The 144,179-nt window shown below is 39.5% G+C and overlaps 4 protein-coding genes across 4 annotated transcripts; 2 read left to right on the forward strand and 2 right to left on the reverse strand.

Moving 5' to 3' along the window:
* Nucleotides 1-17,554: 17,554 nt before the first annotated feature.
* Nucleotides 17,555-36,414, reverse strand: LOC139720224 (galactosylceramide sulfotransferase-like). The gene is made up of 4 exons (XM_071631590.1): nucleotides 36,320-36,414; nucleotides 30,775-30,835; nucleotides 28,033-28,513; nucleotides 17,555-18,511 (listed from the first exon to the last, which is right to left on the reverse strand). The coding sequence occupies exons 3-4, from the start codon at nucleotides 28,283-28,285 to the stop codon at nucleotides 17,733-17,735; spliced, it is 1,032 nt and encodes a 343-aa protein (XP_071487691.1). The 5' UTR covers nucleotides 28,286-28,513; nucleotides 30,775-30,835; nucleotides 36,320-36,414; the 3' UTR covers nucleotides 17,555-17,732.
* Nucleotides 36,415-61,456: 25,042 nt separating this feature from the next.
* LOC139720175 (NADH dehydrogenase [ubiquinone] 1 beta subcomplex subunit 7-like) lies at nucleotides 61,457-68,256 on the forward strand. The gene is made up of 3 exons (XM_071631540.1): nucleotides 61,457-61,624; nucleotides 66,491-66,659; nucleotides 67,820-68,256. Exons 1-3 carry the CDS (start codon nucleotides 61,513-61,515, stop codon nucleotides 67,917-67,919), a joined length of 381 nt encoding a protein of 126 aa, XP_071487641.1. The 5' UTR covers nucleotides 61,457-61,512; the 3' UTR covers nucleotides 67,920-68,256.
* Nucleotides 68,257-85,257: 17,001 nt separating this feature from the next.
* Nucleotides 85,258-106,750, reverse strand: LOC139720176 (very long chain fatty acid elongase 7-like). Its single transcript, XM_071631542.1, has 9 exons — nucleotides 106,628-106,750; nucleotides 100,603-100,666; nucleotides 96,232-96,328; nucleotides 95,054-95,241; nucleotides 90,904-90,984; nucleotides 89,679-89,735; nucleotides 87,689-87,794; nucleotides 86,592-86,728; nucleotides 85,258-85,818 (listed from the first exon to the last, which is right to left on the reverse strand). The coding sequence occupies exons 3-9, from the start codon at nucleotides 96,290-96,292 to the stop codon at nucleotides 85,543-85,545; spliced, it is 906 nt and encodes a 301-aa protein (XP_071487643.1). The 5' UTR covers nucleotides 96,293-96,328; nucleotides 100,603-100,666; nucleotides 106,628-106,750; the 3' UTR covers nucleotides 85,258-85,542.
* Nucleotides 106,751-126,828: 20,078 nt separating this feature from the next.
* LOC139720177 (very long chain fatty acid elongase 4-like) lies at nucleotides 126,829-139,797 on the forward strand. The gene is made up of 6 exons (XM_071631543.1): nucleotides 126,829-126,883; nucleotides 127,969-128,156; nucleotides 129,907-129,987; nucleotides 135,065-135,236; nucleotides 138,331-138,458; nucleotides 139,627-139,797. Exons 1-6 carry the CDS (start codon nucleotides 126,829-126,831, stop codon nucleotides 139,795-139,797), a joined length of 795 nt encoding a protein of 264 aa, XP_071487644.1.
* Nucleotides 139,798-144,179: the final 4,382 nt, after the last annotated feature.

Here is a 144,179-nt window from a genome sequence, read left to right on the forward strand (position 1 = left end):
GGGTATGGTAAATATCTCAATTTCCTTGTGCATGTGATGATCATTTACTGACCGCCTCACCCAGAATTGTAACAGTTTCATCTTTCTTCAATTTGATAGCTACATTCAGCGTCATTTATTATCAAATATTCCTTTGCTAACCGTTAAATATTTCAATATCAACATACATTCTGTCGAAGCACATTCAAGGAGGTTCTTTGATATCATCTAGTATCGTTTTCCATATTGTATAGACATTGTTAATTTTGATACACAAAGGCATAGCTACATCATTCATTCGATCAAATGCCATCAATCACATTATATGATTAGACAATCGTTATAGCATCTTGTTATTTGTTACTTCGACTCATGTAAACCTAATTCTTCAACATCATAAGCGATCATAATCATAAGCCTTTCTGCAAATTGAAGTAGAAGCTCCATAGTCGGACATTGCCAAAAGTAAACTTTTTAAGCAATCACCAATTAACCTAACCGCTGAATTAGCTATTTTGTACGGCTTGTGCCGAAAGGGTGGGTTGGGTGGTGGCGCGTCGGGTTAATGGGAACACCACCCTTCGTCCAAAGCCCCCCCCCCCCCCCCCCCCCCCGGTTTTGCCGAAAGGGTGCGTTGGGAGCGTTGGGTCGCGTCGCGTTGACTGGAACCCCACCCTTCGTCCAAAGCCCCCCCCCCCCCCCCCCCCCCCCCGGTTTTGCCGAAAGGGTGCGTTGGTACTTTTTCTCATGTAATATTAAAAGACGAGTTTTGAATTTATATTTAATCTTCAAGCAACCATTTCAAAGAGGCTATCGTCCGGATCGGTTTACACTCTATTACAACTTGGTCTACAGCCAGTTGGTCTAATAGACTGTTTAATATCAGTTGGTCTAATATATACCAGTTGGTCTAGTTATCATTTCGTCCAATTACTGTATGGTCTAATTGCTATTTGTTGTTTAATATCAGTTGGTTAAATATGAATTCAAAACTCGTCTTTTAACCCTATAAAGCCCAAGGGGGGGGGGGGGGGGCACATTGTGCCCCCTACCAGATTTTCATTCGCCACTCCTTCGCCCTTAATCCAGTTTTAACCAAATTTGGTGACTTTTCCAAAAATCTTATTCCGAACATTTTGATATATAATTTAGCTATATTTGATATTGCTGGTTGCCATGGCAACAATAAAACTGACAACCATGTCAGATTTTGCATATTTTTCTGTTCCAATTCCAATTAACCATATCATAATGTATAAAATGGGCGTTTCTTGGCTGAAATTTGCTGAAGGAGCAAAATGTGAAGTAATTATGGCCCTGAAATGTTTTTCCTATTATTTCCTTTGTTTTTCTGTGACAATGCCATAAAACAGTAGCTATAATAGAGATACTTGAAAATAACAGTATTTTCCAAAGATTGCCATTCTATTTTGTGTCATTTTGATTCCTCCACCCAAGTTGTGCCTCTAATATCATTTGTTTATCACATTATCAATCTGCAAACTTAAAATTCCGATATTATTGGAATATGAAATATGATAACTATGCATGTACCTATCCCTAACAATACATCACAGGTCTCATAATATATTTCTTTATTTTGTTATGAATAGCGCCCCCATGTAGTGACCTTGACAAATTTCAACCATAAAAAATAATGAGCTTTGACTTGCAGATCATTTGTGGCAAATATGAAAAATATTGGTCTATGATAAGACATACTGGGGAGAAAGAAATTATACAGAAAAATCGTGTTTTTAGCATATTTCCTATGTATTTCTTTATATTTTGGTAAATAGCGCCCTCTATGTGTCACCATGAAAAAAATCAAGTATGCGGTCATGTAGAGTATGAGTTGCTCTACCCATGTGCCAAATGTGACGATGAAACATCAAACAATAACATCAAATAGCTTGGGCTTTATAGGGTTACATGAGAAAAAGAGAAAAAGTACCAACGCACCCTTTCGGCAAAACCGGGGGACTTTGGACGAAGGGTGGGGTTCCAGTCAACGCGACGCGATCCAACGCTCCCAACGCACTCTTTCGGCAAAACCGGGGGGGGGGGGGGCTTTGGACGAAGGGTGGTGTTCCCATTAACGCGACGCGCCACCACCCAACCCACCCTTTCGGCACAAGCCATTTTGGCCTGTAATAGTGAATTCTTGGAGAAACACAGAGAGAAACATGCGCTAAGTTTAAGGGATTTTACAAAACAAGTGGAGCTTCCTGTGATTGAAGCACACAGGCCTGGACTGGACTGTGTATTGCGTAAATTTTACTCGAAATTATACTTAAGCAGAGACTCCAACTCTCCCGTTTTCGACGGGAGATCTCCCGCCGAAAACCCAATTTTGCAAAATCTCCCGTTCTCCCGTTTGAGATTTAATTTCTCCCGCCCTGGCTCAATGTCTCCCGTTGGAAAGTATTTCTTACTTATTGCTATCGTATGTTGCAAGAATAAGCCTTAGATAGCACCAGAGAGCATCTGTAACCCTAGGAACTTCGCACTTCGCACACATAAACTTGGAGTCTCCCGTTTGCTAGGGGTTTCAGGCGGGAGAATCTCCCGATCAGAAGGTGCTTCGGGTTGGAGTCTCTGCTTAAGTCAAATGTTCAAATGACATGTTCAATGGATCGAATATGCCACCATTATATAAAACTGCTCATGTACGTGGTCCGATGTTAAAAAAAGCATCCACCCTTCCTCAAGAGTCCTGTGTAGCATGGCCTGTCTAGACGGACGTCCGGCGGAATAGTGTTGTAGAGTGTGTAGATTATATCCTTATTCGCAGGAACACTTGAAACATTTGACTGATTCCATACTTTCTTGTAATGATTTCATAATTACATTTCTACTCCAAAAATATGACCGGGTCAAGCTGTCCGAAGGACTTGTCTTTTCCAGAGTTCAAATAATTATTTCACTCATTTTAACATACTAGTATAGGGCCCCAAAAGGTAGTCACTGTGGGATTATTACAAATAATAGTGCTGTAAACAAAAAGAAATAAATAAGTCGGCCCGTACGTGGATCGGAATAGTGGCGTCTAATTACGACAGCGTTATATAGCGTGTGTTGCGACAAAGATTGTCGCCCCCGGCTCGGGGCAACAATCTTTGACGGAGTTGGCGTCAAAGATTGTCGCCCCGTCAAAGATTGTCGTCTGGCGACAATCTTTGACGCTTGTGCAGTTCCCAATTTTTGACCTCGATGGCGACAATTTATGATGGCAAAAAAATTGTCGCGACAAAGATTGTCGCCCCCGGCTCGGGGTGGTTGCTCCGGTGTTAATATGCTTTGGTGGGATGGGTATGTATGACTAGTAAGTTATGCGTATGTGTGGGTGTGTGTGTGTGTGTGTGTTGGGGGCTGCATGGTATGTGATGTGCTGTGTATGATTTGTAGGTGCGTACAGTTGGTGACTTGTGTATGCGTTTGCGTATAGCTGTGTGTGTGTGTGTGTGTGTGTGTGTGTGTGTGTGTTTGGAGTATAATAATACAATATGTAGAAACTGTGCATTTGTGGTGGTTGTATAGTGGTAGTGGTTTGTTTGTGCGTATACGTGTGCCTGTATGCGTACGTGTGTCTGTTTGTGTTTGTGTTTTGAGGTTTGTGCGAACAAACTTTTTTGAGCAGCAGGCACTACCTACTGTTTCAATGAAAATGCCTTCAACGTGTATGAGCATGTATTTATAGAGTTCACAGCAGCGTTGATTTCAAAATAGTGTGGGTGTGTCAATTTCAGCGGTGAGGCGGGCTAGGAGAGAGAGAGACCGAGAGAAAAGGCATACGAGGGAGGTACCCTCTCTAAATGTTATCTGTCTTTGTTCATTTTTTCAATGTAGTCATATTCTTCCATCAGTCTTATCTACAACTTCCATATCACTATTCTTTGTCATATGCACACCGCCGATACATACGTATTGTAAACAAACACCAACAAACACTCAAACAAATCCTGATAATGCATATAAACCGCCTCAACACTTTTTTTTGTTTTTCCTTGATATTAATAGATTTCATTCAAATCATTCATAATTCTTTAATCAACCCATTATGGGTGTAACATGAACAAAAACGTTACAAATGCAATTCAAAACACAAACAAATCCGTATGTCAATTTATACTACAAATAATCTCACTTCAACATAGATAACTCGATTATAAATCCACCCTACTAACAATTTCTTTACGAGAAAGTTTTGACATGTACCAAACCTATATCCCTTGATATATTGGCTTGGATCATGTAACATCTTCTTGCTTACAAGGGCATATACATAAAAAAGAAACACAAATACATTATACAAATCTAGAATGAAATCAGTCATAAAAACCCGACCACCCCCCCCCCCCCCAACCGAAACAAATCTACATCTATCCTAAATATTAAATCCTACCAAAATCTGTCATACCATTTATAATTATCCTTCTTCAAATCAAATCCCCAACCCACCAACCCCCGATTAACCAAAACCTAAATCATCCCACACCCACATTCACCAACCCACATACATTCACACACCCACACACATACACACACGCGGATGCTGTTCGTTATTCCGATTCCGAAGGTTCGTTTTTCCAAGGTTCATTTATACGAAACACACAATTTCCTATACCTAGAGGTTCGCTAATCCGAAAATGAAAAAGGGTTCGTTAATCCGAACATTTTGAGGCGTTATTCCATTGGTTCGTTGAGCCGAAAATGAAATTCGGAATAACGAACCTTCGCAATAACGAAATGGAACCCCCCCCCCCCCACACACACACACACACACACCCGAACCGATACCACCTTCCTTCCTAATGAAACGACTTCCCAATGTTGATACATAAGACATAATGGACCGTATGCATAAAAGCAGCATCCGCCCACACGCAAGCACCACTCCGAATTCAGCATACAAATCCGTCAAACAAACTCATCAAACTCAAAGCTGCAGATAAAATCAATTAACGTTTATCCCAGCAACATCCCTCCCACGCGCAGCAAAAACACATACGCTGGCATAATAAACACATTCTTCCATCATATACACTAACACACACACACACACACACACTCACACACACACACAAACGGACACTAAATTATCATGTGCGCGCGCACATACACACTTCCTTGAAACCTCACCATGACTTTTTACATGGCATGATTGCATGAAGGTGGCCATGTAAGTTATGTGTTGGTATTTCAATGACTATGTCAAGAACGATATTACCCAGCAAAATGTGCTTTGAGGGCGGGCGACAATCTTTGCCGCCAGCCCTCATCAAAGATTGTCGCCAGACGACAATCTTTGTCGCAAAAGCGTGACTTATTTCCAAAGAATCGCACTGTGCCAGCGCTTCGTTGACATTGTGATAGCTGCATTGGTTTTCTATTATCCCTTCAGACAGATTGGCACCTCCGCCCCTTTCATGCCTTTTGTAACCTTCGGATCCACATTATTCGAAGCAAGACACAGCAACGTGTTAACGTTGAGGCAATTTACCGAGACGTGCAATTTGCCGAGACGTGTCTCGGCAGCCAAAATAACGCACAGCAGCTGCATTCACCTATATACAAATTTAACAAAGGAATACATATTAAGCTGGATGATTCAGTTCAGTTACTCCATTATGTGCCAATGTCTTTGCACAGGGTGCACATTGTTGTGGTGTTTTCTGTATACCAATCGACAATCAAGCACATGAGTTAATGTCGCATTCATCAATAGTCAGAATACAGGTCATGTTAAACGAGGATGTGTTTACATTGCAATTTTACTCCATGCTCAAGTGGACTTGTGGAAAAAACAAAGTGAAATAAGGCGTGAAGTTTCGTCAAAATGTGACGTTGAATATAGGATTTCTAGCTTTCATGCTTGATTGTTTCATGTTTCATTGCAGAAAATGTTGATCCCCACTAGTGCAGACGTCGGATTTGGAATGCAAAAGTTATCATCATGTTAAAGTGAATTAAGTTTGTTAGAGTCGACTTGAACATTGTGAGGTACCGCAACATGAATAAAGCCACACTATGAAAGTATGACCAGATTCCAATTATCAGAATCCTCGAAATTAATTATTTCAGTCGTAACGATGATTCACTTTATTGTGGAGGAGATGACTGGGTGAAGATCTCTGCTTCACAGTTTCGGTAGCCCTCTTCTTTTTTGTGGTCTTATTGCTTGGCGACTTTCTTGTCTACTCTCTTAAAAAAAAAATCGAGTGAAAATATTCACTCTTAAAGGAGTGAATACAAAAAAGAGTGAATTTAGAGTGAAATCGGAGTGAATTTTGAGTGAAAACGTTCATTTTCACTAGTTTTAGAGTGACCTCAGGGATCACTCCCAAATCTTCGAGTGATCCCTGAGGTCACTCCAAAATGAGTGAAAATTAACGTTTTCACTCAAAATTCACTCCAATTTCACTCTAAATTCACTCTTTTTTGTATTCACTCCTTTAAGAGTGAATATTTTCACTCGATTTTTTTTTTAGAGAGTACAGAGTAATGAATCTTTACTTCTACTGAATTCAAGCACTTTTTTTTGTTGGTAATCATTGAAACTTCTTTCCTAATCAATTTTGCAGGAGCAATTTACATTTTGTTTTAAATGATATGCATGTAGACTAGCGACAGAAATTATGAAATAGCCTATGTATGTCATGGTTGTTGTTTGACATACACCTTGTTATGCACACACGTGAATATGCCTATTACATATATGTATATATATATATATATATATATATATATATATATATATATATATAAATTGCATCGTAAACATGATTCTTTTTCTTCATTAATGCTTTCACTAATGCGTGAATTATTCGTTTATAATGTGAACGCAAGTTTTCGTTCACAATCTCATGCATATTGCATAATAAATACATGTTTGTCGCGTCTGTCCAAAAGACGATCAATGCTATCATTGCAATTTTATTTTGTTTGAATCAACTGGCATAAGGTTTCACCTAGAAATTTCCAGTCAACTCAATATTGTATTTTCTTATTTTCTGTAGTTTTTTACAATGTTCTTTTTTTTTTGCCAAGTCCCACCACCCCACCATACTACACTACCACAATCCATCTGATTCTGAATAACATACACAGTTTATAAAAAATGTCATTGTCATCTGCTTCGTGAGAAAGGGTTTACTTCTTTTCACCAAACACAACTCTTGCGCACTTTTTTTTCTGTAAGCATTCAACATGTTTTGTGCAGTCTAACTACTGGTCAATGTATACACCAAGGTATATAAAGTGAGGGGCCGGATTAAAGACCATGTCTTTAATTTTTACACAAGGAACTGAAATACACTGTAGTGTCCTTTTCGACACAATCAGTTTTTGAGCATCTCTTAAGTATTACTAATCTATTACTACACAGCTACTAATTTATTCCGCTAAGTCTTCACCTGAGATTGCCGTCAATCTATCAATGCTATTCCAAGAGTAATAGAGGCATATGTCATCTGCATAGAGAGGCACCATACTATTCTTTACACTAAAAGGTAAAGTCATGTATGTCCAAAATGAACAGCAAGGGACCTAATATAAGATCGAATCCTGGGAGATACCACACTGTATTGTCTGTGGTATAGATGGGACCCCATTGACAACTGTGGACTGAGTATTTCATGTCACGTTGTAGGAGTGGATTTACATACAAGCAAAAATCAAAAAGGGAGAAATATAGGCCTGTACATTATATGTGACCGTGCATCACAAAACAAACAAAAAGTCGCACCCCTTGATTTTATGTGAGGACTCAGAAAGGTGAAACAGGTCAACCGAGTCAGTTTTGAGTTTTCCACATTTTCTGAAAGAGCTGTTCTTCTTCTACATTATCCCTAAGTTTGAGATCATAAATTGAATAGGAAAGTAAGTTTTTAGCAGTTTTTCTACAATACCTTTTTTGGTAAAGTATAGTGTGATCAGGGTTTTTTTTTAGAGGCCCCTTTTAATTTCTTGAAAATCCTTTGCACACTCTTCACTTTCAACTCTAATAACTTTTGAAAAGATAATGCTGTTGCTTTCAAAGTTGACATTTATTATGAACAAAATATGTTAATCAATCATGCTCAATTTTAGCTTAATCTGATAATCCCTTCATTATTGATGCTACAATGGTGGACATCGAGTTTTTTTGTCCCATTCATGACACGGGTAGCACGGCTTAGCAAAGATTAGGCACTTGAATAGACGACCCTGTCAGCCTCTTTTCTCAGTTCCAACTTTTCCGGAGTGTGCGCTTTCTTTTTGATATTTATATAGGCTACGAGAATCTATTTGAATTGAGTAATACATCATTTTAAAGCTTAGAGTCTGCCATTTCAGAGTCTGCCCTTAACTAAAAATTCATGTCTGGCGACTTTTTGTGTGTTTTGTGGTGCAGGGTCACATATGTATATGCATTATTCTACATACAAACGCAAACAAATTCGTGTGTATATGCGTACTTCATGTGGAAAAGGGCTAAATAAAAAAGTAACTGCGAAGAGAAGGAAGAACTGGGAATAAGAGATGCACATTAGGAAAATGCGTGGACAGAGATTATTTTTCATTTCCCTCCTGGATGTTGAGGCCGTGGAGTTTGATTGTGTGAAGTAGTCTCACTTCTGGTTCGGACCGTGTCTGGGCGAGTGACCAAATAAGATCCGATGCCATGTTGAATTATGTTAGTAATAGAGTGATTAGGGAATTAAAGTTGTGTCCAACTGGAGTGTCAAGCTTGGCTGTGTTGGCAGATGATCTGTGCCCATAAAGCAGCGTCTCTCCAAACAATATCTATTATGTTTGGAATTTGACTACTTAACCTCAAAACTGAATGACTGATATACCCTTTTCGGCCAGTGATGGCGAATTTAATGATTCTAGAGCACGCACTAAATAGTTTGAATGCCCTTTTTATGAATTCAAGGGGCGCATTTGCAAAATTAATCGATCGAAATGCTAAAATGAATTTAACGTACAAGTTGCAATATCAGAGATAGTATATGTGCGATGACGAGTATTTCTGCTAAATTGAATGAACCTTCTGTCGAATGGGCTGACAAAAGTCATTGAAAGTGCGAAATTGGCCGATACAACCTAAATTACTACAAGACCCTATATACTACCTCTACCAGTACAAGCGTTTACTATACTACTACTGCTATTACTGTACCACTACTACTACTACAACTACTACTACCGCTGCTGTTACCATGGCTACTACATACTGCTACTACTACTACTACTACTACTACTACTACTACTATACTACTACTACCACCCTACTATTACTACTACTACTACTTCTACTACTACTGTTACTACTAATTACTACCACTATTACTACTTCTACTGCAGCTACATACTACCGCTACTTCTGCTACCATACGTCTAGTATTAAATTTACTACTACTACTGCTACGACTGATTTTACTGCTACTACTAGACCTACTAAAACTTCTGATACTAATATTACCACCACTAGTAGTACGCCTAATACTACTCATACTGTTACCAATGCTGTTACATGGTATTACACACAACACAACGATTACATACAATTGCATCTACCATTACTTACTACTGCTTTTATATTTAATAGCAATTGAAAAAAAGACGCTTCTTTTGTCTTTTCATTTCAAAAAAAAAAAAAAAAAACCCACAGAACTGCTACGTTAAAGTTTTGATGACTATTCGGTCCTGTTATGTAAGGCTCAACAATTTTGCAGTACGGTTTGTCCCATGCATGCTGTCCACTGATTCCTTCAGAGAGTTATCTGTCCCCAACCCAAATACACATGACTGATACATTTGTCTGCCAAAAACAGGGGCTTGGGGGTTGCAACCAAATCCTCCCCAGCACTCACACTCATACACACAAACGCACACTCACATGAACATAAAAACCCGGCAAATTTCAGTTGAATGAGTAGACCTGTGACCTGGTCGCTTTGCGTGAATCGAAGAATTGTCAGGAATGAGAAGAAATATTCGAAACTCAGGGCTCGAAATGTTCTTTTGGGGACATTTAAATCCCTCAGAAATCATCACAGCCACCGAACCTCCCTCAAAACAATTTTAAACCCTCCTCATGGCCTATCCTGCGTGTTCTTTTGATATCAGTCATGTATATTGTGTCATCCAGGATTTCTATTGTCATGCTAAGCTTCCGACCAGTCTTTGATGTAAGTATAGTGATTGTGCTGTTATTGTTGTCATTGTTGTGTGTTTGTGTTTCAAGGTAATAAAAGCAACATTCTCCAGTGCGTTATATTGTACTTCTCGGTCTACTCATTTTTTAACAAGTTAAAATTATGACAGAATCTATGGTCCTTTTTTTGTTATCAATATCACACTCAGCAAACAAAAAGAAACTACGAAGCAGACGTTTTTCACGTTTATATTTCTCATAGAATATTTAAATAAAAGTGAATGTATTATAAACCATATTAAAGGTGATTTAATTGGCTATCAACCTAGTAGGTCACCAAAACAGGAAACTTCACGCATGAGTGAACACCTCTGGACACAGTGGATACGAATATGAAATTGAGTGAGCTAACCGTGTCATAACCTCCCCCATTTTATATTGATCGTGTACAACAAAAAAAAAAACAAAAATTCACTGTTTCTGTCATTGAAGTCTAAAACATGATGTTAATCCCGGTTGAATAACATCAAAATAGTGATCAGTTTAAATCACGATTTGAGCCTCGGGCATAATTGCGTTTGAATGCAAATCAGGAAAATTCAAAATTGTATGTACAAACTTTGTGGTGTAAGTTATGAGGGGATGACATGTTCACTTTAACATTTGCATATTCATATTAACCGTACAAGAACTGTTTCCTCAAAAATTGGCGAAACTTGAAAATGCCATCCAAAGCTTTCTTTTTGTCAGCCGATTTCGATCAAAATTTTACCGTTGAACTTCGATAAATGCATTAGTTATCACTAATTATCACTTATTTATCACTATAAGTTATCACTAACTTCTGTCGTTACTAGCGTTAAATCAAGCCTCGATTGTCTACATTTGAATCTACATTCAGCTGGAAGTCATATACGGTACTCATAATGATCAATTGAATGAACTTGATTGTTCAACAGTTTCGATCAAACTCTGAGTCTGAGAGGTCTTAAATTAATTCTGAACTATACGACAATGGTATAATCCAGAATTGATTCACAACCTCTCAGACTCAAAGTTTGATCGACACTGTTGAACAATCCAGTCCGCTACACAGACAATATTGAGGACTGGTTCACACGTCATGTGAAGTCATGACTGTGATAGAACAAAATCAAAAAGACAAACACAAGTCTACGACGTTATAATTACGTTATAATCAGAATCTCATGTTCATCGGACACCGGCTGCAGGAAGTAGAAGAAAAATTAAACAAGATAGATAACTTTGAAACAGAGTTTGATAATTCATTAAGTTCGTTGGTTTTATGGTGAAAGAAGTTTGAAGTATTTTTGCAATTCAGAAAACCGATCTTACCAAAAGAAGAATATTTGCTGTATTACGGATGACGCAGGCGATATAGTTTCAGATCAACCTAATGTTTTACAAAATAATCATTACACGTATATTTATAGATGATATTCTAACCAGAATTCAAGTCAAAATCATGTTTCAGTTATTGAAGCTTTGATCAACATAACAGATTTTCATAAAATTTCTCATAATGAAAACATTATCCTTGAACAGTCTCTCTCTACTTTGCTCTAAACACGAGACGTATGTCATTAAAACAATGGAAACTAATAAGACCCCACGATAATTATATCAGGAAGTTCCAGTCGAATTCTACATAGTTGTTTGGCCTGATATGTGTGATTTATTTACTGATATTGGCGGATCCATAGGGGGCGCACTGAGCTCGCGCCCAATCTTTATTTTTGTTAAAACAAAATAATTAAAAGGAAAAATGGGGGCGCGTGCCCGCCTCTCCCCCCCCCCCCCCCCCCCAATCCATCCACTGTTCAATTTTGTAAAGGCGCCTTCCCGTAACAGATTTTCTGGATCCGTAACTGGACTGATGTCTACAATTTTCACTGTATTTCAAAGTATTGTCACTACGTTAGTCCTCAAGGAAGATGAAAACACCATGGGTATGTTGAAAAATGGACCCATCATTTTATTCACTGTAGATTATAAGATATTGGCCAAATACTATGCTTATAGATTGAAGTGTTCTATGATTTTTCTTATTCTACCTGATCAATGAGGATTTCTAATGGAAGATACATTGGCTTACTTGTCTTGTTTTAGATATTAGGCCTATGGAATATCCCAGTAAAATTAGCTCCCTGGTTCCATCCTCTTCAAAAATGACATTGGAAACGAAATTGATACCATTAAACATGAATTTTTCTATCAGGTTCTTGAATTTTGATGGTAAATGTATCGATTGGAGTACATCTACTCAGTTAATTGATTCAAAATCAAGGTATTGTCGTTCTCTTCAGGATTTGTTTTTCTTTTCCTTGTGATGTTTACATAGAGAAATTAGGCTACAAAATCTGAACTTCATTCTGAAATGTTGACATACACTGTGTGGGGTGTAGGAAACACCCAAAGCTAAAGTCATCAATAATTTTAGTTTAACAAGAAATGGCGCTGTCTTTAAACTAAGCTTCATTCATGTCACGTCAAGGAAGTGTTTCAGCTCCCTGAATCGATTAATTCATTCGACTAAACCGACTGGCGCTGTGGCTGCTCTCTCTCTCTCTCTCATTCTCTTTCCATATATCACTTACGCAGTCATAACGTATGTTTGTGTCAGTGTGTAAAAGTGCGTATCTTTTTCTCTCATTCTCTCGGCAATGCGAAACCACTCAACACTATAATATTCTCATGAAGATTTATGAACAAACTGTGCATATAGTCAATCAATCATACAGTCATTAAATCGTCTTCTTCGACACACCATTGTCCTAGGTGCTTTTTAATTTGCTTTATTAAAACTCGTCTTTGTGAAATGTGTTTTCCAACTCCTGAACAATTACATTGAACACACAGCTGTACAGTGTAATTCGTCCTATGTCTTGGGCTTCAAGTTGACTGTTGGCAAAGAACAAAAAGATGTCAACAAACACCCCTTCGCTCCTCCCCCCCCCCCCCCCCCCCCCGCACCCACGGACTCATAAACACTTCATACACAAAGGGCAATGAAACGTGCCGGAGATATACATGATGACTGTATGACTTGTACGCATTGAAACAAAATCATTGTACAATGTACGTCTAAAACTTCTAATGTGCACTCGTCTTTATATTGACAAGTGCAACTATCTCTTCATTTAGGCCTACTACCTATGCCTCGCATAGGCCTGCAAATCGTATTTAACTATTTGTCAAATATGCAACGACCTTGTGTTGGACATACAACGACAAGTGCTCATTGGCACAAAAAAAAATGATAATCAATAATATTAGTTTGGCATATATTTCACATATTTCTTGACCAACGTCGACAAACACATTTTAAAATGCGTCCATCAAAATCTTTGTCAATTAGCGAGGAAGGTGCTATATTCGATGTGACTATATTCCAAGTAGTATGTAGAAGCCCACTTATTTATCTGTGCTTTTAATAACCAAACACTTCTCGTCAATACACAGTGACACTTTGTAAACTTGCCTATGCTTTTCATGTTATGATCAACAAGCTTGGAGACTATAATTATAGAATCAGGCCTATACCAGCATATTACCATTTTAAGTGTACTGCAGTACATATTTTTGACAAATTATGTGGCACAATGGAAACCAGAGACGAATTCGCTAATTCAGATTGCAAAAGCAAATCGTACGTTTCAACTTCAAACCGTGCATATACTGTCTGATGTCAATTTTAATCATTCGAATGCTACTTTAGAAAATAACCGACACATTCAACTACATGACCGAGTACATAACTGTTTCGTTAAGGGTGTGGTGAGGTTTTTTTTTTTTTTAAGTCAAGCATAAAAAAAAAGATAATCAGAGACAAAATCTCCTATTTTGAAGACAGTGTGAGTTGTAATGAAAAAGAAAAAGAATTAATGATTTGGATGTTATTGCACTTTCTAGCTTCTGGTGATCAATTCTCAGAAGAAACTGACCTGAGCGAAATTTTTAATTGTAAGCTAGCAAGCATTAAGGGTAACTTAGAAATTCCCACACAATAAGAATTGCTTAGTTCACATTATCAACAAACTATACTCCAGCCATAGGTTTGAAAGACGTTTATGTAATGGAAGCAAAGAATTATGATAGAAATATAAAATGGCTCCCCCCCCCCAAAAAAAAAAGAGACCCGGGGGTCTTGCGCTCACCTGAGTATCGCAAGTTCACCTTTCACGTAGTCACTAATCTTAATTATTCAAAGCTCTACCAAAATTTGACCTGGAGGCATTCTCAAGTAGAATATGAAAATGTACAATAAGGGCCCAGTTTTTTTTTTTAAGATTCCTAAATTTGGGGGGATTGAGGACCCCCTGGGGCCCCCTGGGGCCCCCTGGGTGGGGCATGGTGCCCATTTTAATAAATTGAGATCCTAACTCCCAAGTGATGCTACCTGCCAAGTTTGGTGAAAATCCATCATGAGGTTTTCAAGAAGAAGATGAAAATGTACAATTTAGGCCCCCTTCAGGTGAGCTAAAAGAAAAAAAAATCATACATACATATTATAATAATAATAATGATAATAATCTATACCTATCTCTTCACCTTAGCCCCAGCCAGCTATTGGTTATATCCAGCACTTGAGTGTAGAAACCAGATCCTTTTCTGATCGAGGTCGTCGAACTGTAGAGCCAACTCTTTCTAAACTTCTTCCATCAGGTGTCAGAAGGCGTTTGGAGTCTCAGTGACATATCTCACACTACTTAAAAGTTAAACAGCAATGGAATGGAAGAAGCCTACTCATCATCTCGTCCCTTTCTGATCCGTGGAAACGAATATGCAATTGCAAGAGCTGGTCATCCAATTGTCTCACAACTTGCCATTATAGTTTGTACACAAATCTTCCAATTTCCATTTTTTTTTTTTTTTTTTGTTATTCAAAGCAAGTACGCTTCAGACTCAAATGGATTCATATATCTGATCATTATTTTGAAGTTATTGAGCCAGGAATAACATATTGTTTAACACATTCATCGTAGATAATTGAAGTTTCGTCACTTCCTGTTTGTTCAAGCTCTCGACACTTGACGAATATTGCTCTATGTATACTGATCTCTATGTTTTTTTGCAAAGACAAACAAACCTCGTACAATATGTCACGCCACCTACTAGTCGACCTCCCACATTCCAACATTCTTCAGTTCAATGCCATGGCACCATAATTCTATGGAATAAAGTACAAATATCTTACAACCCACCCAGACACTTCCTTCCCACACAAAGCCCTACCAGCAGTTACTTACGGGCACACATGCCGACGGCAAGAAAACGTACACAAAACGAAATTAAACACACACACATGCCATACATACTATGATTATACATTATCATGTGGTGACCTTCACACATTATATGGACTTTCAACAGCAAAAACAGACACAGATCCTGGTTATTTTTTTTAAACTCACATAAAGCAACTTCTTACATGTCAGGCCCAACATCGCATAAGATTAAGATTTGAACCGTAAAATTCTGTGAGTCACTATACATTTACTTGTACTTCCTACCTCTTCACTATAATATTATTTGCTAAATAAGTCACCCAGTTTGCGAACAGGCATGAAACAATCTGAAAAAAAAAGAAAGAAAGACAGAACAATCACCGCACAGTGTGTTTCGTTGATTTACAAGAGAAGGGGAGCAAAAAAAAAAAAAAAAAAAAAAAAGATGTGGTCTTGTCACATGCATTAAATATGTCAGTCAATCACAAACAAAATCTGCTGGGAAATCTTTCAAAAACATCAAGGCAAATAAATTTGGGAGGAAGTATATTTCACGGATCAGTTGGGGGTATTCAGGGCATCACATCTAAAATCATGCAGCTTATGTAAGCGTGAGTCCCGCGGTATGAGAGAGTTTACAAAAGAGAAATGGGCTAGAGTTTTTGGCGAAAAGCTTCTTACATCATAAAGAATGTGGTGCTGTACGGCATACCACGAATCGTTGATAAGGCAATACACGTAACAGTGTTTTACACATGAGCTGTCGTCACGGTACAAACTCGACGTTTTGTTTTAAAAGAGTGATCAAACTCATTAATATTTACCAATCACCATATAAAAAATAGCTCCTTTTTTGGAGGTCTCCACTGCCCTTTTTTGTTCTTGGCCAGGGAGCGAGTTACATTGTCCTTGTAAAAAGATAATCAACGACAGTAATACGAAAAATACCATGTTGTTGATCTGTTTTCACGATGGCGTAGGGGTGTGGGGGGTAGGTGGGGCAAACCTTGGAGTAGGCATATCAGTCGAAAGTGCGGAGCGACTGAGCCGGGGGGGGGGGGGGGGGTGGGAGGGGATATACTATCTCCATTCCTACCCGAAGGAGATACGATTTTGCATTATAGATCGGAAATTCAGCGATCTGGTGCATACTTTTGGGGAATTGTTTTTTTTTTAAATCAAAAGAGTAAGAAAAATAAATATTCACAGACAAATAAATGACTAATCGCGGTATCTCAGCTCTTCTTCCGCGTGTGCGACATCACTATGTAGGCCTAATACTAAGTGATAATCGAAGTTAGGGGGATATCCCCTCCCACAAGAAGGGGTTCTTCCATTTTAAGAATTGAAATTCAATGAACAAGAACGATCTGATGCAATATCGTCAATCCCCACTCTCAAAGTGCAGAGTCTTAATCTATGGTAAGGAAGCGAGTAAACCAAAGGGGTGGGGGTAGGCATATTAAATGAGGATGACAGAACTTTTGAATATATATATATATATATATATATATATATATATATACATATATATATATATATATATATATATATATATATATTTGAATTGAAGTGAATGCTATGCTGCATACTTTTTGATGAAATATTTTCAAATTTCAGAATTGAAATTCAATGATCTGATGCACAATGGGTGAAATATTGCAACAGGTTTCTCTCAGAAAAGCAAGAAAGTTTTCCTCATTTCGGGAATGGGAGGAACCTACATTCGAGAGAGCTTTTGCAATATCTCATAAACACATTTTTGATGGAATTTGGGAGCTGTCAACCCCAAAAGTGTACTAAACTAGTGGAGGGAAACCAAAGCAGGGAAAGGGTTAATTGAAAAGATGTATCCCCTCCCACCAGACAGAACTTTTTCATTTCTCTAACGTGAAGTGAAGTGACAGATCTGGAACACACTTTTGATGAATCATTCTGAAATCTGTCACTCTAAAAATGTAAATCTATGGGAAAGGGCCAAAAGGGGTGTAGAAGCAGGTATGCCAGTCCCAGGAGAGAGGGATTTTGCATTTTTAGAAGTGAAATTCAGATATCTGGTACACACTTTGGATTATTTACTTGGACAGTTTTCTATAAAATAATAAGAAAATAAAAACACATTTTGTTGGGAATTATTAGGGGAACAACGCCCCCCCCCCCCCCCCCCCCCCCCAATCTCCCAGCCTGGTATTACCATACCACAGCAACACAACAGATGTATCAATGTTCACGTGTAAGCATGGAAGGTAGGGCATTATTATCCCGACAAAGATGGACTTAAAGGAAAGGAGGAGCAGGCCTGGAACCACAAGAGCCTACAAGCAAACAAACGAGCAACAGTTAAAAACAATGTGTTGTCATCAAAGCGTCGGTGGCGCACCCCCGTAGTATCTGGCGATCTGTTTTTGCCGAATGTAACCGGTCATCAGCAACTCGGGCTTGGCCATAGCTTTGCACATTCTGTCATTGGCTGCAGACGGCTTCAACTTAAAACTTTCCACCTTGACCCCCGCAGGGTGCCAGACCTGGCGATCGTTGACCACCACCTGACCAATGCACCTGTCTCTCAACTCGCGGTTCATCTCTTCCAGCTGGTCGACCTCCTTTCGCATGCGCTCCTCGCCGAATGCCCGAACTTTCTCCCAAAACGTCCTGTTGAAGTGATCGTATAAGAGACTATCGCCTTTGTTCCACTCTCTGATTTGCTTTACCATCGTCTCCGAGATCTTTGGGATCTGAGATTTGCTGCGCGCGTTCATTTTGAAGTACGCGATATCCTCGAAGTCCCAGCACATTACATCCTTGAGCAAGATGAGTGACTCGGGGAAATACTCCGTCATCATCACCAGGTCGAAATCTCGGCTGCTGAGCTCAATTTTCTTGTCGATGGCAGCTTGGTCAAATTTAAACTCCATCCCGAGGCCAAGGTCGAACAGCATGGAGTCCTTCACGTGGTCTTTACCTGAGCTGCTTTGGTAATACCTGAAGGGGCTCTTCAGAAACGTCGCCAGAGCGCTGGGGCCGGCGAGGTGATAGCGTTGGGGATAATTCATGTATGTGAAGGTGGATTCGAACATCGTTGCAGGGTCGCGCAGAATTGTCACGTAGAGGGCGTCCTTTTTCATCACCGATGAGAACCCTTGAGTGTGAATGGAGAATGAAGATTTGATGAGTTTTGAGCTGTTACTCGTGACTAATGTACATCGATAACTCGTGAACAAAAGGAATCAATACATGGTCCTTGCGTGATCATTAGGCATCAATGAAAATTCAGTGGTTTCAAAGTAGATAGCCGCTTTCTTTAGCTTACATCAAGATTAAGAAGCATATTAATTTCTCTCTCTTTTTTTTCTTGCACCTGAAGCCGATCATACTTCTTGATACAAAAAAGAAGAAAAAAATGCGATGGGCGATAAACACTAATTGAACACTAATCAATTATTTGCTCTGACGAAATCCATGCAAACCATTAATGGAAAAAAAAACACATTTTAATAATAACACTGCAAAAAGTCAGAGTGGTTGCCCAGCATACCTAGACAATAATGCATGCACCCTTCTCATTTGTAATATTTTCCAATGCTGTTAGTAGAATTTCCTTATGGAGATACTATTTCACGAATATAATGCATATTTTTGATTAATTAAAAAAAAATTATATCATAGAAGGACAAAATATCACAATTATTATTAAAAAAACTTTTTTAAAAGATAGCAGAACAAACAAATTGACTCATAATTAAAACACACGCCCCCATTCGAGCGCGCACACACACACACCAAATACATGTCCGTGTATCGCATACTATTATCATCTGAGATATTGCTGTAGGATCTGTGTTTGACAATTGATTAATGACACTATTTTAGTGTTAATACATGTATTCACTTTATACACACCTCCTCAGAAGCATTAAATGCTATTTTTGTGGGGGGTTTTAACGCTCTGATTTTCTATTGTATATCACACACATAAGCCATAATGAATCTATAAGTACTTTTGTTTACATCATCCTGAGCAATTTTCAACTAAATACTGTGTTCAGTTTGTTTGAAAAAAATACCAATACGTAATAAACAACTTTATTTACAATTAAAGTCCTCAGCATAAACCAAGGGGTTGAGATGCTCATCTACGGTGAAAGGGAAATTGCCCCTCTATTTTCATTTTAAGGGCCTCATGAACACAGATACAAAGGCATCCATGCTATGTTTCCCCTCTGAAGAATCATAAAGAAACATACTGGTGAATGACTAATGCAAGTTTCTGATAGTCACTCATTTGTTGTTCATAGTACTGTACTAACACTGTATTATACCGTTTTACTACAAACCCGAATATGATTTATTTGAACTCAATTTTAAGCCTAAAATGGAATTATTGAAACCAAAGAATTCTTAGAGTTTGGGCTCCTAGAAATTTAACCCCAATATGTAAAATTACTCTTGTTAAATCTCTCGGTATATCTCAATTAGTATTTGTATTCTCTGTTCTTCCAAAACCTCCAGAAAATTGTATAAAAGAAATTGAGTCTGTTATATATTCATTTATATGGAGCAAGAAGCCAGATAAGATAAAAACGTAAAATTATTATTGGAGATTATAGTGAGGGAGGATTACGAATGGTACACATTCAGTCAATGATTATGGGTCTCAAAACCGCATGGGTAAAACGTTTTTTTAACCCTGATAGTAAAGGTAGCTGGAAATGCTTCTTTGAATTATCAATGAAAGATCTCGGCGGAGACCTATATTGGATTTGCAATCTCGACTGCAGGGATATGATTAATCAGGTCAAAAATATATTCATACGAGAAATTCTTGTCTGTTGAAGTAACCTCCTGAACGTTATATTCATAATCAGGTTATATGGAACAATTCTTGCATCAGAATTAATGGAAAAGTTTTATCAATCATAATTGGATAGATAAAGGTATTATAAGAATTCATCATCTGTTGAATGAACAGGGTAATTTCCTTTCATTTTCACAATTTAAAAACAAATATGAAATTCAGTGTATCTTTTTGGATTTTTTCCATGATATCTGCAATTCCTCTTAACTGGAAAAAGGCTGTCAGAAAACCTCAAATTCAAGATAAAAATTATCAAGAAGAATTGATTCTTGATATTGTAATGAAATGAGGTTAGAGCACTGAAGTTGCTGTCTCTGGTACGTCTGGTTAGGACGTAGGGGGCGTGCGGTGACCCCATGACCGTATGAGTTTCGATGGGGGTCACGGGTCGCACGTGGTTATACTCTCGCTCGGGTAGAAGCAGCGAGGAGTGGTGAGCTGACGCTCGTCGGGGGCGGACGTGTCCGCGGAGTCCCCCCGTGGTTTTGTAGTGTATTGTACACTAAAGTCTTGTAACGCTGTGTGTATCGGCCATTCGTGCGGCGATACAGTGGTGCATCGTGTCAGGCGACTGGTCCTGACGGGTAGCCGGATTGGCGAGTACGGTAATAAAGTTCTTCTTCGCACGCACTTCGATTGTAATCTCGGTGAATTATTGATGCTTTCTCTACGTGATGATGCGATATGATGTGATCCTTGTGAGTCTGCGTGAGGTGTCCGCGAACTTACCCAAAAAAGAACCCACACAATAACTGGAGAAATCCGGTTATATTACATTGGTGGCAGCGGTGGGATGGGTTGCGTGGACCAGGAGACTGCTATAACGATCATTTTCATGTTATTGTGACATATTTTGAATTAGAGGAGAGATGATTAATCCTGCAGTGCTATAGTAGTGCCCTCGTTACGAATGCCTACTATATTTTTCGTTGCCTGCAGGGTGAGTCTGGATCAGTAAATTCATCTTGCGTATATTTCGTCCTGCAGGTGAAAGACGCTTGCAGGTGAAAGGCGCCTGCAGTTGAAGTTGAAAGGCTCCTGCAGGTGAAAGCCGCCTGCAGGGGAAGGCGCCTGCAGTGAAGGACGCCTGCAGGCGGAGGCGCCTGCAGGGGAAAAGCGCCTGCGAGCGAAGGCGCCTGCAGGGGAAAGGCGCTTGCCGGCGAAGGCGCCTGTATTGTTTTAGACTTTACGCAGCCTGGAGAAGATAAAGAGAGAATAGCGCCTGTCAAGAGGACCCTATAGCGCATGCAGTGTCAGCGGTGCCTTCAAATTGAATGCCCAGTATGCCTGCAAGTTCATCTGTCAATACCGACATCATGAAGTTGAAGTCGTATGAGAGGCAGAAGTCTACGCCGGAAGAAAATACAGTAGGACCCTACTCGTCAAGAAGAAATAGTAGCGCCTGTAGTGCCAGCGGTGCCTTCACCTTGAATGCCTGCTATGCCTGCAGTGTCGTTAGTAGTGCCTTCAAATCGAATGCCTGCTATGCGCGCACATGCATGTTTTCACGATCAGACCGAAACTCTGTTCCTGGTGCATTTTAATGCAATTCTGCGTTGCTACACATCCTGACAACGGAAATGACAAGGTCCGTTCCTGGTTGTAGGAAGGTTGTCGGACGTGACCTGCCAAACACAAGAGAAAACATCGGAAAGAAAAGCTTTATGCACGTGGCTCGAATGAAACAGTGCTTTGGTGAGCCGTTGTTGCAGTCTTTGATCGAGGTTGGTGGAGGTATTGATGCTCCTTTACAGGAGCCGGATCGTCATGTCCTCGTGGCACCATTCACCTCGGAAGTTCCTCAACGAAGCTGCAGACGTTCGACCAGAGTCTGACCCTATCGATGTGCACACCGGCAAAGATGAATCCATTTCTCCGACGTTTTCCATACTGATCTCCGGCGCAATCAACCAAGGAAGCGAAACTCTCCTCAGCGATGCGATGACTCGTATCAGGGATGCTGGGTAGAGCGCCAGGTGATTGTAGTGACTCGTGTACAGCCGCAACTTAATGTATATAATGTAGGAAACTGCGGGATCCCTGCAATAGGTGCACCATACCTGCAACGCCATGTGCTACTTCGACAGGTTGAACCAGCAGTGACGTATTGTCATATCTGTCATGTGGTCTGCGAGAAGACTTACGATAAGGGTATCTGCTACACCAAGTGGGGCGGCACAAGGAATTCTCCGGAGACGCTATGGTTGGAGTGCAGGACGGGAACCCCTAGCGGAAGGCGCAACGACTTATGACGCTACAGTGTTCTATTTGTCTTTAAAATGTGGACTGCTATTAAGAGAGCTTTGTTTATTTCTTTTGTGTGTGTGTGTGTGTAAATACGTGTAAATACAATGTAAACTATCGGAAAAGCTATACTTTTGGAAGGTAACTTCTGCGTTCGTTGTTTAAGCTAGGCGGGAGACCATGATGCATAGGCCTAGTGATAAATACCTCGCTTGTTCAGTAATGATGCAGTTTTCACATCTTTTTTGTGTGTGTTTATTAAGTTATGTAAATACATGTAAATGCAAAGTTGCGAACCAGTGTTTCGCGTATGTATGTCATACACTTGGTTGTTTTAGCGTGTAAGAATAGGTAAATGTGCTTACGCTAATCTGTGAAGTTTATGTAAAAATGTTGTTCTCGCGTTATTGTTTATGTTTCTGTTTGTGTGGGATACGGGATTGTAGTATCCGGTTTCGGTCATTTCATTATTTATGTAAAGCCCGAGTTGCCCTAGTCAAGGGACTGACTAGTCTTAGGGAGGGGCTGTGTAATGAAATGAGGTTAGAGCACTGAAGTTGCTGTCTCTGGTACGTCTGGTTAGGACGTAGGGGGCGTGCGGTGACCCCATGACCGTATGAGTTTCGATGGGGGTCACGGGTCGCACGTGGTTATACTCTCGCTCGGGTAGAAGCAGCGAGGAGTGGTGAGCTGACGCTCGTCGGGGGCGGACGTGTCCGCGGAGTCCCCCCGTGGTTTTGTAGTGTATTGTACACTAAAGTCTTGTAACGCTGTGTGTATCGGCCATTCGTGCGGCGATACAGTGGTGCATCGTGTCAGGCGACTGGTCCTGACGGGTAGCCGGATTGGCGAGTACGGTAATAAAGTTCTTCTTCGCACGCACTTCGATTGTAATCTCGGTGAATTATTGATGCTTTCTCTACGTGATGATGCGATATGATGTGATCCTTGTGAGTCTGCGTGAGGTGTCCGCGAACTTACCCAAAAAAGAACCCACACAATAACTGGAGAAATCCGGTTATATTACAATATTAAGAAAGCTCCTACAGTATGTAGATTTATTCATAGAAAATGCGTTGATTAACTTCGTGAAGTTCCAAATCACAAGAAAAATGGAATTCAATTTTGATAGAACCAGTCACTGACTGGAAAAAAAAATCTATCTCATTCCTTTTAAAAGTTCATTGTCGACAAAATTACATTATTTTCAGTTTAAAATTTTATACAACATCCTCGGGGTGAATAAACTGCTAAAACAAATTGGTTTGTCAGATTCTGATTTATGCAGCTTTTGTTTATATACAACCGAGACAATTTCAAATTTGTTCTGGGAGTGTCCTTATACTCAACGTTTTTTGAGAGAGTTCCAAAGACGAGTTTTGAAAGACGAAGTTATTCTCACATTTAACGATTTCATATTTGGAATTTCAAATGGTCCTTTCACTACATTGAATTCTGTTTTTCTACATGCCAAATATTACATATTCACCACAAGATGTAAGAACGGCATATTATCTTTGGCGTTATTCCAAAAAGCTTTGAAACATTATAATAAAATTGAAGAAACTATATATCTAAAACAAGGTAAAATCACTGTGTTTTTGGATAAATGGAGACATGTTCAACTTATTTGAACTGTCTGTTGTTGCTTCATTAATATATTCTATTTCATGTTCTTGGCAACCCGGTGGCTTTCTCGTGTAGAGGCCTACCTGGGCGTGGCGGCGGCGGGTGCATGCGATCGGCTAATTTATGGATGCTTCTTCTCGTGGGGCCCATTGACGAATTTCCTTTCATTAACCTGTACATTGGTATGAATGATACTGCTGTACTTTATACAATTTGCATGCACGCGCTGTTACTATGTCAGGTGGGTCTGGGCGAGCTGTCGCACTGCCAAGAGCGACTTCATCCTTGCAGCTCGAAAGGGGTTCTTCGGGTTGCCGGTGGCAACCTCTGTTGAAGTAGTATGCATGAAGTAAACAAGCGGGTTTATTCAATTGTATGCAGTTCGCTTTTATTGTGTAATGTAAATGTATGCATGCTTTCGGGCAGGGTATATCCTTGGCGACCCAATGGTTTGCCGGAGGTCCGCCGGAGGCCTGCCTAAGCGTGGAGACGACGGGTGCATGTGGTTAGCTAATTTTTAGATTTTCTTTCCATGGGGCCTATTAGTATCGACGAATTTACTTTCATCAGCTGTACATTGCAATGGTCCTGTGGAAGTTATTCACTGTGCACTCGTCGCTATGTCGTGTGGGCCTGGGCGGGCTTTCGGACTGCCAAGAGTTTTGTCCTATTTCCCCTTGCATGCACGACCCTTTATTGTATCTTTGCTAGTAAGGAGTTACTTGAATATTTGAAAAAGAAAACATGAAAAACACAGATAAGTGTTTAAATCGTTTGTACCAAAGAAATGGCTTTATATGGTGTTGAAGTAATAATTAATTTCATCCATCCTGTGTATGATTATGTTGCTTCGAGAAATCAATAAATTCTATCATTTGAAAAAAAACACACAAACAAACAAACACTGTATTATACTCTAAGGTCACTGCGTACAGTACCCCCTCTACGGTCAGGCTTAAATACACAGAATATCAAAGCCAACCAACCCCTCCCCCCCCCCCCCCAAAAAAAAAAAAAAATAGATAAATGAATAAAAATTGTGCAATGCCTTCTAGCAAAACAAACTTTCAGACTATGTGAGGGAAGATGTGGTGGCGCACTTGCTGAATAATCAGTAAACCACTATTTTCAAGCTGTGACAGAGTACGAATGAATTAAGACGAGCTGCGGGGACATGCCATAATGCCCGTACCTGATTTGCAGTCCTCTTCAATGTTCCCAAACCGCGTGAACATGTAAAACTTCAATTCCACAACTTTTCATTCTTCGATGTTTGATTTCGATGAAAATATCTAATTTATTGTCTTGTTTCTATATTATGACAAATTCATGAAAACACGCAGAGGCGCTGCACTTAAATGTTGCGTAAAGTGTACAGCGATGTACAAGGTGAACTCCGTTTCGTGTGAAAACGTTGTTAATAGGCGTTTTCACATCAGCCCGATGTTTCGAAATAGCGCGCTATATTCTGACTTGGGAAATTAACCCGATCGCGAAATAGCGCGCTATTTGATAATGGGAACACAAATTAGCGCGCTAATTGTATCGCTCTGATCGAGAAAATTTCTCGAGTCCAACTCGGGAAATTTGTGAAAAAGCGGGATAACATAGCGAACTAGCGCGCTATTTGATAATGTGAAATCGCCTCAAGAAATTAGCGCGATGCATCCCATCATGCCTAGCGTGTGTGACCCGAAAGCGTGCGCTCTACTGGTATATCCGACACTGTTTGCGCATGCTCAGCTGTCGAATTAGCTCGAAAAAATTTCGGGCTAATTCTCTTCGGGCTGATGTGAATAGGAAATGAAATAGCGTGCTGAAGTTGCGATCGCGAAAAATATCTCGAGCTTGGATTTTTATTGGGCTGATGTGAAAACGTGGTACACCGCATCTTCCTTGAGACTGTGATCGATGGATGCTCTTTCCTGAATAAAAAGCATTACATGATCGCCCGGAATGTTTGTCTCCGTGGCTGGTGCTCTACATTAATTGGCGACCATCTGGATATTGACAAGACGCTGTGCTGTGTCCCTGCCATTAATTACCGTAGTACCACGGCCACACCTGTATGTTATGTTACATGTTTTGCATGCCCTGATTACACACTTGACTCCGTAACAGCTTCACTTCCTATACACAAATTTGCACAGCTGCATTTGGAGTATCTAACATGATCAAAGGATGGCTCTAATGCTCCAGCTTAGATGTCATGCAATTATGGGTGATATACAACAGAATGTTTAAAGAAATAAGCATCTGTGTATAGTATTCATGTGGATTTAATTACCACTGAGTGACTCATGTCATACTACGCAGGATCTTTTCACCTATCAATCCTTGGCTCATTTTGGAACTCAGAATTTTACTGGATATCTTATGTTGGTGAAAAGTTTCCCCGAACTCTATAAAAACCACACTGAGGCCAAATTCACTTTGGTCTGATTTGTTTATCAGACCAGGGAGGAGTAAGAAAAGGAGAGACAACTCTTCGTAATTCATGCAAACACATGTTTGGGTTCAAAGCGTTACACTGGGATTTCTAGCATTCCACTATACGCTTTGAAGTCATGCTCAGCACCACTCTAGTTGCAAGGCGAAGTTCGGAGACGAAGAACGCATTTCACCTTTCGTTGAATTACAAGCTTTATTTCCTCGCAAAATTTTCAATGAACTACTCGAATTGATTAAGAGTAGTTTAGGAAAGAATTCAATATTATAAACATGTATTTCTAGTTTCTTCGTAATGCGCAAATCGAAATGAAATGAACATTAGGCCCTCTTAAAAACCTAATATTTTCTATAATGCGCACATTTCCGCGTGTTAGTTTTCTATCCTTTAATCTGGGATATTTTGATCTTTCAAATAAAGTACTTCGCTAAGGCGTGCTCCAGCGTGCTTTTAAACTACATGTATTTGCTGTTAAAATTGTCAGTTTACACTGCATTTTGATTCGCTGCTCCAATTCAAGGTACACAAATTCATTGTTGCCATCACATTGAAAGAGAGAGAGTGAAATGCAGGAGGGGCAAGTATTTCTAGATGTGAGAGCGCTACTCCCGATTATTGATGCTCTCTTTTGTCAAAGCACCTGATTTCACCTGTAGTTAAGCGCATAACTTCTCGGCGGTGCCGCGCATGACGTCAAAGGAGAGCAGGAGTTGTCTCTCCTTTTCTTACACCTCCCCGATCAGACTAACAATTTAGGTGCGGAATTATATTGAATGAGCTCGACTTAAGCGGAAATTTAAGCCAAACGTACAGTTTTGTGAATTTAGTTAACAACGCAGAAAAATTAAGTGAAAACATAATGAAGTTTGAAGAAATTTGGACAAGCCGCTGAAAAGTCATAACATATCTGCAATCACGTTTCGGTTTTATAGATCTCTTAAGCCGCCATCGCAAGATGAGAAAGATATAAAACAATACCCGATAACATGAAAGTACAACAATATGAATACGAACAAAAATTAATCCACATTTCTTCAAAATGAATGGTACACATGTATGTCCTCGACTAGTACCTGGTGTGTAATTTAGTATTTCCCCTGATTCCTGATGGGGAGGCGAGTCGACTACCCTGGCATTGTGCCTGAAAACGAACATATTATGTGGAATTCTTTTTTTTTTTTTTTTACATCATTCTACTATGCTATATTCTACTATGACATTACTGACTGTTCAAGCTGTCTTATCCAGCGATGACGATACAAGTTTTAATCAAAACGTACAAACTATTCATACATTTGGAAAGGATTATCCACTTTCCTCATATTTTACTGATAATGTTCTATAAATATTTCTGCATTCATTAAACCTATATCTGTTGGAAACAAATTAATTTTAAACGTAGTATCAACGAAGGACTTAAGAAACATATAGCACGCAAACAAAACATATGGAAAAAACTGACTTCATTATACAATTACTGTACCTTCTTTGCTGAAGCGGGTATGATGGCAGAGGATGTTGTAGTCGGACACGGGGAAATTCATCGCAGCCTTCTTACTGAAGTATGTGTGGCCTAGATAGTTTCCGGATGACGGCAGCACAAAATCCAGGTTATACTTATCTCCGAACCGCATCAGAATGTTCTGAACGGTGCTGCTGCTGCACTTGTGCATCTTGAAGAAAGCTATATTGTAGCGCCGCTTGCAGGTCGCCGCCTGGACTTGACTGGAAGTCATCTGACCTTTATTGGAAGTCACCTGATTGTTACTGGAGGTCACCTGACTCTGTACAGAAGTCGTCACGACATTTTCCTTCTCTGCACTTTTCGATGTTGCATCCTTTCTTGTTGTTTGCGGTAGGACTACCGGTGGTTTTGGTGTCGTCACCGTGCCATTTGTCTTGTTATCAATGGTGTCGTTGAGTTGAAAAGTACGATTTGTCTGCCGAATAATGCTGGCAACATCCTAGTGCAAGGAATGTGAGAAACATCACAAGTTTACTCACGTATGTCCAAATTTTATGCATACGGATACCCTCATGACAAAAATTCCTGTACGTACGTACAGGAATTTAGGCTAAACTTTGAGTTCTAGAAGTCTGTCGAGCAAAACGTTGGACACAGATAGTCTTCTAATGATATACAGAGCGTATAAAAAAGGTAATCCAACTTTGGATAGCTGCCATTTCTTAATTGTCAATTATGAAGATCACAATGTTGGCTGTAAGGAAAGAGGAACTCTTCGTCTTTCCAATGATACCTAATTATGTTGACAATTGTCATGCATGACTGAGCACATGAACTTTAAAGACAACAATGACAAAATGCACTTTGTCCAAGTTTGCGTGTTATTGTGAAGGAACAATGCATGTCTGACCGCATGGATGAGATCTGTCAGTGAAAGTGGTCGAATCATCAGGCCAGCCTGCACCACTGCAGATTCGTGTTTAGGGTTTCTTCTAATGTTTTATGGTTCATAACCTTCAACATGGCCATGTTGTTGATAACTTGGTCCTTCCCATTAAGGAGAAACCATTGTAATAGCCATTTTACTCTCTTCATATTCAAGACATGGTTTGCCACTGGGAGTTATGTGCTGAATATGAATAGAGAAAAATGGATTGTGTGGGTTGGCCTCTGTGGGAGCGACCAAGTTATTGGACAAAAGACCATGTTAAAGGTTACGGACCATAAAATGTTAGGAGAAAACCTAACACAAACCCTATACACACTAATCCTGAACACGAACCTGCATTCGTACAGGCTGGCCTATTTGGCAACTTTCATTGACACATCTCATCCATGCAGTGGGACATGCATTGTTTCTTCACAACACGCAAACTTGGAAAAAGTGCATTTTGTCATTGTTGTCTTCCACGTGCTCAGTCATGCATGACAATTGTCAACATAATTAGGCATCGATGGAAAGAGAAAGAGTTTCTCTTTCCTTAAAATCAACATTGTGCTCTTAATAACTGACAATTAAAGGACAAGTTCACCTTCATAAACATAAGGATTGAGAGAATGGAACAATATTAGTAGAACACATCAGTGAAAGTTTGAGGAAAATTGGACAATCGATGCAAAAGTTATGAATTTTTAAAATTTTTGTGTTGGAACCGCTGGATGAGGAGACTACTACAGCTTGTGAATCATATGCGTACAACAGTATAAAGAAAATGTAAAGAAAATTCAACATATTTTCACTTTTTTCGCATAATAAAAGAGCACTTGACTTGACTCTTTCTAAAGGCAGGGGGAATAATATTACCCATAACATTTGTCGGTGACGAGTCGGGGGAATGTGTACTTTTTTCAAAAGATGAAATTTTGTGAAATTCTCTTTATATTTTCCTTATATTGTTGTACGCATGTGACATCTAAGTTATTCACACACTGCAGTAATCTTCTCATCCAGCGGTTACTGCACAAAAACTTTAAAAATTCATAACTTTTGAACGGACTGTCCAATTTTCCTCAAACTTTCAATGATGTGTTCTACTAATATTGCTACATTCTCTCAATCCTTATGTTTATGAAGGTGAACTTGTCCTTTAAGAAATGGCAGCCCTCCAAAGTTGGATTACCTTTTTTCATACGCTCTGTATGATAACAAAGGAGAACAGAGCTCGGGACAATGAAATACACTTGCTGAGGATTAGAGAACAAGAAGGATATTAAGTGCATGATGTGATGGAGCAACGTGTGAGAGTTGTAGAATAAGGAAATACAAGGCTGCATCATGAAGTACAAGTATTTAGTTGCATGGACGATGCCCTCTAAAGTGCTTTCCTTCCCCCCCCCCCCAAATTAGATTACACAACAAAGTGTGTGTGCGAAACTTTTAGGATACCCAGCAGGTAGGTAGGGTATTTTCTCCACCAAAACAAAGGCCGTTCTTGTACATAATCGCGCTTCTAACGCCGAGGTCGACACTTCCAGACTATTTCATTGTTCCTGGCTATTTGTGGATAGGGTGTGTAAATTATATACGAGCAGTCTTCAACCTCCTCTGCATCATAAAACCAAACAGCCGAGTTATGAATTAAACAAGATGATTGTCACGCTAACGTATAACATGTCAATATGTCGAAGTTGGAAAAGCTGCACATTATACCCATTGCAAGTTGTGTTTGATATTCTATAGTACCCACACTGAATATTAATTCCTTAACACAGATAGGATACAAAGTCAACAAAATGTTCTTATCATCAATTGGCACCTACTTCATTTCCTTGTCCATCGTGGTCGGAAAAATTCGGCCATATCCGAGGTACAGCAGCAGGCCTACATGTAAAGAGAAAATAAAAGTGAAAGCAATAACTACATTGTCAAATACGAGAGTGATAAATCATTCAAACATATATAATGCATTCTTCCTAAAACCATGAAAACACAAATCGAAAGGATTTACAAACTAAACCTGATAACAGACATCACAAGCGTCTTGATTCTGGCGACATAGACAAATCTCGCGACACTATCATCACAATGCACATGACGAGTCGTTAATTCTTACTACACTTTACAGGACATAGGCCTTTAACATGCTCATCTAAGTGCGGATAGAGGGAATACAGCAATAATATCAGCTGAACACATCCGTGACAGTGTGATGAAAACCGGACAATCCGTTCAAAATTATGAATGTTCAGTGCCGCCGTAGCTAGATGAGAAGACTGCAACAGTTTGTGACGTCACTGCATTTAATTATTTATTCATTTATTTATTTATCTATTCATTTATTTATTTATCTATATTCATTCATTCATTCATTCATTCATTCATTCATTCATTTTTATTACATTCATTTCTTTGTGAAAAGTACACACTTGTTACTGACAAATCAATGTTAATGGTAATAATTATGACCCCTACTTTCTGAAAAAGGGGGAGTCAAATGCTCGTCAATTTTGCTGGAAAAATTAATAAAGATATATTTATAATGAATTCTGTTTATACTTCCTTTAAATATCGTTGTCCAGCGGTAATCGATCGCAACAGTTTTGAACCAACCGGCTCGTGTGAGCTCAATACAAAACTACATGGCAGAGTTAAAGGGAACGTAAACCCAAAGAGCAATGTGGATTGAGTGAAAGCAGTAATATAAGTAGAACACATCAGCGAAAGTTTGAGCAAAATTGGGCAATCGATGCAAAAGTTATGGATTTTTAAAGTTTTGGTGTTGGAACTGCTGGGTAAGGAGACTACTAGAGGTTATGACGTATGAGTGGACTACAATATACAGAAAATATAAAGGGAATTCAATAAAAAATCATTTTTCATGAAAATTACATATTCCATCAACTTGATACTGACATATGTTAGGGGTAGCACTTATTCCCCCTGCTTTCTAAGAGCGGCTAGTCAAGTACTCTTTCATTTTGCTAGAAAAGTGAATTTTTGTGGAATTGCTCTCATATTTTCTTTATATAATTGTCCACTCATACGTCATAACCTCTAGTAGTCTCCTCATCCAGCGGTTCCAATACCAAAACTTTAAAAATTCATAACTTTTGCAGCGATTGCCCGATTTTCCTCAAACTTTCACTGATGTGTTCTACTAATGTTACTGCTTTTACTCGAGCCACATTGCTCTTTGGGTTTGTGTTCCCTTTAATTGGCGTTACAACGCCAGCACTTTCACCTGAATGGCTCCAAAGTGCCAAAACCATTGCAGCATTTCCTGTATTTTACATCACGTGTGATTAAAAGTGTGACAGACACACAGCCATTCTCTGGCGTGATTTGTAAAATGGAAATTCATGTCAAACCGGAAACTCGTATGATTTCCAACGTGAGTCACGTCTATAACTAAACAAGAGACCCGCGGGTCTAGCGCTCACCTGAGTATCGCAAGTTCACCTTTCACGCAGTCACTAATCTAAATTAGTCACAGCTCTACCAAAATTTGACCAGGCATTCTCAAGTAGAAGATGAAAATGTACAATAAAGGCCCAAATTTTTTAAGATTCCTCCCCACCCCCCTCCCCTGGGTCCCAAGGGGGGGGGGGGGGCACCCCTGATTCTGTCATGAACAAACTTGAAACTACAGTCATCAATGTACTAAGTCATAGTATTAACTTAGCTCTATCACTTCTGGTTCTGGAGAAGAAGATTTTTACAGATTCCTTAATTTTGGAGGGTTTGGGCCCCCCTGGGAGCCCCCTGGGTGGGGCATGGTGCCCATTTTAACAAATTGAGTTCCTAACCCCCTAGGGATGCTACCTGCCAAGTTTGATGAAAATCGGTCTTGGGGTTTTCAAGAAGAAGATGAAAATGTAAAAAGTTTACGCACGACGCACGACGGACGCCGGACGAAGGGCGATCGCAATAGCTCACTTGAGAGCCTTTGGCTCAGGTGAGCTAATCATGATTGAATTACTTTAAACGTTACATTAATAGTAGGTTGACTATAGTGTATTAAGACAGCCGTACAAACGCGTATTATTACAATCACCTGTGAAAAAATGCTGAATCGCCTCCTAAATACTGTACCATTTCCACTTCTCAGTGCCTCAAAGAACGCAAGGACATACAACCAGCATGACTGATATAATATCTCTCTCCCTCATTCCAGCCAAAGCGCCTAGGACAAACTCAAACTGTTCGTTTGTCTGTCTGAAACAGAAATTTTAATGAGTGACAATGAGCAGCAATATTTCTTTTGCACTGTCTTGTTCATAAGCAGAATTAGTGCTGGTACAAGATCTACCGCCTTGCAAGCTCAACTACTGTCGATATTGTCTCCGTACACAGTGCGTATATATAAAAAAAAAATGGTAGTCCAACTTTACAGCGCTACTGTTACATAATTGCCAGCTACGGAGAGCACAATGCTTATTTTGAGGAAAGTAAAATGACTTTTATACGCCTTGAAAAGATGCCTTTACTCGCAAAGGAGCCTGTACCTGGCGGGAAAAGTACGCCTACATGTCTTTCAAATGTTTAATATCTTTGAAATCTGTTGTGTGAATGCACTGACTGATCAAGAGAAAATGCTACCCTCTAAGATTTGTACTTCATTATTTCCAATATAATTCTAATAATATTTCATTATATTTTTAGGAATAATAAGTCTTTACGATGGCGATTACTCTTCGCCATTCATATACTATACAATGTAGTACATGTACTAATAAAGGATGACCGGCGCTGTGGTATAGTGGATAAGACTCCCGACTCCAAATCAGAGGAACGAAGATTGATTCCCGCCAAATGCTTATACGTTCTTGGACGAGATATTCTTACCCACCATGTCCCCTCGTCCCAGGTGTATTAATGGGTACCTGGCTATGATAATAATAATGGGACGGCCCTCTGGTAAAGCAGTGGTAAGACTGAAGAGGTCACCCTGCGTAAAGAAGACCTTATTTTTATCATTATGACTATTATGATTATCATCATTAGCGGTTCATAATGGTAAACGCATGGGATGCGCAAACAAAAAGTGCACAAACATTGGTGAAATGAATATCAGTTTTACTCTCCTGATGTTCCGACATATTGATTTCTAAGAAACTTTACTATAAGTTTAAGCAATCTCATTTTTGTATGTCCGAATTTCTCGGGCAGGTGATAAAACTGACTTTGCATTATGAGCATGTTACACATTCAAGCACATTCACAACGTGCAACTCTATTTAACACTATCGCACAAATTTCTACGCCGGATTGACTTATGTTTTACAAGTTATATCATGAGGTTAACATTGCATTTCATTTCATTAAAGAATGAGTGCAATATACATTTCCTTCGCTTCTTTTTCAAGAGCCGACAGTGTGTGTGAGAGGTCTATAAACACCCATCCCCCTTTCCACTGCCCTGCGTACATTCCCGTTGTTGTAGAGGGGGGCATCTTTGAAAAGTGCCATTCAGACGTGATCTCCTCTCTCGCGTCGTTCACTTTGTCCTGACAGGCTGTATTGTTGCGTAATACTTTAAGTCTTTTGTTACGCAGATGTCTTCTCGCATTCTCCAGAACCATCCAAGCCATAATACTGTAATTCTCAGCGAATAATTCCGTATGGCTCAGTGCTGCAATATTTATTCATACTAGATGCATGGAGCCTTTCCAGTAGGCAATACAAACTTGGACGGTGCTATAGATGGAGCGACAACTCTCTGTAAATCCAATCACACAAATCCTTGGGTTCTAAAGCATTCCAGAGGGATGTAAATTAGTCAGCCTCTTCGCTTCCAAAGTCATGCTCGACGCCACTAATTCGGAAACGAGGCAAATGTTTCACATTTCAGTGAATTATTACAAGTCGTGTTTCAACGCATCATCAAAGACGAAATACAAGAATTTATTTAGGAGAGTTTAAAAATGAATTGAACATGAGACTTGTTATTTTCTACTTCTGTATTACTAATGATGAGCTTATCAAAATCAACTGAAAATTAGGCTCGCTTAACAGAGATGGCTATTTCTCCACGATGAACACATTTGCGCAGGTGAGTTTTCTATCTTTAAATCTGACATGCTTGTATTTGACCTTTGTGAGTACTCCATTAAAGCGTATTCCAGTGTATTTTTTTCTATATTCATTGCTGTTGAAAAAAAAAATCAGAAAAGTAGTTTTACAGCGCATCTTCATTCTCTGCTTCTATTCAGGGAGGTGAGACACTAGTCTTCACCTCCCTGTTCTATTTAAAGCACACACACTCATAGCTACCAGCACATTGAAAGAGAGAGCAAACAGCAGCATGCGAAGCCATTTCTACTGTGAGAGCGGCTATATTCCTATCATAGCCCTAAATTATTGCCCGAACCCTGTCACTCCCTAGATTATCGATCATTCCATCCACAGAGATGAATGTTTGCAAAGAAGACGATTTAAAAAAAAAAATGATTTTATGCTTCCAGTTCGACAAGCGTAAAGTGTGACAACAACAAATTCAGCTGTATTAAAACATCAAATATTGCATGCATGGTTTGCTTCGAGCACTTTTGAGTGGTTACGTAAGGGGGCCGGATTGCACCGCAGCACAGAATCACCGCACATAACAATACGTACAGTCGATGACAATGAATTCCCTACTGGCTTGACGTATTTTGCTTTCGTACTGCCATGCACCACCAAGACTTTCACTGTGTAGAATGAATACAGTCTGTATTTATGCCTACAGCTCTCCAACTCTGAAGTCTGGAAAGTCTGCGATAAAGGGGTGATGATTACATTATGTCTCTCTCATTCTTTTGAAAATGGCACAGTCTCGAGATCATGATGGCGTGTCTATAGGTCTTTCTTACTGAATAACTCATATCGTTTCTTGTCAAACATGCATGTTGTATGCTTTTTTAGTAGTAGCGAAATAACAGCAGACCATAGCAGGAGATGGGAAATATAGACAATGATCATGCATAGGTTCTAGGATCGAGCATTTTATGTACGTGTACAGTATACATGAGCGACAGCGACAGGCTCACTGATATTCCGAATCTAGAGCGATCTGAGCCGAGATAGTCCAATTTAAAAGAAACAACATCATCCACATAAAAAGTTGACCTGATTATGTGTATGGGTGTCGAAGGAGATCGATTCGAATGGCCCAAAGTCAAACTCCCAACAAGAACAGAAATAAGCGTGTTAATACCCTCAAAATTACTATTCATCACTCTAACTATTCATGGCGGATCGTGAGCCTGGAAGCATCACCTGCGACCGGCCCGAAGGAAGTAATGAAGACCAAATTTGTACGGGTAGTTGACCTGCTAGTTTGCGGGCATGTCTGTGAGCTATGTCTCGGGAAAGTGCGGTACTTACGTGTACTCGTCAGAGGCGTAACTCAATCGCCCGACGTAGTTCAGCACAAGCAAAATAGCAATAGCCGTAACTAAGATAACCAAAATTATTTTCTTCCCCAGGCCAGAAACCATGTTTGACTGTGTTCATTGTTTCCTCCCCGGCGGTGTGATGAGTAGATAGAGCGAAAAAACTGTATGCAGTTACAGGTGCAGGCTTCATCCAGCGCCAGACGTGCACCGAAATAATGTAGACACGTCAATCGTCCACTTCCGTTGTCCTACAGTGCACATGAAAGTCCGTGCCGTGGCCCGCTCGAATGGAAGGCAGCCAGCGAGTTTCTAGTGCGCTGTATGACTCAGATGCAGCAGGGGGCTAAAGCTCCGTGGATGCAGTATGCAGGACGTGTCTGCGAAGTCGGAGCAGATGCCCGATAGCACGATTCATGTCACGTCTTCGCGCCCTGACCTATCCATATAAGAGGAACCTAGCAATTAGTATGTGAGCGGTACTTGAAGTTTGAGAGTTCACGTAGGTAATTATGAGAGCAGGCGTAGTCTGCAATATTGGATGTAAACTAGAGCTCTTCGAAGCATTTATAACTTTTGCTCTTTAGTTTAAAGGGGTCTCTTTCCCTGCTATTTACAGTTCATTTGGATGGAAAATTACCAAGAGACCGGAGTAATGACATCTATTAAAAACAGTATATGGAATATAGACATTTTCAGAAAACTTAAGGTAGTAACAGATCTGAACATTATTATGTTATTATGACATATTCAATTGTATCATAACCCTCTCTCTCTCTCTCTCTCTCTCTCTCCCTCTCTCTGAGAAGATCTTTTTTTACCGTCATACACTATAATTTTGGGGAACTTATGTAAGTACACAAAGTTTGTGCAAATTCAGAGTAGAACAATTAACGCAAACCACTATAGACGTGCTTCTATGGCAGAACCATATGGCACTTAATTCAGGATCAAAGGGAGAAAATACTGCCCGTCGTCCCAGTTAATATGCAACTAATTGCAATATTTCAACGAATTTATAAGTTTCCACTTTTGAAAAGAAAAAAAAATCATCATCTGCCTTGTAAACTATGCTCATGACCTCTCATCACACTAGGCATATCAAAACGTCTGGACAGAGTCTGTAAACAAAATGGACAGTCTGGTGATTAATATACACAATATTTTCAATCGTGGCAAACTTTAAACTTTATAAGGATTGTATCGAATTTATCATATGTCTTTAGTTGATATTGGTTTACATTGTCCTTGTAGACATATACACGATGTAGATCGGGACTCGAGTCAAGGGTATGTCTTTAATCCCAAAATGTGCTGCCGATTATACGGTCCAACACCTGTAAATGATTTCTCGAAGAAACTTGTGAGTGTACTGGTCATGTAAATAAATACTGATATGAATATTAGCAATGACTCTGAACAGAAAAGATATTTGCTTCTTCGTTCGTTTGTTGTATTAGTTTTTGTGCTACAGCTCCATTTCATGATTCCTTGGAATCAGACAAATTTTCACGAAACAAATATAAAACAAACCTCGCGATTTCTTGTGCGTCTACGACTACACAGTGTTGATGATCTTAATCCTTTTGCGTTGAAAGGAAATTAACAACATAAAAAGACTCGCTACCTTCGTACCAAGTAGTTATGTTGTATAATAACTTATTCGGTTATGCCATGTAGGTGAAAGGGATTGTTGTTGCTAAACTTAAAGTTTAGCAAAAACTTCAGTTCTCTTTTGTTGCACTGACGTGTGTGTGTATAAGTGTGTGTTTGCACGCATGCTAGTCAAGGTATACTTAGAACATTACTATAGAACTGCAGTACTATATGCAACATACTCAAAGGACAATTACTTGTTATGATGAACAGTAATGCCCAAATAACTGCTGGTTTTATATCATTTGAGTGGAAGTGAATAAATAACATGGAAAAAAGTGATTGCATACCGTGCAGTGTGTGGTGTGTGTGTCTGTTTGTGAGAGAGTGTGTGTGTTCGACGTCTTCCTATCCAAGGACCTGCCCCACCAAGCATCTATACAGTAGGTTTCCCCGCATATAATCTTAATTCACCACTTATGAAATAGTACAGAGCATACCACTATAACAGCAATTCAAAGTTTATTTGATGAAAATCAGTTTGGAATAATATGGCTGACACATACAAAAACAAAACAGAGTGATCGTAATAAAAGGTGAGTCCCACCTTTTATTACGATATCCCTCTTTTGGACATCTCAGCCATTTCAAAACCAATATTAATCAATTTTATAATTGTTGAGTTCCTCTTGGAATTACGCGGTCTTTCATATTTCATTAGAAATGTTTCATTAAAAAAATGATAGAAAAAAAAGAAGCTAGGTCTCTGCCAAACAATTACAATCCTTTCAATATTCATGTAGATTGAGAGAATGCAACAATATTAGTAGAATACATTAGTGAAAGTGTGAGGAAAATTGGACAATCCGTTCAAAAGTTTTTAAAGTTTCAGTGCCACCATCGCTGGATATAAAAAAATTACTATACAGCTTGTGATGTCATGTGCGTAAAACAATAAAGAAAATAAAATGAAAAGAAATTGAATATAGTAATGTCAATCTTTCTTGCATAATAGAGCACCTTGACTTGCCTCTTTCAGAAGGTAGGGGAAATTACCGTTAACATACGTCTGCAACTAGTATAGGGGAATGTGTACTTTAAAAAAAGAATATAATATATGAGGTTTTGTAAATTTTCTTTATAGTTTCCTTACATTGTTGTACGCATGTGACATCAAACACTGTAGTACAAGTCTTCTCATCCTGCAGTGATTGCGCAGAAACTGTATCACTAACGTCGTAACTTTTGAACGGACTTTCTGGTTTTCCTCACGTCACTGTTGTGTTTTATTAATATTAATGGCTGCATTCTCTCACACCCACACCTACTATATGACGGTGAACTTGTCATTTAAACCAATCCTGTACCATGAAATATTTAAGATTCGGTCTGATATAATTATATTATATAATGAATCTTCAAATATTGTTGACCGATTCATTGAAAACTTAACAGAATGAAGTGATATGAAGATGAAAATACTTTTGTGCATTAAGCATTCGAAGAGTTCTAACTTGAGGACCTCATCACCAGCTAATTTGCAAAATAAAATAGGACAATAATATATGCTTGGTAAAACTTTAAGAAACTGAAGAATGCCTTGAGTTTCGTTTCGTTTTAAGTCCGATTGTGGTAAAATTCTTATCATTCTGTTAGCCTATTTGTACTATCTTTTTTTAATAGAACACAAGGTTGAACTGAACTCTCTGTGTTGCTATTGCAAAATTTCACTTTATACCAAAGCAGTGTGTTTGATAGTACAACGACCGTTCCATCGATATCGCTACAGAATACACAGTCGGGCGTTCGGTACTATAGGCCTAAATAGGATGAGGGTTTAGGGACTAATCTGTTCACATCTACACATTATTCTCATTGATCGGTGATAGAACCAAGACTGCGTACTTCGACTAAAATTGCTTTGTTGATGTCATTGTTAGCAATCAAAAACACTTCATGTCCACATAAGGATGACAACGGTGGACTATACTAACATGGAAATGAGAGATTAATGAAACAGAATCGGCTCCTTGCTTAATGATTAGTGATAATTATCATCTATCAAAAAAAGACAACAGTATCTTACCTTCTGGACTGTACAAAGCACGTCAACCAGCGGGCTCCGAGTCGTTATCACACATAGGCAAACGGTGATAATTATTACTATGAGCAGACACATAAAAACGTTCTTCAAAGTGCTTAATTACCATGCCTCTTTTGGTACGGCTGCGAGAAACATTTCAGTATTAACCTCAAGGAGAGCGAAAGAAAACGTAACCTTGAGTTCTTCAACCACTCTGTGACTCAATCGATGCACTCATGTCAGGAAGGGTAGCAAAAAAAAAAAATACACAGCTAAGTGGCGGACAGTTCGGCAGGTAAGCTCAGCAATCTCGTCTGATATCGTCATATCTTCGCTAATCTTGCATTAACATAACCAAATTACAATATACACGTATTGCCTCTCACATAAATGGTACACCTGGAAAAGTAGATTGCGAGGCATGGACAATATCACACAAGAAAAGAAGTATAATGAATACAAACGACAGGGTCCCGAACTTGCCGTGTCCACGTCGACGCCAGAAGTGATGATCTTCAAAAGAACTAACCACTGTTTAAAGAAAAACAATGCAAACTGAATGACCGGCCCATTATCTATAGAGCGGTGCGTGCGCTTCGCCGAGCGTCGATTTCTGACGTCCATTCAAAGGAGCGTGGGTCCAGATTGAGGTTCGTACGACTTAGCTGATATTGCTTCAACACGCATTTCCCATAGACACTTGCTTTTCAACACTTTTAACACTTTAGACACTTGCTGGTTAATTCTAAAGGAAACCAAAAAACCCAAAGAAAAATGTGGATTGAGCGAAAGCAGCAACAATGGTAGGACACATCAGTGAAAATTTGAGGAAAATCGGACAATCAATGCAAAAGTTATGAATTTTTAAAGTTTTGGGTGTTGGAACCGCTGGAGGAGGAGACTCGTTATAGAGGTTATGGCGTCGTATGTGGACAACAATATAAGGAAAAATACAAAAGAAATTCAACCAAAATTCATTTTTCATGAAAATTACACATTCAATCAAGTTGATAGTGACATAACATAATGTTAAGGGTAGCAATCATTTCCCCTGCTTTCTGAAAGCAGTTAGTCAAGTGCTCATTCATTACGCTTCAAACTTTCATTGACGTGTTCTACCAATGTTGCTGCTTTCACTCAATCCACATTTCTCTTTGAGTTTTGGTTTCCTTTAATAGTTTGTCTTCCTGCTTTTTTCCTATCTCCTGTAGGAATTCTTTTGCATTTAGGTCAAAATGACTTAAATTTCGACGTCTTTCCCAACGAGCTACCACTGCAAAAAGGTTACCAATCTAAAGTTAGAAGTTGATTCGTATTCATGCATGACACGGAAATAGGTTCAAGAAACTTCCCATCTCCCTGGGTGGACGTTGTTTTGTATCGGCCTGCAAGTTCATCTGATTATACGTGTCTCTGCATCTGGAAGGTGCCAGGGGCATTACAATTTCTGGTGTCCGCCCGTTAATGCACCCAAGGTCTCGGTAAAACCATGGCGAAGTTATTGATAATAATATGATAAAAACCTTAATGGTATACGCTTCAACCTGGCTGGGAAGCGCATGTTTTTGTTATAGTAATATATATATATATATATATATATATATATATATGATATTTAATAATGGGACGCGTTTTTTTCCGTGTCAATGTAATAAACATGTATGTGTATATCACAAGAGAGAGTATGAGCTATATAATATATCGAGATTTCAGAGCTCATATTATTTCAAGACGTGTTATGGCCAGCATCATCCCACAGAATAGCTCATTTTGTCGTTGCGTCTTATATCAACATTGGCAAGAGTTCCGTGAGAACATGAGGAAAGTTCTGTGACTTGCCAGTTATGATTCCTGTTCGAATTTGATGAACCATTCTGTCTCCTTTGCATTTTGTTCTATAGTTGACCATAGAGGTGAGTGGACACAAAATGTTTGCGCGATCGTGTACGACGGAAATGCTCTCCAATCATTCCCATCCTGAGTCTTACGTAATGTCGCGATTATTCAGGCGAGGAAAGAATGAACTGCTACAAGCCGATTCACGTGACCTGACTAATATTTTCTCATAGAAGAGGCAGAGAGCATGAGTACATGCATTACCACGATTCAAGACAATTGCAACAACACTTAAACATTCTGCGGTCGATTTGAAGGACCACGGACACGGAGCAACACACCGTAACGACTAACCCATTAGTAATTGAACCGCCCAACACCGCCCATCAGATTACTCCCTACATCGTCTGAAACCGCCCGTCCGCTTTTTTTTTTTGGATAGTTTTATGCTTTGTTTTGTTATTGTTTCATATAGAATATATGATCACGTAATTCTAAAGAGGTTAAAGGTCAACAAAAGTATGTCAAAATTATTTCGGTGAAACGCAAGTCTCTTGGTAAAATCTTAACAGGCTTTCAAATAAACAGAAATTATAATGACAATAAACATGCAGTGCTCTATTTTGTTTAATTTAGAAAGTTGTCCAAATGAGAGTAAAAATGTTGTACTTTCCAGAGAAAAGTAGAGGCCATTATGTACTCTATCTCCAGTTGCTAAAGGGTTAACTTAAATTATATTCATTAAAATGTTTACATTTGATTGTTTCTCTCCCTAACTCACATTTTAGAACTGTTTTGAAGCACTGAATCTCAGTTTTTTGTTTCATCTGCAAAATGGTAAAGAATGCCTTTAACAATCAGCAACTAATGATGGGGAAAGTCTATCGAATGCCATAAAGACTTCCTCTCTGAGGAAATTCCACAAAAGAAGCCCAAGGCAAACTATAATCAGGAGAATTGTACTGTTGTATAGGGTTTTTTTTGGTTTCGGGGCTTTTTATCGCTGAAATGAGCTGTTGCTGCTCGATTGTACCCAGAATCACATCTTTGGTATGACTTCTATGCCTCCCAATTTCTCAAAACATTATTCATAACATCATTTCCATTTCCCATGTTTTTCATGAATGAAATTCAAATCATATAAATCTTATATGAATAATAAAAATGAAATTATGATTGCATCGCGATCGTTCTACGTTGACCAATATGTGAATGCCGTAAAACTCAAATAAAAGCCTATCAATATTCTTTTCAAGACTCTCTCTCCCTCTCTCTCTCTCTCTCTCTCTCTCTCTTACAGGTAATTACCGCGAACACACAATTAACGATTAAGGTGTTGTTAGTTATTCCAGCGGTTCGTTAATTCAAAAAACGAATGATGAGAGAAAAAAAAAGACTGTTTGCCGGAAACGCGGTATGTTTGAAAATACCAATATCCTTCTCCTTCAAGTCGGATCTTACTAAAGTTTTTATGTCTAAAAGTCAGCACAAAACGCCAACTTGAAAGAGCTGTACCATTTTATCTATTCTCCGAAATTTGATATAATATATGTCCGGCATCATTCCGTCAAATCTATTCGCAAATCTTTTCTATAGGCCCATTATAGATTTTTCATCTTTTTATCGAACATCCTTCACGGTTCTTTATGACGTATCAAAAAACAATGTCACACGAAAGCCTATAGAGACACAGGGTATGAACACAGCACAAAGTGAACGTAGAATTCAATACCCCTGGAGAGACTGAAACAAAGATATTATATGCCTTAGCTGATCTTAATACAAAACGTACTAAGTAATTTAAAGATAAGCTGCAAGTCATCATGACAACAAATGGAAACTGTTTTACCTTCAATGAATAATAAACTGTTACATGAAATTGTAAAATTCGTATATTTCTGAAACTTCGTATGACAACGTCGTGTTCCGTATTACTATTTCGTATGACTTTCTGTTGATCTTCCATTCTCTTCCATTCTCTTTTCTTTCTTCTTTCTATATCGCCACCAAACTTTTATGAGGAGCCATGTAAGAGTCAACTCTACTTTTCAATCCCGAGTTCCCCATGTCATATTCGTCTTCATTCGTTCCTCTCTCTCTCTCTCTCTCTTTCTTTCTTTCTCTCTTATTTTCTCACACATTACAGAAATATGTCATCCGCTCAAATGGAAATACATTGTATATTATTTTAATGACTGATAGAAAAGACTGATGTAAAACTTAATTTTTTTTCCAATCCTGAACTATTTATTATATAAATGTTATCAACATGAGGGAAAGAGGGCAGTTACTCTATATTGAGGTTTATCATCGATCAAAGCAAGAGGTTACAGACGTTTTTTACCTGAAATCTAGACTGTCATGAAAAGTCACCCGTCGCCTTTTCACTTGAAACCAGAGTGAGATGGGTGGCCTGCTTTCTTCCTCTAAAAGTTGGCCATTATGCCACAACCCACTTATCCAGATTGCTACCATCGAGAATTCTATACCAGTATCAGGCAAATTGAAAAGAATGATAAGGAAATCCATCGAAATACTTAAAGAACCTGACAGAAAAAAAAATAATGGTAAATGGCTCGGAAAGGAACACCGAAAACAGGAGTATTGGAATCATGTATGAGTGCTGTTAACCACCATGAACAGCATTGGTTTGGAAAAGGTAAGCACATCAAACATGTATAAAGAGCCTTGCAAAACAAAGAAAGAAGGGGAGGATAGAGAGAAGGAGAAGATGAGAGCTCGACTAGGAAAAAATGAAAAAGAGGGGCAGGAAGTGAGAAGAGTAAGACAGTAAAACATCATCTCAACCCTATAATAATAAACGGGGGTGACGAACAATCGAAACTGGAGCAGCCATTTGGGCTGCGAGATGAGCTAGATAAGTGCACCGTTGATATACCAGAGTGCTGCTACTGAAAACGCGCTCAAGATTCGACTAATTTGGGAAAGAGTTATTCGACAACATAAAAGGAGTACCGCTTGTAGCAAACTCGACTAATCGTGGCAGGAAACTTCAAAGTAGCCTTTAGAAGCGGTGAAACTAACTTGCCCCAGCTTCGCAGATAGATTGTCATCTTGAAATGTTGAACACAAGCGCGTCAAATAACGAGCCTCACTTCCAGCCATGGCATCCAGTATCAATCTTGTCAGTGATCAATTTTGTCCTGACTCTTCCTCCAAATATAATTCTGCTCATCCTGTTGTCAAGGCAACGAATGATCGAAGATGCGACCAGATGGTTGCACAAAATATTCATCTGGAGCAATACGATTCTCAATCTTGCGTGGTGTTCGTGGTCTGTGTTTTGGTTCGAATCGCAAGGAGGGACAATATGCCGAATTACAAACACACTGTATCCACTGGCGCATTATTGCTCGTTTATTTCAACGATGTTTTGCCTTTGCTTGATAAACGTCGACAAATTTACACAAGTTACATATCCTCTTCGCTATCCAAGCATGATATCACTCGCGAAGATGAGAAAGACTTATGGAATCATGTGTATTATCTGGCTGCCTTTCTGTATCATTCAACTTCCGTGGCCCAATCTACCTTTTTACTACTTCTTCTACGATCGATGTATTGGTGTTCGTGTCTTCGATGATTTTCCAGTATGGATACCTATCTTCGAAAGATCATGTCTTGGAGTACCGGCCGTTCTGACCGGCGTCATCATGCTCGTCATGAACATCGCTCTTTTGCGTATCGCTGGTCGCCACGCTCGTCGAATCGATGTCATCCACGTGGTGTCCTCCTCGTATGCGGTTGACGGAAATAGAGAAAGAATCTTACTGGACGCTCAGCAGCGAAGACATAATCGAAGGCGGCGCTGGCGGCTGTCAACCAAGGGTATCCCAACGTTGCTGCTGCTCACCAGCTCCTTCTGCGTGTGCTGGGCGCTGTATGTGTTTTATGATCTCCTGCCCGACTTCTTCGTGAAAGACTTGTCACTAGTACTGGGAGGAATGAATGGATGGCTGCAGCCCGTATTTTACATAATATCAACAAAGGAAGCGAAAGAATTATTGCTGACTTCCTTTAGATTTTAAAGGTAGACGCAAATTGATACGTGATTATTTCAGAGATCTAAATCAAGTCGCCATACCAGTGAGTTTCGTGTCAGGAGTTTGTCCGTCGACGAGAACGCGTACAATTTGTAAAGTCTTGCCATCATTTCAAAAATGCCCGAGGTTTACAAAGGCCCATATCAATCCCAAGTTTGTTACTCATTGTGTATTTGCTGGCCCATACAGGTGGTTTTTTTTTTTTCGTTCCCAACATAATGTTGAGAGCATGAAATAAAAGATGAACATTAGTCTCCGGCTCTTTCCAGGAAGGCATGATCTTGTTGATAATATTTCTTCGTCACCTCAGTTTTATTATATAGCAGTTTAAATTTGTAATGTCTGTGGGGTTCTTCAGTACAATGTACTTTCCCATGGAGAGTATTTAGATTTAATTTTTTGAGTTGTTAAATTTCCTTCAACTATAAATAATTTCATTGTATGTTGTAATGTAAACGCTCTTAAAAGAGACATCCGGAAATTCTTAGACTTTTACATTTGAACAGATATAAATTGGTTATACTGGGTACAGGGTTTCGGAATTTATATTGATTGGGATGAGGAATAAGAAAGTTTTATAAAGGTATACCAAATCACGATGAACAATAAGGATGATGAAATGGCAGCTTCACCATCAAAATAAATGAGTGGAGGTTCAAAGGAAGCAGAACAAATGTGAACTTTTTAAGCAAGAGGTGTCATGATATTGGAATTACATTGCTACATATCTTTACCTTGTGAGAACTTCCTATGTCATCACCCTTCTTCAGCGAATATATATATATATAAATATATATATATATATATACATATATATATTTTTTTTTTTTTGGGGGGGGGGTCGGAGTATGGGTTTCCCTGCTCAAAGACCACAATAGATTCCAAAAATCTATTGTCATGGAGCTGTCGATTTATATACTACGTAGGGCCTATGTAGTTATGAAATTATGAAAATCGTCTGGACTTGAAGGTCTCACTAAGTGCTCTGTTTAGTATGCCTATAGCATACGCAAGCACACCATCGTGTGTAAGTAAATATATATTTGTAAATTTGTATACTGTGTATACACAGTGCAGATTGTGTTCACACCTCATTCACACGACATAGACTTCCACACATACCTACTCCTAATACACCGAAATGTTCACAACTCGTTCACACTGAAATGTCATGTGAATGTGATGGTAGGTTTTTCACAAGCTCAAGATTTTCATGTCCATATAATCGTCTGATATAAGCACACCTCACAAAGGTCACATCATTAAAAAACGAGTAGATTTTAACAACAGTGATTCACGAAAAGAAAAACTCTATGATATATAACACTATTGATGTGGATAAAGACAACTTCCTTCTCATCAGTAATTAGGACTGTTTGAAAAAAAAAGGTGCAACCCCTCAACATGAATAAAATAACCTCTTAGGCATCAACGTGGCTTAAGTGGTGTTTGGGCTTCAGCGCCAGTCCCCTCACACACATGCACAAACAAAACAAAACAAAACAAAAAAGAGAGTTATAATCAATTAAACACCAGGATATATATTTTTTTTTGGGGGGGGAGGGGCTCCGTCCCAGCTACCTCACCATCCCTCCCTCCCCCTTCCTCTTTCTATCTATATATCTATATATCTCTACTTCTGTGGGAGGGGAACATAGTCTATATGACGTACTACTTTCACATTCAGGGGCAGGTCCAGGAATTTCGTAAAGAAGGGGCGTAAGACAGTTTAGATTCCTAGTGCCACTTTCGGGTATGATATCAGCTGACAAGCAAAAAAGAAAAAAAGATATATATATCTATATATCTATATATATATAAACGAATAGATAAATTAGATTAATTAGATTAATAAATAAATGTATATATAAATAAATAAATGAGTAAATAGATAGATAGAAAAGAAAAAAATACAGTGCCGGACAGGAGTGACAATAGTGTATACTGCTAAACCTCGAAAATTTACAGCAGTGGAAGATATTAGCGGTTGGGAAATCGAATAGAAAATGACTCACGTGACTGCATGCGACATGTCACGGGTAAACTCTTCGCAATCAAGTTGACTGGGATAAAACAGAATGACAAAATTAGATAAGCAGGTACTTTCTATGTAAAACAGGGCCCCTTTCATAAAGAGGTTATCAGGTTAAGTTTTGCGGTAACTATACACTGGCAACTGCGGCACTGCCTAATTTTTCCCACATACAGTATAAATCTTTTTTTTTTTTTTTTTTGTATGGGTTTTTTTTTTTTTAGGTCGATACATGATTGCATCGGTCTTTATAGCCCTTCAAGCGCTTGAGTTAGAAATTATGACATTGAGCATATGTTTGTCCAAATCATCTCTGTCGTTAAAAACAAACTTTGCTCTTTTTTTCCGTCAATTTTTAGAATATAAGGACAATTTGTTGACATGACATCCGTGTGTGCTACTCGAGTACCAGTATGCTTTTGAATATCATTTTTCTTACTTGCTGTTACACAAGAGGGATAAGTCTGTTAAAGCATAGTAACTGGAAGTATTATTGTGCTCGTCATCAGGTTTCTATGTGTCCTTTTTTCATGTTGATGATAATCATTGTTACTCAAAGGAAGACAGTATGCATGTATCTGTCCTGACTGATTCGAAAAGATATATCAGTCCTCAGATTATCATGTTCATCACAATTATATTACTTTAATAGTTATCATTATAGGCATGGCATGCTACCATAGTACTGTTATGTGAATTACATTATGTGAAGTTGTTGAAGGAGTACAATGTACTATCAGTTATGATAACTGTTGTTATTATTATCATTATCATTATTTTAATCATCATAATCATGTCCGCCTACATTGTCTCTTTGAGATTAAATTATATACATATATACTTTTTTCAACAGGATAGCCGTATCCAAATACATACTGTATGGTGCATGTCAGTTCAGCGTGACCTTTACGTAGTATGTACAGAAGACCATGATGGAAATATCTGTAAACTCTGGCAGGGCAGAAGCAAATAAAATCGGGAACAAACAAAACGGTTAAGAGAACACTGATCAGTCACAGCATAATTACACACACACAAACAAACAAAAAACTCGTATACGTGCTCTCGACTCTGAAATACATTCATAGTATACAATACGCAAGCATTAAAGAAGCAATCACTGTATATTTGTCGTCTTTGCGGTACTTTGCATTGAACTAATTTTCCTGAAAGGAGAGCTAACTGTAGACTTTTCTCAAAATGAATTAGTTTCTTGTACCCATGCCTGTTCACATACCAGAAAAAGAAATCCTATCGAATAAAAAAATTCCCAATATATTTTGATAATGGAGATTCCATACAATAAATATATCAATCTCTTTATTGAAACATTGATCTTACCCCTTCATTTTCGTCTCTGGACATAATCCATTATTTCGTTTGTTTGTTTGTTTTTTGTTTTGTTTTTTTAATGAAATTCTTGGTCTTGCAGCATGACAGCCCCCGCAAAAAAAAAAAATGGTAAAACAAGCCTGTAAGCAAAATCATAAAAATCCATTCAATTGTTCTATTGCAATAAGTACAATCCGGTTTACTCGCATTTCGCTCGATCGATGGTATCCTATTACATTATGATAAATGATGATTAATCTAAGTCTATCATCTATCTATCAAACTTGAGAGCTGACACGCCGTTCGATGAATTTAAGTGGTTAACACGTCTGTAAAAAAATCAATAGTGTTATATCTACCTAAACCATGGGCGTAAATCCGGGGGGGGGGGGATGGGGGGATATATCCCCCCCCCCCTGAAATGGAGGAGGGGGGGATGGCCTGTACAATCATCCCCCCCCCCCCCCTGAATTTTGAAAAAAAAAAATGGAGGAAGCAGAAATGTGATTGTATCAATTTTGGCATATTGCATGAAGTTTGTACGCCGGCCTTCAGACAGGTGACAGAGCTGAACAGTATTCTATCTTGTAGGAAAATGTATACATAATTTTCTCAAGCGCTCGCTCGCTTCGCTCGCTCGCGAAGAAAGTAACATCGACATACACTGTAAGGTATGGCTCAGACGTTGACAACGTCAAATAGTATAGGCCTATATGTAAACATGCTATGACGCGAGTAACTGGGGACCATCTGCAAAATATGTACGAAAACAAACAAACAAACAAACCATAACAAAAACTATATCGCCATAATTGAACCCCCTCCATTTCCTGAATCATTCCTGAGAAACGACAGTGACTGGTGACTCAGTCAGGATACATCTATGAGCATACCCAGGGAAGATCAGGGGCGTCGAATCTATCTGGGGGGGGGGGGGGGGGGGGCAAAGGGGCATTTGCCCCGCCCCTACGGAAGTGTTTAGGCAGACAAATCATTTATCCCCCAAGCAATTCCCGAGATGAGGACAAATCTCGAACTTTCTTAATGGAAAATTGTCCAAATATCGCCAGAACTATGCACCAGATCGTTGTATTGCAGTCATAAACATGCAAAAGCTCCGCTATACAGGATCCCTTTCGATAGACTTTGTACACTTTTGAGATTGACGTATATTTCCCTAATTTATCAAAGAGTGTGCAGCAGATCTTTCACTTAACAAAAGCACCCACATATGCAGAGGCGTCGATGGGGGGGGGGGGATGGTTCCCCCATAAAAGTGGGACAAACAAAAGCGAAAATATAGCTACAAACGGCAGTGTTTGGAGTGTAAAATGTCAAAATTTTAAAGCTCGCTCGCTCCGCTCGCTCGCATTTAATCGCTATGCCATTCTCCTGATGCTGCTGCCAGTGAATGGCAGCAGTTGCGCCCGGTGCGCCCCGGCCCCTTAATTTCCAAAGCGAAAAATATAGCTACAAACGGCAGTTTTTGGACTGTAAAATGTCAATATTTTGAAGCTCGCTCGCTTCGCTCGCTCGCATTTAATCATTATGCCATTCTCCTGATGTTGCAGCAAGTAATTGCCAGCAGTTTTCACCCGATGCGCCCCCCTTAATTTCCAAAGCGAAAAAATATAGCTACAAACGGCAGTTTGGGGACTGTAAAATGTCAAAATTTTGAAGCTCGCTAGCATTTAATCATTATGCCATTCTCCTGATGTTGCTGCTAGTAATTGCCAGTAGTTTTTGCCCGGTGCGCCTCCTTAATTTCCAAAGCGAAAAAATACAGCCACAAACGACAGTTTTGGGGACTGTAAAATGTCAAAATTTTCAAGCTCACTCGCTTCGCTCGCTCGCATTTAATCATTATGCCATTCTCCTGATGTTGCAGCTAGTAATTGCCAGCAGTTTTCACCCGAAGCGCCCCCCTTAATTTCCAAAGCGAAAAAATATAGCTACAAACGGCAGTTTGGGGACTGTAAAATGTCAAAATTTTGAAGCTCGCTCGCATTTAATCATTATGCCATTCTCCTGATGTTGCTGCCAGTAACTGCCAGCAATTTTCGCCCGGTGCGCCCCCCTTAATTTCCAAAGCGAAAAAATACAGCCACAAAGGACAGTTTTTGGGACTGTAAAATATCAAAATTTTCAAGCTCACTAGCTTCGCTCGCTCGCATTTCATCGTTATGCCATTCTCCTGATGTTACTGCCAGTAATTGCCGGCAGCTGCGCCCGGTGTGTTCCCCCCCCCCCCCCTTGATTTCCAAAGCGAAAAAATACAGCCACAAACGACAGTTTGGGGACTGTAAAATGTCAAAATTTTGAAACTCGCTCGCTTTCATTTAATCGTTATGCCATTCTCCTGATGTTGCATGCTGCCAGTAATTGCCAGCAGTTGTGCCTGGTGCGCCCCACCCCTCTTAATTTCCAAAGCGAAGCATATAGCTACAAACGACAGTTTTGGGACTGTAAAAAGTCACAATTTTCAAGGTCACTCGCTTCGCTCGCTCGTATTCAATCGTTATGCCATTCCCCTGATGTTGCTGCCAGTAACTGCCAGTAGTTGCGCCCGGTGCGCCCCCCTTAATTTCCAAAGCGAAAAAATACAGCCAAAAGCGGCAGTTTTGGGACTGTAAAATGTCAAAATTTTCAAGCTCGCTCGCTTCACTCGCTCGCATTTAATTGTTATGCCATTCTCCTGATGTTGCTGCCAGTAATTGCCAGCAGTTGCACCCGGTGCGCCCCCCTTAATTTCCAAAGCCAAAAAATACAGCCACAAACGGCAGTTATGGGACTGTAAAATGTCAAAATTTTGAAGCTCGCTAGCATTTAATCATTATGCCATTCTCCTGATGTTGCTGCTAGTAATTGCCAGTAGTTTTTGCCCGGTGCGCCTCCTTAATTTCCCCCCCCCCCCCCATGCACACCCTCCCCCGTTAACCCGGTCGCTCCGCTCTCTCTCACAGATATTTCAAAAACAAAAAAATGTCTTCATACATTTAAGGTCTGATTTTCCGCCGCAAGTCATCTGACAAGCAAAAAAAAAAAGCAACAGCAAGAACAAAAAGTCTTCATATTTTTGCTGCCACTTTCCTCCCACTTTATATTTCATGCAAAAGAGTGGGACATCCGATCCCTGTAAAGTGTGCGTGTGGGGGGGGGGGGAGGGGGCACCAAGCTTCTCCCCCCCCCCCCCCCCCCCCCCCTCCCCAAGGCTGCGCCGGTCCGGTTATGGGCTTGTAATCGTGGTGATGGTGACCATCCCCCCCCCCCCCCCACTCCTCAGTACGGATTTACGCCGTTGACCTATACACACACACACACACACACACACACACGCACATATATATATATATATATAGGCCTATATATATATATATATATATATATATATATATACAAATTGTCTTCGACACAATGATTATTAAAAGTGCAATAACTAATACAGTGTAGTTCGTATCCATGATTCAGAGAATCAGAAGAAATTGAATGATTTGAATAGCAATTCTAAATTAGACCTGCGACAAAGTGAAGCGCGCTGAATCCATAATCTGTGCAGGGTGTGTGCACTCGAAGCTCGTTTTTTTTTCCTTTTCTTTCTCCAATGAATCCAAAGCTCAATTTTTGTCGCAAGATAACAATGAATACCACTCGTAACACTATTGAGGATTACTGCTTAATTCAAGGCAAAAAGAAAAAGGAACGTGTTTTTATCAGGATTAGGGGGAGGGCTGTGCGGAAGGGAGAAGTTATAACATGTATTAGGATAAAAGAAATTGCTTTTTGCTCTCTTTATCCTTATCCCCCCCCCCCCCCCCAACACACACACACACACACACACACACACACACATCCCTCTAGAGTAAACACGTGAAGCAGCTCGTCTTGTAACTATGAAGGTCCAACATTGTATTCACATGACTGGTATAAAATGCGGGCTGTGAAATACACTATGTATGGCAGCGTGTGTAGTCTTATTGTTGAAACGGTGTCATCCCACGAGTTGGATATCCACGTGTCATACGCCCCATTAGCTAGACGTTGAAAAAAAATATCAATGATACATACATCCATCACGAGTCACACAGAACTCAAGACATGCAGCTCAGGAGCTAGAAATTTAGCAAATAAGGCCCACTGTAGCTCGACACTAAGGAAAAAAACACAAAAAAAGGTCCACGGGCTCGAAATTACATCAATTATATCCTATATGTTATATCGAGCTGGGCCATGGTTACTTATAACTAGTGTCGAGATCGTGGGTTGTATTTGCCTAGTGTCTAGCTCGTGGAACGTAGCTCGTGGCACGTAGCTAGTGGCACGTAGCTCATGGAACGTAGCTCGTGGGACTAGTTTACTTGACGTCGAGCACGTGGGCCTTGTTCACTAAGTGCTTCGCTCGTAGGTTGTATGACTCGTAAGCTGTATAACTCGTGGGCTAGCTGTATCACTCATAGCTTTTCAGATAGTCGTCGTTGGCGAGGTGGAAGAGCTTGGTATTCCACTCATTCTGAGAGCGATGCCGTCTGGAGTCTCAGACGCCTGGTAGGGTCAGCCATGGCGACATGGTCGAGGATGAGGTTTGAGACTAAACACGACCAATCACCGACACCAAGTCCCCAAGCTTAGAGTAAAGCAAGTAGAGACGGGGAATCCAAAAGCCCCAAGGCTTTGCTTCTGCGGAAGAAGGTAACGCCTGGCGGATAGGCGTGACAGAGGGGGACAGCCTCCGTCAGCTCGCTGCACCTAGCCTCATCAAACCTGCTCGGCTTAATTCTTTAGCCTAGTGGAGACGTCCCTGGACAAGCGCCTGCTCGACGTGGCCGTCGCGCAGCAATAATCATCTTAAGCAGTTTACTCTGCGACTGGCTTCGTCTTTCTACTCTTTGCGTCATTACCACTGGCATTCCCAATGGCAATGGTATAATCAACTGTACCGGAGGCAGGTTTGAAGAATTGGAAGCCTCAGGTAAATGACCACACATTTGGAGCAAATCTCAGATAGTCGCTCTCCAATGTATGGATAGAGGAGAATTTAGAGTTGGCTGCAAGATTCATGACTTAGTTGGCCTTTTTAGGATCCACCGCAGCCCATCCCTCAATAGGAGCCCCTAGTAAAGGTTGGACAAACATATCGGACATGTACGGTAAATTGATCTGCCAGCACATGCACACTATGAGTAGGTTCAGATGACCACTGGAATGATCACCGTCTTCTTATCTCTCGACGTTTTGACATCAAGGTCAAAGTGGGTCTCAGCAAACATTCCCTGTCGACGCTTCAACTGCGCCAAACTCAAGAGCTCATAGGCATCAACTAGATATCGATCGGGGAATCCATTGGAAGACACCTGCATGTTGAGCCTCCCAGAGCGCTTACCTCCATTGCAGATTGTGCCATGACTGCTGCTGCTGCCGAGGAAACAATCAGTTTTCCTTGGAAGAAGAACTCAGACTGGTTTGACGAGAATAATGACAACATCTCCCGTCTCTTTGAAGTCCGGATGTGCCTCCTCCTCGATCGAGGACCATGCCACTGTGGAGAACAATGGAAACGCCAACAAGCATCAATGAAATGCCGCAGCGAAGAATCCGAGAAGCGCAGAACATCTTGTGGCGGCAGATGAAAGCAGAGGTTATACAAAACTGTGCAGACCAGCGAAACCTGTGCCACTTTTAGCTGCATCCAATTAGGAGCTCTTCTGTCCCATAAGGTGCGGCTAGCTTGAAAAACGCAGCTGTGGCTTTCCGATAATAGACACTCAGGGAATCCTTCATCGCGCTGGAAGTCCCATTTCGAGAGCCTCTCATGCGCGCCTGATGATTTCCTCCATGACACTCCCCCTCCCCCCCCCCCATCCGCCATTGGATGTCCAGCCGCCCTCGATCACCTCATGAGTTCAACAAGGCATTCGGCCCGGTAAAGCAGCAAGACCAGACAGCATCCCGTTTGAGTTCTTTATTTACGGATTTCCCGAGGTGAGAAATCGTCTGATACATTTTATCCTCCAGCTATGGGAAAGTAATACAATGAAGAATCCAATACTCAGATACGAGAAGGAGCAGACGATTACTCGTAGGCAGTATGGATCGTGGACTGTATGACTAGTGGGTTACGACCAGCAGTACACCAAAATGACCCGTTCACCCACACCTAAAAGTAAACTGATTTTCCCAAAAGATTTTGCGAAAATCGGCAGTTCTTGTGCGCGCTCGCACACATACACACACACACACACACATACACACACATCAAATTTCTTGAGTTGCCGTGTCGTTTGTCCTGTTGAATTTAGTTGCAGTTGAATTAATTATTTTGGAGTTAAGTTCTGTGAGAAAAATTTTGAATAGAGGTAGAGTATTACGAGTACCACTAGTACCATGTTCAAATTAGCGCGCGAAATGTAGCGCCATATTACACACTTCCGCTGGTATTGGCTGGGATCGGCCGCGGTGCGAGCAGAAAAACACGTCTGGGGGAAAGTTGCCAACAAAATTCACCGAGAGCATTGTCGTAGGTATGAAAAGACGGCACTGAAATTTTTACCGGAGGTCCCTCGGTGAATTCACCTGGGTAATCCAACGGCGGGTCACCGACAGTGGCAGCGGGAAAGGGGTATTAGGCACCATGTTTTGGCAATAAAAAAGGAGAGAGGGCGACTGATTTATACAAACTCACCACGTCTGCTTGACGCCGCGTATGTCTCTCTCGAAAATGCGAGGTGACTGTACAAATACGTCAAATCGTTTTCGACCAGTTTGTAATAGTCGCTTAATCAAGGACCCTTATCGAGTTTTAAACAATCCGCCTTCTCGCATCATGTTCAAGGCAACTTGGCGAGTTTTCATAAGTCAGTCACCGTCTCATCTTCTCTTTAAACAAGGCGCCTTGGTGACTTTGTGTACAAGTCGTGTTCTCTATAGGCATTCTTACTTTTCCGTAAAAAACTCTTGTGATTGTTCGATCTGCTTCGGCTGCGTTTACCAACAAGATTTCTTTAGGTATGTTTTGTTCATGTCCGTTGTAATTTCCATAAAGACAGTCAAAACCTCCGTTTCATTTCTAAGTTTAAACTCATTCTAGAGTTGTGTGCTCATCGGTAAAAGCATGGCGTCCTTGATTGTTCAACTCTTTTTCTTCTCCATCTTGTACTATCTTATGATGTCTGTGCGGTGCACGTGGTGTAAAATTAGGTTTTGTCTGAAGTATGAAAATTGTTTTCCGATTGTACTTCCGTAGATTTAACCTCGAATTCAAAGGCATCGTAGAGTTTAGAATGTCTTTGAATACATTGGTGCAGATCGAAAAATATCTTAGATATTTCCTTTGTCATAAAAGCCCCATAAATTTCAGGTGTGATATTATAGTATAGTTGTTAATTTGTTTCGTTTTACATCATCTGTTTTTGCAAATGCCACTTCACAACTACACTGAGTTTTATAAAGAACATTGACGTCGAAAATATCATATCAAACTTTAATTCCGTTAGGGTGGGATTTCACGGAGCACGCGAACGATTTGCGAAGGACGCGAATGGCAAAATCCAGCATTCGCATTTTAGTCTGCAAAAGATCGCCAAACAAACGTGAGGGTTCGGAAGCGTCGTCAATTGTTCGCGAATGTCGTTTTTACTTCGGCGAGAATTTCAAAAAAGTTTGAAATTTTTCGCGAACCTTTTCCGCACACTTAGTCGGGATTTGCTCGTAAATTGTTCTCGAAAGTGTCTTTAAAGCTTCGTCATATGCGCAAGACCTTCGCAAGACACGCGCGATGTTCGCAAAATGTTCGTGAAACCCCAAACAGACTCCGAAGCTTCTGAGAATGTCTCGCGTATGTTACGCGAAATCTGCGAAGTTTTTCCGATCAGTTTACGACGTAATCGCAAACTGTTCGCGTACCTTTTGAGACATTCTCGCGAACGTTTAGCGCACGTTTGGGGGATGTATGCCCTGTACGTTTTCTGCAAATAGAAATCGTAGCATACATCTAAACATCAAACAATTATTAACAACTATAGTAACAAAAGAAATTATAGACTAGCAAAGAGAAAGAATATTTGATATACAAAAAAAAATTCGCAGAATATACTTAAAATCAATCTTAAGTATGTAAATTTCATTTGAACTATAGAGATTATGTGTTGGAGGAACTGCAAAAAAAAAGATCAAATGCTTTACTAGTGGAGATACGTCCTAGGGGAAAAAATGTAGGCAAACACACGATAGAGAAATGAGAGAAAACGAAAAGAGAAATAGAGGAAAGAAAAAGAATCAACTCAAGAAAGCTGATTTGAGTTGATCTTTTTTTTATTGCTTCCACCTCTCCTTGCTACATTTTCTCCCATGAAAATTTTTAGTTGTTCGCATTTCCGTCGCGTGTTCTTCGTGTACGTAACATGCTGTACTTTAGCAATGATACACACGACAATCGCACATACGTCGTGGGAACTTCGCACAAATTGCGCAAGAATAGTTTTCGGCTTCATTGTCGGAACACATTCGGAGAAAAACTTTTCCGAATGTTGGATTTTGTCATTCGCGTCCTTTGCAAATCGTTCGCGTGCTCCGTGAAATCCCACCCTTAAAGGACAAGTTCACCTTCATATACATGTGGTTGAAAGTGAATGCAACAATAAAGTAGAACATATCAGAGAAAGTTTGGGGAAAATCGGACAATCTGTTCAAAAGTTATGAATTTTTAAAGCATCTGCACAGTCACTGCTGGATGAGAAGACTACTACAGTGTATGATGTCATATCGTCGCTGGGGTGACAAGACCTCGTATCTCAAAAATGTCAATTTTTTTTTTTTTTTTTTTATAGCTTAATGGTCAAATAATGGGTCAAGTGATGTCTTGGCCAAATCCCAACTGTCTTACTTCAAAAATGAAGTCACCATGACATGTCAAAGGAAAGGCTTTCCCATTCACTATAGTGCTTTGGCCGCCATGTTTGTTTGTTTTGTTTTTTTTTTTGCTCTCCTGAACATTTGACATTTTTGAGATACGAGGTTTTGTCACCCCAGCGACGATATGCGTACAACGATATAAAGAAAATAAAAGAGAATTTCACAAAACTTCACTTTTTCAATAAAGTGCACATTTCTTCGACATGTTACTGACATATGTTAAGGGTAATATTATTCCCCCTGCCTTCTGAAAGAGAGAAGTCAAGTGTTCTTTTGTTATGCGAGAAAAGTGAAAATATGTTGAATTTTCCTTATTCTTTCTTCATATCGTTGTACTCATGTGACATCACAAGCTATAGTAGTCTTCTCATTCAGCCTTGAGTGAGGAGAAATTTCAAAAATTCATAACTTTTGAACGGGTTGTCCAATTCTTCTCAAACTCTCACTGATGTGTTCTACTAATATTGCTCCATACACTCAAACCACATGTCTATGAAGGTGAACTTGTCCTTTAATGTTTCTCTCATATAGGATTGCAATAAATTATATACTTACATATTCTCGACAGGTATTTATTTCAGTGCAGTCAAACACATGTACCGACTTGAGGGACGGGACAACGGTGAGAACTTAGGCAGTCTTGATTAACTAAGGACATCACCTGTCTCCTTGAGTTAATAGTTCGAAGGAAAGAGTACAAAGGAGATAACGTGCACGGTACCAGGGAGATGGTGGCACGGTTTCTGGCGAACAGAGTATTTGGATAGACTATACTACGATTATTACTTGTTTGACTGAATAATTAAGCCTGTCTCGTGTTGATTGCTGCTTGTATACGGAGCAAGCAATTGCGTGAGGTGATGTGTTCTATCACTCTGACCACGAAGGGATAGCGTCATGTTGTAGTAAAGATGTCATCAGTTGCATGTCTTCTGCATGGGCATGCAATGTGGCCATCAGATGGATAAAATAGTGAAGCTTCAACGTTTTTGTGCTGATTGTTGTCTTGATCGTACAAAAATAAAATGATACTGATAATAACTTCATTCACAGTTTTTATGATAGTTGTAGTCTCATATCATACCAAGAGCTGTCTCAATCAGGTCAACATTTTTATTCCGGAATAAATTGCCCTGTCATTTCCAGTTAGTTTACACCTGGGTCAGGAAGAGTTACATGGCGGGGAGTACATCTCTTCCATTAAATAAGCGATGGATGTGATGCAAACACTAAACGTCTTCTAGAAACGAACCCCATACAGTGGACTCCCGTTATAACGAAGTCCGTGGGACCGACAGTTTTCGTTCGTTATATCGAAATTTTGTTATAACCGATAATGTCGCAGCCTGAATTTTTACTTCGACGTTGTAACCGGATTATGTTCGTCATAACGGGAGTGCACTGTAAGTATGCATGAATACGACGGAGCGATGCGGAGCTTCTGTTTGAAGCTCCTTGCTGGTACCACATATCTTACGCAAATAAGGAACACGTCCATGAAATTTTGTCGATACAGGTTTGTTAATTTATTTGGCATATGCAAATAATGTTGTACGCATTTAAAGTGAGTATATTTTCATTCCAGTCATACGATCATGAGTATAATCAGTAAATATTGAGAAAAAAAACACAATTCTTTGAAGTTTCAGGAAAAATAGGACAATCCATCAATAATGTATGATTTTATTAAGAATGCTGATTGAGTCTTTGTACCTGGCTTAGAAGGATACAACTGTACAACAATTCGTGACGATCTGAGCAGGTGAACAAAATAAATAAAACATTACAGAAAAGCTCTCTTATATAGCTTTCTTAGTACGAGTGAAACCAAAAACAAACTGGCCATTATTCTAATTACTCTACCTTTTTGGACTATAGAGGTAATAGCTGCTACCCACGTTTTATTAACATATTCACTACGCACTGTGGATATGAGGGTGAAAGACATACACACTGGACTGAATGGAGTATAAAACGTTTGTTTTAATGACTGTCATGTTGCATGAAAAAAATGCAGTGGCGGATCCAGAGGGAGCGCGCCCCCTCTTGTTTTTTTTTTTTGACAAACGAAATAAAAAGAAAGAGGGGCTCTTGCCCCCCCCCCCCCCTTAATTTTGTAAAGGCGCCTCCCCTTTACGGAAATCCTGGATCCGCCCCTGAAATGGCTATTGGGTTACATCCCTATAATGATAAAGCATGGGCCGCGAAATGAGGATATCAGTTCTCCACACTATAATATTTTCCTCTGGTAGCCCATTCGGGCCACGTGACCGTCAAATCTAAGATTTGAAATATCGGTGAACTGGAAAACAAAAATAAATGTATTGGCCCAATGTGAAAGTAGACATAGCAGTCCATTTTTAGTCTTAGCTGCCCGATCCGGCCACCGAAACGTAACCTTTACAAAAGAAAAAAACAAACAAAAGGATGGAGGCCCGACAACATTCTTGTAGTACCGCGTCACAGCATGCCGAGATCCGCATAATCATTGCAACAGATTAGCAGTATCACCACTGGACGCCAAGTCGATATAGAAGTCTCTTTAGCAGTGTTACTTCTATTCTGCTATAACACCATCCCCGCCAGTTTATGAGTCTGATTTCTCTGCTGTATAAGATGCATAAGAATCATATATCACAAAGTATTTCAGATTATTTCCATGGTAACCAGGAAGTAGGATTCAGCAATAGGAAATACAAAATGAATGTGTTTTTCACAGTCCGGATGTTTCCACAATTAAAAGTTGGTCTATGAAGATTTTGTCAACACTGTTGAAGTAATGTATCTAAGTAGGCCTACACATAACTTTTGCGGCTTCTTATAGTTCCTAAAAGCATTCAATTCAAAAACTTGCAAAATCAAGTTATGATGTTTCAGTCTTGCGAGCAGGTTTTTATTGCTGTCGATCGGTTATTTTGAGAATCTCTTTATCAATTAATTTATCCCTTCTGTTTGCTCTACCCCCCCCCCCCGCTCCCTCCCTCCGCGCGTGACTGTGTGCGTGTGCATGTATTAATATGTGTGTGTGACTGGAAAATCTGTTGATGGGCATATGGTCAACCACTAGTTGCCATACCACTTAAATATTCAGGTAATGCAGTGTGGAATAAAAAAAAAAATGTTCGCTTGAATTCAAAAAAAAAAAAATGAACACCGATCACATACTCTCCTAGTACTAGTAATTGGGAGTGTGTGTGTGTGTGTAAAAGGCGTTTGCACATACACATTCGTATTTAGAAAAACAAGGACGCCAGCTATCGGTACTCACAGCTATCGGTGAATGTTGGGATGAGAGTGTGAACAAAACTGCCTCAAAAAAAGGCTCGAATTTTGTCATCATGGGGCAAATGTGGACAGCTTATGTAACACACCCTGATACAGCACCAGATCTAGAAAACATCCCGACATTTGATCCTCTATATGGATACCCAGATGGCAGACCAGAGAGGGGTAAGTGAACATTTTGCACCATGAAATTTCTTTGTGGTCCCACATCTTGATATCGGGGTTAGCGCCTGGACGCCATGCCTGAACTACGTATGACCTAGTATAGACTAGCCCCGGAGACCGCGCCTTGCGGCGCGGTCCTGGCGGCTACCCCGCAGTTTAGCTGAAGTTCAAAATCACGAATAACTTCCTATTGCCACATACGGCGACTTCACAAATAAAGCATGGCTGAATTTCTATCATAAACACAATGACTATAAAAGATGAAATTTCTATACATTACCCCATTGCCTTGGTTCTTCTCACCAATTTATCTGGAAATTGCAAAAATTTCCACATTTTTTAAGGAGTAAGCAGCCTGCCTTAGTGGAGAGCCTTACTGCTATTTTGAACGTGTATATCCATTAGTACGCATCTACGCATGCGTGAACAATGACGTCAATGTTACGGATGCTCAAGGATATGAATAATGCATCATCGCACGGTTCATATAAGGTGAAATGAATATGCATCATGTAGCGAGCAATAGCTGTCAATGCACTGCACTGAATGATGCTGTGAGCATGTGCAAGTGATTGTGAGTTTTAGTGAGCATCGGTGAGCTGAAGATATTTGCCTTATAAGACAACATTTTCTGCATCATAAGCAATGAAATGCATCAAACTGTCGCCGATGTGAATCATTTAGGTTTAATCGACCCATGTAAGTATTCCTAGTAGTTTTTGTTGAAAAATTAAGGAAATATAGCGCCGCAAAGGCACCCGTTTTGTACAACTTCAAGATCTGAATGCGAAAATGGCGCAGCCCCAATGCTGCACGTTGGGGCTGGTCGCAGTTACGTATGACCAAGCGTTGTGAGACCGGACACGTACATGGAGTCACTTTTGGAGGGGAAATCCAACAATCTAGCAGATTAATTCTCACGCCGTTTTCAGAGTATGTTGTCTAGTATATGAGGAGTCTATATCAAGTCTTTATGGTAAAGGGTGCATATTCCTTGTAAAATAGGTAAGTTTTCATGCGCGAACTTAAGTGTCCGGAAACCCAACCCCCCATCATAGTCATACCACTAGGGGTCTAGACTCTAGGGACCCTGGTGGTAGTGGTAGATTTCTAACGTTAGTAGGATTCTACTAGCTACTACTCGTCTTCTGAACACGAACAGTTGAATAGCATTTAAAGTTTACTGTAGTAAGCTGTGGGCTGTACCTAAAATAGGTGATCCAGACACTCCCACTCGGGCTAGACAAGTATCATCAGCTTGATTTAAAGGACAAGGACAAGGTCAAGGATCGAGAGAGAATGTAGCATTATTAACTTAGTAGAACACATCATTGAAAGTTTGAGGAAAATCGGACAATCCGTTCAAAGGTTACGAATTTTTGAAGTTTTTGTGCACTCACCGCTGGATGAGAAGACTACTGCAGTGTATGATGTCACATGCGTATAACAATAAAGGAAAATATAAAGAGAATTTCACAAAATTTCAACATTCATCTTTTGAAAAAAGTCCTTTGAAAAAAAGTACACATTCCCTTGACTCGTTACTGACAATATGTATGGGTAATATTATTCCCATTGCCTTTAGAAAGAGTCAAGTCAAGTGCTCTTTTATTATCCAAAAAAAAGTGAAAATATATTGAATTTTCTTTACATTTTCTTTATACTGTTGTACTCATATGACATCACGAGCCTTAGTACAGTAGTCTCCTCATCCAGCGGTTCTAACACAAAAATTTTAAAAATTCATAAATTTTGTGTCAATTGTCCAATTTTCCTCAAACTTTCACTGATGTGTTCTACTAATATTGCTGCATTCTCTCAATCCTTATGTTTATGAAGGTGAACTTGTCCTTTAAAGGGGCATACTCCCGGTAGTGTAGAGGGCGCTGTTGATGATACTGCCGATCACCGTTAGCATTGATACGAAGAATACCGAAGTTGAGCTGTCATCAAGAGTAAAGTGCGTAGCTGTTGCTAGGTAACGTTGCCTTCGTTGTCTTCTCTGCGCATCGCGCAGTCTGTAGTAATGCCAGGGTGTGTGCATATGTGCTTGTTATTATGACATCACAAAAGAAGTTTGCTAAAGCTGTCATCTCCCTCAGCCGAATCATGAGCCGAACTGTGATCCAACCACTGACTACAGTAAATCGGACTTCTTCGGACTCGGGGAAGTGGGCCAAAGTGTAAGCGCTAAAGAGGAGTCGATAGCGTCGGTCTCTATAGGAAACCTGCGCAGTGCGCCCGCGTACGCATTTGACTAAAACACAGGGACCATGCACCATAAGTAGCACAGTTGGCATACTCGTGTCGTGAAATAGAGATTTAGAAACTCTAGATATCTACTACTGTCTGTATGATTGAATTTAAAGGGAAGGCAAACTTAAAGAGCAATGTGGATTAAGTGAAAGCAGCAACATTAGTAGAACACATCAGTGAAAGTTTGAGGAAAATCGGATCATCGATGCAAAAGAGTTTTGGTGTTGTAACCGCTGGATGAGGAGACTACTAGACTCTACTAGAGGTTATGACTTATGAGTGGACAACAATGCAAAGAAAATATAAAGGAAATTCAACAAAAATTCACTTTTCTAGCATTAGGCCAAAAAAAAAAAAAAAAATGTATTGGCATAACATGAGATTTTCAGATAGGGTCGGGCGGGCGGATTTTTTTTTTTTTTTTTTTTTGTGCTACCTGTTTTTTACGTGTAAAACTCATATTTAACAAAACCCCATTCAATAGAGAGGGTCTGTTGCATCCAAAGTTTGTTATATCACCGGTTTAAAAGCAATAGATATTAAAAGGGAATCATATTTGGACAAGGAAAAACACCCTGGCCCCCCATTCGAACCCATAGGAGACCGCATGCGTGTTCCCGTTTTCAACATCTATCTACGGAAGATTTGTCCCTAGAAGTTTATGAAGGAGGGGGGGGGTGTTTTTTAGTCTTTTCCATATAGATAGGGGTGTCCATTGAAAATTCTTTCGTAGATGGGGGGAGGGGGGTCTGTTGAAAACTCTTCCGTAACTAGGGGGACAGAGCCCCCCCCCCCCCCCCCCCCAAAAAAAAATGATAAATAAAAATAGAAAATGGACTGATCTCCAGAAGATTTTCCCTAGAAATTTATGAAAAGGGGGGGGGGGGGTATTTTGTCAGTTTCTGTAGATAGGGGGGTCATTTTCTGAATGTTTTCCCTAGATGGGGGGGGGGGGTCTTTTGAAAATAGGGAACAAGTATAGGCGTCCACCCAAAAGAGGGGGGTGAAATTCGCGAAGGTGGTTTTGGTTTAAGCCATGTGGTGGTTTAAATTTGAGATGCGTTCATTGGACCACTTTTGAAATATGTGCTAAATCAAGGGCGTATTTTCAAAGTGGTCCAATGAACTCGCCTCCAACTTAAACCACTCCATGGCTGTGAGAACCATGGTCTAAAATGAGAGCACCTTCGAGAATTCCACCCAATGTTGTGACAGGCATTTGTTATTTCAGAGTTTTTGTTACGACAAGGTTTTACTGTATTCACATGGAGAAATCTAGAGTGAAATAAAACATTATAGAAACATTATATACTTTGTAGCCGTGTTTATTCTAGGAGTCCAATTTGTATATCAGTATGGTCAGGGGATCAAATATCACGCGGGACCTAAATTTGCGCAGTTAAATTTAAAAGTCGCGCACAGTACTCTGAGGTGAAATATGACATCTTTGAACGGACCTGTTTCCACCTTCCCCACTTTAACAGCCGTCACGACATACCGGTCAGAATACGAATGAACAAATTCCTGGGCTAAATCACCCAGCGCCACAGACAAATCGATTCTCCAAATAATATTAAATAAAATCTTCGAACCGGACTTGCCGGTCACCGACACGCTGTACTGCGCGGCCATTTTGCGACACCAGCTGTTGTTGTTGTTGTTGCTTTTGATAATTCGCAAACCGGTATCGCGCCTTCTCTCGGTAAAAACGATGTATTTCCTTTTTTTTTTTTTTTTGAAAAGTTCTGGGTCGGGGTTTTTTTTTAGGGTCGGGCGGGTTACGCCAATACAATGATTTTTTTTTCGGCCTTATGAAAGAGCACTTGACAACAATATAAAGAAAATATAAAGGGAATTCCACAAAAAAATTCATTTTTCATGAAAATTACACATTCCATCAACTTGATACTGACATAAGGGTAGCAATTATTCCCCCTGCTTTCTGAAAGCGGTTAGTCGAGTGCTCTTTCATTATGCTAGAAAACTTAATTTTTGTGGAATTTTCTTTATATTTTCTTTATATTGTTGTCCACACATATACGTCATAACCTCTAGTAGTCTCATCCAGCGGTTCCAACACCAAAACTTTAGAAATTCATAACTTTTTCATTGATTGTCCAATTTTCCTCTTTCACTGATGTGTTCTACTAATGTTGCTGCTTTCACTCAATCCACATTGCTCTTTGGGTTCGGGTTCCCTTTAATGCAAAAAAAAAGTGATTTTTCACTTTTAAAGATTTGAGGTAAACGCCTACAATGATGTATGCTCTCCATATTGGAAGTGTGGCAGCCGAGCTTGTGATCCTCTCTGTGCCATTTGGTGTGAGAGTATGATGCGTTCAGCTGCTTTGAAGTTGCAGATTTGTGCTATGTCTCTTCATCAGGAACCAAGCCTCTGATGAGTCTGAACTATGATGTTTTAATTTTGATAGATGCTTTTATTATGTTCTTTGTATGAAGGCATACATGTAACTCATTGCATACATATTCATGTCTCATGTACATGTACATCTCACTTACTGTAAGTCAACATTTCATGGAGGTATACAGTATGGCAGTATTTGTACTACAGTGAAGTACAATAAGCAAGTTCATGTCTTTTCTCTGCAGAGATGGTTGCTACTCAGGAAGAGATGAATCAGGCAAGAGTTCCTCTGGACAAGCGAGACTACTGCGCCCATCTGTACATTGCCCTCATGAAGTGCAAAAACGAGAATTTCCCTAATGCGCTCAAGTGCAACCACGTCAAGCATGCATACAACCATTGTGAATATGAAGAGTGAGTATCCTTTCTGTGACTAAATTCTCTCTTTTGGTTGACTTGTTGCTGCTGGCGATTACAGATTGTACATTTCATTGGATTTCATTACAATTTTAGATAAGTTGCTTTTTAGTGTGTTATACATTGTAGCATATTTCCAGTGTACAAATTGTATTTTTAGAAGTGTTATACAGTGTATAGCATATTTCCAGCGTACAGTGGACTCCCATGGCATTATAACGAAGTCCTTGGGGCCGGCACTTTCCTTTCATTATATCAAATTTTCATTATAACCAAACAAATAAACAAGAAAAAACATAATGCAGATAATGTTGCGGTCTAAAGTTTTACTTCGTTGTAACCAGAATTTTGTTACGACAGTGTTCGTTATAACAGGAGTGCACTGTACAAATAGACTGTGGCTGCGTTTTTCAATTTTCCCATGTTTGAAACGCATTTCAATACCCACTCTCAAAACGCATTTGGAAATGCCTTTCAGATCTTGTTTCTCGGGTAATTGCATTTATCAACTCTGTCGATAGTTGACTGGGAAGCCTGTCAAGCTCTATTGCACAGTTTGACACGAGGAACAGAGATTTGTAGTTGCCAGTGGTTGGTGTGGGCAGGTTCTTAGCAACTTTGAGTTTATCAACTCTCAATAAACGCATTTCTGGCTGGAATGAGTTTGCGATCACACCTCTTTTAGAGCTTCAGAAACTTGTTCCTAACCCCATAATCAAAACAGCTTTGCATCTGTCAATTGCCCAAAACTCCTTAATCTGTGCCAAAAATGAGTTAATAAATGCACCCTGTAATATTTACCTGGTAGAGTATAAACAAATAAAGTAGGAAAATGTTTTATTCACATTGGACAGATGGTGAGAAAGTGATACAGAAGTATTTTTTTATTCAAATTAGTATTATGACTTTTTATGTACACATATTCATGTGGATGGATGGGAACCTAAGATTTAACAAGTGGTATGTCCTGTTACGGATCCATTGTTTTGTTATACATTATATTTTCAAGAATGAATGTCCTCTGGTTGATGTTAGAACAAAGGAGTCTCACATAATATGTATCATTTTTTTTATTCACAAGGCAAACATGCATAGCAAAACTTTGGTTCACTTTATCCTTTGTTTGTTTTTCCGTTTTGTTTGTTCTCTTGATGCAGCTTTGTTCTCAGGATGAAGGAGTACGAGAGGGAGAGGAGACTGCTGGAACGGGCAAAGCGGAAGAGACTAATTGCAGAGCGAGAGGCGATGGAGGATTGAATAATGATTATCTTTAGCTTTTACTTGATGTTCCCATAGAGATTTGTGTATTATTCCCCCTGCTATAAAGCTTTATTGTTATGTGCCTGGAATGCAACAAAGAATACACGGAATTCACGATAACATTTTACACTGCAGGAAGAATTGGTCATGAAGTGATGTACAAAGGATACTTTAGTTTCTGGTGTCCAGGGCAGGCAATAAATGCTATGTGCTTGGAGATGAAATTACTGTTGTTTTTGGAGCTATCATATGGTCAATCTTGGCCCTGTCAATTTGTGAGCCACAGATCTTTGCAGACTGTGATTTTGAGAGTATATTCACAATGCTGCATATTTCAAAGGGCTTTGAAGACAGTTTGAATGCTGCATATTTCAAAGGGCTTTGAAGACAGTTTGATTTCCATAGTTTTCAATAAGGACTAATAAGAATGAGAGAGAAAGAATAAGTTGCTTGTGGTTGCTATGATGTGACAGATTTATCTCTATTCTGCCATTAATTGTGAGAATTGTCGTCATGGTACAGGTGGCTTTCACATCAAGAGAGTGCATGCCACACTAGAAGAGTGTCACTGTGTGTGATAGAGTGAGTTTTAAGCAGAAAAGCATCTTGCTTCTATACTTGGGAGTGAGGTTGTGAATTTCTTGCTTTGTATAAAATATCACATATTTTGAATTTTGAATCTCCCAAATATGATTGAGAGTGGTTGGCAGGCATTGTGATGCAGCAGCCACATTGAGAAAATAAAGCCATTTTCAAGCACTTAACATTCAGTCTTTGTGTCTACAATTCTTGTTTTGTAATCTGTAGTTTGTTCCCACACAACTTTGCACAAGTACTTTTGCAGTAGAAAATTTTATTTACATGAAGTTAATACAGTTCACAAGTTTGACCATGACTTTATACACTCAGTTGTCTATTCTACTTAAAATTCATGTTCACGTGACTGCTAATAATGAAGTCCTTAGAACGGGCAGACCCCCAGTTTTCTTTTGATGTGGGGGGGGGGGGGATGTCAATTTAACCCCCCCCCCCCCTTCAGATCTTGGCCGCGATCACATGATCGCCGCAAAATTTTGCCTGAATATAGAGCCGGATGTCAACTGAAAGATTACATGGTCATACAATAGAAAAATGTTGATTTTTATATTTTTTAATGAATTAATTATGCAAAATTACGCATGAAATCATATTTTCACCTATAACTCCATCAAAAAGAATGAAGGATTTCTAAATTTTTGTGTCAGAGTTTCTCAAGACACATCAAACAATTTTCTTGTAAAAAAATAACGCAATCAAAATCAGTTTCTTTTGTTTTTATTGTTTTGTTAATTTCTTATGTATTTCACTGTTTTTTCGACCTTTTGTTTTCCATTGTTTGTTTGCCAAAATTTGTTGCAGGCACTTTTTCAAGCTTATCTAAATTAGAATTGATAAATTTCAATGTTCAAAAGTTGAAATAATCTAATTTATAGAAATTAAACCAAAAAAAAACACGATTTGCATTGGATTTGCACACGAAATCATGAATTTGAGCTGTTTTCGGGTTGACATGCATATGCAAAACATTGCGTAACTTCAGAACGGTGTACCCGGATGTCGCAAATTTGGTCTCAAAATACGCGGGAGACTTCAGTGAAAAAAGTCATGTAACGATGCAGCAAAATCTTTGCACGTTGCGGAATCGTGGTGCCAAATGTCGAGGGGGGGGTCAATTTGACCCCCCCCCCAGTTAAAATAGGGTTAAACGAGAGCACCTGTTGATATATAAGTTATATGGATGTGACATTTTGCCATTGTTGCCCAGCATAATTGTCCTCGCCGAACGAGTTCGAGCAGGGGACTATAAAACGGGCTCCGTACGTGTGTGTGTCCGTGTGTCCGTCCGTCCGTCTGTCCGTGCTAATGAGAGTATGCTTGTGTGGCTAGGAGAACAATAGTGCACAATAGATGGCCTTTATTCCGTCAGGCTTGTGTGGCTAAAATTTTTGCTTGTGTGTCTATTTTAACAAAAGGGAGAACAAAGGGGTAGACACACAAGTATATCACCGTAAGGTCGTCCATCTGTCCGTCCGTCCGTCCGTCCGTCCGTCTGTGCGTCCGTGTGTGATCAAAATGTTTAATTTGCTACTTCTCTGTCATTTATGAGCTTATTTTGATTCTGTTTGCTTTATATGATAGCACTACATGGGAGCTTTGAAACTTCTACACAGAATTTCAGTTGTGACCTTTGACCTTGACCTTTGACCTATATTGTACATTTTGCTTCAAAATGCTACTCCTTCGCCATTTCTAACCCGATTTCGATTCCGTTTGCTTTGTGTGATGGCACTAGGTGAGGGCTTCAAAACTGCTACACAGAATTTTGACCTTTCACTTCTTTGACCTTTGACCTTGATTTTTAACCTATATTGTGCATTGGCTACAAAATGCTACTCCTTCGCCATTTCTAACCCGATTTTGATTCCGTTTGCTTTATGTGATGGCACTAGGTGAAGGCTTCAAAACTTCTATGCAGAATTTTGACCTTTGACTTCTTTGACCTTTGACCTTGATTTTTGACCTATATTGTACATTTTGCTACAAAATGCTACTCCTTCGCCATTTCTAACCCGATTTCGATTCCGTCTGCCTTATGTGATGGCACTAGGTGAGGGCTTCAAAACTTCTACACAGAATTTTGACCTTTGACTTCTTTGACCTTTGACCTTGATTTTTTACCTATATTGTACATTTTGCTACTAAATGCTACTTCCGGCGGGGACATATATTACGCACCGCGTAATTTCTACTTTTCCTTGTTTTCTCTATTTTTTAATATCTTCTTGCTTCATTTTCATATTTGCACAAGGCTTTGTGAGGTCAGTAAACATTTTTATATAATTAGTTCCAATTAGATTCTGTACCAAATGTGACCATGCATCACAAAACCAACAAAATGTTGCACGCCCTGATCTTACCAGAGGACTCAAAATAGGTGATATGGGTCAACCTAGTCAATCTTGAGTTATTCACATTTTCTGAAAGGTCAATTCTTCTACATTATTCTAAAGTTTGGGATCATAGAACAAATGGGAAATTGTGTTTTTAGCAATTCTTGTAAAATATTATACTTAATATCATTCCCCTTTTCATTTCTTAAAAACTCATACACACGTAGTAGTAGTTGTAGTAATCGTGAGATAATAAACGGAAAGATGTTAACTCCGCAAATGCCATGGGTCGTCAGCAGCACACCAGGGATCACCAGTGTTTCGGCCATTTAAGTGCTGTACACCTCCCCCTGGCTGGCCGGTGCTGCGTTGGGATCCCCTTGACAGCACCCCCATGGCATTTCAAAGAAAAAACAAAACAAAACAAACAAAACATCACAAAACAAGACAGAAAAGAAAAAGCTTGGCATCAATCACCTCTCCTCACTCCCGAAACACTCTCTCTACACCCCCCTATTCCCACCACCCCCCCCCCCCCCCCCAGCCTTCCCTACTATCCATGCAGATCCTGTCTCCGCTGCCCCACAAATTCTCCTGATCCACCTTTCCCCGTCCCTACCACCTATTCCCATCCCTCTGACCCACCTCCTTACCGATCGACCAGCATATCCCCTGCACCCCACCTCCACAGTATGCACCTCCGCTCTCCACCCCCTTTTCTCACACTCCTCCCTCAACTCAGCATACCTATCCAGCTTTCTTTCCCTTGCCTCATCCATCCTTGTCTCCCATGGCACAGTCAGCTCCACCATTGCTAACCTGTGCACAGACCTAGCCACCAGCACCATGTCCGGCCGAAGGGCAGTTACTACCACCTCCTCTGGCACTGTACGGTTTCCCTCATCCACCCGCACCTCCCAATCATCCCCCACTGCTAAGATTCCCCCACCATCATCCCTCTGACCCTTCCTTCTCACACTGCATCTCACACCCTCCTTCACAAACCGGATTCCCCTCACCCTAGGAGGCCCATTCTTCTTCCTTGCCTCCACTGCCACCCTCGCCACCTCCGCCATCTCCTTCAACACCTGGTTATGCCTCCATGTATAGGCCTGTAATAGACCTCCACATGCTGACAAAGTGTGCTCTAGTGAGCCCTTCGCCTTGTTGCAGACCCTGCATCCACCATCCTCCACAATGCCCCATCTCTGGAGATTTACTGGAGACGGCAAAACATCAAAGGTGGAACTGATCATGAAGCGCACAGCTCCAGAGGACATTGACCAAAGGTCATTCCATGACACCTTCCTCTGCTCCACCCCTTCCCATCGGGTCCATGCTCCCTGCACTCCCTGCTGTACAGCCTTGGCAAAGCGGTACTCCTCCTCCTTCTCCTTAACCGCCTCCACCACCAACTCCCTCCTACCCTTCCTGCCTTGCTTGCTGTACCATCTGACACCCTGATGAAACCCGACCCCTTTCCGATCCACCTGAACCGCACCCTGCATCTCCTTCCACTTTGCCATTGCCACTGCCTCGTCCGCAGCCTCCTCCGCCCTCCACTTCCTCCCTGTGCGGATCGGTGGCCTAACTCCTGCTATCACCTGGTCCTTTGACTCCCTCATCATCACCACTAGCCTAACCTTGCCAGCTTTAAACTCCTCCACCACTGACGTCATAGGCAATTGCAACCTGCCTGATCTGTCATAGTGGTATACTGTAGTAGTAGTAGTAGAAGGTGTAGTAGTAGTAGTAGTAGTAACATTTGTATGACATCAGCAAGTTTCAGGCAAGGCACAGCATTTACCAAACTCTAGTAATTTGAGTCACACATCCCATAACATCAACACAAGTTACACACAATAATGGGGTTTCTTCACCAACAATCTGAAGATTTATTCGTTTTTCAGTTGCAATCTCAGATAGTAAAAAGGGCCACACGAGAGTATTAATCTTGTACATGCATGCTGGCACTGGTAAAGATGGGTTTGTGTTGAACAAATACGCTGTGTGTATCCAAGGTCAAATTGGAAGATAGGCGATTCCCAGCATGTACAAGTGTAGGGCTATGGTACAGCTATACACTTGCTTGGATGTGCTGTATTAGGTATGTGCGATAACAAAATACACCTACATAGTGTATTTCATTTTAACATAAAATTATGAAAATAAAGACAGATACAGATAGATAGATGGACGCTGATGAATATTAGAGATGAGCCATACCAGTAGATGTACATGTTCACTGTAAATTGTGTGAGAGAGAGATAATGATACAGTTCTGTATACTGCATGTCTTTCCATATGAAGAGGTCAGAAACATGTCAAGTCACAATAGTATAAGGCTGCGTTTGAACGCTCAAAAGCAAACCAAAGTATATCGTACTGCGCTGTACCAGATTTGGGGCGTTTGAGTGCTCTGCTGAGAAATCGTACCTCATGAGTTATTTTTAGAGGGGGTCACACATTTTGTAGCAACAAGGCCATTCATGATCACCTGGCGCAGTTAAGCTACTAACAGCTATGTCTTTAACAAAAAAATGAACTCTTTGCATTATGACGTATGTGCATGTTATGCACATTCTTTACATGCCAGCTTCTGGTACGGTTTTGGTACGCTTTTGTAACACATCAGGAAGTGGTCAGTGAGGTACAAGAGCACACTAAGTCGGGGGCTGGGGATAATTGGTTTCAACGACATGTGGGATATCTACAGTGGCATTTCTCTTCAACATTGTTATACAGACGTACTTACATTCCTGCACACACACACACACACACACACACACACACACACAGAGTTTTACATGTAATTCATGTATTCTGATACAAGTGTATTACACTCTGATCACGTGATGAAGAGCGGTATTCAAAACTGTTGCGTGTTTGTTTGTGTTGATGTGTGTTATACTTGGGAGAGAGAACTCAAAATTATCAGTTTCTTTTATGTTTGAATTTGTTTTTAGTTCTTGCTTATTTTCTTGAAAACAGATGACTTCACTTTCACAGACCTACAGACTGTTCTTCTCTGGGTCAACTTCACGCCTCGTTCACTCTGGCACAATCTCTCCTTTGATATCATCTCTCAATGAACGGGAAAACTGAAAGCTGAGAAAGACACACTGTTCTTAGACACTGCAGTTGATAAAAAATGTTTATCATGGTTGCTTTATAATCAAAACAATCACATCAGAATAACAGCAATTGGACTGAAATGCAGAGTCAACTGGGGTGGCTCCACCTTCTTCCCATGTTGTCACTAATTTCAACAAAGTGGGGCTTCTTATCACACATAGATAAATACATGTATCATGAATGATGACCTTTGACTTTTAGGACTGACCTATTTGATAACACTTCCTCTGCATGCAGGAGGCATCTCTCAACTTTCTTTCAGCCTTTCCAAATAACTTTTCCTTCAGTTTTACCCGACTGAAGTTACAACTGGAAAATGACATTTCCTGGCTAATATCACAGTGACATTTGACCTTGCCAACAACTTTTAAATACTGTATACACCGAATATTTCGGGACGTACGCGTATAAATTCTCCGTTCAGTACAGGACTCCACGATCGCGAATTCAACCACTCGCGAAATTGTCGGGAAGTCCCGATTTGCGAAAATTTAGACTCGCGAAATATATGGCGTATACAGTAAATGATTTTGCATATTACCTTTCATTGGTACATATACATGTACCAATATTACCATACTCCTATCAGGAAATCATAGCTGAAGTTAAAACAAGAAATTCTGATTTTAGTCAAAGTGTACTGTATGTGACCCTTCATTTATTGACCTCCGTGGACTTTGCTCCCAAATGAAATCAATGCACATATACACCTGTAGGCCCTAACCTATTTAGCGCACACTCACGACACACCAAGAATTTTTTTTTTTAAAGTCACAACAGGCAAGATCTACGTAAGATATGAAAGACAGCCAGACAGTCCCTATGTCCAACGTCCTACAGGGCTCCAGCACAAAAGTAAGCTCTGCATGGTATTCTCCCATACACTTTCTACATACGTGTAACATATCAAAAGCAGCTTGCTGCATAATAAAATATTTGGTTCCTAATGAAGTAGGCACATGACAATTACAACACACTTGGTGAAGAGCATGCAAAGTTATTGTAGCTGCATTGATCACAATGTTCACAACCTGTGCAAAATGTACAAACATTTACCCTTGGAAAGGTATATTTTTTAAGCATCTTCTAAAAGAAGAGAGAATATAATTACACAGATCAGACAACAAACACACATTTCTACTTACCAATATCAAGTACAAAATTATGTTTCTTATAAAATGGGCTTTATGTCAATGCACACCCACAGACAAAAATGCACAAATGCATGCCGCACGTAAATGTGAGCATGGGTATGTGCACAGTTGTGTGAATATTCCATTAATACTCAGGGCACAGTGTACATTGTATATCCTTCTCATTGCGATGATATGACACTTCTTGCAATATGTGAACCTGCATCACAAAACCAAAAAGTAGCCAGATATGGCTTTTTATTAAGAGCAGATTCTGAAAAAAAAAACAGACTTCAAGCTTTAAATGATGTATAAGTTAATTCAAATCGACTCTCCTAACTACAATGTATCTAAATATTGGAAAGAAAGCACACAGTCTGGGAAAGTGTTTCCTGAGAAAAGGGGCTCTGAAGTACAGGGTCTATTGTGGCGCTTAACTGACTGTGTGCAATGAATGAGACACACGCACACACACACACACACACACACACACATACACACACACACACAAATACTGGATGGGAAACTTCTTAGCAACTACAATGAAGGGATTATCAGATTAAGTGGAAAGTTATCATGCTCTATGAACACATTCTATCCATAATTAAAACCAACTTTCAAAGCAGTAGCATCATCCTTTCAAAGGTTATTAGAACTGAAAGTGAAGAGTGTGTAAAGGCCGGCATAGAAAAAGGGGACTCTTATGACACGACTAATCACACTATTCTAAAAAAAAATTTTTTTAAGTGTTGCAGAAAAACTGCTAAAAAACAATTTCCCACATGTTTTATGATCCCAAACTTCAGCATAATGCAGAAGACCTGCTCTTCCAGAAAATCTGAAAAACTCAGTATTAACTAGGTTGACCCATTTTACATATTTTGTGTCCTCACAAAAAAAAAAACTCACAAACTCAGTGCATGCAAATTTTTGGGGGTTTTGTGGTGCAAGGTCACATATTTTGTATTTCTTCATATGATTTTTTTTTAAATATGCAAACAATGTACAGTGGAACCTTGTTATCACGAGGTCTGAGATAGCCTCATACCACGGTACTTCTGTAGGTCCAATTCCCTTAATATTATTTTCCCTTTTTATCCCTGATAAAAACACCTGAGGGAATTTCAGTGGTCCAAAGAGGTTCTACTGTACCAAAATTTATCTAGACCACCAGAAACTTTATGGTTTTACAAGCTCATTTGACCTTTACTGCAGCAAAATTTGCTCAATATACTTACAAATCTTCATTTTTGTCTTTGCAGCAAACAGACAAAGCGGCATACACTCAATAACCAATGTTATTCACATGTGAAGGAAAATTTACACGTGAAGTTCAGTACCGGTATTTCATTGATACAGGCTGTGATATGAGCCCTCCGATTCCTGAATATCTGTCATAATGTCACGTTTGGTGCTCATTTCCCAGCTGCTATACCCCAGCCCCCTACTAACATCTGTACATCTTTATACACTATATAGCAAAATATAATTTTCCATCTACAGTGTACATTTAAGACTCATGAAAATACACCAGGTCATATCATAATAAAGACGTGGCTCTTGAAAATACACCAGTTCATTTTTATAACAAAGGCATGACAATGATTACAGATATGCATCCTTTTGAATTACATCACTTGCATACCAAAAATTAAACTATGTTCTATTGTCTGCTGGAACTACAGCACCAAAGAATGTCTTCACTGCATACATGGAGCTGACATAATAAAGTCGCCATACCCACCGCCACCTTCATCACATCATCATCATCATCATCATCATCATCATGAAAATGCAAGAGCTAAAAATTCATCCCAATCCGAAGACCATAAAGAATAAATAGATCAAAGCATTTGCACATAACTATAATTGCACCTACTGTGTTGAAAAGCCACAAATATTCAAGGTTAGCCTTTCATATCCGAGGACAACTTTTTATGTATAAGGACAATAACACCTTCATGTCAGAGTTCCTGAGAAAGTTAATTGACTGTTTTGCAAGAAAGATCAGTTTCTGAAGACTGCCCATGTCTCCATGAAATGGCACCTTGGACAAATTCAACATGATTCCTTTCAAGGCATTCACCCCCATGAAGTACAATTCAGTTACATGTAATACACGGTATACATGTATCCTCTGAGAGAATAAAACAGACTATTTTATGAGATGTCATAGCAAAAGAATCATAGCAAGGTCTTGAACGAAGAACCCACTCGCTATAAGCATAGACCTACTACAGATATGGACTATGAACAGAGGTCTTTCTTTGATCCAATGTTCACCACCGCCACCTGAATATGTGCATCTTAACGAGTACATTCAGACGTTTGGACAATGACGATTGTGTAATCGTGCATCGTCACTGTCAAAAGAACTGTTTCCCTCATTTCGGTCCTATTTGGCTGAGGTGCCTTTTCAGACTCAACTGCCTTTGAATAAACACCAATGATGGGGAGCAGCAAACCTCAAACAAGGACAAATTTTGTGTCACAAAATTGGTAATTACTGAAGCGGACACTTGCGACCATGTATGTAATGCCCCTGAATGGCGAGACAAGCATGTCCTTTACTGTTACTGTCCATGTTTACTCTGAAACAATGTACGACAAATGGGGAAAAAAAATTACAAAGCATAGTCAGCCTGCCTAATTATTTGCTTTTCTTGTAAAGTACCTGTATTTCGCAAATGAAATTGCTTTAGCGATGATTTCGTAATATACACTACAACTGCACATGCATTTCTCTTGATTTAAGAGAGTTATCTTCTGCGCATGTAGTTGTTAGATTTCTCAAAGCGCCGTCTTGTTTTTATTCAGGCTGGCTGTCGGTGGACAACACTGGATCAAAGTTGGAAAGCATGTTCAAAATGTTTTTGTGACGCTTTTGACAGAAACAGGTGCACGAATTTATTAACAAGCGATGAATGTCCATGTGTAGTAGGTCCATGCTATAAGTGAGCCAGTATGAAAGCAATCCAAAAGCTGCATGGAGGTAAAAGACAACACCCTGCCCCATCCCAGTGATATTCATGATGTTACGACTTTACCGAACAGTGCAAGCTCTATCATAGGCAGTGATAACCATTGGAACAAGACATCATGCATAGATTTCCCATGCTTTTATCTATTACGATGCAAATGGCATATTACCACTATATCAATGCCTCCGTTACAAAGTGTCGCCAGAGGCAGTATTTCACAATACTGCTGAGTTTGCTTTGGGTTACTTTTGCCTTGACAATGAGGCTCTACACAAGACAAATGGCTCATAAATACACCCGTTCATACACTGCTGTAAATAAATTTGCCCACCTTCTGGTAACATTTTTTGATACGCCTGTTACCAACTGCCTGCAAGGACAAAAATCATACCTCGTGGTAACCTGGTACACACTTCATGGTAACCTAGTAGGCTGCCCTTGCCAATAGAAATGTTCTTCCTAGGCTGCAAAAGGTTGACAAGAACCTTGTCACTCTGCACTGATCATTGGAATTTAATATGTTTCTGTTTTCATAGCATTTTCTAGTACAAACAAGCAGGAAATTAAACCTCTCCACATAATGATCAAACACAAGTAAAATCAACACAAGGTAAATAATATCTTCAGGCATGATTACTGTGTAAATAGACACACACAGTAACCATAATGATCACAAAACCAATCAGCCCAATGAAGCTATGTTATGGACAGTGAACTTCACAAAAGTCCACATCACATTATCTTCAGTCAAGAAATCGCTGAAGTTTATGCAATGAAAAAGTCCAAAATTTGTCTTTTTAGTCCATTGATTTCTATGCAAGACATCAGTTGCAGATGCCCACATATCTTCCTTAGTCCTGTACACATACACCAGGATTACCATTTTTAATATAAATATACCAATATATATAATATATATATGTTTGCCTTTAGGACATTTGTACAGAAACATAATGTACATATGGCACAACAAACTTGTGCAACCAGAGACTTCAAAAAGTTGAGATTGTGGGTGTATGCATTCTGTGCAAATCCTATGCACAAACAAGATTAATACTATACAAATTGTACCTCTATTATACCACCCCTTTCTTTATCACTCATTTTTGCTCTTACCCGTGGAACAAGGAAATAATTATGTACATATCATAATACAGAACATCTCATTGGATTACATGTAGTTTTGTCAAGGGAAAATATTGATGCACAAGTTTCCTCTTAGTCTTGTGTTACCTTGTTGATATTTCCTGTACAAGTTATCTGTCTGGTGTTATGACAGGCATAAGAATCACTGGGGGTCTAGGACAATTATCCCCCTGGGCAATTGCCCCACATCCTTCCCCTTCAATACCCTAACCCTAATCCTAATCCTGGACCTAATCCTAACCCAAACTCTAATGCTAAATCTAACCCCAACCCTAATCTTTACTCTAACCTTATCACTAACAATGTATTAAGCTTGGGGGGGGGGGGGGGGGGGTATCAATTGCCCTGATATGGAAACACTGTACTGGTCCATCTACCAAAGGTCAATTTGGTTAATTCAAAGACACAACAGCTGTCATGATTACTGCTCCGATATACAGTGCTACTTTTGATAAGTACACAGGTTTGGGAAGAGCAAAACCGAATATAACTAGACATTTCCTTTCCAATACATCTTTTGAAACAATAAAGGTTGAGGCTCATGTCTCCTTGCTATGCATACAATGCAGCTTGTGTGGAAAATGCCATGCTCTCGTGACAAAAGAATAAAGAATTGACAAGTTACAAATAGATGATGATTTTAGGACACAAGTAGGACACAAATTATTCTTTTAACAGTCCACTTGTGGTAAAGATGACCCAAAATGTAACATTGTGAAAATCTTTGTGTAACCATATAAACATAGCAATCCTGCCAAATGGAATTGTCTGATGATGTTGCCAGTTTAAACATCGAATTAAAAAAAAATTATATTAAATATACATTTCAGCTGCACGGTACTAACGGTGATAAGATCAATGTCTGTGACTGCCTGAAGTATCTCTCAATATACAGCGCTGTCAATGAAATTCCTTTTCAAATCAAGTTACCACATTGTTGGCCAGTGTCTTGTGGTCATTCTTACAACAAATCTTGCTACCATGATATTCTGATATTTTTGTTACAACTGAGGGAGGGAGGGGTGAGGGCTTTATGAGCACTAGGCATGATCTCGATCAAAGTTGGCATGGACTTTATGGATCACATACACATCGTACAAGGATATAGGAGAACTGATGGCAGAGACTAAATTGCACACAAATTTCAAAACAGCCTCAATGTACCGACATATTTCAGATTCCTGAATAAGATAGCATCATATAGAGCCATCCTTATCTCTTAAGATTTCTTGGTCTAATGATTTAACCTTTTATTTACTTTGAGTGTTGACCTGGACAGAAAACCTAAAAGCATTGTACACACGAAAGATCCGGGTACAGAAAGGGTTAAATCATTACTGCAATGAAAACTGTGAGCTGTGAGAGACTGAAGTATGCTGTCATTGGGGTAAAAAGTTTGACTGCTTTGCATAGAAAAACTTTAAAATGTACCAATACCCGGGAAATCAAATGTGTGCACAGCTAGAGTACACAAAAAACAGCCATAATTTACCTGTGACAGCTCCAGAAAGTATACATATTTCGATAAATCAGACCATATCTCTGTAACGATTTGGCACTTGCGCTTGGTGCATATAAATTCTGCTCCATAAAAACGGTACTGATGTGTGTGCATTCTTGCTATACATATACATTTTTATATATATATATATATTTTTTTAATATCGAGATTCCATGTCGCTCAGTTAGCTGATCATGCACAAGCACTGCGTATCACTATCGTTCAAGACGTATTGGGAAAAAAAATATCGATAGTGCGATCGTTTGATTGAAAGAATCAAGTGATCGCTTTAAAGTCTATTTCAAGTCATTTTTGTTTTTGTATACTCTTTTACATTTACATTTAAACCCCAATAAATGAAAATCACAGAGATAAAAAAAAATCTAATATATTGCAGAGGTATTTCATAAAATTGCAAACAGAGTACAGAGTATTGGTACACTTTTACGATTGGGGCCATGCATAAAAACATATTTCTGTATTACTATTTTCATAGCTTTGAGTCTCCAATTACAATTCATTTTCAAGGTCATTTCACAGAGCAGTTTTTCAAATTCAACATTTTGCAATATGTCCATTCTTTCAACATCATGATAACGGTTAATATCCAAAAGTACTTTGTAGATTGAAGTGGGACTACACTTGAATTGATGACACTGAAGAAAGACGGGAGTTGGATATTGATTTTGAGCATTCCTTCATAACAAGAAAACAAAAGAGTTTGGACATTTAATGTACAAACCCTTAATCTGTCTTTATACTGCTACACTACATCAGTAAATATTGGAGGGAAATTACAGCATCTATGAGTCATGTATTTTGCTTTGTTTTTATTTGTTGAATACTCTGCTAGTAGTCTGATCATTATATTTTCCAAATAAACAACTCATAAAGACACTGCCTCCTCTAATGGAAACAATGTACGTCATCCCCCCGTTGGGAAATCCATATCTTGTAACATCATCTTTTTAAGTCTCTTTTCACAAAGTATGGAATAGACAGTACTTTACTTTCAAGGCGATATTAAATAGTGTTAATACTGCATGCATTATTCCCCTCCTTTTGTATGGCTTCTACAGTGATACTGCATCCAACATGCTGGACAGATAATCTACATATATCTGTTTGAACTAAATCACAATCATGGTCAACATCTGTTGTGCAATGTTTCCATTATTCTGTTATTCCAAAGGTTTGCTAATCCAAACATGAAACAAGCTTTGTTATTCCAAAGGTTCACTATTCCGAACCACACAAATTCTGTACACCTAGAAGTTTTTTAATTCCAAAAATAAGATAGGGTTCTTTAACCCTATTCTAACTGGGCTATTTGAGACCAAGTTTTTACTGAGGGGGGTCAATTTGACCCCCCCTTCAGATCTCGGCCGCCGATCGCACAATCGCCGCGAAATTTTGCCTGAAGATAGAGCTGGATGTCAACTACAAGATTACATGGTCATACAATAGAAAAATATTGCCTTTCTATTTTTAACAAATTAATTATGCAAATTTGTGCATGAAATCATATTTTCACCTATAACTCCATTAAAAAGACTGGAGGATTGCTAAATTTTTGTGTCAGAATTCCTCAAGACACATCAAACAATTTTCATGTAAAAAAATAGCACAATCAAAATCAATTTCTTTTGTTTTTTATTGTTTCTTTAATTTCTTATGTATTTCATTGTTTTTTCGACCTTTTGTTTTCTATTGTTTTTTTGCCAAAATTTGTTGCAGGCACTTTTTCAGGCTTATCTACACTAGAATTGATTAATTTCAATGGTTAAAAGTTGAAATAATCTAATTTATATCAATTTAACCAAAAAACACAATTTGCATTGTATTTGCACACGATATCATGAATTTGAGCTGTTTTTTGGTTGACATGCATATGCAAAACATTACGTAACTTCAAAACGGTGTACCCGGACGTCATAAATTTGGTCTCAAAATATGCGGGAGACTTCAATGCAAAAAGTCGTGAAACGACGCGGCAAAGTCTTTGTGCGTTGTGAAATCGTGGCGCGAAACGTCGAGGGGGGGGTCAATTTGACCCCCCCCCAGTTAGAATAGGGTTAATGTGAACAAATATGGCTTAATTCAGAAGGTTCATTGTTCCAAAGGTTCGAAAGTCAGAAAATGACATTACGATTATAGTTCAGAAGGTTCATTCATCTAAAAGTGAAGTAAAGTTCACTATTTTGAAAATGAAAAAAAAAAAGTGCATACTAACGGACCTTCTGAAGAGTCCTACCTGTCCAGTAGTTGTTGAGTAGAATGTGATATGTGATAATTGATAGTGCCCTACAAAGCAGGTATCTTATTTCCCAACAAGCTTCATGCAATTCACTCTCCACGAAAGATTGATGGATACTGCTATGGCCTAACTTATCAATTATCAATAATCAGTTTTAAACATTATGTAGATACGGTCTCTAATCTAAGTTCTATTTTGATATGTATGTTTCATTCAAAACTGTGATCTTAAACTATATTGTAAAGGGAATCTCCATTTCCAAGCACTGGGCTTTTGCGTGATTTCCTCCTTTGACTCACACATTTATGTAAATATTTTATATGTGATTTTATGAAATGAATAAATCGAATTGAAATTGAAATTGAAAAATTGAAATAGCAACCACCATCAAATACGTTCTCAGATTGCAATACTGTTGGCATACCATTTTGGCTAATACTTAACATTTTTGACGTTGCCCTAATGAAATTGTGTTATCACAGGGTAAGTTCATATGCAAACCTTTCAGAGTTTTGATAGTTTCAGAATTTGACAGTTTCTGCAGGCATATGAGAACATATATTTTCCCTTTTAAGTATCAAAGTCATATTCTCTGATTCTATTTTTTTTTTTTAAATGATGGCTTAAATCTAATGGGATAAGCTGCACATGCTGTAAGTACACTGGATTAAGATGGCAAGTACTATGCAATTTCCTGAAAATAAGGAAATGCCTATCACAGTAATAAGGAGTGGAAGTATGTCCGTATTCTATGTGATGATTCAGACAGCAAAATTGCTTGGTACTAACATTTTGACAATTATATTCAATCAATATCTTCTTTCAATAACTGTAACCCTGAAGTCCAATTAAAGTTCAATGAAGGAAAAAAAAAATCTTTTTGGCAAAAATTTGTCCACCATTCTATGAAACAGATGATGCACATACCTTGTCACATGTCAGCAGTCACTATGAAATCTAGTGTAAAAAAAAAAAAAAAGCTTGGCTGCACCATGCGGATTACAACAATCCCATAGTTACCTAATGCACACAATTCCAACTGATGCACTCACATAATGATTTATGTGCATGATTTGTCTACTAATGAGCAGCACTTGGATGGATGAGCACCTGTGGAAACAGGCACGAACTGACTTAAATACATTGTATCACTGCATAAGTTAACAACAAAGTCATTCTGAACCAACAAAATCCCAAATCCCAAACACCTCTTTTAACCTGTTCATGACGAGTCACAAGTACACTCGGGCAGGAGTCTATGCCCATCCTAAACAGGTTAATACTACATGCTCCCTTTACAAAAAATAAGAACACACTGATAATACAAAATATTGAATATCCACAGCCATTCGATTATAATAGAAATGTCAGTGTGTTTTGGTACAATACCTAGATTATGCTGCCTTTAGGCCATGTTCGCGGCAACCGGCAGCCACATTTCAGGCTACCATGGGCAAAACGAGATGACGTGCTTGCTTCTGGGCCGTTTCAGAGCATAGCTAATCTTGATGCAATGATGACAAGATGGGTCACATAGTAATACATCAAGGTATGAAGTGAATCGCCCTTACAACCCTTCCTCTATAGCGACTGAGGGAAAGCTTGAACCAACTGACCGGGAAAATAGCTATGAATGACCCATGCAGCAGTCAAGAAGAAGATAAAAGCCAAGGACAGGGGTCAGAGGTCACCATCGGTAGCTGAAATATGGACAACCATGCACAGTCGTAACATCAAACACTGGACGATCATTTTCTCTGAGTGACAGTATCAGGTATGACATATTAACACACACAATCTGAAAACATAAACAAAATTAAATGATACAAAAATTTCATTCAAAAGGTATAAAAATGTGTAGTAAAATAGTGCTATCATGAAATTTCATTTGAACATTTTGCAGCTTGCCAAAAATGAAGTAAGAGCATAAGAAATACACTGTCAAGCATGCTACCCTTTCTTTCTAAATCTAGATAACACACTCACACACAAAGAAAATAACTACCTAAAAGGTCCTTCAAGAACCATACAAAGTCTGCCACAACTATATAAGATTTTTCTTTTTTCATTTTTTGATAAAATGATAAAAATTATGACCTTGTGAGGATGGTATGATTTGGCTATTAAATTGTAGATGCCAACAGTTTTGTTTTTTTAAAGTGAAATGAACTGAATAGGTAGTTGATCACTACTACACTAGACAATGGCATCAAAATTTTGATCCATGATCTGCAATCATGCAGATACTGACCTTCAGACATAACATTCCACACAGTCCTGACCTGTATTCAGCTCAGTTGTACATAGGTGTTTTGTTTATCTTGTAGTAGCAGACACAACTGCACAAGAACATGGTTCGTCATATCAGCCACAATGAATGGTAAAATTAAATCCCATGTATAGATAAATACATGATAAAAAGGATGGCAAGTCAAAGTATGAGTCATACTTTCTATTTCATTCTAAAATGAGAAAAAAAAAAATAAGACAGAAAGAAGGTGGAACAGGCAAAAAAAAAAAAGAGAAGACAAGCTGTATCAGTGGAGTTTGTGGACACCATTGCTGTTTGAGTCAGTCTTCCGTCGATGGAGTCCGTTGCCATTGGAGACGGCAACTTCCTTGTCGGCAGAGCCGTTCTCAGTGGACTTGGGAGGATGCTGACCCTTCTTGAGGTAGGCTTGTATGTAAAAGTTTGCGAAGAGGAAGAAGAAGATGAAGCCGTAGCTGGCGATGACCCAGACGAAGAACTTCGGGTACGGGCAATCGATGAAGAGCAACTGGCTGCAGTGTAGCATCACCAATGTGAACTGAAGCTGAGTAGCATGGATAGGGACAAAAAAAAAAAGGATTACATAAGCTATGGTCTCATCAAAAATTATCAGTAGGACATAAGTTCTGGAGGTATTGGGTCACCATTCCCATACCTAGGACTTTTTGAAAGACTAACTTGGCACACCTTTTCATGTAAATCCTTCATGATACACACTACAGAAAATGACAGATTAAGAATATTTTTCTTTTTACCAAAAACATGTTGCATATGAATAGTTAGCTTTATCCTGATCCTCTGCTGGACTATGCTACCAAATTGTATTCTTGGGTTTAAAAAATAAGCATAGACATGTTCTCAGTGAAGTGGGATTTTTAATAGACTCTGGTGAGTGGCGAGGTCACTTCTCACTACAAGAGGAAGAAATGTGAGAATACAAGACATTATACTTCTGGTGCGTAATGCAGTGAAAACTGCAAGTGATTGTGACTAAATGGCACTGTCATGCTTGATCTGGAGTAACTGTCTAATTACTTGGATTATAGACAGACCTCACCTATGCTTTACATCATCCTATCCGGGTTGCACTGGAAAAAATATTTCAGATTGCTTGCAGCAGCATCAATCTGCAGAGCAGTGTGCCACACCAAATATTTCAGACATATCAAGCAAAGATTAAAAAAAAAAGACACCAGTAAATCCAAATAAAACATCTATAGAAGGAGGCAGACAGATGGTAAAGAGTCACAGATGATGACAAAACAGGGAAAAAATGATGTGGATGAAGTATTTTGTTGAGAAGTCAAATCAACTCACCAGCTGCAGCTTTGTCATGTATTTCTTCCACCACAAGTATTTCTGCATCTGAGGGCCGAAGGCTGCCAAGCCGTAGTAGGTGTACATTAGGAAGTGGATCATACTGTTTAGAAATGAGTGGAAGGTTCCAAAGCCACCTGGGGTGGGGAAAGGCAGGTGGGGGAAGTGGATGGGGGGAAGATAGACGTTATATCCCTGCATCATTCAACATTGAAGAAATGTATTCAAATTGAAAAACAATAAATGTTACTCAAGAAATGCATGAAACAACCACACTAAACACAGCTAGTAAATATCTCGCAACTTTCAGCGGGAGTACAGTACCTCAACCAAACATGGACTCTTGAGGCACTATCATACAGTATGAAGTTGTTGGCATTGCAGGAAAAATATGTTTTTGAATAGCTGCTTACAACATACAGTTACCTTTTGTTTTGTGACAGAACGAAAAACTGCAAGTGCTGCTTAATATCTGATCCTGTAACAATTAACTACTGTAAAACGAGAAATGTTCGCGTGCATTTTAATTTCGCGAATTTCGCGAGGGCCAAGATTCGCGAAATTAAAATGCACGCGAAATTTCTTATCTACACTATGTGCATTGAACGCAAGAGGCAATTCGCGAAAATTTCTTGCCACGAAAAAGGCCGTCGGCTCCAATTCGCGAAAATTTCGTGCCGCGAATATATCATGTTTTACAGTATGACCTGCATTTATTCTTCTGCTCTCACAAAAATCAACCAAGAGAACACAATGAGGCTTCACTCTTAAATCCACCTTCAAACTAGATGCATTATTTATTGAACAAAGGCTTATATCCATAGCAATACTAGTAGTTTGCATCAGTACTGCCAGAGTTTCCAATAGCAATCTCAAAAACAAAGAATGAACATCATGCAGCTGAAGTACAAAGTCACTGAGCATTTGGGGCAAAAATACTCACACAAAGTCACACACATTCAGAAACTGTATGATTGTCTTAATATGCATAGACATCACTGACAAAACTGAAAATACTCATACTGGAAAATAAAGTAACCTTTCCATCATGAGAACACATAAGCTTGTACATTGTACAAAGAAAGTGATGGCTGTACCTGGCACAAACTTGACTCCGATCCACCAGGTGAAAGGCATGATGGCATGATGGAAAACATGGAGAAATGAGATCTGGTTCTTCTTCTTCCTCAAAATGAAGAAAAACTAAAAGAAAAAATGGAGAAAAAAACAAAACAAAAACATAATAAACCTAGCTGCGCATGGCCATATACACACAACACAAATGAGTATAGATACATCAAAAGAAGTCAATTCAAAGTTACATTCTACGCATGAGCAAATCGAAGTCAAATGAGAAAAACAACACAATAACACACACTGCCTTCAGAAATCCCCCGCTTCGCTGGGAATGCCCGTTTGCCGGAACTTAACCCGGCAATCTCATCATGTGAACGGTCAGTGGGACATTCCCCGCTCCCCCCGCAAGCTTGTCGGTTCCGGCAACAAAATTCTGGCAGGGGACTGACCTTGATCTCTCGCGCAGCTGTTTTCCTCAAAAGTGCGCATGCTCGAAATGTGGGGCCGAAGTAGGCAATCAGGCGCCACTGTACACATACATACATACATATACATACATACACATACAGTGAACACACAGCTGAAACCACCGGCTGTGCTTTTGTCCCCCTTTCAGCAGGGGATTTCAATGCACGTGTGGACGGTCGACTGTAAAACTCTCCAAACTGCCACAGCAAAACGAGGGATCATCTGAACGTAGGAATAAATATCCCTTGCAGATTTGCATGGTGACAACAAGTTAAAACAAGGAAAAGTAGAAATTACGCGGTGCGTAATATATGTCCCCGCCGGAAGTAGCATTTTGTAGCAAAATGTACATTATAGGTCAAAAATCAAGGTCAAAGGTCAAAGAAGTCAAAGGTCAAAATTTTGTTTAGAAGTTTTGAAGCGCTCACCTAGTGCCATCACAGAAAGCAAACGGAATCGAAATCGGGTTAGAAATGGCGAAGGAGTAGCATTTTGTAGCAAAATGTACAACAAAATGTAGGTCAAAAATTAAGGTCAAAGGTCAAAGAAGTCAAAGGTCAAAATTCTGTGTGGAAGTATTGAAGCCCTCACCTAGCGCCATCACATAAAGCAAACAGAATCGAAATCGGGTAAGAAATGGCAAAGGAGTAGCATTTTGTAGCAAAATGTACAATACAGGTCAAAAATCAAGGTCAAAGGTCAAAGAAGTCAAAGGTCAAAATTCTGTGTACAAGTTTTGAAGCCCTCACCTAGTGTCATCACATAAACCAAACCGAATCGAAATCGGGTTAGTAATGGCGAAGGAGTAGCATTTTGTAGCCAATCTACAATATGGGTCGAAAACCAAGATCAAAGGTCAGAGAAGTCAAAGGTCAAAATTCTGTGTAGAAGTTTTGAAGCCCTCACCTAGTGCCATCACATAAAGCAAACGGAATCGACATCGGGTAAGAAATGGCGAAGGAGTAGCATTTTGTAGCAAAATGTGCAATACAGGTAAAAAATCACGGTCAAATGTCAAAGAAGTCAAAGGTCAAAATTCTGTGTAGAAGTTTTGAAGCCCTCACCTAGTGCCTTCACATAAAGCAAACGGAATCGAAATCGGGTTAGAAATGGCGAAAGAGTAGCATTTTGTAGCAAAATGTACAATATAGGTCAAAGGTCAAGGTCAAAGGTCACGACTGAAATTCTGTGTAGAAGTTTCAAAGCTCCCATGTAGTGCTATCATATAAAGCAAACAGAATCAAAATTGGCTCGTAAATGACAGAGAAGTAGCAAATTGAAGATTTTGATCACACACGGACGCAAACACGGACGCACGGACACACGGACACACACACGTACGGAGCCCGCTTCATAGTCCCCTGCTCGAACTCGTTCGGCGGGGACAATGAGAAAACTATTTGCAGATAAACCATGGAAATCGAGCACACAGTTAAATGGTGTGCCCACTGTCTTTCCCATGACTACAATGTATATAGGTAATATTCAAACAGCAAAATAGAAATTATCTATTTGGGGGAAGGGAGATATTATTATACTCACCGTGTCCCACATTTCGATGAACTTAGAAAAATAAAACCACCAGCATGTATGCAGCATCTGGGTAGGATGGGAAAGATGATAAGAGATCTATGAGGAAAAGTCACGAAAATAAGGCTGTTTATATTGAACCCTACAGACCACCCCATCACACCTTCTTGTAAAATTTGTTTCACATGAAACAGGTACAACAGGTGGAAAAGTCGCACACAAAAAAGATCATGATCGTTAGAATTCAACATTCTCCTGTTTTTCCCTCTTCGTATTCTAGTCTTGAACATTCCAGTCTTTGCTGCGATAAACATATAGCTATTAGACGCTGTGTTCAGTGTCTAATCCAGGTAAAGTACAGAACATATTCTGTCGCTTTCCACCACAGACTGCCTCCAAGTTTTGTCAAGGCCTATTACATAATGATGCGTTTTGTTGCATTCATCCCAGTTTTAATAGTATGGCCTACAAGGTTTTTCACCAGCACCGGGACTACCGTGGTAAAGTTAAGATCTTTTTTCAGTTAAAAAATCTGGCATGGCAGCCCCAGCAATTACAGCTGTCAGGTTTGCTTATCCCATCCCACCACATTGTCTCAAGTCCATCCCGTTTTGTCTATGGTGGCCTGAAACATGACTGCCATGGCCGCCGGGAACATGGTGTAAGCGCAGCACAACATGCAACTGATATAAAATTGCAAAGAAGTTATGAATTCACTGCTACAGAGGTTTTGTTTTTTGCTTCTTCTTCTCTTCTGTATTTCATTACACATATAGGCACTTGTAACACAATATGCTGACAGATCCACTGCTGACACTCACACTTGGAGACGTAGCAAAAGCTGTAGCAGAAAGTTATGAAACATTTGCTGCATTCCCCTTTCACTCATACACATACATACCTTTCAAAAAAAATATATACCTCTAGAGACTTTTACTGATGCATTTTGGTTTCCACTTGTAGTCACAATTGCTGGCACACATACTCATCCATATGGTAACATTCCACATGCATTCCTACAGCTGTGTCATATTAGCTGCCTTACCCCTTTCTGTACCAGGGCATTATGATAGTGTGTACCTTTCAACCATGTGGGAGTTTAATCAGTACTCAAAGCACAAAAAGGGTTAAACAACATTTATCACATTGACTACACAGTAACCTGGAGGGTCATCTATACAGTCTGCAGATGTTTCCATATCTGGTTGTGGGAGGAGGTTTACACCAGCAGACTTACCACCAATGCCTTGGGACTGGACCCGTAGTCTACTAGCTGGCAGCCGTAAGTGTAACCGTTTAGCCAACCACCTCTAGCAAACTGAGAAAATAAAAGACAAGAGGAAAAAGAGGCAATTTAAGAGAAAAATCATCAATGGTCAGACCAGTACTACACTAAGTGCCAGAGACTGCCTTCAATGGTGAAGGCTATAGATCGATCCAAAACAGAACCTAAATAAGGAGATTTAATTAAAAAACAAACAAACAAACAAAACAAAACAAAACAAAACAAAACACATTCATTCACATTTTCATCTCAACGCATAATAACATTTACAAATTGTAAAATACATTTTAAATGGTGGGATCATAAGAAGCACACAAGAGGCTTGTTGGAAATGATCCCTTACAATTATATGTATGGCATATCAAGCATATTAACATTTAATAGACAGCAAGCACACTAATTAGCAGACAGCTGGACAAGAGATACCAACCATGACAAATGAAATGCAGTACTTACTGTAAAAGTGTATATGTTCTTGTAAATAATTTTTCACTTTCAGCCAGGTAAGATAAGTTTCTCATGTTTGTTTGTTTTTTGTTTTTTTTTAATTCTGCAGGATCAATACATTACAAAGAAGTACATAGCAGCCAAAAAATATTTATGTGCTTTTATTTTCATGCTAGTTTCTGGTTGTGCACAATGTGCGCAAATTGGAACATTTCGAAAATTTGGACTTTTACAGTACAGGTTCTGTTGCACAAGAAAATTCTACTTTCTAGTGGATGCAAACTTCTTCTTCTTCTTCTTCTTCTTCTTCTTCTTCTTCTTCTTCTTCTCCTTCTCCTTCTCCTTCTTCTTCTTCTTCTCCTTCTTCTTCTTCTTCTCCATCTTCTTCTTCTTCTTCTTCCTAGTGGATGCAAACTTATGCATCTTGTTGTTTCTTCTTCTTCTTCTGCTCCAAATTCATACCACAGCCGTACCAGAAGTTGGCATAACAATGCCCATAACATGCATTTTGTGATAATTCAAAGAGTATACTCTTCTTACGGCACACCTGTATCAAACTCTTGTACGAAAACGTCGAAGGCATGGTCAAAGTGCACGGGTCCCTCACTGCACCGTTTTCTCTACAAAAGGGGATCCGACAAGGCTGCCCACTATCCAGCCTTCTGTACTCCATTGCCACTGAACCCTTTCTTCACACACTCAGGCACAGACTTAATGGCCATAGCTTTCTATTACCTAACACCAGCACATGTGTTTCAGAGTCAGCGTACGCTGACGATATATCAATCTTTGTTACCACTGACACTGCCTATGATATTATTCATGATGTGTATTGCATATTCAGTAAGTCATCCGCAGCATGTCTTAACTATGACAAGACACAGGGACTGTGGCATGGCCAATGGGCAAATCGTAGTGACAAACCCCTCGGATTTAAATGGAGTAACAAGGGGCTTGTCATCCTCGGAGTACACTTACAATTGTAGGTAGTAACAACAAACACATAAATTGTAACTGGATCAAATGTAAGGAAAAACTAAGTAAAACTCTGTCTCGTTGGAGTTCACTCTCCAAAAGTCTCTCTCTCAAAGGCAGAACCTTAGTTGCCAATCAACTAGCTGCCTCCAAAACATTCCATTGTCTCGCTATTCTTTCACCACCCCAGCGTGTTCTGTCTGGATTACAAGACATGCTTGACAACTTTATTTGGTGTAACAAAAGACATCTGTTAAAGAAACAAACCTTGTTCCAGGAATGTGAAAAAGGTGGACTTGGTCTAGCTTGTCTCCAAGCACGAATTTTTACCTTTCGCCTTAGTTTTGTCCAACGGTTTCTGAACCTCTTTCCTCACCCCGCGTACAAAATGTGCACATACAATCTCCAAAAGTACAAGAATCTCAAACTAGACTCTCAACTTTTTCTCACTGACCTAGAACCAAAACATTACCATAGCCTGTCACCCTTTCATGCTGAACTACTAAGTGCTTGGAGAATATCCGGAGCTCATATTGAAGCGTCGTCCCTCTCCTTAAACCATGTGATGAACACACCCCTGAACCATCCCCTATTAATTCCAAATTCAGTAGTAGGTCACACGGCTTTCCCTGCCAGACTCTTCGCAAGTGGCACCAAACTCGTCAAAGATCTCATCAACCCGACCCATGGCAAGTGGCTCCCAGCCAGCGACATCAAACTTCCCCCATTTCTGCGACGACCTTCACTCCGCCTTCTTGATCACGAACTTTCCCATCTACACGAATCTCTCATCGAACACTTCCCTGCCCTCTTCACCATTGACGGACTTCGGTCATCCACACATCCCCCTCATCACATCTCCGCAGGCATTGTTTCCCCCCCTTCTGGCCAGAACCAGTGACAATCGAAACCTCCTCATCATGCCCACCTGTTCCATATACCGCATCCTGAACAAATCAGTGAACTCTTTGCCGTCTTTCACCTCAACAGCCTGGCACGAAAACGGCGTGCTGTCACCAACAAAGACAATTCACTGGTCGGACATCCATCGTCCCCCCTCCTCCAAACGAGAAGGAGATATACAGTATAAACTCTTGCACAATGTCCTGCCACCACTCACAGTCCTCCACCACTTCAACCCTGATATTTCGCCAATGTGTGGATGGTGCAATGAAAGGGGGACCATTCTTCACCTGTTCCTCACCTGCGAGGCCATACAACCTGTCTTGGACCTTCTCCACAACCTGCTATCACGTCTTCTGCCTACGGTAAAGCTCGACTTCGACCTCTACTGGACACTGGTCCCACACGCGCGAGGTCAAAGCAGGGAAGCCGTGTGCCTATCCAATTATTTGATCATCAGCCTAATGAGCACCCTCTACTGGCTGTATCGTAACTCTCGGATCCTAAACCCGATCCCCTTCTGGACAACAAAAATAAAGAACAGGATCACTCTTGAATATGAATTTTATAAGCTACAAAACAACACGAGCACCTTCACAAAACAATGGTGTCATAACAACTCACTCTTCACGATGCACGGGGAAAACATCACATGGTTGATATAATAATTGATATTATTGTCAATATTATGACCTCCACTTGCTTTTGTGTCACTCTTAGTTCAATACACCTTAAGTGAAAGTATGAGATTTCTTCATGCTGACTGTAAGCACAGTCATATTGTTTGCCTTGTATGTACGCATCATATTCATGTACCAATGTGAAAAGTATGCAAGTGTGATGTAAACAAAGTGTCTTTTTCAAAAGCCACAAAGTTTTTCCTTTCTTCGGTGTAGAGCTCACTGCCTCCCCATAACGCGGCACAATGTTTTGCTATGTTTATACATTATCCGCTCCTACCACAGCATATATACACCATAACCTGGCAAAACAAGCACATCTGAGCTATTCATGTGCACCCGCTGAAAACAGCTAACTAGTTTTAATATTGTCACGAGCATTCTGCTCACAAGCTGACTGCAGCACTTTGTAAAATCCACTTTTAGTTGTTATAATAATGCAATCATGCCGACTGCAAACGCAGTCCTGGATTAGTGTTAGACCCGACAGTTACACAGAGTCTGTTCATTTCCATTTACCATTGACTGAATCCCCTGATTTGCATTTAACACTTCGACTTTACTGCATGGAAATTGTAAATCACCCGTGATGTATTAAATGCCAAAAAAAAAGGAAAAAAAAAAGAGAAATGAAAATGTCGAGGGCGAATATGTTTCCCCCTTTTTTAAATATTTTGCATGTCTACACCGCATTCACTATGTGAAAAGTGTGCAAGAGTGATGTAAATAAAGTACCATTTTGAAAATCTTCCTTCCCAATGTGCTCCAAATTCATACCATAGCCGTACCAGAAGTTGGCATAACAATGCCCATAACATGCATTTTGTGATAATTCAAAGAGTATACTCTTCTTTCTGCACACCTGTATGTAGCATAGGAATGTGAGGTGCATGACCCTGTCGCTACAAAACGAGCGACCCCTCACACTCAAGTCCAAAACAACTCATGAGGTATACTTTTTCCACAGTGTGCTTGAACATTCCAAATCTGGCATGGTATGGAACAATACAGTATCGTTTGGTTTGGTTCACTTCGCTTTTAAGCACTCCAATGCAGCCTTATGGCAAATCAATTCCTTGCTGTCTATTAAAACATACCCCCAAGACAAGACAAAACGACAGCAGCACCATGGCCAGGTTGTACACAATGAGGACCTCCCGAAGCTTGAATGGCTCCCGGTGCTCCATTAGCTTGGGTCCGAACCAGACAATGATGAGGTAGATGACCACCAGGAAAGTGCCGGGCCACACACTGTCCATCAGCAACCAACCATCCACCCGGGGATCTGGAGAGGAGGAAAGACAGAATGCACAGCTCACTAGAGTCAATGCATTATAATACGTTTCGTATTTTCAGGGTCTATCTTGTTGTTGCTGCTACGTGGAGGTCACTGTGGTACAGTGGACAGGACTCTTGATTTTCAAATGGAATTCCCAAGTTTGAATCCTTCCACAAGATCACTGCAAAACAAAAAACATTCGCAGCATGGAACTCTCACGAATAGGAGCCCAAGGTCTTTCCTGTGACATGAAACTTTTGCAAAATTGCCACTGGCATTCAGTGCATTGTGTAGGAAAAGCAAAAACTTTTGCGTGCATTTTACTTTCGCAAATTTAGCTCCCGAAAAAATTCATGAAGGTTTCATACACATGAAAATTTCTGGTTTTACAGTATTGCCTTGGCCAAAACATTTTCCAAATGATGTCCCTCTTGATGTAAAATTTGTACCACCAGGTGTAAAAGGTAACAGGTGGTTACCCAGCCATTGTATAAAGGGCATTGTCCTCTGGAGGAATAGTGCTACATGTCTTATCCCACTGAAGACAGACAGATTTTCCTGTAACAATCATTTTCTATTCACCACAGCGTGAGAACGCTTGTAACTACATGTAGTCTTCAACAGGTACAACATTTATAAGAGGCTATCATGGATAAATAGGATCATATCATTATTACTGTTGTTGTTGTAAATGTACAGACATTACAAACTTGTTGTTTCTTCTTTTTTTTTTCTTTTTTTTTCTTTTTTTTTTTGGGGGGGGGGGGGCTGCAGGCCAATGGGGGGGGGGGGGTCAAGGGTCAAGGGTCAATGTACACCCCATCTCCCATCTCTCTGGGTGGACACCTTCAGAGAGTCATGGGTTTTGTGAGAGTTGTTTCCAACCCCCCCCCCCCCCCCCCCCCCCCCCCGATTTCCCCATTCCCCTCCCCATTTTCTTTCTCTTTAAAGAGTCAGAAATGTGTGTGGGGCGGGAGGAAGGGGCGCTGCACTTACCTCGATGCCTGTCCACAAACTCATCAAACTGCTGAAGGTAGTTCCCAAGTACCTGTGCCATCGTAGCTGCTTAGTGCCAAACTTCTCTGCATATATACTGACAAGAAAATAACACGGGCATCAAACACCTCTCTGATGAAATTATTACGGGGTATTTGAAGTTTACAATATGCTTACTGACTTGTTGCAATGTTTGCTGCAAAAAAACAAACAAACAAACAAAACAAAACAAAAAACAAATGGAGGCAGAATTGGCAAATTCAAAGGCAAAAAGTGGCAAATCCAGATGGGTCTACCAGAACCTGTCTCTGGGGTAAAACTCAGGAATGGCTTGACTCTGCCTTGTGAGATGACCCTCTGTTCGTTTCTCTCGCAATTATTACTACAGCAAGAGGGAATTTCACATGGTCTAATTAATCTTATGACTGATTACTAAATGACAACAGGCAGAATTCCATATGGATGAGTACAAACATGTAGCTACAGGTCACAGTAAGGCTATTAATGTCATTGAGGATGGGCTGATTTTGCTATAACACAGGTTTCCCATAGACACCGACCCAAGTATCTCAAAACTAGTCCACAAGAGGCTGATACTGGGTGAACATGTGCACTTGTAACAGCACTTTGTTTGCTTGTTTTGTGGTAGGGTACTGTATACGCCGAATATTTCGCGAGGTTTTTATTTTCGCAAATTTCGCGAGTCAGGTGCTATTCGCGAAATTAAAGATATGCGAAAATATTGACTCTGATCCCGATGTGAATGTGAAGTATGCGTGTACACTTTTTCGTACAGGACTCCACGATTGCAAATTTAACCACTCACGAAATCATTGGGAAGTCCCGATTCGTGAAAATTTAGACTCGCGAAATATATGACGTATACAGTATTTTGTTTGCTTGAGTTTCTTCTATCACTTTATCACGGGCAAAGCTAGCAAATCTGCTGACAAATGTCCTAAGAGATTTGGTTTTGGATGGGCAAACACAAAAGAACTATTAGATGTGCGAGAGGACTCTTATTCTAGAATTTTTCCAAAGTGGGCTAAAATATTGCCATTCCTGCAAAAGGAATTTTCCAGTAAGGGGTGAGCCATTCATAACGCTGAAGAGAAGTAGGGCACTCTGCATGATAGGCCTACGGTCACAGAGAATCAAGCCAGAAACAGCTTTTGATATTCCAATAACACCAGTCACTGTGCACATCCATACAAAGTGGATTTTTTTTTTCCTTCATAAACTATGGTTCAACAGAATGAACTTTTCACTTCACTACAGTGGAATACAGGTAGCTTGTAACAACACCCATTTCATCAATGAGATTTTTACTGACCCTACTTTATAGTGGGATTGCACATTCCAGGATTTGCACTACAATCCGTATCTTAAGATTTTTGTCAAGCGTAGACATACAAAAATCTTATCGAACAGCATGATCAGAATCGAAATCCAAATCCAAAGAAATCTCACAATTACTTCGGAATCGTCACAACAATTTGAGAAATAGCATGGTAATTTGAGACGTGGTGAGTGTGTGAATGCTGGAATCTTGAGATCTTTTATCACATCATCGAAAACACACATCACAACAGCACATGAATACAAGGGCAAGGGCCACAATTTCGGGAGACAAATTTTCACGACCAGCAATTAATACCAGTAGTGGGATACAGGGTTTATTTCCATCCATCTGAGTAAAAAAAACAAAAAAACAAAACAAAAATCTGAGTCAGCATATGGATCGCGATCCACATCCCACTATTTTGTCTGTGTGAATGACACCAATTCCTGTATTCAAGGAGGGACAGTCTTTTGGTAAATCTCATTATGGCATCTACCATGCAATTTTCTGAATGTCAAATTACAAGGTGTGGACAATAGTAGTGACACTCGTAATAAGTACTGTAAAAGTGGAAATTTTCACGGTGTTGAAATTTTCGCGCAATCCGAAACCAGCGCAAAAATAAAAGCATGCGAATATTTTTGCTTGCCATATGCTCCAGTAGTTGCTGTCTGGATTCCATGGAGTTAAAAACACGCGAAACTCTTCTTACCCAGCCGAGTGTGTAAAGTTAGTCGCGCAAAAAATATCCACTTTTACAGTAACAGACAAATGATCCCTAGTACTGTATTAAAATGACAGTCACTTCAAATCACAGACAACTGCTGGATAAATGCAAAACTTGTGATGCAACATGCAGACAACAAACCAGTAGGCATTTCCACTTGATGCACATTTTTAAAGTTACATGTAGTCTTTGAAAAAGCACAGAAAGTTGAGATTGCCACCATTGTAGAATTTGTGGACGTGCAGCAAATGGAACACCTCTGGCACCCACAGGAATGTGACAACTGCCCCAGCAAACTTGCAGTGACAGGGCTAATCATTACAGTCACATCAACTATGGCAGAGTTGTCAGGAAGTGTCACACAGCAACATGGAGGAATACTAACAAGTGAGTATAAAACCACCCACTGCCCATGTGAACTTGTTGCAGCAGCAATAAAGCTGTCTGGCCACCTGTTGCAGCCAATTGGACTGTCATCTCGAATCACTGAGGTCTCTATCAACAGCCTACAACAAGCTGCCACGCACTTAATACTACCTTGCACCACTGAGGCCTCCAACAGTGTGCAGTTTACTTGCCAGCTGTTGCAAATATGCAGAATGAAAGTGAGAACAATTGTTGCCAGTAGGCCATCATGGCCAACTTTCTGTAAGTCACTGGCCCCATTTACAGTGCAGGGCCTGGCCGAGCCCGGCCTCAATTGCCGTATTCAGCCCCGCAATTTTGTCCGTTTACAGTGTCGGGCTCGGCCCCGGCTTTTAATTTAAACATTTCAATATTTTGTTGTAGTGGCGCTCTGCTTGTAAACAAACGACTATTACTGGGAGCGCCTCAGTCGCAATTCGGTACCGCATTTGGCCCAGTTTGCGTTTACAGTGAGAAAAGGCCGGGCTCGGTCGCGGCCGAGGCTACCTCCAGAGCCTGGCCAAATGCGCAGCTGATTTTGGTACCAGCCAAGCCCTTTCACTCACTGTAAACGGGGTCTATGTGATGTATAAAACACGTTGTTAACCTCCAATATGTAACATTAATTCTTCTGTGACTGCAATGAGTCAGCACTTCTGGAAAACTTTTTTTTTTCAAAGCAATATAATTTTTTACAGAAACGTTTATGGTATACATGAGTACAGACAGCAAAGTTGTAGAGAAAATCCCAAGCTTTGATGTGATTTGAATTTTAGGGAAAACTTGCAAATACATGTATTTTCCTGCAAATGGCCTGCAGATACAAAACTGTCAAGATCTGGGAGGCATGACTTTTGCAGACATGTGCACAACCATGTCAGAAGATTAGAATTTACTTGAAAAACACCTATGGAACAGTGCTATCTAATCACCACACAAAGCAAGCTATGAAAAGGAATGGAATAGCAAGCATTCATTGTAATGTGGCAATTGGTGGTGATCGGTTTGGGCAGGTTCGTGCATTTGAGGAAAATATGCGAATTTAGCATGCCATCGACTGTAAAGTCAGGTGTTCCAAGGTGGCACATACAGCTCTGGGTAAAATCAAGGAGGTTTAAGAAATGGAACATTAACAACAGTCTCATTCCCTTTGATCCCATGCATCATGCCGCCTCTCAGAAACATTTGAAGTATGTGCTAAACTGGAACTGCCCCATAGATAGGAAGACAATTGATTCATGTGTCATTGCACCATGACTACAACTTGTAGTCACTCTCAAAGGATGTCTTTATGATGGTAATTACTTTTCGCCATCCCTTCTTAGAAAACAAGCGGTACAGTATGTACTGTATACAGACACGAGGATGTGCCACTAAAAATTGTTCAATAATTGATGAAATAAAAATCTAAATTACTCGAGTTCACATGACTTTACAAAAATCTAACATATATAAATAAATAAAGAATTATACTTGAAAATTATACCATGTCAGTTTCATTTGTCGGAAGTGATCGGAAAGATGATAAAATCGGCTTTGTAGTGAGGGCACAGTTTCAAATATTTTCACAACATAGAGCTCAGGTTTACACTTTTGCATAATCATGGACAAGAGTTACTTTTGTTTCATATGCTTTATCATTAAGTGACCATTCATTCTATTTGAGAAGTAAACAAGCAGAATATAGCTGATATTGTTAAGAGTTAATAATAAATCTTCAGATTGCTCAAACAGACGGCAGCATGGAACCCCGATCATCAAAGGCACAAGTGCACCTGTGGAATTCTTCTGTGCATCAAAAGAAAAATATGGGCTGTTTGAATAATTACAGCCAGTACTGAGCTGGAACTCCATCTCTCAAACCTCCTTGGTAAAATCTACACTGCATTCAACTCACCAGTCCTTGGCCTATGTCTGTCTGCCCTAGTATAACCCTCTGGGTATGTGCGGGAGATTTGTTGCTGCAGTAGGAAATAGAATGAGTTGCAAAACATACAGGTGATACTTGGGCCAACACAAATCTCTGAGCAAGAGATCTAATAGTGATTTTACTGTGAACCATCCATAGCAGACACCACCTACAATGTAGAAAACATTGTTGAATTCAGAGTCTGTAATTGCACATCTCGGCAACATAGCTTGCCCTTCACTGCCACACATTACAATTGTGCACTTGAAAAGCAGATTAAGGGTGCATGGCAGTCCATGACAAAAAGAAATATTAATACTTCTCTAAAAGCCTCAAAGCACTGAATGTACTTTCAAACTGTGAAGGACACACTATCAGCTTGTTTAAATACACTGTATTTACAGAATGACTGATGGGGGGGGGGGGGTGAAGAAAACATGCATGCCATGCTTGGGTGGTAATTATGAATGTGCAGTCACCCCCACAGATCAGACACCTTTATCATGACTCTCAGGAGTCCTACACCATCCTAACCAGTTCATTTCATGAGCACTGGGTATTTCATGGACTGTGGACCCATCTATACTTCAAAGTGGGTCCAAGGTCGTCACACCCTAGGGTGCACCATGTGCTTTCATCACACTGATTGAATGTGCCACGGCTTACTGGTACAATGTTTTCTTTAACCCATTAAGGACGGACTGATTTTGCTATGTGGGCAAGTCCAAGATAAGGTCCCCTCAGAAGGCAAAATTTCATCTTTGCTCAATATTGACATGTTTGGTATCATTTTGAAGCTTGTGAGTTGAAGTTTTGATTTCCATGGAGGAAAAAATTATATTACGTAAATTTATGCAAATTTCAAGGGCTTCATTTGCATAAATGTGAAACACAGCGTTACGTATGGGACATTTATAAAAATTCATATTAATTCAAAGGAAAGCAAATGATATTTGATTAATATGTGGACATAAGAAGTTCATCAAATAGTTTAACTTGGTATGAAAATTTAGGGATTATGCAAATGATTATGCAAATTAGCTCGTGTCCTATCATGAGATGTCCCATACGTAACAAATTGAGGTCATTTTTTTAAGGTTTTTTCTGAAATTGCTAAGGTTATATTAATGCCCTTTTGGAAAGTTCTAATTTATTGTTTATAGAAATTAAATACCATAGAAAAAAGAAAAAACAGTAAAAGGAATATTTTTTATTAGGCATTGAAATAATTTTACGTATGGGACAAATGCGTTACGTATGGGACATCCTCATACATAATGCATGTGAATGCATGTAGCTAGCTGGGAAGGTCTCTCAGTACACAAATGGTCAATCATCCTGAAGAAAGCATCCCAACATTGTCGCTACTTTTTGAGTTATAGACACTTTAAACAATACATGTACTTGACTGAACAATTTTCAGAAAGGGGGAGGGGAAAATGGCAAAATACAGAATGAAAAATCAGCATTAAAGGGATGGTATAGTTTTTTGCAGAAATGGGGATTCAGCTTTCAACATTAAATGAGATGATTGGAAACCAATTATATGAATTACTAAAGAGCATACAATCCTAAGACTAGAGGAATTCAAAGTTTAGTGATGGAGATCCAATTTGAAATGGTTGTAATATAAATATTTAAAAAAAATATAAAGTAGAATGATGTTTTTTTTAATTGCAAGTGATACGCAAATTGTCCTTATTCAGGTTTCAATAATAGCCACGACAAAATTCATGGGTATTAAAAGATACTGAGGTGTGACTCAAATCAATGACCTGACTGCTAGACAGACATCATACAGTAAATCTACAAATGTGTACTCGATCACTTGGGTTCCACGCAGCAGGTATTGCTTATTTATAAAATTAATATTTCTTGTGTCAAATTGTGTTTTATTGAAACGAAATGGCAAACTGCCCTTCATCAATGGAAGTAAACACTTTAAACTATTCAATTTTTCAGTAGTAACTATCCTGATAAAAATAGGGCATACATACTCAGGTCGGTCATAAAAATATAGAATATGATTAAATATGATTATGATGGCAAATATTTGGGGAATATTGTTCCCTTGTCAATCAGGATCAGTATTTGAGTAGTTTCAACTGATTCAATTTCAATAATTATGCAAAAATTTGTTATGGGTATTTTGCAAAATTACTTTGCAAAATACCCATAAACATGTCTCTCCACACACTAAACGAATGGGGGACAAAGGGCATGCATACTCAGGTTGGTCATAAAAATGTAAAAATATGATTGAATATGATTAGGATGGTGAATATTTGGGGAATATTGTTTCCTTGACAATCTGGATCAGTATTTGAGTAGTTTCAACTGATTTTACTTCAATAATTATGCAAAATACCCATAAACATGGTTCTTCACACACTAAATGAATGGGGGACAAACTGTCCCATACGTAACTGTCCCATACGTAACACGTCATGTCTGTCTTTAATTAGAACCTGTAATTAGAGCTTTTTGCCTAATGACACGAAACTTACCTGTGATAATCTTGAGTGTTGTGACTTTCGTTGTAGAATGAAATACTTTCAGAGAGTTTTGAGGTTGAAAAAAATGTTTAAAAAAACAAAATTTTTCTGGTCCCATACGTAACGGCACATATTTTCTCTTCTAGAATATAATTGTGAAGGTCATTTTGCTCCATTTTTTGCATGATTATACTTCTCCTAGATATCAATCACCATGATAAAGTTTAATATGATCAAAAGCCATTAACACTATTTTTCAGGTCATAAAAGTCTCTGAATGTCCCATATGTAACGCGCGTGTCATCTTGGACTTGCCCATATTGCTTTATACTTTGTAGAACAATTTGCTTTTGGGTGAGTAAAACAACCCCATTCAAGCCACCATGTCAATGTTTTTTAGTATATACTGTTTTTAAATTCACAGTATACAGGGTAATCTCTTCCCAGCAAAATTTAGTCACAGACAAACAATTTGCTTTTCAGGATTTTCAACAATGTTTGTACAGATGTGTCTTTTCAATTAAAAGTTTATTGTGTAAAGGGAATGATATGCTTGTGAAGTTAAATACATGTACATGTACCTGTAGATGAACCATTTATTTCAGGTTATAACAATCCTATTCAGTCTACTAGTACTGTAAAAGTGGATGTTTTTGCGCGACTAATTTTTCGCGCTTGGCTGGGTAAGAAAGAGTTTTGCATGTTTTTAATTCTGCGGAATCAATACATCATGCACAGGAACATACGTATGGCAAGCAAAAATATTTGAGTGCTTTTATTTTCGCACTAGTTTCTGGTTGCGCGAAATGCGCGAAAATTTCAAAACCGCGAACATAAACAACCACTGTTAAAGTACCTGTTTTTGTGGGTGGTCTTTAACAATTAAAAAAAAAAAAAATCCATTAATGAGAATATTCAACCTTGATAATGAATATAACAAAAGTGTTGTGTTCACTGGCTATTTCTACAATGTTCACCTTTCCACAACATCACTTGTGCTCACTTGAGGCTCTTTTCATCCAATCATTGCCAAGCAGTCATGGGAGTTAGAAGCCAGGGTGCTTAAAAATCAACTCACTTCTGACATAGCATCAAGTTTTCCGCACAACTTGCAGGGAGATTTGGAAAGCTGATCTCAAAACACGAAGCTCTTTTGATTTAATGGGGTTTAAAAAGCCTTTCTGAAACATCAAAAAAGGGGTGTGATCCAAGAGTTTGAGCCAGAATTCTGTCGAGCTGACAAACGCAAAGTCATTTTGAAACGCATTCATAGCTCCAACCTGCCCATGCCAACCACTGCCAACTACACATCTCCACTCCTAAGATCAAATTGCACAATGGAGCTGTGCAGTGACAAGGCCTCCCTCGCGACAAAAGCAACTAACTTGAGAAATGCGATCCGCCAGGCCTTTCTGAATGCGCTTAGACAGTGGGTACAGAAACATATGTTTCAAACATGGGAGAGACAATAAACACAGCTAAAGCCATAATCTCTGTGCACTTATTTCACTTCCTGGAGAGTACTCAAGCCAGGGTACCCCATCTTTAACCCGTCGAGGACAGACTGATTTTGCTATAACACGCATTCCCCACAGACGCTTCGGAACCCATTCTCAATGGGTTAAGACTTTTCATTCCACAAATAATTATCAAAACATGCAGCAAACAACGAGTGCACTGTCTTAACAAGCGTTGCTTAAAGACATTCTCCGGGTATGTTACTATCAAAGTAAACTCAATTGTCCTTGGCCAGTTGTTACTGATATGCAGGAAATGGACGGCTACCAGGTATAACATCATAGGCATTGCAGTGTACTGTATACTGTGCACGTGTGTTCATCTACAAAGACGTGGAATCACTGTTGTCTTTTTTAATACATTTGCCAAGCAAACACAAATATTTCTACTTTCTTAAGGATATCATTATAGACACAAAATCAGCAGCATTGTTTACAACCAAAATGTGAGTGAGTTGTTCTACCCTCTGAACTTGTTCAGCGTTACAGTGTACAAACAGGGACGTTAGTTAGAATGAAAGAGAGGGCCTGAAATACAATGTAGGCCTACATCAAAAGAGATAGATACAAAGATAACTTTCCTGAAATTACATGAAGATTTTTCAACAAGAGCGAGCCTGAACTTTGATACTACCAGATCCCAAATTCAAGCTTCTGGCTGAAAACTGGCATCCCTGTTACACAGAATTTATTTGCAATGACAATTTTAATACAAAACATGGTCACAATTTTAAAAGGCCCAAGTGATCCCATACCACTATCGTGCCCTGGGAAAGGTACTGATCACACTCTTCAGATGGTGGCAAAAGTATGGGAGGGAATACAGACTAATTCATTCAAAAGGTGGGAAATGCCATGGACAGACTCATGATAAGTAATATGCAATAGTCCCAAAAGAACATTCAAACACCGAGGTCATACCCGCGTCAGTATACAATGTACACGTGTACATTATTGTAAATTCAAAATCATGCTTAAATTGTATGTTCGATGGTCAAAATACAATTGCACTTTAAGAGGAAGGCAAACTTTCAACCAGAATTTTTTGTGCAAACCATTTTCCCAGCATCGTCAACAAGCCCACAGTTGCCAGCCAGCTCACTGTAGTAGATGTACTGCCTCAGTGTCTTGGCACACCTCAGGTGCCCACAATTGTATGCTCTCATTTTGTCAGCAAAACACTGCTTCTCATATTTGCCATTTGTTTGAAATGATTAAATATCCTATGGGAGAGCATCCCCTGAAATGTACTGACGGGTCGTACTGACCATTCAGGAAAATGTTAGGAATGGTCAGTGTGTGGTGCACATTTGATTTTGTGGTATCACGTAATCAATGTGGTGACTTATTGGCTGAAGACGTGTGGTTAGTTTGTCACAAAACAATTGGTTTTGAAATGGCCGAGATACCCAAAAACAAACTCAGTGTTACGGTTCCTAAATAATAAAAGCAAACGTGGCTATGTTGTAAAGTGCACGTGAAGGAGACTGATTGCTTGTTGGAATGTTGGTGGGAAAATACAGCACTGTCCTGTAGTCTGTACACAGCCCAGTCGCTGTTCGTAGGTACGTCGCGACAGGTGTATTCGCACAGCGTAAGAACAGCGTCTGGTCGGGCTAAATATTGCCAATGCATTATTACCTTGTTGGAATCCGTAAAAGCCCGGATCCACGATCTATCCACGAAATGTAGAATCTACTAACACTTAAACACGGTATGCTTTAAATTATACTCCCCATCCACACCACTGCTGCGCTTCTTTTCCCACAGCTCAGGGAGGTGGGATTGCGATTGCACCTCCCCGCACAAATGCAGCTGGCCTAGCCGCACCCAGTCACGAACACACAACCCAACCCAGGCCCCACGCGCAGACCCGACCACCGTACGTACCCTGGGCCACCATTACCGGGTATTTCCTCTTCCATATTTTCCACGTACTGGTACAGCGTAAAGATTCAGTAAAACACGAAATAATAATGTATATGATCAACATAATCTCACCTTCTTCTTGATGTAGTCCTTCACCAAATACTCGCTCTTCAAGACCGATGTATTCTGCCGAGATCTAGCCCTACTTCGACCCGGCGCAGCTGGCTTTCCACCACGCGACCGCAGTGATTGATGGGCCATGGGTAGTACGGTCGGACTCGGCCCGCACGCGCCACGCACGATCAAGATCCGACGCGACGGGTACAGTGTACGGTACCGATGCGGTGACACCAAAGAGATGAACCTCTTTGGGTGATATCGGTACGGTCAGGCTCTGTGTATGTGTGTATGGTGTGCGGGGTGTATTGTACTGTGTGTGCTAGCGGAGAGAAGATCGTACGATCTGGAGGTCAATTTACGCACGTGTTGCCAGGCACCTCGGTGTGTTTGTCGCCCTCGACGCTCCGCCTGGATGTAGTCTCTATGGCGCGCCATTCACCAAAATTCCAAAACTCTCTAGTACGTGTAGTTTAATTACTGCCGATTTTTCTCGAGAGAAACTGTGTTTATCGATAAACTCTATTGATAAAATTTAAAAAAAAACGTAGTTTCTCAAGCAAAAAAAAAAAGTTTTTTTTTCTAGAAAAACTCAACATATCGACATAAAAACTGAGTTTTTCGGCGATAAAGTCCCGTCCCGATTAACTAGGTTTTCGGTCGATAGCTTATCGACTGATAGGCCTAAACTAGATTTTTTAGGTGATCCGAATATCCTTCGGATCACCTTCTGTATCTGTACTGATTGTTTATTTCTGGACAAAAGTTGTGCAGAGGTTAGCTCAGAAAGTGCATTGCCTCTCAATGTCAAAATTATACCATACATACATCATGTCGCAAAGACGACAGCGCAAGTAAAATCATAGTGATCAGTAGACCGTGACGTCACTATGACGTCATTATATGAAAACACATTTTCATGCATATCTCATTAATGGAATGGAATATTTCAATGAAATTTACGTCACATATATTTCAAGTCAAGTGGATTCTACTCATATTCTCAAATTTCATTTTTATATCAAAACGCGCGCGTAAGCGCGCGTTGAAATATTTGTATGCTCCAATCGAGCTCAAATTTTTTTGCACACGTTTCAGACCATTTGGAGCATTTTTTGAAAAATTGAAAAAATTGGACGGACGCGTACGCGCGCGCATATATTCGCACGCACAGCTAATATACAATAGAAATTTTCAGTTTTTTCACACGAATCGGATGTCCGAAATGTCAAGGAATATTTCTACCAAGTTTTAAGTTGATCCGATTCAATATGACGTCATACGGGCCCGTCAAATTCAAAATTCCGCGCGTGCGTCAATGGGGATACACAGTGCAACTATGCCAAAAAACCGCCAATTTTAAATTCAATTTTACTCCTCAGGATGGACGGTGACCCCCCATTTTATTTACATATTCTGAAAGCTTATGAGTTGTACATGTTATTTCATGGGCTGGCTATGCTGACAAAATGATTAAAAGATATCAAATTTCTTAATAAAGTAAAAAAAGTAAATTTTCAAAATGACGTCATCAAATTTGAAGTTTACTCGGGCGTATCTCACTAATCCTTAGCTAATTTTCATCCAAATTTCAATATGTTGTAGCTTATTTAATGTTCTTTCATAAGTGTAATTACACAATTTTGATTAGATGACGACATCACCTCGAAAAAAAATTGATTGAAGGTAACCTTGTTAAATTTGACCAGTTTACGTGTAATCTCATATGGGAGTGCAATTTTTATGGAAATGAAAATTGACATGACTATCTTTATCGAGCACCAGCTCACTTATGCTTCGGTGAATTTCTCTAAGATTTTAATATGTTATAACCGAGACGTAGGGCTATCGTGAGTATGCCCTTCGTTTTTTTATACGTTGTCGGGATCACGTAAAAAAACTTGGTTGAAATTAAAGTTTATCTTCCATGTATTGAAATATTTCTTTCTTTTGCAACTTTATGTGCAATAACTCAAGAAAAACATACCCACCATAAAATATCACCACCATATTTTGCACATGTTTAGTTCATGTCACGAACATTATTTCATAAAATAACAACTACTTGATCAGACGCCATCTTGGGTATGTAAATTAGGGTCAAAGGTCATAGATGTTTCATCCTGTATCTTGGTGAATACATGTCCTATCTTTCCCATATTTTGCACACACAAAGACCATGTTACAAAGATCATTTCACAAAATAACCACTTTTTGCTCAGATGCCATCTTGTCTGTGCAACTCTATCTTCGTTATGACGTGTTATCTCTATGGGAAGGTATTTCTCTAGATGTGTAAATTGGCATGATTGTCTTTATCGAGCACTGGCTCACTTACCCTTCGGTGAATTTCTCCCAGATTTTAATATGTTGTAGCTAAGACTTTGCGCTATCGCTAGATTGCCCTTCGTTTTTCATTTGATGTCGGGATCACGTTAAAAACTTGGTTGAAATTAAAGCTTATCTTCTATGAATTGAGATATTTCTTTCTTTCTGCTACTTTCTTTGCAATAACTCAAGAAAAAAACCCTATCACCCCCATATTTTGCACATGTTTAGTTCATGTCATGTACATTATTTCATAAAATAACAACTACTTAATCAGCCAACATCTTGGGTATGTTAATTAGGGTCAAATGTCATAAATGTTTCATCTTGTATCTTGGTGAATACCAGTCCTATCTTTCCCATCAGTTTTCACATGTATAGACGATGTCGCAAGAATCATTTTACAAAATAACCACTATTTCATCAGATGCCATCTTGGGAGTGCAAAGGTGGGTCAAAGGTCATATGTACTTGTTGCTGTTTCTTTGTTATAGTGTATACAGAATTTGGTACCAAACATGGCAGATATGACTCCCTTTGCTAAATGAGAATCCAAACATCACACGGCCAATGTCTCTAAACACAGATGAAACTTGTATGGTCATGCCTATTGCGATCAGTACTCGAATCATTGATCAAAAAAATCGGATCACCTTAATTTGTCAGTGATGACAAATTACAATCTCTCGTTTTTGTTTTTTGTTTTTTTTTTTGGTCGATGAACTTATCACCGAAAAGCTTACTAGTAGTAAATTATCGATAATCAGAGTTATTCAAGCTTTGTCAACAGTGAGCCCTTTGAGCTTAGCTTTGTCAGTGCTAGTGTAACACTTACCAACTCCAGGCGCTATACGACAGTGAAAGTGGCATTGCGGCAGTTATCAACTTAGACAAAAGTATTTTGGGGAATAGTGCATATATATCAATATGTCATTTTAATAGAATTTTAAATCTTTAAAGCGTGCAATAAGAATTAGAACAAACCACATTCGCATTCTGGTCATTTTGTTTGGAAATTGAATTTCTTGTGACCAATATTTGATATCAATAAAACCCATACTGTTTGCATTATGTATTTGATTACAAGTACATAATATGTTGCCATGTTCTCTTAATTTCGATTTTGTAAAGACCAATTTGTGGTGAATGAATTGTTCAAGACAGGCGGAAGATTATAGATTACTAAGTTCCCAATTTTAAGTATGATTTTTTGCGATCTACAACAAGATATTTCGGTCCTAAAGATATGAAATATATATAGTTTTTCCAGATGATATCAAGCAGTGTGTTTCTATTTCTTCATTCAAGAGAAAACACAAAGAATATATTGTAAAATCATATGCAATAGTGCCTTCCGAAAACAGACCCGTTATTATAGATGCTTTATTGTGTATGCATGTATATAGCCTATACATTATTATATATCATACTAGTTTTTGCTTTTTGTGTTCTGTTTTGTTTTGTTTTGTCTTGTCTTGGTATTGAAGCTTATTATGTTACCATTTACTACAATGGAGAAGCCTTGAAAGGTTAATGGCCTTTGCTTCTTCCCCACACTCTGTGTGTGATTGCCATGTTGCTTTGTATTCTTTATCAACTTCACTCGAGTACTTTTGACAAGTTCTGATGGGAATAAAATGAAATGAAAATGAAATGAACGATGATTATCGATAAACTTAGTTTTTCACTTGTAAGCAGAGTTTCTCGTTAAGTTCAGTTTTTCGATAGTCTTAGTTTGTCGATAAACTTACCTTCCCCAAGCGAAAAACTAATGTTTATCGTGAAACTTTGTTTATCAAGAGAAAAATAAAGTTTATCAATAAACTCTGTTTATCAAGTGAAAAATTAAGTTTATCGTGATGAACTTATAGCTAGTTTTTCACTCTGTACAAACAGTTTCTCTCGAAAACCTGAGTATATCAACCGATAAACATAAGTTCTTCGGCGATAAACTCAACAGACTCGGTTCCTGGAATTATTGGTTGAATGGCGCGCCATATAGGCACCTCCAGTCATTGGTGGAGATGAGGATTGGGCTTTTATCTTTGAGGACTCAGGCTATAACGGTCCTCTCTATACTGTAACCGGAGTCTGATTGTCGTAGTTTGACATGGGTTAACTTTCAGTCCTATACTCATACACATGGAAAGTTCCATCAGCTACGCCCAGCCTATATGCATGACATTAAACATAACCTGTGTTAAGTGTATGAGTTTGCGGTTCAAAACGAATCATATACCGCGAACAACTCAAACTGCGATACAATTGAAAGCTGCTAGTGTTTACAAACATTCGTGATCGCACACGAGTATCGGTTTGCTGAGCACACACATGATTATCACAACGCGAGCACCGCCGATCACAACTACTGCAATGATATGGGCAATTTCGTAACAATATAGGCCTATTTATACGTTCAAAAGTGATGCTATGGTACTATTAAGCACCAGAGAGCAGATTCGGTGTCCAATAGAGCTTCTAGTGTTAACACTCTTAATGGGAATTTCGAGCCAGTTAAAATCAGCTCGCTTTAGTCTGAAAAGGAAAGTGAAATTTTACAAGCACAAGTTTGATGAAAATCACATTAATGGTAACTTATAGAATCAGAGTCAGGAAACCTAAAGATTTCCTAATTTCAGCAAAACAACACTCACAGTTAATCTGAATAAGGAAATAAGTTATATGTGAGGATGTCATCACATCGCAATTTTAAGTTGATCGTGTTGAGCGTGTACACACACACACACACACACACACACATACTATAATTATGACAAAATTTGAATTTGCTTGTTTCCATGAATATCAAAATATATTGGGGTGTTTGTTTTTTTCGCTTGATACCTTCAAAATAATGATCGGTCCTAAATAGAATTGGATACTGTAGCATAATTGCTATTAAAAAGGTCTTATGTATACAAAGGAACCTTTGCAGCCTCACCGCAAAGTATGATCATTTGAAGCAAAAATTTATTAATCGGCCTTTTGACATCATAACCATATCAGAGACGCACTTTGACTCAACCGTCTCGGACTCTGAAGTTGCTTTTGAAGGATTCTGCCTTGAAAGGCTGGACAGAAATCGCCGTGGTGGTGGAGTAGCAGTCTACGTGGACGAATCAATATCCTATCACCGTAGAATTGATTTGGAATGCAGCGGCATTGAAGCCCTCTGGATAGAAGTAAAGATTAAGAACTGTAAAGTTATACTTATTGGAACAATAAATTTATAGGCCAACAAGGGCACCGTGTGAGTACCAGTTACTTATTGAACAGATGATTTCTAGAGTGTCGGACTCAAACGTAGAATTGATTGTACTCGGTGATTTAAACTAGAAAAAAATATGGCTACAAACGGCAGCTTTTGGACTGTAAAATGTCAAAATTTTCAAGCTCGCTCGCTTCGCTCGCTCGCATCCAGCAGTTGAGCCCGGTGCGCCTCCCCCTTAATTTCTAAAGCGAAAAACATAGCTACGACGGCAGTTGTTGGACTCTAGAATGTCAAAATTTTCAAGCTCGATCGCTTCGCTCGCTCGCATTGAATCGTTATGCCATTCTCCTAATGTTGCTGACAGTAATTGCCAGTAGTTGCGCCAGGTGCCCCCACCCCTTAATTTCCAAAGCGAAAGATAAATATAGCTACAAACGGGAGTTTGGGGACTGTAAAATGTCAAAATTTTCAAGCTCGCTCGCTTCACTCGCTCGCATTGAATCGTTATGCCACTCTCCTAATGTTGCTGCCAGTAATTGCCAGCAGTTGCGTCCGATGCCCCCCCCCCCCCCCCTTAATTTCCAAAGCGAAAGATATAGCTACAAACGGGAGTTTTGGGACTGTAAAATGTCAAAATTCTCAAGCTCGCTCGCTTTGCTCGCTCGCATTGAATCGTTATGCCATTCTCCTAATGTTGCTGACAGTAATTGCCAGTAGTTGCGCCCGGTGCCCCCACCCCTTAATTTCCAAAGCGAAAGATAAATATAGCTACAAACGGGAGTTTGGGGACTGTAAAATGTCAAAATTTTCAAGCTCGCTCGCATTGAATCGTTATGCCACTCTCCTAATGTTGCTGCCAGTAATTGCCAGCAGTTGCGTCCGATGCCCCCCCCCCCCCTTAATTTCCAAAGCGAAAGATATAGCTACAAACGGGAGTTTGGGGACTGTAAAATGTCAAAATTCTCAAGCTCGCTCGCTTTGCTCGCTCGCATTGAATCGTTATGCCATTCTCCTAACGTTGCTGCCAGTAATTGCCAGCAGCTGCGGCCGATGCGCCGCCCTATTAATTTCCAAAGTGAAAGATAAAGCTACAAACCCCAGTTTTGGGACTGTAGAATGTCAAAATTTTCAAGCTTGCTCGCTTCGCTCGCTCACATTGAATCGTTATGCCATTCTCCTAATGTTGCTGCCAATAATTGCCAGCAGTTGCGTCCGATGCACCCCCATTTATTTCAAAGTGAAATATGTAGCTACAATTAAAACTCCAGTTTTGGAACTGTAGAATATCAAAATTTTCAAGCTCGCTCGCTTCGCTCGCTCGCATTTTATTGTTATGCCATTCACCTTATGTTGCTGACAGTATATAATTTGTCGATCGTTTCACACCGTCATTTTATAATCCATGTAAGGAAAACTTACAATGTTCCTCAATGACTGCGTTGTTGAATGTATCACATTCCGTAATGTATTGTAATCCCATTATTGCTCACGCACACACGCACAAGCATACAGACAGTCAAAATTACTTGATGGTTCCCCCCATGTTTCGACCCACCGTACGCCACTTTACATATATATATATATATATATATATATATATATATATATATAATAGATGTGTGTGCGACATGTTATGTACCACAGAATCGAAACCAATAAAGAAGCTCTGTAACCAGAATAGTTTGCATCAGTTAATTGAGTCTCCAACCAGAATAACAGAGACAAGTTGTACTCTTTTGGACGTAATACTTACCAGCAATCCACAGAATGTTTGATTTTGATTTGATTTTATTGTTCCACATTTCAAAACATCAAACATGATACGATCGATTGAACATAAGATTGAACATAGCGTCGTAAATTACAAAAAATACAAGAGAAGACAATTTAACAAACATCAAATGTGGGGACCTACTAAAAAGCAAAGCTTGTAATGTATAGGTCCCTGTATATATGAAAGTGTTGGTCTTCTTAAACAACCTAGAAACGAAAACTATGAAAGGAAGGAAAGGGACGTAAAAGAAAAGAGAGCAAAAGGAGCAAAAGAAAGGAATAATATATACGAAAGCATAGCGAAATACAAAGTAGCCACCTGTAACGCGTTAACAAGACTCCTTGTCACCCGAGCAACACAGTTACGTAACTGTAAGAATGCGCAAAAACGCACATGATACATAATGATTCATTAATTCAGGAATAGCCTTGACATAAATGACTCAGTAAAAAACAAACAAAAGGCAACCATGGAATACATATGATAAACAACGAATCTGATAAAGAAGAGGGAGTTCAAATAAAATTGCAGGTTGTATTATTAGATATAAGCCTGCACAAGGGATTTTTTTAGTTTACGTTTAAAACAGTTCAATGACAACGATTCAATAATGTCGGAGTCAAGGCTATTCCAGAATGTTGGACCTGTATGTACTATTGTTTTAAGAGCAAATGCAGTTCTCACGGGAGAAAAGTGAAATGAATTTTCCTGTCTTGTAGGGTAGGAATGTATAACTTTATTTTTTACAAACATGGGAGTGAAAGCATAAGGTAATTCGTCTTTAGTTAACTGGTACATAAATATCCCAAGGGAGTAAGAATATATATAAAAAATCTTTAAGAGGTTATTACTTTTGAACAGAGGGCTTGTCGGTGCTAAATAATTGGTACAATTGATAATCCTTACAGCTCGCTTTTGTATTCTAAAGATAGACTCCAGGCGTATTTTGGAACAATTCCCCCAGGCCAGTATGCTATAATGAAGATACGGCAATAACAAAGTCGAATATAAGGTACGTAAATATGTGGGGAAAACATGCTTAAGCTTCTGTATAACACCCAAATTTCTTGATAATAACTTACATAAATGATTTGTTTGTTCCTGCCAAGATAATTTACAATCAATTAAAAGACCAAGAAATTTAACTGAATTTGTCTGTTGTAAGTTTACTCCTGTGATTGAAATTGAGCCAGGTAAACAAGTGATTGTATTGCTAAACACCATAAAATTAGTTTTGTTTAGATTTAGAGATAGTTTGTTACTTTGAATCCAATCATTGACGTGATTCAACTCAGAGTTAAGCATATCAAGTAACTCAGTAGGATTTTTGTGCGTCAAAAAAAGACTTGAATCGTCCGCAAACAAGAGGAAAGAAAGGAGTGCTGACGACCTGGGCAAATCATTTATGTACACAATAAAAAGAAGTGGTCCCAAAAGGGAGCCTTGTGGAACACCACACGTTATATTTGCTGTGCTTGAATCAGAATCATTAATGTGTACAAATTGTGATCGATTTGTGAGGTAATCTCTGAACCACTCCAAGGCGCTGCCACGAATCCCGTAATGAGACAGTTTGTACAGTAATATTTCATGATCAATTGTGTCGAACGCCTTGGAGTGGTCCAGAAAAACTCCAACAGTGTGAGATTTAGCTTCGATAGCTTGAACAACTTTATCTATTAACAACAAAACAGCGTGAGTAGTCGAATGTTTTTTGCGAAAACCAAATTGAGTGTCTACTAAGATATCATGGTCATTTAAAAACTTGATAGTTCGGGAGTAGACAACTTTTTCAAGTACTTTGGAGAATGATGATAAAAGAGATATAGGTCTATAATTGCCCAGGTCGTCCTGTCTGCCTTTCTTAAAAACAGGAATAATCTTGGCAACTTTCATTTTACTAGGAAAAACACCAGTCATTAAAGACAAATTGAATACATGGGTCAAAGGTGCGGCTACTTCATAAATGATTTGTTTAAGAAGAAACATTGAAATACCATCATAGCCTGAGCTTTGTTTAGCTTTAAAATGTTAGGGAAAGTAACGTTATATCTTTTGGTGTCAGTGATCATAACTTTGTTTATGTAATTAGAAGACTGTATAAACCAAAGTTACCTCCTCGTACCATAAGATACCGCTCATTTAAACGATTTGATGATAACGCGTTTATATTAGCCCTGCAGGACGTAGACTGGTCGCCAGTTTTACTGGAAGAAAATCCTAACACTGCTTGGGAAGTTTGGAAACAAAAATTCCTTGATTTAAGTTTGCTCCTGTGGTAACACGTAAGGTAAGGGGAAAGAAAACTCCCTGGGTCAACGATGAATATATCAAGCTCTCTCACGAGCGGGATAGACTGAAAAAGCTTGTAGACTCTGGAAACAATCCTGCTCAATGGGCGCAGTATATAAACAGATACGAAATTATGTAAATAATTTAGGGAAGATACTCAAGAAAGAATACTATCATACAAGTATTGTTGAAAACCGTAAAAACTCCAAAGAATTATGGAAAATTCTCAAAACTGTAACACCCTGTAAGAAATTAAATAGGAAGGTGAATTCTTTAATCATTGATGGTGCATCTGAGCTAGATGAAGGAAAGATAGCTAAAAAGTTCAATAAGTTCTTCATATCTGTCGGTGCAAGGTCAAGTTGTAAAGACAGAAATAACACCGCAACATGTGATAAGCCCTATGAAAGAAATTATGTGAATTCAGTTTTTTCCTTTCATGAAGTTGATGAAGCATTTGTACAAAAGGAACTACAAAACTTACAAACGTCTAAATCAACCGGTCTTGATAGGATACATCCAAAACTGCTGAAGGCAGCTGCCTCTATCATTTCCAGCCATCTAGCTCACCTGTTTAATGTTTCAATGCGTACTGGGCTCATCCCTGAAGAATGGAAGAAAGCCTGTGTCACCCCCATACACAGAGGGGGCAACGCAGACGATACAAATAACTACAGGCCCATATCAGTTATTTCTGTTGTAATGAAGGTCTTTGAAAGAGCCGTGCACCTCCAGCTGACCGAGTATCTTGTGGCACATGAAATGCTGGCACCCGAACAATCAGGTTTTCGAAAAAAATCATAGTGCAGACACTGTTTTAGCTTTTCTTACTGATCTATTGTATAAGAACATGGATGAACGTTTACTTACTGGAGGGGTGTTTTTAGACTTCCGAAAAGCATTCGATTCGGTAAACCATGAAATACTCCTACAGAAAATGACATTCTATGGAATAAAAGGGGTTGAACTCATATGGTTTACAAATTATCTCTCAAACCGCCAGCAAAAAAACAACAGTTGGGGATACTGCGTCAACTTGGAGTACGATACTGTCAGGGGTACCGCAGGGCTCAATCCTCGGACCCCTACTGTTCACCATAATGGTAAATGACTTACCCAGTGTCACCTTCAAGAGCAAGGTCATAATGTATGCTGACGATACTGTTTTAATATACAGTGCTAAGCATGTAGATGAACTTGAATTTCATCTAAATAAGGATTTAGATTTTGTTAACAACTGGGTTTAAGAAAATGGCCTCACACTTAACCCTAGTAAGACACAATTTATGATTTTCGGAACGCTTCAAAAACTAGCTGCTATCCCAAATCTTGTCAACATAAAGCTGGAGAGCCACACACTCTCGCAAGTAAAGTCTTACAAATATCTTGGGGTATACACTTAGACCCGGCTCTTAACTGGAAGGAACATGTATATCATACAAGTAAGAAAATAAGTTCCAGATTAAGTTTGATGAGTCGTCTGAAAAAATCCCTACCTCTGAATTCACTAAAACTTCTTGCAAACTCTTAAGTTCTCCCATTGTTTGACTACTGCAGCATCGCCTGGTCAAAATGTCCCTCTACTACGAAAGATATTATTGTGAGACAACACAAACGAATGGCCAGAATAGTCTTAGGGGTAGACACACGTACATCTACTGACTACGTACTATCGATAAGTCAACTAAACTGGACCACGATATAGAGGATAGGTGGAAGCTTCAAAGGTGCAAACTGGTTTATAGGGCAATAAATGGGGACGCTCCAGAGTATCTGTCCCCTCTTGTTTCAGAAAGTTTGTAATACGCACAACTACTAGACTAGATCAGCAGTCTCTGACGGGCTAATAGTAACTAGAACTCGAACTAATGCTGGGAAACAGTCTTTTTCATACACCGAAGCACTCGAATGGAACAGTTTACCAATAAACTTAAGGCATGCCCCATCTAAACATTCGTTCTCAGCCCAATTTTGGAGGGCACTCCACTGTGCCCAAGGATAGTTCTGTCGTTGTTGGTTTTTTTTTTTCTGTTCTTTCTTTCTGAGGTGGGGGAAATTTAAGGATATGAGGATGTAATGTGTTGTATAATATTTGTTAAATTTTGAGTTTAATATATATCATTATACAGTATATTAAGATATATACAGATTTGATACTGCAATTTTGATTTTGATGTTGGTATTGTATGATTATCATGTGTTTATTTGTATGTATGTGTTCATGCAGGGCCTCCAAGAACAACAGTGTTTAACCCACTGATGGAGCCACCCTGTGAAAATAAAACATATAAATAAATAAATAAATAGATAAATAAAAAGAAAATTACATCAATGGAAGACATATTATTAACTCATTGTGTGCATATTCTTATTGAGTGCTTAAAAAACATACATTGTATTATATTGGTGAGAGTTTGCAAGTCTTCACAGTTTCTTAACTTCCCCGTTGAATTTTTGTCCGATTTGAAGTTATACAATGATATTACCTGTTGTTGCGCCTATGAAATTTACTCTACCTTTTCAGACTAGGTATAGATAAACTTTTAAAACTGGTCCGGCCCCCTGCTGCAAAGGACGTTGGGTGGAGTAGCAATTTGCTAGAGCCCGCTAGAGGCCGGTCCTTGGGGGTAGAAGGCCTTTCCTTAGAGTTATGATTATTGGGGAGTCTCTGATCATTGTAGTTTCCTGAACGAACATTAATCCAGGAGTTCCGTAAAGAGGGGTGCCTTTACAAAATTAAAGGGGGCCACGCCTCCTTTTTTTTTCTTTTTAGTTTTCTTGTTTTAACAACAAAAAAAGATAAAGGGGGCGCGCCCGATGCGCCCCCTACCTGGATCCGCCACTGTTAACCAATTCCGTTTAGCTTAATTTTGTGCTTGCAAATCACTTCTTAAAAAGAGGCGAAGCAAGACTCACATTACTAGTAGGTCCCAGTTAAAGAGATGGTACAGTATTGGTGGAGATGAGCATTGGGCTTTTAACTTTTTGCGAGATGCCAAGAAAACACTTATGAAATAGTACAGAGCATACCATTTTAAGAGGAATTCAAAGTTTATTTGATGAAAATCGGGTTTGGAATGACTAAAACATCCAAAAACAAAGGAAAACAAAGCGATCGTATATAATAACGTGTGGGTCCCACAGTTATTAGAATCGCTCTGTTTTGGATATCTCGGCCATTTCAAAACCAATTTTCATCAAATAAACTTTGAATTCCTCATGGAATCACATGCTCTTTCACATTTCATAAGAGGTTTCTCATTATCTCACCAAAAAATGTTAGAAACCTGAAATTAAATCTCAACGAAAACTATGCGATCCCTTTTTACAGGCTAAATGTCCGACAGTTGCAATCAATCAATCCGTCTTACACCTTGTAGAGAGGCCCCTATGCCTACTCCAGCCACGGTGAGCCAAGGCAGCCGCAGCACAGGTACGTTGCAGCGCCACTTACGTCCACATGACAATGCTACTGCATATCGATCGTGGTGACGACGAGAGGCTGGAGACGGTTGTCACGTTAATTCCAAAGCAGGTTTATAAACAAATGCCATTATCATGATAATCATAGTTTAGACAACTACAACAACTACCATCTCTAAACCACTGGAAAGTCACTACTGCTTAGTTAGAGTTAGAGCGACGCGACAATAATTTCATGCCAAGTGAGTTTTCTTCACTTCGCATCAATCATAATGGCCTATTTTGAGTTGTGCCAAAGGCCCGGTCTCCCTAATTGCTGTGTACCAGTTACTGTATTTAGGGTACGCGTATGCTCGTTCCCTCCCTTTGAAAGCTCCCTTCCCCTTTCCCCAGGACTGCCTAAATTCCTGCCGCCCCCCCCCCCTACTCTTATTGGGTGCTCAACTTTTACAGGCTTTTCCTGCCTTGAAGCCCCTAAAGACGGAACACTGCTCAATGCTCCCCTTTAATAGGTCTATACAGGTGATTATCATTCCAACTCCCGATCTCAATACATCTACCCCACCTCATTCCAGGAATAAGCATGGCCGGCGGAACCGGGGGACTCCCCCCCCCCCCCCCCCCCACACACACACACACACACGTTTTGTGCACCATACAAAGGAATACATAAGGTGTCTGCCACCTTGATATCTTTTTTTTTTCTCTGCTTGGTAAGTTCGTGTGCTGAAAAGGGGATCTCGAAATTCATTATTTTATATCGCGTAAACAAAAATGAAAATTCCATGACATAAATGCTGAATTTTTAAAGGTATAGACCTAAGTCCTGCTAATAGCACAATGTCACTGTTACAGCCCTATAGATGACCAACGATCCAATTACAGAACAAAGATGCTATAACTTCTATCTGCCTTGACTGGGAGCTTCAAAGATAGGAAGAAAATGATGAGTTTATGGGTTGCGAAATTAGATACGTTCATTCCTTTGCCAGTGCATATATTAATTATTGTTAAAACTGACCCCTACCCCCCCCCCCCAAGTTATGACTGAAATAGACAATAAGACAGAAAAAACAAACAAAACAGTGCATAAACCGAACAGGTCTATCGTGTGGTTAGTACATGTGTCTATAGAGTTTACCTGTGATTTTCATTTCGTCGAACAGGATGAATGAAGAGGCGACGCGTCGAGTCTTGGGAACGCGTAGGTTTGTTTGTTTGTTTGTTGTTTGTTGTTGTTGTTGTAATTTTGTTGTTGTTGTTGTTGTTGTTGTTGTTGTTGAAATCTCATTTTCGGTCCATTAAGAAATCTTACATAGAGGATGATACGAATCTTCGGTCTATCGAAGTCGAGGGAGACTACAAGGATCAATGTATTTCAAATTTTCAAACTGAAATAATCCGGAAGGAGGAGCTATATATAGCACGAATTTCAGGAATTTGAACCTAGGATTTGACATGAACATGTTATTCTTTGTTAATTTTTTGTATTTTTCTACATTCTGTTGAAAGAAGTGAAAATAACAATTTGAGTTGGATTGAAAAAAAAAATCATTATACTTTTGTGAGATTTTCAAGATTATTTCTGAGAAAGATAAGAAAAACATCCCCTTTTAAAACCAATCTCAGGGTAAAAATTCAAATGTAATTTTTTTCTTCTTTTTTTTCACAGTATTTTCGCGCCGAATTTCGTAGGGTGAGAAGTATTCCTTTGCCAATTATCGCATATACAGTGTGTATCAGAGGGAACACGCAGGCAGTCCCTTCGACCCCGCCGGAGTGGGATGGAGGGGGGGGGGGGGGGGGGTCAAAGGTTCAGCATATGCTTAGATCTCCATTAGGCTGCGTTCACATAGAAGTATACTATTCGGGTATTCGGGCTCGTTTTTCGAGGGCACGCGAATAGCTTTAATCGAACGATAGGATTTCCTCACACCGATTCACATAAGAGGGCACTATTCGAAAGTACCGAGTAGCTGCGAAAAGTATAGCAAAGTGGGAATTGAGCTTGTTCGATTTTCTTGCAGCGTATACCGTCTCTTGTTTACGAAATAATGACAATTTTGGTCTGGATTTGCCCTTTAGCAAAAATAAGCATGTAGACTGACATTTTAATGCAGTTTAGAAATTGTTAATAAGATTTGCTGGGATGTAGGAGGAAGAAATCCTCACTGCATGGGATGGTGAGTTGACGGTGCGGGTGGTGGTGTACTCGGTGCCCAATAGCGAATACCGAGTACCGAATACCGAATACCGAATACCGAATACTTCTATGTGAACGCAGCCTAATGTTCGCGATAGAGACTGTAGCCATTGTTAGTGCTCTATATAGGATAAGTAAGTGTTCATGAACGAATTTAACTACCCAACAAGTATAAAGGAAAGGAATAAGCATGTGAATGAGGCAAGAAGTAAAGAACAAATGGATCTATTCATTTTATCGTAATGTATACAGACACACTTTACTTTAATTCATTCATTCATTCATTCATGAACAGTAGACACACACAAGCTGTGCATGGAAGGGGGAAATAGACAGCACATTCCATTCCCCAATGCACCCTTGACTGTTGACAATGATCCACACAGTCTTCTGCGTTCTTCTATGACCTTCGTTGTGCACGTGACTTGTATAATTATTTTGAAATTATTGTTTTTATTATACTTGCCTCTTAATTATTTCCCTGTTTCTCGTCATCCGCGTTTTATTCGGAGAGGAGCGCATTTGCCACTCTGCAGTCCGATTCATTCTAATTTATCTCCCAGGGTGTGGAATCAGTGCATTAATAGCGTGTGTTTGTCCCCTCCCCCCCCCCCCATAAAGTTATATAACTTGTGTGCACATTAACTTTGCTACTCAATAATCTACTTGTGAGTAAGAAACACTGCGCTTCAGTGAAACAAGTACTCAGTATTGTACGTCGAGCGACTTCGTCGGGGTATATCATACAGTGATTGTGTTTCACGGTGGAACAATTACTGACAGGGTAAGGTTTACGGCATTCCAACACATTTTACCTCACATAATGTTATTATAATTATATTGTCGCTATTTGTTAATCAACATGATTTTTTTCTACTCTCCGAATCATCTCATCTGCTTTATCGATAGGACGTGTGCATACACGCGCGAAAATGGGTGCTGTCTGTAGTTTGTATAGTGCAAGGCTTGATCATACATCCTGATGATAGACGTTATTTACCGGCTCTTATAATCGTACTTTGTCGTACCTGATTGAAGGTGGAACATTATGTAGGATACAAAAATGATGGCTGAGATAAACATGCTTAAACACCCATACCTTCATGGAGAAAAAAAATCGTGTGACTTGAGGATTCTGTCTAGTTATAGATAAAACGTGTCTTTTCACTGTTCTTATAATTTCTTGCTTTTAGCCTCAAAATCTCTTCATAACGTTCTTGGTTGTATTGTAATATAGGTTTTCCCAGTCAATTTCTATATACTTTTATTATTCAAGTTCCTATTCCAAGCATTCGATTTCACGCATTCCACGCTCGCAGCACTGAATCAGCAATCAAATTAAAAACCCGGTCATTCGAATTCACTATCGGAGCATTCAAATTCACTATCGGAGCATTCAAATTTACGAGAGCGGCACGCATTAGCAATGAGCATTCAAATTCATGTCAAGCTGGCGACGGAATCTCGTCGGTCATTCAAATTCGTGAATAGGCAAGCATGTTCCAAATAACTGCATTCAATTTAAAAGAAGGCCTGAATTTAGTTAGTTTATGATGGGGCCGTGTTTGTGTGTCTTTTTCATTTAGCTTTGAATATATTGGGATTTACGATGAATATTATTTATTTTGCAGTAGAGGTCCACCTGTTCATTGAAAAATTTGAACACGGGCTTCACGAAAAGGAATACAGGCACGTGTCCCTCTGATAGGACATAAAATGGAGGTCCCATGTGTGACAGAGTCACAACTCATGTACGTAAAAGATCCCACTTCATTTATTCATCGCAAAGGGCAGAGTGTTTGAGCCTTACATCCAACCGGGACCCCATGCAAGACCAGCTATTGCAGCCATCTTCTTAGATGGAAAATGAAACAAATAAACAAACATTATATCATAGGCACTGTGTATGCCTATACAGACGAGCATAATACGGAAGGCTGGTTGACACTATCGGGGAAAAAAAAAACAATTTCGACTACATCGAAACTGATAACATGAACATTAACAAAGTCTCGTTTGTTGTTTATTGCTGTCTTATTTCATATTGGTTTACTTTTGCGGGACTATGTGAGGTCATTGTGTGTCAGTTTGTCTTTACTGATGCATTGCCATTACGTGGTTAGTGTTTGGGCGTTGTCAGCATGCAGTATCATCAAGAAATATGATTAGATTGTCGTTGTGTTGTTTGGATGCACTGCTGATTTGACCGTACAATTCAATTTTTTTTAGATGAAAAACAAAGACTACATGAATAGAGAACAATGGAGGACCTTTTAAACAATCATAATTACACTATATGCAAGCCTTCATTGGTTGTGTATGCCATTTCCTCTTTCTTTAAAAAAAGAAGTCTACTCCATTTTCCTAGTCAATTGATTGCCCGAAGTAGGAACTTGATCGCCTGAAAAATGAAATTGAACGCTCCAAACAAGTTCATCGGGACTATCACATGACTATCCGCGTGAATTTGAATGCAAGAGTAGGAAATGCAATGCTCGCATTGGAAATTGAACGCCTAAGAATGAATTTGATTTGACGAAAACGAAATAGAACGTCCATAAATGAAATTGATCGCTCGGATTCTGAGTTTGAAATCAATGTCCAAATATTTTCGCGTGCGTGCGCTAAATGTTAATTTTAATGCACATTAAATGAATTTGAATGGCAAAAGTATAAAATTGACCGGGAAAACCTATACATGGTGTCCTCCATCACAATAATGCTCGAAGGATAGTCTGGTACTCAACGTTTTGTGTGTAATTGTTTTTAATCTAGCCATGTATGTGTGTAATTGAGGGATTTGCGGAACAATCAGCTATTGTAGAATACTCGTATCACTGCCAACACTGGCATATTGTTACATATAGGCCCTGTGAGATATATATATATATGTATAGGTATAAGGTACATATAAATAGATTAACTGATAGATAGATAGATGAATGTAATATCTATCTATAAATTTGCTGTCAGTGAAGGTATAGAAATACAGTGTATAATATCATGGGTGACTTTGCCCTATAACCTGAAGCGTTCTACATGGCGTGAAAACAAAATGCATGCTTTCATTACAACATGGTATTTCCACCTCCCCGGGTACTGTGAAACCAGAAATATTCGCGTGCATGTCATTTGTGTGAACTTCTCGAGGAGCCAAGATCCGCAAAACAAACATGCAAGAAAGTTCTTGTCTACAATATGCATTGAATGCTCAAGTGGCAATTCGCGAAAAATTATGCCGCAAAATGGTTTTACGTATACAGCACACGACAATTAGTGCGATGTGTTTTGACACATCCGTGTTTCTTCGCTGAAACATACACGTCGTGTATCAAACACATAAGATAAACGTTACCATGGTTACACAGAAACAACTCGTAATCTCGGGGATTTCAAGTGCTCTTAAACTTGTTCCATCTTTACAGGGCATGCTAAGGCTTGATTCACTCTCTATATCTTGCACTCACTTGTTAACTAAAATGGCTATTGTCTGAACATTGCTGCAATCCTGACATTGTCTATTTTAACCATGTATCAGTTTCGTACTATTCATTTTAACTGTCGTCAATATGCTTTCATCATAACAGGAAACATTTTTTTTTTATTCAACACAATACGTTTTGGACAGATATGCATATTGTTTACAGAGGGATCCACGTCTACAAGTTGTGCTTGTGAGTTGATCACTCTTTTCCATAACTTTACTTCTTCATTTTCTGCAAAGGATACATTGCTTGTTTTATACTAAATTATACATTCATTTGCATATCCACTAAGTACTATTCCTCATAGTGTATATAAAAAGCAAATAATCAACTTTTATTTTCAGGCAATGAGACAAACTATCACTTCCTCGGCGATCTGAATGTGTACGCTATCTTTCCTCAGCTGCGCTTCGGAAAGATAGCTACATCCAGATCGCCTCGGAAGTGCTTGTCCCATCACCTTCACCAACGTTTTTTGAGGGGGAGGGGGTTGATGATGATAGAATTAAAGAAAGAACTTCTGAATTTAATTCCATAAAGAAGGGGTAATGCAGTGCCCTCATCTGTCATTTCTACTTTGACAATATTGTTGACTGTGGGCGACAACAGACTGTCACATCTAAAATACGTTACGGGACTTGGTCCCTCCATGACCATGACCAACTCTCTCGCTGTGGGACGCACGTGGATCACGGTTTGGTGGTGAATGGAGTGATTTGAAAACATTCGGCTTTAACGCACTGACCTTGCCATTCCACACACTGAGAATGGCCAGCATCACGATAAGTTTTGAATTGAGATTGGCAATGATTAACTAAACTCCTGATACGCGGACTTATGCTAACAGATGGAACGACAGGAAGAATAAAGAGCAATGGGGGGGGGGGGTTAGGGGGGAGGGGTGCATGACTTACACATCTCATGCAGTATTGATTAATACGTCACTGTACGTGAAATAGAAACAGACATACATAATTATGGTCCAGCAGTTTTAACTTCTAATCAAACCGTGAATTGAGAACATGCCGTAAGTAACCTTTTCGGAGAAATGACATTTTGTTTTAGTAATCTATCTCATCTCGTCATACTTCTCAAAATCTTATGACAAGCTTTTCAGTCGAAAGATCTCAACAACATTATTAGTGATGCTCAAGATAATTACATGCATGGTATCTGCCAATTTGTGTCGTTTCCATTTCATCAAAACTGACGAGATTATCTGCAAACGTGACGGACCCGAAAGACGGTCCTCATTTTGGGGATATTATCAGCATCAATCCAATCGATAGAGTAACATCGTCTCGTCATTATACATGCATATTCATGGTGATATACATTGCATGTCAATTAATCATTAACAGTATAAGGGTGGCTACAAATAGGCCTATATAGGTGAATGTATTCCTGTTATTATATTTGTTTATTACTTCAAGTGTCTTTCTTTTCGTAATCCAGACAACCGTTAAAGAAGAAAGCACAGCAAAAGACAAAAGCAGAAGGATGTCTCTTACCCAACGTATTACAGAAACCTATCACTCGATCCTTGCCAAAGGAGGTGAGTAAGAGTCGAAGGTAAAACATTTACCGAAGTTAATAAAGAGTAACCTTAAAGTACATGAGATTGCTACTTCAAGGTAGTTTAATCATGATCAAATTCATAGCTGATATGGCGCTCGAAAGACACACACGAGCTCAACAGCTATACAAGTCATATAGCCCACGAGCTATAGACATCAGAAAAAGGTCCATGAGTCATACAGCCCATGAGACCGACACTGCGTATACATTAAGATCAGTGATGTATAATGTCGGTCTCGTGGGCTTGTTTGCCTGTTGTCGAGATTGTGGACCTTGTTTGCCATATAGTGTCGAGCTCATTTGCCGAGCGTCGAGGTACAAGTTTGTAGTGAAGAATATGGCTCATGAGCATAAACATTACGTAATGTTGAGTTCATGGGACCTGCTCACATATAGTGCAGTAATAATTCGTGGGCTCTTGGATTGTAGAACTCGTGGGCTGTATGACTCGTGGGCCCTATAACTCTTGGGTGTTGAGCTCATGACGTGCACACCATTATGTAATGTCGGAAGATACTAGAATAATGTATACAGAAAATACATAACATCTTCTCCTTCCTTACTTTCATTTATGTTTACGGATACTTTTATTAGTGACCTTTCATATTCCATTATAGATTAGTATTGGGTTGCTGATACGTATATCTTATATTTGATTTGATTTGATTTGATTTATTTCTACATTCAATCAGATACAAATTGAATACAAATTTCGAAAGTACAAAATAAAGAATAACAGGTGCAGTAATTCAAAAAAGTAACATTACACAAATAGATAAACATAAGCACCTGTACTCTGCAGTAATTTATACATACATTTTACCATAAATGTTAATGAATGACCAAATTATAGTACAACAATTACTAAAACTTATTTTTGTATCATTATGAAGTTTCACTGCCATAACGTTTCGAAAAAACAACACATTGTAATAAATTCATATAATATAAATCATTCATATTATGAAACAGAAAGTTTGTGCTCACATTGCCGCTGTGTTTCTCTATTGTTACTTTTTGTTGGATTGTTTTATTTCACCATCTCATTTCTGTGAACATCAGATCCCAGGGTTGAGAGCTGGCTGTTGATGCAATCCCCGTTGCCATGCGCTCTCATTTTGCTGGCATACTTCGCTATGCTCTGGATCGTTCCCAAGGCGATGGAGAGCCGAAAGCCATTCGATCTCAAGCCCGTACTCGTCGTCTACAATACTGCCCTCGTGATCTTGTCAGTGTACATGTTCTACGAGGTACCATCACTTGATTACATTTTCCCCTATAAAAGGGTATTGAACCATCTGGTATAAAACAGATATTTGGTTTAGATGAACGGAATAACGTAAAAAGAGACAAACTAACCAAGAAAATCATAACAATTTTAAGAACTTTCCGGTTAGTATTTTCGTGCAATATTTTGCTCAACAATTACACCAGTTATTGTAAGCTGCTCCTCTCTCCAAGAGGGGTTAAGAGATGGATTTCCAACTGGCTGTAATTATTCAAACAGCAGGTCAATTTCAGATATTGATGCACAAAAGAATTCCACGTGTGCATCTATATATGCCTTTGACTATCGAGGTTCGATGCCGCCGTCTTTCTGAGCAATCCGATGATTCATTTTGAACGCTAACATAATGTGTGCTATATTTTGCTTGTTTATTCGTTGAATGAATTTTCACTTAACCCCTTATGGAAAAAGGAGTCAATTTATGCAAAAATTTCAAAAATGCCTTTATGAACAAGAAATTAATGGGGCACGCAGAGTTAATGATAAAGCATATGAGATGAAAGTAAATTTCGTCCAAGATTATAATTATGCAAAAGTGTAAGTCAGAGCTGTATGTGGTGAAAATATTTGAAACTGTACTCGTACTGGAAAACCGATTTTATTAATTTTTTTGATCTTTTGGACATATAAAAGTGATATCATATGATCTTCAAGTTTGTTGTTTATTCATCTATATGTTAGATGAGTGTAAAGTCATGTAAAGTCGAGTAATTTTAATTATTATTTCATCAATTTTGGGGCAAACTTTATTTGCATATTCTAGTGACTATAACTCTATGGACCACTGTTATGTTTCATGAGAATGGACGAAAAGAAAATACCATCACAACGACATAATCTTCTTTGGTATGGAGAGTGCCTAGTCGTAATGCAATGACACATGAATCGATATTGTCTTCCTAATCGTAGGGCAGCTCCAATTTAACACATACTTCAAATATTTCTGAGTCTCGGCATTAAACGTGATATCAATTGGAATAAGACTATTGTTACTCCATCTCTTAAATCTCCTTGGTCCCTCCTTCAGTAGACTTCTTAGTGTAAATACTCGAATGCCTATTAAAAAGTAGGTTCCTGTTTTGACTGTCAAAACATTATTGCTGTATTGTGATTGTCATATGTTCGTCTTAACCCCCCCCCCCCAACAGTGCATTACATACAAAGACATAATCTACGTTCAAAGTCGAGCAGAGCAAGTCCATTCATAATATTGTCAATGGTTCTCAGACCTCGAGGTCGTCCACTTAGCTACGGCTATCCAGGAATTTAGTAGTGCGTACCTTTGTTATCTACCACTGAATTATAGTTATGGGTAGATAGAGTCCAAAGTGACATTGTTCAATATCTGTAACAACCGGTTGATTCATCAGAGGAAACGAGATATTTGAACTAGACCAAGCAATCGTCCGGAGAAAAATCAAAAGATCAAAAACAAAATCGTCCGGAGAATATTTTTTTTTTCCTTACAATAATTTTTTTTTTAATATTACAGAGCTTGTGTACGAGCTTGACGAAAACATCATAAAATGCTCTCAAACCGTATTCCCAGTAAGGCAGTCTGTATGTTGGGACTCACAGAATTTGTGATAGCTTATTTTTCAGTAGTCAAAAAAATGTCTCAAATATTTGAATTCTTAAACACAGTATACATCAACTTTTTCACACCAAGTCATGTTTTTGCTTTGCTGTTGTTTACTGTTGTTTGCATATAGTTTCGAATGGCATCCTGGCTTTCCGGTTACAACTATTTGTGTGACCCCGTCAACTACAGCAATGATCCCCTGGCGATAAGGGTAAGACCGATCAGCAAAGCAGAGCCACAACGCACATCTTTTTATTTTCAATTTGCACCCATGTTCGCTGACGCCACGCCATATTTGAAGGAGGTGCCAAACTGGATCTATTCCGCACAGACAGGAAGACAATTGCTTGATGTCTCATCGTATAATGACCAGCCACTGTCTTTTATGAAGATGTGTCTCTATGATGGTAGCTGGATACGTTTCGCCGTCCCTAATATATGCTTTAAAGATGAGCTATCATAATGTTCAATCGTAACGACAAGGGGAGGCGCGAAAAAAAAAAATGCGCAAATGTTGATGAAAACAAAAATATCAGAATTTCTCGACTGGACATGTCCAGGCACTAATTTGACATACTAATTCATACAGAACTATACTCTAACGAAGGTTACAGATTTTAATAGTTTGATTATCGGAATTATCGGATTATCGGAAAGTGGTGAAATCGGTTTTTTGTACCCCTTCTAGGCGTTAGCTCGCTTCAGGTGCGGACCTGAAGCATGCTAACTGTCAGTATAAAAGGTCGAAAATTAGTTAGCCCGAGCTAAAGTTCGTCAGCTCTAGGGGGTGGATAAGGTCAGCTTCAGGTCCGAGCTAACTTCAATATAAAACAACGGCGTAGCCAGGATTTCATCTTAGGGGGGGCGGTTAGTCTGCGAGGGAGCGAAGCGACCGAGCCCGAGCGAGCGGAGCGAGCGAGGGGGGGGGGGGGATGGTGTGGGATGGGGGTGTCCCCCCTCCCACGATAAGAACTTTTTGCATTTTGATGTTGTAAATGGTGCAATTTGATGCATGTTTTTGCGCGTTTTATCGACATGAAACAGTCCCACTTGTTTAAGGTAGCAGTTTATTTTGATGTCGATTATTATTGAACAATTTGCCTGTAAAATTGTATAATTTAAATACACTTCTTGTATCAATTCTTTTCACTGAATCATGAACGCGACTGAACCCGAGCGAGCGGAGCGAGCGAGGGGGAGGGGAGGGTGTGGGAGGGGGGGTGTCCCCCCTCCCACGGTGAGAACTATTTTGATGTTGCAAATAGTGCAATTTGATGCTTGTTTTTGCGCGTTTTATCGACGTGAAACAGTCCCACTTGTTTAAGGTAGCAGTATATTTTAGTGTAGATTATTATTGAACAATTTGCCTATAAAATGGTATCATTTAAATACACTTCTAGTATCAATTCTTTTCACTGAATATCATGAACGCGACTGAACGCGAGCGAACGGAGCGAGCGAAGGGGGAGGGGAGGGTGTGGGAGGGGGTGTCCCCCCTCCCACGGTAAGAACTTTTTGCATTTTGATGTTGTAAATGGTTCAATTTGATGCATGTTTTTGCATGTTTTAACGAGTTGAAACAGTCCCACTTGTTTAAGGTTGCAGTATATCTTGATGTAGATTATCATTGAACAATTTGCCTGTAATATGGCATGATTTAAATATACTTCTTGTATTAATTTTTTCATGAATATCATGAACGCGACTGAACCCGAGCGAGCGGAGCGAGCGAAGGGGAGGGGAGGGTGTGGGAGGGGGGTGTCCCCCCTCCCACGGTAAGAACTTTTTGCATTTTGATGTTGTAAATGGTGCAATTTGATGCATGTTTTTGCGCGTTTTATCGACGTGAAACAGTCCCACTTGTTTAAGGTAGCAGTTTATTTTGATGTCGATTATTATTGAACAATTTGCCTGTAAAATTGTATAATTTAAATACACTTCTTGTATCAATTCTTTTCACTGAATCATGAACGCGACTGAACCCGAGCGAGCGGAGCGAGCGAGGGGGAGGGGAGGGTGTGGGAGGGGGGTGTCCCCCCTCCCACGGCGAGAACTTTTTGCATTTTGATGTTGCAAATAGTGCAATTTGATGCTTGTTTTTGCGCGTTTTATCGACGTGAAACAGTCCCACTTGTTTAAGGTAGCAGTATATTTTAGTGTAGATTATTATTGAACAATTTGCCTATAAAATGGTATCATTTAAATACACTTCTAGTATCAATTCTTTTCACTGAATATCATGAACGCGACTGAACGCGAGCGAACGGAGCGAACGAAGGGGGAGGGGAGTGTGTGGGAGGGGGTGTCCCCCCTCCCACGGTAAGAACTTTTTGCATTTTGATGTTGTAAATGGTTCAATTTGATGCATGTTTTTGCATGTTTTAACGAGTTGAAACAGTCCCACTTGTTTAAGGTTGCCGTATATCTTGATGTAGATTATCATTGAACAATTTGCCTGTAATATGGCATGATTTAAATACACTTCTTGTATTAATTTTTTCACTGAATATCATGAACGCGACTGAACCCGAGCGAACGGAGCGAGCGCGGGGGAGGGGAGGGTGTGGGAGGGGGGTGTCCCCCTTCCCACGGTAAGAACTTTTTGCATTTTGATGTTGCAAATGGTGCAGTTTGATGCATGTTTTTGCGCGTTTTATCGACGTGAAACAGTCCCACTTGTTTAAGGTAGCAGTATATTTTGGTGTAGATTATTATTGAACAATTTGCCTATAAAATGGTATTATTTAAATACACTTCTAGTATTAATTCTTTTCACTGAATATCATGAACGCGACTGAACCCGAGCGAGCGGAGCGAGCGAAGGGGGAGGGGAGGGTGTGGGAGGGGGTGTCCCCCTCCAACGGTAAGAACTTTTTGCATTTTGATGTTGCAAATGGTGCAATTTGATGCATGTTTTTGCGTGTTTTAACGAGTTGAAACAGTCCCACTTGTTTAAGGTTGCAATATATCTTGATGTAGATTATCATTGAACAATTAGCCTGTAATATGGAATGATTTAAGTACACTTCTTGTATTAATTTTTTTCTCTGAATATCATGAACGCGACTGAACCCGAACGAGCGGAGCGAGCGAGGGGGGAGGGGAAGGTGTGGGAGAACTTTTTGCATTTTGATGTTGCAAATGGTGCAATTTGATGCATGTTTTTGCGTGTTTTAACGAGTTGACACAGTCCCACTTGTTTAAGGTTGCAGTATATTTTAGTGTAGATTATTATTGAACAATATGCCTATAAAATGGTATCATTTAAATAATCTTCTTGTATTAATTCTTACACTGAATATCATGAACGCTGTCTGTTCAGCAATCAAACAGAAAAAGCATGCACACGAGGGTGTAGATGATAGGGGCATATCCCCTCCCACACGAACGTGATTTTGCGTTTTCAGACCTGAAATTCAGCGATCTGGTGCAAATTTTTGGTGCAATACTTTTTCATCGAAGTGTTAAAATCACGGAATTTAGCTCTTATTCCGAATGTGCACCATCTGTGTGTATGTATAAAGTCTAGTGAGGTAGAGCTTAGGGGAAGGGGGATTTCCCCTCCCGCTCGCGGAGCTTTTGCGTTTTTAGAATTGAAATAAAGCGATCTGAGTATAGCCACAGTCTACTTCTATGCATGGCGGAAGGGGGGGGGGGGAGGGGCGGGCGAGCAGGGAGAAGGCGTGGGCGAGTGTTATCTCCACCCTTCCCTTCCGATGGAGCTTTTGCCTTTTTGAGGTTGAAATTGAGATATCTCGTATACGCATATTTGATGGAATCAACATTTGGGAAATCACAAAAAAAAAACCAACTGATGGGGAGGGGGGGGGGGGGGACTGAGGGAGGAAAGGGTCGATTAAAAGGGGAAACTCCCCTTATACATGAGGGAACCTTGAGTTTTCGGAATATAAGTGATAAGTCTTGTGCACTCAGAATTAGGGGGTTTCCCCCTCCCAAGCACGAGAGATTTTGCATATTTTGAATTGAAATTCAACGATCTGGTGCACAATTTGAGTGAAATATTCAAAAAAACATCTTATTTGATGAAAGGTTGCAAAGGAGACCCGCTTCATGTGCATGCATACAGTATACACGCATTTTTTTTTCCGCCTCCCAAATCCCCGGTCCAAATCTTAGGGGGGGGGGGGGGGGGCGACCGCCCCCATCGCCCCCCCCCCCCCCTGGCTACGCCAGTGATATAAAAGGCACGTGAATTTATATAGCTCGGGTTAAATTCATTGACCCGTGACCGGAAAGCGTCTACGGTGCTTCCGGGTTGCCAATATGTACCATTATTGCTGTACTGTTGACACCCGCGCGCTGTGTACAAATTAATGTATTATGCATCGCATGCACTGGTATTAATTAGTATTTTACGCTGTCACTGTTCGCTGTAAAAAAAAAAAAAAAAAAAAAAATGAATAAAAAAATGGTTCGGTGTAATAATGTCAGAGGTAAAAATGTCAGAGATAAAAATGTCAGAAGTAAAAATGTCAGAAGTAAAAATGTCAGGGGTTAAAATGTCAGAGGTAATAATGTCAGAGGTGAAAATGTCAGAGGTAGAAATGTCAGAAGTAAAAATGTCAGAAGTAAAAATGTCAGAAGTAAAAATGTTTTACCTCTGACATTTTTACCTCATTTTTTAAAATCTATTATAATCGGTCATGGTTTCTCATACTCTATTCTCAAATTTAAGAACCCAACCTCCATTCGGCTGAAAAAAAACGCAATTCCAACACCTTGAAAATCAAAAGTGAAAAATAAAGTCTTGTACGTATGCATATCTGTTTTAAAATCAACCTAGATACTACTAAAAGTCCATGTAAGTATAGTTGTAATCTATGATATACGCTTTTACCTATATCAGGACATTATAACTTCTAAAGGATCCACGTTCGACAATGGCTCAGTGGATTATTTCTGGGGGCATTTCATGAAGAGTTTTGTCAGATTTTGTTTTTTCTGACCAAGTTTTATAAGTTACTGAAGTCCTTGCATCAGATTGGCTGAGAGCAAATTTGTCAGAAAAGAATATCCGATCACAACGCTTCATGAAATGCCCCCCCCCCCCAGAACTCACAATATCGGGGTCCTTGGTTTGAGTCCACTAACAGCTGCAGGAGTTGTGTTCTTATAGATTTTCACTCAGTTTTATTATCTAGTCCTTATAGGGTACCTAAATGATATTTTGTAAACATTTTGTTGCTTTCTTGCTGCAAATGAATGAACTGGTTACGTAATTGTCTGAATAAGTTTCTCCAGACAAACGATCTAAAAATCTTTTCCAGATGGCCAACGTCTGCTGGTGGTACTTTTTCTCGAAGATCATCGAGCTCCTCGACACCGTGTTCTTCATCCTACGCAAGAAGAACAACCAAGTCACCTTCTTGCACGTCTACCATCACAGTACCATGATCGTCAACTGGTGGCTTGGGGTGAAGTTCATCGCCGGCGGGCAGTGTGAGTGATCTCGGCTATTCGCGTTTTGTAAAATAGATGCCATCCTCTCACCCATCCCCCGATCCTCTTCCTCCTCGACCACCACCACCACCATACCACCAAAAGAAAAACAAACACACAAACAAACAAAACCAAGAATAAAAACAAAAACAAAACACACAACAAAAGAACAAAACTACAACAACAACAATGAAAAGAGACCAAGCACAAAACTAACAAACGGGATACCTAATGGTCTACTGTGACTTTTACCGACATAATGCATTTGTTTCAACTGATTTTAACATAATAGGCCCACTATCGAAGCACTCACATTTTAGCAAACTACCACGGGGTTGCCCTCCGAAGAACTGATGGGCAATAAAGATACAACTGAAGGCATTGCCTACAGACACGAGGCTACTGCTGCCAACGAACTCGAATCATGGGTTTGGACCTCACGGTCGAGAGTCCTTGGTTTTATCCACTGAACCGCGGTACAGTTACAGTTCGGCATTCCGCAGGCTCGTTATTCCAAAGGTTCGTTAATCCGAAAATGAAACAAGGTTTGTTATTCTGAAGATTCCTTTTTTCCTAAGGTTCGTTAACGCTGCAGAGAAATAAGGTTACTTATTTCAAAGGTTCCCTATTCCGAAGATTCCTTAATCCGAAAATGAAATATGGTTCGTAATTCCGAAGGTTCGTTAGTATGGACCGTCTGTTTGTTTTCGGATTAACTAACCTTTGGAATAACGAAGTTCATTTCATTTTCTTGATTATTGACGACCATTCGGAATAAAGAAACCTATTTCTTTTACAGATAAACGAACCTCCGGAGTAACGAACCTAGTCTTTTTCGGATTAACGAACCTTCCCAATAATTGCCCTTCGGAATGACACCACAAATGTTCGGATTGGCGAACCTCTAGGTATAGGAAATTTGCGACCTCCGGAAAAACGAACCTTATTGAATTTTCGGATTAACAAACCTTCTTCAGAGCGAAAATTACCTTGTACGGGGATATTCACATTGTGCACGTCACAAGTCCAGGGGTCATATAGCCCACAAGTCATTACAGTCCATGAGTCCGACATTATAGGCAAACAAGGCCCACGAGTCCGATCGACACAAGGCCCACAAGTATACAGCTCGAAACTATAGGGAAAAAAAGGCCTTGAGTCTAACATTAGGCAAAAAGGCCCACGAGACCTATTCTATATCACGGGGCTTAACCCTAATCCCACCGGGTTTTTTGAGGGACTTGAAACCACCGGGGGGGGGGGGGGCTCCCCCCCCCCCCTTCAGATCTCGGTTGTGGATCGCGCGATCCTCGCGAAAATTTGCCCTTAGGTAGAGGCCAATGTAATCTACAAGACTGTATAGTTAGATTTTTCAAATTTTAATTTATGTATTTTATATTAATTAATCTATGCCAATATATGCAAAAATATTTTTTTTTTGCCTATAAATAAAAAAATAAAGCTCCAGGACTTCTAATTTTTGGTAAACATATTCTTTTCAATATCCTCAACAATATTGAAGCAAAAATTCGGCTTCATAATTATTTCTTATGTATTTTATTGTTTATTGAATTTCTTATGTATATTTTCTTTGTTTTTTTTTACTTTTTGTTTTTTGTTTTTTTTTTTCGTCAAAATTTGTCGCAGAAACTTTTTAAAGCATAATCAGGCTAAAATAAATCATTATCAGCCATTGAAAGTAAAAATATTTATTCCTATATGAATGAATTGCAAAAACACAATTTACTTTGGATTTGTACACAAAATCATGTTTTTGAGCTATTTTTGGGTCGACATATTTTTTTTCAAAGGGGCGTGGCTTCTAAACGGTATGCCCGGGAGCAAGAAATTTGGTCTCAAAAGTTGCGCGATACTTGAAAAAAAAAAAGGTCATAAAATGTCGCGGCAAGAGCATCACGCGTTGCGGAATAATCACGCGAAACGTCGAGGGGGGCCAAAATCCCCCCCCCCCCCCCCCCCCCGGTGGGAATAGGGTTAACGTACGCAGTGTCCGTTTCGTTGGCCTTTTTGCCTAGTGTAGGACTCATGGGCCTTATTTGCCTGGTGTCGGACTCGCGGGCCTTGCCTAATGGACACTCGTGGGCAGTTTTTGCCTAGTGTCGAGCTCACGGGCTGTATGACTGCTGAGCTTTATGACTCGTGGGCTGTATGACTCATGGACCTATTTTCAGTGTTGAGCACATGGACCGCATGACTCTTGGATGTCGAGCCCCTGTGATGACCTCTATTCACAGACAAGAATTACCATGATGAGAAAGTGCACGACAAAACACAGCAGGCCCATATCCAGTATTGGTATACTCTGCCATCTCAGTTGTTTTTAACTAAAGCAAGAAAGGCATGGAAACATTATTTGCTTTCTGAGGAGTCCTTAAAAGGACGTAAAAATCGATAGTAACCTTTAATTATAAATTATCCGTAAGAAATGATCACGTGGTTTTCCCAAAGTCCATTGCCTGTTTTGTAGTTTTTTAATATAAACTTACCAAACAAAAAATGCACCACACCTCAAGTTTTCAGTCATGAAAACGTAACTTCGTCTAAATCTAAATTGCTTGAGATGTAGGCTAAAATCATGCAATAAAAACCAGATGTTGAACGAATTGCTATATAATTGAACTAACTGACCCATGGAGCGAACACAGTTGAGAATGGAACAGGGCCGGCGCAGCGGTGGGGCCGTGGGGGCTCGGGCCCCCACACTTTTTGTGCACCATACAAAGGAATACATAAGGTGTCATCACTTTGTGCCCCCACATTTTTTTCAACCCGGAAATACGCAAGTGGCACTAAAATAGAAATAGATATGTATGGCGGCTGTAAGGTTATGTGTTTTCTCTGAAGACTTTTTTTTTTATAGCACTCGGAAATGGGAGGGGAGAGATGAGCTGAGGACGTTTTTTTTTTTTTTTTTTTAGCTTGTCAGCTGAAGAACCCCGGAAGTGGGCCCCCACACTTTTAAAAACACTGCGCCGGCCCTGTGGAAGTATGGCAAAAGCAGAGCTCAGTAACTGAACTTGCAATCTTCTTATTTGTCAATTTATTACTGCTTTGTTTTCTTTATTTCCTACAGCATTCTTCCTGGCGATGTGCAACTGTTTGGTGCATGTGCTGATGTACACGTACTATGCCCTGTCTGCGCTTGGGCCTCATATGCAGAAGTATCTTACATGGAAAAAATATCTGACACAGGTCCAACTGGTAAGTAGGCCCTATACCATGTATACCATTTGCCGTAGTAGTGACACCTTGCGATGTATAGTGCATTTTACGTTTTCTGGGCCCCGTTGCAGGAAACTTAACATTGCGCGTCTCGACGCCTTACTCAAAATAATGATGATGATAATAATAATAATAATAATAATAATAATAATGATAATAATAATTATTATTATTATCATTATTAATATCATTATTATTATTATTATTATTATTATTATTATTATTATTATTATCATTATTATTATTATTATTATCATTATTATTATTTCAAGAAACCCAAGTTGAGGGTGATACAGTATCATAGGCCTACTTGCCTAAGACCCAAGTTTCGTTTAATCGCATATCGAATTTCTTTAGCGACTGGGTCCTGCTAGAAGATGAATGAGGTAAAAGAGGCTTATGAGAAGGAGGAGGAAGAGAGGTAGAAGGTTGTATAATGTAACGTGCAGTATCAAAAAGGAGTCATAGAGGAGAGAAAGCGCGGAGTATAAGCAATAGTGGAGAAGCGCAATATCTAGGTATATGGTGTCGTATTATGTAAACAGAAGTTTATGCTATTAAGCACACATACTTTTCGATATGAATTTGCCTTGAAAGAAATGATTATTCGGACTTTAAAACCATCCTTAGTTAGACATTGTAGATTCAGGACATCTTAGTCAGTACACATACTTCATGGAGATACCCCTTTTTTTTACTGCACAAATCTAAGAATGTCCTTCTTTTTTTCCCTACCGTACTCTGTACACACCCACGTTAAATCAATTCAAGGAAACCATGGTGACGTTTACTATATCAAAAAAAAAAACAAGAACGAAACAGAATTGGCAATGTTATCACTGTCAGCTACGCTTGGTTCAAGCGTTTTGGTTATAGCATTATTTAAAAGATAATTATACAATAACCATTAACAGTATCATAATGTTAGTAACATTTAATACTGATGTTCACGGTAGTATGATGATCTCAATAGATGATTGTTAAAGGGCTCTACCATCAACAAGGTATAAGAACAGCGGGGAAAAATCAATCAAGTTGTTAAGCAAAGTTTTAGTTAGGGTACGTGTGGGATGGGTGTTCGGATCGTACACCTACTTCACGCTTTTAAATGCCGTTGACAATTATTTTCCCTGTCCATGACTACCAGGTACAGTTCTTCATGGTCCTCCTCCACACCGGAGTCAACATCTTCGTGGACTGCTCCTTCCCCAAAGGATTCGACTATGCCGTCTTCCTCTACGCAGTATCGATGGTTCTTCTCTTCGGCAATTTTTACAGCAAGGCCTACAGGGAAAAGAGCTCCAAGCACACAGTATGACGGACCCTTCGTGCATCTGCAACAATCCCCCTCTCATGATATGCTGCTTATGTGTTGCGTCCTACATTCCTATTTAATGTTTCATTACATCGATCATTGCGTGTATTGTTACTAACTTCGACAGGAACTATTATTATAGTCGGTTTAACCTTTATGAAGTAAAAACAGGCATTAAGCAAGCTTATCATAAAGAAAATTATGTGTGTCTTGGCCAGTGTATAGAGAGAGATCTCTTTAATCTAGTACGTGTACAGGCTCGTCGAGCTCGGCAGTATGGAGCTTGCTCCATCCGTTCAGCTGCGTCAATTCCCAAGTACAGCTGCTGACGTACGTGTGTGACAGCAGTTGTGGTGTGCAAAGCGTCACAATCAGCATGTCTGGTGACTTTTCCCAACTTTTCTCTCCCCCACCTCTCTCTCTCTCTCTCACTCCCTCTCTCTCTCTCTCTCTTTCTACTATACATACAATGTGTGTGATTGATCATACGTACTTTGTGCGCATGTCTGCATGCATTGTTAGTTTTGGTCAGTTGGTTGGACATATCATCGCATAAAAGGGTCATATTGGTGATATCAGAAGCCTATATGGATTCGATGGGTTCAAATAGAGAAAATGTTTATATTTTGACACGTCTTCCGTTGATAACCATAAGAGTGCTGCCTTTTTATGAATATGGCCTCGATTTTGATAGCTATCATAGCAAGAGACATTACGTGATATAATGCATGGAGGATATTTTCAGAAATACAGTCAAACACGTTGAAAAGTTTGAGAGCACACTGCAGGGCTCCAGACAAGATCGAGATAGGCATACAGTCTGGGTGCAAAAGTCGGATTTGGGGCCTAATCTTCTTTTACCGTCCGCCCGATGTTTTCTGATGATTTTAACATATATCATTTCGAACGTGTTGAACCTGAATCTGGATGACACAACTCTTGCACTTTGAGGGTTTTGAGATATTCAAGATGGCCGCCAATACGACCGCTAAAATCTGCAATTTCTACTTCCTTACAAGAGTGGTAAACATTTCGGGTGCTGTTCGTTATTCCGAAGGTTCGTTAATTCGAAACACGCAAATTCCCTATACCTAGAGGTTCGTTAATCCGAAAATGAAAAAGGGTTCGTTAATCCGAACATTTGTGGCGTTATTCCGAAGGTTCGTTATTCCGAAGATTTGTTCACCCGAAAATGAAATTCGGAAAAACGAACCTTCGGAATAAAGAATCTTCGGACTGAAAAGCCTTCGGAATAACGAACCTTCGGAATAACGAACCTTCGAAATAACGAGCTGTAACCAACATTTCGGGGGGGGGGGGGGACAACATGGTTAAAACATATTTTGAGGGTCCTGAATCCGATATCCTTAAGCATTTTTGATATACATGTATTCAACTTTGCCAAAATCTGGAATAATCCCATAATTAGATTATTCCAGATTTTAGTGGAGATTTTGACGGCCATTTTCAATGTCTCATTATAACCCTCGAGGATGCAAGAGTTGTGCCAGCCGTATCCGCATTGGGCATTTTCGAAATGGTGTAAACTATCAATTCATTTTCTTGTTTTTTCCAACCAATAATTATACAACTGTCATATGTACAGGAATTTCAATTTTAGATAGCTCAAAACCCCCAGGAATGCAAAAGTCGCATCTGCTAGATTCGGATTAACGCCCGCTGGTCGTGCATCCTTTTTCGGGGGCCCTTGTTTGAATGTTTCTTCTACAACTTGTACAATGTTTTCGTTTGTTGCGTTTCATATTTTCATGCACAATGAAATTTTCGCAACCCTAAAATGTTCAAGTTATATGCATTAATCCCCACGTGCACCTCGATATCGTCAAAGAGAACTACACCCAAACATATTCGAATTGTAAAACCTCATTCGCTGTTTTTTTTTTTTCAATGTCTTTACTTGTCTTTGCTTGCCGGAGGTCCGCCGGAGGCCTGCCTGAGCGTGGAGACGACGGGTGCATGTGGTTAGCTAATTTTTAGATTGTCTTTCCATGCGGCCTATTAGTATTGACGAATTTCCTTTCATCAGCTGTATACATTGCCAATGGTCTTGTGGAACTTATTCATTGTGCACACGTCATCGCTATGTCGGGTTGGCCTGGGCGGGCTTTCGGACTGCCAAGAGTTATTTTGTCCTATTTTCGAAATGGAATTGAATAACTATGTTAATGAATAATACCCCTATCTGCACTACGGAGGCGGGCTGGTCATAATAGTAATAATAATAATAATAATGTCTTATTTATCCAGGGTAGCCTCTTCAGTGTCGCCACTGCTCTACCAGAGGGCCCTGCCATTATTATTACCCCAGCGTTGCCAGGTACCCATTTATACACCTGGATCAAGAGGGACATAGCGGGTAAAAACATCTTGTCCAAGGACGTAAGCACTGGGCGAGAATCGAACTCGGGTCCTCCGATTAGGAGTCGGGAGTCTTATATCCACTATGCCACAGCGCCCCCATAATAAGCTGCTGTCCCTGCCAAACCATTTTTGGTTGGGTACAGCCATTTGTTTCCATTATTGGGTATACCCTTGCATGCACGACCCTTTATTGTATCTTTGCTAGTAAGGAGTTACTTGAATATTTGAAGAAAAAAAAACATGAAAAAAACACACACACACAGATAAGTGTTTAAATTGTTTGTACCAACAAAAAAATGGCTTTATATGGTGTTGAAGCAATAATTATGTATTTCATCCATCCTCTGTATAATTATGTTGCTTCGAGAAATCAATAAATTCTATCATTTGAAAAAGAAAGAATTACATGAACTGACAATAGAGAAGTAATGCATTGTTAACGTATAGAGAAGTAATGAACTGACAATAGAGAAGTACTGCATTGTCAACGTATAGAGAAGTAATAAACTGACAATAGAGAAGTAATGCATTGACGGTGGATATTTATCAGTGCATGTATCAAAATGTTCGACGCGTGCGTACAACCGTTAGTCTTCTTCTCTGATGAAGACGTATGCATACGTCGATTTTTTTTTTTCATTCATTCATTCATTCATTCATTTGGCAAAATATAAAACAATATACATTGCAGGTACCTAAACAAGTCATATTCGGCAAAATATATGATATACATTGCAGGTACCTATACAAGTCATATAAGAGAAGCAAATACAATATGAAGACCAGGACTCGTATAAGAAGCAACTATGTGCTTGTATAGTTGAAGCCCTTGGAAAGAAAAATGTAAGATATACATTTCAACCATGACCTGTTGTGACACTGACAAAGTATACAGAAATAAAATCCAATTCTCGGTATCGCCGTGGACATACTACACATAAATAGACTGTGAGCGGAGGTCTTTCTTTGGTCCCATATGCCTTGTGTTTATCGAGGCTAGGTGTCGGCGGCTATGATGAGATCAAAGTAGGAAAGCATGTTTAAAAGGTCATTGTGACGCTTTTGACAGAAACAGGTGTTTGAATTAATCAACGAGCGATGTATGTCCATGGGTAATTGGTCAATGGTATCGCCAATACCTAGGTGCCGTGCGCAGAGCAGCCTTTTTAGATGCATTTAGCTCAAGGGACAAACTTACCCCAGTTTGGCTGCCCATGCACTCAGATCACACTCTGTCTTTATCCAGGGGTATACAATATTTTGTTGAAGATTTCTTCGCTTTCCATCATGTGACCAGCACATTGAAGCCTTACAGCAGTGAACCTTGACTCTAGTGACCGCAAATCAGTAAAATATACATTAAACTTTCTACTCTTTTGAGCTGAATTATAGCCAAGAAAAAGGGGTAACAACGGAAAAATAGACAAATAGCTCAATTGAATCGTATGGGAACTGCGACTCGCGCAAGACAACCGGAAGCGAGCAATGGCACCAAGGAACCCCACAGTGCATCTGTGACAGGGCACTTCAGCATGCGCAGAGGCTTTCTGCGCATTGGCGATACCGAGAATTAGAATAAGAATATATATAATACAGTGTACATTTTTGTCGAACATTTGGTGTTAATTGATATCACTGCTGGATTTGAAAATTCATTACTTTTCTACTTTGTGTTACGGCAAAGGTTTGAGTGGACATTAGAACAATCACAACAAAGGGAATTTTTATGCAAATGTACAATGCAAAGAATCATTGATGGAAATGAAATCATTCCGAATACTTTGCGGGATGATGGCATAATCACGTTCTGAATGCAAAGTTACAGATTATATACTTTTATCTATCCATGCAAGAAAGACAGAATGACGCTGATAGTAATCTTTAATCAAATACAGAGAATATCCAGACACTGGAAATAGCATTACACTGAATTCCAATGCAATCCGTATACGCTGTAGTTCGAAATCTATGTCATGATATTTTGATCGAAATACATTCTTTGT

This window comes from Diadema antillarum, unplaced genomic scaffold (assembly GCF_040938485.1).
Source record: "Diadema antillarum isolate AM-2024a unplaced genomic scaffold, OU_Dant_1.0 scf00000123, whole genome shotgun sequence".
NCBI lineage: Eukaryota > Metazoa > Echinodermata > Echinoidea > Diadematoida > Diadematidae > Diadema > Diadema antillarum.

What these genes read in the sequence shown, in the direction of transcription:
- LOC139720176 (XM_071631542.1), bottom strand. Translation starts at nt 96,292, where the DNA reads ATGGCACAGGTACTTGGGAACTACCTTCAGCAGTTTGATGAGTTTGTG. An exon ending in CCAGTCCCAAGGCATTGGTG is followed by an intron (nt 89,736 to 90,903) that starts GTAAGTCTGCTG and finishes CATCCTACCCAG; the next exon opens with ATGCTGCATACATGCTGGTG. An exon ending in ACATGACAAAGCTGCAGCTG is followed by an intron (nt 85,819 to 86,591) that starts GTGAGTTGATTT and finishes CATGCTACTCAG; the next exon opens with CTTCAGTTCACATTGGTGAT.
- LOC139720175 (XM_071631540.1), top strand. Translation starts at nt 61,513, where the DNA reads ATGGGGCAAATGTGGACAGCTTATGTAACACACCCTGATACAGCACCA. An exon ending in AGATGGCAGACCAGAGAGGG is followed by an intron (nt 61,625 to 66,490) that starts GTAAGTGAACAT and finishes TTTTCTCTGCAG; the next exon opens with AGATGGTTGCTACTCAGGAA. An exon ending in AACCATTGTGAATATGAAGA is followed by an intron (nt 66,660 to 67,819) that starts GTGAGTATCCTT and finishes CTCTTGATGCAG; the next exon opens with CTTTGTTCTCAGGATGAAGG.
- LOC139720224 (XM_071631590.1), bottom strand. Translation starts at nt 28,285, where the DNA reads ATGACTTCCAGTCAAGTCCAGGCGGCGACCTGCAAGCGGCGCTACAAT. An exon ending in TACCCGCTTCAGCAAAGAAG is followed by an intron (nt 18,512 to 28,032) that starts GTACAGTAATTG and finishes TTCACACTCAAG; the next exon opens with GGTTCTCATCGGTGATGAAA.
- LOC139720177 (XM_071631543.1), top strand. Translation starts at nt 126,829, where the DNA reads ATGTCTCTTACCCAACGTATTACAGAAACCTATCACTCGATCCTTGCC. An exon ending in ATGATCCCCTGGCGATAAGG is followed by an intron (nt 129,988 to 135,064) that starts GTAAGACCGATC and finishes AATCTTTTCCAG; the next exon opens with ATGGCCAACGTCTGCTGGTG. An exon ending in ATCTGACACAGGTCCAACTG is followed by an intron (nt 138,459 to 139,626) that starts GTAAGTAGGCCC and finishes CATGACTACCAG; the next exon opens with GTACAGTTCTTCATGGTCCT.